Genomic DNA, 144,179 nt, shown 5'->3' with positions numbered 1-144,179 from the left:
ACACACACACACACAAAGTTATGTTTCAAGCCATTCCATGCACATTTCATGGGCCAGAAAAAATATGCATCATTTTTTGTTTTTGGTCATGCAATAGGCATTGATTGCATACCATTCACACAGGGACACACACACACATAGACATTTCAGTCTCAGGAGAAGGACCTTAAAATTTGGAATTAAACGCTTTTGATGAAAGACCGGAAATTAATGTTGCCAGTATTGGGGATTTTCACCCAAATTGGGGAAATTTTTTCGTGAATGGGGTCGAAGTATCTGAGTTGGGGATTTGCTGCAGAATTTCCATAAATTTGGCAAATTTTGTGAGGATTTTTTCGAGAATTTTTATTTCTACAGAAAATTTGGGCAAAATTTTATTTCTCTAGAAAATTTTCCCAAAATTTTAATTCTATAGAAAATTTATACAATGTCTTTGTATAGAAAATTTTCTCAATTTTTTTTTCTATACACAATTTGTCGAAAATTTTATTTTTAAAGAAAATTTTCTCAAAATTTTCTTTCTATAGAAAATGTTGGCAAAATTTTATACCTATAGAAAATTTTCTCACAATTTTATTTCTATAGAAAATTTTGTCAAAATTTTATTTCTATAGAAAATTTTGTCAAAATTTTATTTCTATAGAAAATTTTGTCAAAATTTTATTTCTATATAAAATTTTGTCAACATTTTATTTCTACAGAAAATTTTGTCTAAATTTTATTTCTATAGAAAGTTTTGTTAAAATTTTATTTCTATGGAAAATTTTGTCAAAATTTCATTTCTATAGAAAATGTTTGCAAAATTTAATTTATATAAAAAAATTTTGCAAAATTTTATTTCTATCAAAAATTTTTTCAAAATTTTATTTCTATATAAAATTTTGTCAAAATTTTATTTCTATAGAAAATGTTGTCAAGATTTTATTTCTATAGAAAATTTTGTCAAAATTTCATTTTAATAGAATATTTTTGCAAAATTTTTTTCTATCAAAAATTTGGTCAAAATGTTATTACTATAGAAATTTTTTTCAAAAATTTATTTCTATAGAAAATTTTGTCAAGATTTTACTTCTATAGAAAATTTTGTCAAAATTTTATTTCTATAGAAAATTTTCCCAAAATTTTAATTCTATAGAAAATGTTCTCCAAATTTTATTTCTATCAAAAATTTGGTCAAAATTTTATTTTTATAGAAAATTTTGTCAAATATTTATTTCTATAGAAAATTTTGTCAAAATTTTATTCCTATAGAAAATTTTGTCAAAATTTTATTTCTATAGAAAGTTTTATTATAATTTTATTTTTATAGAACATTTTGTCACAATTTTATTTCTATGGAAAATTTTATCAAAATTTTAGTTCTATAGAAAGTTTTGTTATAATTTTATTTCTACAGAAAATTTTGTCAAAATTTTATTTCTATATAAAATTTTGTAAAATTTTTTTTTTCTATAGAAAATGTTGTCAAAATTTTATTTCTATAGAAAATGTTTGCAAAATTTTATTACTATAGAAAATTTTGTCAAAATTTTATTTCTATAGAAAATTTTGTCAAAATTTTATTTCTATAGAAAATTTTATCAAAATTTTATTACTATAGAAAATTTTGTCAAAATTTTATTACTATAAAAAATTTTGTCGAAACTTTATTTCTATTGAAAATTTTGTCAAAATTTTATTTCTATTGAAAATTTTATCAAAATGTTATTCCTATAGAAAATTTTGTCTAAATTTTATTTCCATAGAAAGTTTTGTTATAATTTTATTTCTATAGAAAATTTTGTCAAAATTTTATTTCTATAGAAAATTTTGTCAAAATTTTATTTCTATAGAAAATTTTGTCAAAATTTTATTTCTATAGAAAATTTTGTCAAAATTTTATTTCTATAGAAAATTTTGTCAAAATTTTATTTCTATAGAAAATTTTGTCAAAATTTCGTTTCTATAGAAAATTTTTGCAAAATTTTATTTCTATCAAAAATTTGGTCAAAATTTTATTTCTATAGAAAATTTTGTCAAAATTTTATTTCTATAGAAAATTTTGTCAAAATTTTATTTCTATAGAAAATTTTGTCAAAATTTTATTTCTATAGAAAATTTTGTCAAAATTTTATTTCTATAGAAAATTTTGTCAAAATTTTATTTCTATAGAAAATTTTGTCAAAATTTCGTTTCTATAGAAAATTTTTGCAAAATTTTATTTCTATCAAAAAGTTGGTCAAAATTTTATTACTATAGAAAATTTTGTCAAAATTTTATTTCTATAGAAAATTTTGTCAAAATTTTATTTCTATAGAAAATTTTGTCAAAATTTTGTTTCTAAAGAAAATTTTGTCAAAATTTTATTACTATAGAAAATTTTTTCAAAATTTTATTACTATAGGAAATTTTGTCAAAATTTTATTTCTATAGAAAATTTTGTCAAAATTTTATTTCTATTGAAAATTTTGTCAAAATTTTATTTCTATAGAAAATTTTGTCAAAATTTTATTTCTATTGAAAATTTTGTCAAAATTTTATTTCTATAGAAAATTTTGTCAAAATTTTATTTCTATAGAAAATTTTGTCAAAATTTTATTAGTATAGAAAATTTTGTCAAAATTTTATTTCTATAGAAAATTTTGTCAAAATTTTCTTTCTATAGAAAATTTTGTCAAAATTTTATTACTATAGAAAATTTTGTCAAAATTTTATTACTATAGAAAATTTTGTCAAAATTTTATTTCTATTGAAAATTTTGTCAAAATTTTATTTCTATTGAAAATTTGGTCACAATTTTATTTCTATAGTAAATTTTGTCAAAATTTTATTTCTATAGACAATTTTATCAAAATTTTATTTCTATATAAAATTTTGTCAAAATTTTATTTCTATAGAAAATGTTGTCAAAATTTTGTTGTTATAGAAAATTTTGTCAACATTTTATGTAATAGGAAAATTTTATTTCTATTTATGAATTACTCTTAGTTTGAAAGGAATATTTTTCAAAATCTACCAAAACATCAAGAATTCTACTAATCTACCAAACAGTAAATGTTTTTTTGGTAGAATTCTACCAACTGTGGCAACCGTGTTCCAAACCCTTAGTTATCCATCAAATCAAAAATCTATCAATTTGATATAAAATTTACACGCTTGCGCAGCTGATACACGCATGTCCTTGGGCATTTGCCACATACAAGGCTTGTTACCCTGCACGCACAATCACTATCACTGGAGGGTGTGTGTGAGAGCATTGATTTCCATCAAAGTATCCTGTTTAGGGATAACAGGCACCCTAAACAAAAATAGAAATCATTTCAAATAGTTGGCGCTCATATACATGAAACTGATGGTAGGTTTTATTTTCGACATGAAATCTTTTGATTTAGATCCTGCCATTGACTGCAATTCATCATCCCGAAACACATTTTAATGTGTCGGGTGGATGGATATTTATTTGCTCGGAATTTCATTGTTGTTTTTATTTTTTTTTCCTTTTTGTGTGTGGCACGCGTTATCCTCCTTCAACGATATGTGAGTGAGAAACATCTGCTCTTCGATTTGGCCTCAGTTGAGTTGCTGTGCAACTTTGCTTTGTTAAGGTTGAGGTAATAATCGAAAACTTCGGTACGATCGTCTTAAGAATTTAATTTGATTTGTTTCGGTTTCTATTCCATATGGGGGAGAATGATTTTATCAGCGGTTGTTATTATATTTAGACTCTTAAGGATAATTTATGTTAATCGAATGAATAGGTAAGTCCTATGGGGTCATTCACACATTAAATGCTTAGCGTAATATAGCTGAACTCTAGGAACTCTTAAAGAAATGGGCAAGCCATCATAGAGATACATTTAAATTAAAGAGAGCCATAATTAAAAGAAAGAGATTGGAATAGAGAGATGCACAGGGCTCAGTGCAGCCAATTTTGTCGATTTATAGGCATTTTGACGATCTTTTACTCAAAAAATAGCAAATACAGATTTTCCGATTTTGTCAAAATTTTATTTCTATACAAAATTTTGTCAAAAATTTTATTTCTATAGAAAATTTTGTCAAAATTTTATTTCTATTGAAAATTTTGTCAAAATTTTATTTCTATAGAAAAATTTCTTAAAATTTTATTTCTATACAAAATTTTGTCAAAAATTTTATTTCTATAGAAAATTTTGTCAAAATTTTGTTTATATTGAAAATTTTGTCAAAATTTTATTTCTATAGAAAATTTTGTTAAAATTTTATTTCTATTGAAAATTTTGTCAAAATTTATTTGTATAGCAAATTTTGTCAAAATTTTGTTTCTATAGAAAATTTTGTCAAAATTTCATTTCTATAGAAAATTTTCTTAAAATTTTATTTCTATAGAAAATTTTGTCAAAATTTTATTTCTATACAAAATTGTCTTAAATTTTGTCAAAATTTTATTCCTATAGAAAATTTTGACAAAATTTTATTCCTATAGAAAATTTTGACAAAATTTTATTCCTATAGAAAATTTTGACAAAATTTATTTGTATAGAAAATTTTGTCAAAATTTTGTTTCTATAGAAAATTTTGTCAAAATTTTATTTCCATAGAAAATTTTGTCAAAATTTTATTTCTATATAAAATTTTGTCAAAATTTTATTTCTGTAGAAAATTTTGTCAAAATTTTATTTCTATAGAAAATTTTGTCAAAATTTTATTAATATAGAAAATTTTAACAAAATTTTATTTCTATAGAAAATTTTGTCAAAATTTTATTTCTATAGAAAATTTTGTCAAAATTTTATTTCTATAGTAAATTTTGTCAAAATTTTATTTCTATTGAAAATTTTGTCAAAATTTTATTTCTATAGAAAATTTTGACAAAATTTTATTCCTATAGAAAATTTTGTCAAAATTTCATTTCTATAGAAAATTTTCTTAAAATTTTTTTTCTATAGAAAATTTTTGTCAAATATTTATTTCTATAGAAAATTGTCTTAAATTTTGTCAAAATTTTATTTCTATAGAAAATTTTTACAAAATTTATTTGTATTGAAAATTTTGTCAAAATTTTGTTTCTATAGAAGATTTTGTCAAAATTTTACTTCTATATAAAATTTTGTCAAAATTTTATTTCTGTAGAAAATTTTGTCAAAATTTTATTTCTATAGAAAATTTTATTTCTATAGAAAATTTTGTCAAAATTTTATTTCTATAGAAAATTTTGTCAAAATTTTATTTCTATAGAAATTTTTGCCAAAATTTTTAATTCTATAGAAAACTTTCACAGACAATTTTTGCACATTTTTATTTCTATTTATTTCTATAGAAAATTGTCTTAAATTTTGTCAAAATTTTATTTCCATAGAAAATTTTGTCAAAATTTTATTTCTATATAAAATTTTGTCAAAATTTTATTTCTATATAAAATTTTGTCAAAATTTTATTTCTGTAGAAAATTTTGTCAAAATTTTATTTCTATAGAAAATTTTGTCAAAATTTTATTAATATAGAAAATTTTAACAAAATTTTATTTCTATAGAAAATTTTGTCAAAATTTTATTTCTATAGAAAATTTTGTCAAAATTTTATTTCTATAGAAAATTTTGTCAAAATTTTATTTCTATAGAAAATTTTGACAAAATTTTATTCCTATAGAAAATTTTGTCAAAATTTCATTTCTATAGAAAATTTTCTTAAAATTTTATTTCTATAGAAAATTTTGTCAAATATTTATTTCTATAGAAAATTGTCTTAAATTTTGTCAAAATTTTATTTCTATAGAAAATTTTGACAAAATTTATTTGTATAGAAAATTTTGTCAAAATTTTGTTTCTATAGAAAATTTTGTCAAAATTTTATTTCCATAGAAAATTTTGTCAAAATTTTATTTCTATATAAAATTTTGTCAAAATTTTATTCCTATAGAAAATTTTGTCAAAATTTCATTTCTATAGAAAATTTTCTTAAAATTTTATTTCTATAGAAAATTTTGACAAAATTTTATTCCTATAGAAAATTTTGTCAAAATTTCATTTCTATAGAAAATTGTCTTAAATTTTGTCAAAATTTTATTTCTATAGAAAATTTTGACAAAATTTATTTGTATAGAAAATTTTGTCAAAATTTTGTTTCTATAGAAAATTTTGTCAAAATTTTATTTCCATAGAAAATTTTGTCAAAATTTTATTTCCATAGAAAATTTTGTCAAAATTTTATTTCTATATAAAATTTTGTCAAAATTTTATTTCTGTAGACAATTTTGTCAAAAATTTTATTTCTATCGAAATTTTTGCCAAAATTTTTAATTCTATAGAAAACTTTCACAGACAATTTTTGCACATTTTTATTTCTATAGAACATACTTGCAAAAGAACATTTTTGGCAATTTTTTTCTATAGTAAGTTCTATAGAAAAACTTTATTTCTATAGAAAATGTTGTCAAAATTTTATTTATAAGAAAATTTTTGGAAAATTTCATTTTTATAGAAAATTTCGTCAAAATTTATTTTGTAGAAGATTTTGTTAAAATTTTATTTCTATAAAAAATTGTACCTCTTAATTGGAGAGTCAATCAATAAGAGTTTTGTGGTCAATTTTTGGAAAATAGGGCTGGCAATGCTGCCAATAAAATTTCAAAAAATATCGTCACTTTTTTCCGTCATAATTGTCACTTCCATTTTAAAAGTCGTCACAAAATCTGCAATGTAAATAATATAATATAAAATCAATCTAATTTTTTGGTTATATATTTTCCATAGAAATAAAATTTTGACAAAATTTTCTATAAAAATAAAATTTTGACAAAATTTTCTATAAAAATAAAATTTTGAAAAAATTTTCTATAAAAATAAAATTTTTACAAAATTTTCTATAGAAATAAAATTTTTACAAAATTTTCTATAGAAATAAAATTTTGACAAAATTTTCTATAGAAATATAATTTTGACAAAATTTTCTATAGAAATAAAATTTTGACCAAATTTTCTATAAAAAAAAATTAGACAAAATTTTCTATAGAAATAAAATTTTGATAAAATTTACTATAGAAATAAAATTTTGAAAAAAAATATCTTTAGAAATAAAATTTTGAAAAAAAAAATATCTTTAGAAATAAAATTTTAACAAAATTTTCCATAGAAATAAAATTTTGACAAAATTTTCTACAGAAATAAAATTTTTAGCAAAATTTTCCATAGAAAAAAAATTTTAACAAAATTTTCTATAGAAATAAAATTTTTACAAAATTTTCTATAGAAATAAAATTTTTACAAAATTTTCTATAGAAATAAAATTTTGACAAAATTTTCTATAGAAATATAATTTTTACAAAATTTTCTATAGAAATAAAATTTTGATAAAATTTACTATAGAAATAAAATTTTTACAAAATTTTCTATAGAAATAAAATTTTGACAAAATTTTCTATAGAAATATAATTTTGACAAAATTTTCTATAGAAATAAAATTTTGACCAAATTTTCTATAAAAAAAAATTAGACAAAATTTTCTATAGAAATAAAATTTTGATAAAATTTACTATAGAAATAAAATTTTGAAAAAAAATATCTTTAGAAATAAAATTTTGAAAAAAAAAATATCTTTAGAAATAAAATTTTAACAAAATTTTCCATAGAAATAAAATTTTGACAAAATTTTCTACAGAAATAAAATTTTTAGCAAAATTTTCCATAGAAAAAAAATTTTAACAAAATTTTCTATAGAAATAAAATTTTTACAAAATTTTCTATAGAAATAAAATTTTTACAAAATTTTCTATAGAAATAAAATTTTGACAAAATTTTCTATAGAAATATAATTTTTACAAAATTTTCTATAGAAATAAAATTTTGATAAAATTTACTATAGAAATAAAATTTTGAAAAAAATGTCTTTAGAATAAAATGTTGACAAAATTTTCTATAGAAATAAAATTTTGACAAAATTTTATTTCTAAAATTATGACGAAAATACAACATACTACAGTTTCCTAAAATTAGCCAACCATTTGACCTTGGAAATGCAAGTTTTTAAATCTCAAAAAAAAAAAAAGAATTTCCCATCTCCTGGTAACCAAAAACAAGCTTTCTGTTTATCCTGCCTAAAGGGAATTCAATGAAAAGGATATTTTTCATTTTATATCCCATTACTAATAGAGGCATATCCTGGGCCCATTGTCCACATCCACATTCATCAAATAAATGTGTTTGTTTCTCCACCAAAATAATAGTTATCAAATAACAATGGAATAGTTTCGGACAATAAGAGAATAGTTCCACACAAAATCTTGTCTTAAACTAAGAAAGCCCCTGAGAAAAAGGGGTGCTAGGTTTTTGGCGAATCTGACCCTTGGCCGGCTGTTTCTATTGTCTGCTTTGAAAATGGTAACAAAATAGGCAAATGAATAATGGGTGCAAGTTTTGGTGGGACAAAAAGTAAATCTTCTTATGTGAGATGTCCAGTCCAGTTTGTTTTGACAAAGGGAACAACTTTGTCTAGTATCCTTGGAGACAGATGTCCAGAGTAAGGTCAATTTTTTCTTTATTATTTGAGAATTAGTTTGATCCAGTTTTTTTGGTAAAATTATGCAGATGTTTTGAAAGAACATGATCCCGCAATTGCTATTTCTTTCCAAGAAGATGTGAAAAATTCTTCTCTTACTAGAAACAATAGGATGCTTGAACAGATGGAGAATAATTTATTGAAAGTTTTTTTTTTTGTAAAACTTAAATCTTGTAGTTGACCATGAAATTATTTTGATTGACTAACAATTTGCAAGAATTTTCTAGAACTCTGAACAGCTGCATAAGATTCTTTTTTTCTATGAAAAATAGTCATATTTGATTTTTAATACAGGATTTATTTTAGATGAAAGGTCATCTCAAATATTTGCAATTGTATTGTATATGGGATTCCAAGGAGATGCGCAAACCGTAACAATGGTGGGCAATATGGGAAATAGAAAGAAGACAATACGACATAGGTTAGGATTTTTCATGTCCACTGAACTGTAATGGGCCAAAAAGGCAGATGTCTGTAAAGGAACCTACTGAGAATATTCTTACCATTTCTGCTGGACTCAATGGGATCTTCTTAACACCCATTTATGAATCACTTTGACGATGTGGCTACAATACACATATATTACGAAAGCTAAAAATGAAACAATGCCTAATCCAGGAAAGGCTAACGACTCCATGGGCCAATAGACCATCGAAACACCCTGGATAGCAAATGACGATAGCCGGATCGCCTATACGATTAATTGAAAAATTAATCATGTAAACGTTTGGAAAGAATTTTGAATGAATAACTATCATAAAATGCTTATCTACTATGCCAAGATGACCATGTGTCCTAAGAATCAAAACTACCTACCATCATCATCAGCCACTTTCTCCTTGATCTTGTCCACATCTAAGAACGTCATCATCTTCTATTTTTTAATAATTCCAGGACAGAGAATGAAGCCGCCGAGTCGCGCCGCCGATTTCAGTTGCCGCCGGCCATTTTTTGCCAGTCGACGCCGCCGCCGAATATGTCGGCTCATCTCGACTCAAATTTAGCCGCCAATTAATCAAAAATATTAGTTTAAATCAAAAAACTTTATTAATAATTGTAGTAATTTTAGTCAAAATTTTGAGCCTTTCACCCCCAATCAATCTATTTCAAAGTGTTATAATAATTTTGCAAAAATTTACCTCAGAAAATTAGAATGAAATGTAAATTTGATTGTAAGATTGGTTGTACAACTAATCTCATTACCATTCGAATAACTTCAAATTGATTTTATAATGGATAATTGTCCGCCGCCGAAGATACTTATTTATATCGGCTTAGCCGTCAAGCCGCCGCCGCCGGATGCAAAAATTTAATGTCAGCTGCCGCCGACAAAAATGTGTCGGCTTCATTCTCTGTTCCAGGACTTCTGGTGACAACTCCTCCTCCACCGGATCTCCACAGGTTCATTTCATTAAAAAAAAAAATCTTAAATACTTAAGGCGTTCCATAGTCACCCTCCTCTGACAGCTTCAAGCTTGCGTCTGATCATCACATATTGAACGGCGTCAATATATGTTCGACCGTTACGATCATTTCTCAAGGGGTTCATATGATAGCGGTATGCGGGGATAATTGGCCTTGACAAGAACTCTATGGTCTTTGACAAAAACCAGGATAACCAAAATAGTTATAGCAGCGCCAATAACTATATAGTGATGAATAGACCAAACATAATGTTGTTATTTGCCTGAAAAAGTTGGCAATATTAACAAAGACGACCTAGTGATGGTACAATATGAATACTAATGACAACTCCAATAACAAAATAAGCGACATAGTAATGGATAGCGAAGCCACAAAGTTACTTTTGGGATAAACAGTTGGCAATATGGACAAAAGCCACCTAGTGATGGTACAGTGTAGATAGTAATGGCAACTCCAATTACAAACAGTTGGCAATATCAACAAAAGCGACCTAGTGATTAAAAAGTGTAAATAGTGATGCACCCGACATCAATAAGCGACATAGTGATGGAATACAAATCAGAATGTTATTTTTGTTGGCAATAGGCAATAGGGACAAAAACGACCAAATGATTGTAACTTTAATAGCATCCCAAGAGACATAGCGATGCATAATGCGCTTTACAGACTATCAGTTATTCCGGACGGAATGTCGGTGTTTGTAAAGAATCTACCAGTGTGTCGGATCGATACGACTTGTCGGCGATGACTAAATAATCGGTAAATGTGTTATCGATCCCATAAACATGCAGCAGTATCGATTATGCCGTCGGACTTAACTTATAATGTGCACAATATATGGGATATGTTCGACACGAGCACTGTCGTCCGGAATAACTGATAGTCTGTAAAGCGCATAAGTGTGTAAATATAACCATAGCGATAGGCGAACACTTATTTAAGGCCGGTACTCTGTTCGGTTTTCGCGTTGAAACTCCATACAAAACCAAAAAATGCGAAAAATTTGCGAAATTTTTTCCATTTGTGATACTTTGTTTTTTCGTGTTGAAAAACGGACGTTTATAGCACGTCGCCATTTGCAATGTGAATTAAGAAATAATTTATTTATTAAAAACTATTTGTGCGGGTTTATAAATAAAACACGGACCATATTTTTGTTCCGAAACTATACAAAGGATCAAAGGAATAGCAGATCAATTGCCCAAGGAAAAATAAAATGTTATTTTGTAAAAACAAGCAACAACCACCAACTTAATCCAATATCGCTCCCTGTAAAATAGCGCTCCAAGCTACCTAAAAAAACGTCCCTTTCTATGTGCGAAATAATGGTTTCTATAAAAATTTTTCGCAAGAATGAACATAGTACCGGCCTTTACGTGTATTTCTTATGGGAAGCCCAAAATCCGCGACGGAATACCGTGACGGCTAGCGGCGTGTCGCTAAATTAAAACTTATTCTAACTCCTTGGCGAAAACTGGTATAGTGTTGCCATCGCTCATCAATTTTTTTAAACTCACCACTAGGAATTGCTGTTGCCTGGACAAGTGTAGATTATTTTTTCTTGAAATAACTCAACAAATAACAAGCCATTGTATGTTTTTATTCAACTTCATTGTTTAATATTGTCAAAGCGTGCTGTATTGACAACAAAAACGCTAGGAAACGTGAAAAAGGGAATTATTCGCCGTCAAGCTTATTGTATTTGCCGTTGCGGCAAAAATGTTTCGCCTACCGCCTATCGTTATGGTTATATTTACACACTAATGCGCCCCATGCGCTTTACAACTATCAGTTATTCCGGACAGTGTGTCGGATCGATACGACTTGTCGGCGATGACTAAATAATCGGTAAATGTGTCATCGATCCCATAAACATGCAGCAGTATCGATTTTGCCTTCGGACTTAACTTATAATGTGCACAATATATGGGATATGTTCGACACGAGCACTGTCGTCCGAAATAACTGATAGTCTGTAAATAGCATTATGCGCTTTACAGATTATCAGTTAAGATTCTTTACAAACACCGACATTCCGCCCGGAATATTCAAAGCTTCTCTAAGTGGTTTCACTGCAATGTTGAACGCCGTTCGGTCTCGGCTATAAAAATGTTTTGTTGAGTAAGATAGCGATATGAAATTGATTTTTCATTTAAGGCCGGTACTATGTTCATTCTTGCGAAAAATTTTTATAGAAACCATTATTTCGTACATAGAAAGCGGTGTTTATTTAGGTAACTTGGAGCGCTATTTTACAGGGAGCAATATTGAATTAAGTTGGTGGTTGCTGTTTGTTATTACAAAATTAACATTTTATTTTCCTTGGGCAATTGATCTGCTGCTCCTTTGATCCTTTGTATAGTTTCGGAACAAAAATATAATCCGTGTTTGTGTTATAAACCCACACAAATAGTTTTAATAAATAAATTATTTCTTAATTCACATTGCAAATGGCGCCATGCTATAAACGTCAGTTTTTCAACTCGAAAAAAACAAAGTACCACAAATGGAAAAATTTCGCTAGTTTTTCGCATTTTTTAATTTTGTATGGAGTTTCAACGCGAAAACCGAACAGAGTACCGGCCTTCATTTGTTAAAATTGACGTGTTTTGGAAAAGAGAGTAAAATACACTTTTACGTACGTGAACAGACCTAATGATGGTAAAAAAAATCATGTATATTGTGTACTTTTTGATACATTTCCGCCATCACAGTAGGCGTTTGTGCGACTTATGCGCCGTCCAGACTATAAGTTTATCCGGACGACATTGCTTGTGTCGAACATTTCCCAGATATTGGCCACACTATAAGTTAAGTCCCAAGGCATAATCGATACTGCTGCATTTGTATGGGATCGATAACACATTTATCAATTAGTCGTCGATTAGTCGATTGTCCACACTATAAGATTCTTTACAAACACAGAGATTCCGTGCGTAAAAACTTATATGGTGCACGACGCATTACTACGGTAGCGATAGGGATTCGTATCGATTGCCCAGACTGTAAGAATCTTTACAAACACAGACATTCCGTCCGGAAATACTTATAGTCTGGACGACGCATTACTATGGTAGCGATGGGGATATAATCGAACTTTGAAATGCTGCCACGGCAGTTGTGGAATGTCCCAATTTTTATTATAATTTCTGTTTAGTTTTGTCGCTAACGTTAGAATGTTAATATACAAATTGTATAACACGTATCATATTGTATCCCCATTAAAATATTTTGTTTATTATAATAACAAATGAAAATTTTGTATTACTCTTTTCCGTTAAGGTGAGTATTAAGTTCGAGTTTAGCCGCTAAAATCGCCATTTTTTCACGATTACTTTTCTCTAATAATACTTTTTAAGGAATACAAACTTTTTGAAAACTTGCTTTGGGCTATTCCCCATCAAGTTATAATAAAATCTGCAACAAATATGTATAATTTTAGGCCTTTTTTTACTGTTTTAGTTTTCACTTTAGTGAAAAAAGTCGAACTTAATACCCACCTTTAACCCAAGCGTTTTTCATTGGACTTTATAAACAACCCAGTGTTATACATAAAACGTCAATCGGCCAAACACAATAATGACGTTGCGAGAACATATGATAATGCCGCACTCACGTTGAAATATTCTTCAGTCAAATATTGACCAGCACTTGAATCACACACGTTGGACGTTGAACACAAGTCAGCGTCTCTGTCTGCTCGTCTCTCTGATTTTCGACACTCAACGAAACGGTGTATTGTGAGTGTTACATAGGTTCCTAGAAGAAAACGATTAATATAACCATATAATAATAACGCAAGAAAAAAATATAATTGCGGGAGAAACGTGTAATTTTTCAATGAAAATTATTTCATTTCTTAAGAAATATATCGTAGCGTGGATTAGTGTTTAAAGAAAAAGTGTATATTTTTTATAGTTCTTGTATTTTTGTGTCTTCTTTTTTTTGTAGGAAATTTACTAGAAATTTAGCAAAATGTCGATCTACCGCATTTCATCGCGTAAATTGCCAGAAGCTCAGGTGAGTTTTTTTCTTTACAAAAACAAATTTACAGCATTGCTGTAAGATGATTAGGTGTGTATATATGTGTGTGTGTTAGCGATTAAACTCGGCAACTAGGGGAAACACGCTGATGTTCTTACAAAAAAAAAAAACTGATTGTAAAATGTTATTCACAATAACATCTATGTTTTATTTTATACCTCCTGGAAACCACACTGGAAAAATTGTAACTTCAGAGAAATTTGTGGTCAGTGGGTTGATTTCTCTCTCTCCTGTCCTCCCCCTTAGATTTCATTCAAGTTCGCAAAAAGTAGGGTTAATCTGTACACACCACGGGTGCCTTGAAACATTTGAATGTGTGTACATTTTGTGCATTTGTATGTGTGTGTAAACGTGGATTGTTGTTTTTTCTAATCTGTTGAGAATTTAATTTTGACTTGGCGTTAGTGGCTAAGTTGGAGGTTTTTTCTTTTTGGTTGTAACAACAGATAACTTCTTGTACAAGCTTATTGGCCCCTTTTTGGGCTAGGAAGAACATAGAATCGAGAATCGTTTCTTTAGGCCCTCTTATCACCCCTCCCTCCCCCTTTTTGTTATGTCAACTTTTCTCTACAGCCAACTGTTCTCATTTTCCTAGAGTGCGGCATTTTTTTTTTGCTCATTTGCGTTTACTTTCATCGTGGATTTTCACGCTTGCGTTTTTACGTTGCTGCTTTTAATTTGTAGGCTGTTTTTTGTTTTTCTTTACCATTGCCCCCTATTACATAACAATATGTTTTTGCAATACATAATAATTCTGAAGGAATTGAGAGAAAGAATTGTTAATAATATTATGGCCAAATTTTCACACAGACAAAAATCTCTGAAGAGAATTTATACATATGTTTAAGATTCCATATACTTATGGGGTGGTTTTAAAATTAGACTACCTCAATAGGAAAAGCCGCAAAACAATGCTTCTCCAGCTATTTGCAATAAAAATGTGGGCGAAAAAAATTAATATTTGGCTTAAATATTCTTTCGTACGTCCAATATATGGCGTATAGACTTCTCGATTCCAAACATAAAATGTACAGACCCGCCTTGCATACACAGGTTCGTGGGTTAAAACCCATTTTTGACCATACACCAAAAACTTTTTCAAAACCTATCAGTAATGCTGAAGCCAGCGGTGAATTTATCCAACCTCAGTAATGCTGGTGACATTTCTGAGTGTTTCAAAGCTTCTCTAAGTGGTTTCACTGCAATGTGGAACGCCGTTCGGACACGGCTATAAAAAGGAGGTTCCTTGTCATTGAGCTTAACATAGAATTGGGGAGCACTCAGTGATAAGAGAGAAGTTCACCACTGTGGTATCACAATGGACTGAATAGTCTAAATGAGCCTGAAATATCGGGCTGCCACCTAACCTAACCTAACCTAACCTACGTATAGCCCCCATATAAATCGAAACCCAGATTTGGCTTCGGAGCCTCTAAGAGAAGCAAATTTTATCCGATTCGGTTGAAATTTGGTACGTGGTGTTAGTATATTGTCTCTAACAACCATGTCAGAATCCATATCGGTCCATAATTATATATAGCCCTTACATAAACCGATCCCCAGATTTGACCTCCGGAGCCTCTTGGAGGAGCAAAATTCATCCGATCCGGTTGAAATTTGGTACATTTCGTTAGTGTATGACCGTTAACAACAATGCCAAAATTGGTCCGTATCGATCTATATTATATATAGCCCCCAAAAATTTTATATTTCTATAGAAAATTTTGTCAAAAAATTTATTTCTATTGAAAATTTTGTCAAAATTTTATTTCTATCGAAAATTTTGTCAGAATTTTATTTCTGTTGAAACTTTTGTCAAAATGTTATTTCTATAGGAAATTTATGAAGCATTTCATAGTTGAAGAGGAATATTTTGCAAAATATTTCAAAACATCAAGAATTCTACTAATCTATCAAACAGTAAAAAAAATCTGCCATTTTTGGTAGACTCGTGTTCATAATTGTATATAGCCCCCATATAAAGCGACACCCATATTTCAATTCTGGCTCTATAATTACCGCATCGGCCGCAAACCAAGTAATTTAATTGTGGATGACCGTCATTAGTAGAAATTTCTACGCAATCCATAGTGAAGGGTACATAAGATTCGGCCTGGCCGAACTTACGGCCGTTGGCATGCCCGCCTTGCATACACAAGGTCGTGGGTTCGATTCCTGCTACGACCGAACACCAAAAAGTTTTTCAGCGGTGGATTATCCCACCTAAATAATGCTGGTGACATTTCTGAGGGTTTCAAAGCTTCTCTAAGTGGTTTCACTGGAATGTGGAACACCGTTCGGACTCGACTATAAAAAGGAGGTCCCTTGTCAATGATCTTAACATGGAATCGGACAACACTCAGTGATAAGAGAGAAGTTCACCACTGTGGTATCACAATGGACTGAATAGTCTAAGTGAGCTTGATACATCGGGCTGCCACATAACCTAACCTAGCCTAACCTACATTTTGCTGTCGAGTAGGAGACGATAATTTTTGTAATTTGAATCAATTCTCGTGACAAAAATTTTAAAAAGGCTCGTTTTTATAATCAAACGAAAATGGAAAAACCAAAACTAATCCGAATGACTGATTTTCTTCCTAATTCCCCATTCCAATTATAATCCACTTAAACTAGATTCCAATTGTCATTTGCCTTATAAAAAAGGATTTCAAATACACTTTTAGTAGATTTCGATCCTAATAATGGATTTTCGTAAGATTTACTGGAACGGGACAAATTTGGAAGGTCAACTTTTTTAAAAAATTATAAAAATATTTTTTTCTAAATTTAGACACAAAATCGTAAATGTTGGAATATCTTTAATATTTTTATTTTATTTCTTTCGACATACATCATTACGTTTAATTAAATTAATTAATAAATTTGGTACGCAAAAGACCTCAACATTTGAAATTGTTATTCATTTCTGATGACATCATAATTTTGTCGATTTGATGTTTAGCAATCCAGATACAATAGACATGTTTTCGACTATAAAAGAGTTTTAAATAATAAATAATTTTAAATAATAAGGTCTGCACATATAAGTAAAAGCTCACTTTTCGTATGAAATACACATTTTCTAAGTTATTACTTAAAAAAAAAAAACATGTAAATGGACAATTCTCTGAGATTTTACTTTTATTCATTCGTAATTTTTATTTTATATTTTATTTTTTATTTTATTTTGTTTTTATTTTATTTTAATTTTTTATTTTTATTTATTTTTTTGTTAAAGTAATTTATTCTCCATATCCATACACAGAAAAAATTTCACGAACATTTTTACAATTAAAGTCTTAATGGAATTAAAAAAAAAAATCAATTAAAAATTTAACCCTTATACTACGTCATTTGTTGACATTGTCATTACCGCATTTCTTACTGTTCGAATATAATTAAAAATTTCTATCACTCAGTGCATGAATTGGTGACATATGCTGAATTCATGCTGAGTAGTAAGAATTTTTAATTATAATCCAACAGTAAAAAATTCGGTGATGAAAATACGACCTAATACCCAACGTAGTATAAGGGTTAATTGATTCCACAAATTTTCTAATTGAAACAAAAATCAATCACAAAAAAAATTAATAGTGTAAATTAATTTGCTTTTAATTGGATCAATTAATTTTTTATTGATACTACCATTTCTGTGATTGAAGACATTTTAATAAAACAAATTAATTGGATCAATTAATTTCGTGATTGAATTAGTAGTCCGTTGTAATTTATATAAATTGGCCGCTAAGTGGCTTCAAATTACATGATGAAAATAAAAATAAATAAATAAAATAAATAAATTGCTGAATTAGAAAAATATTTTTTGTGTCTAATTAATATTAAGCAGTCACTATTTTTGTAACAATAATTTGACATATACATTTAGAAATAAAACACACCTTATATTTCTATGAATAAAATGAATCATGTATTTGTGATTCGTGTAAAATTTTCTGTGTAAATAAATATAAAAATAAGATATTGTTTTAAGTAATGCTAAAAAGTATAAAATGTAGGCCTGTTTGCTATATTTAGAATTGTTCTATATCTTTCTTTTAGAGTTTATTGAACTTAAATTCACAAAAGTTTGTTTTGTATTGGAATACATTTGAAGATCATTCGTTTTGTGTTACTTTAAAAATTTAGTGTAGCTTTAAAAAAATTAATTAGCATTTTTATATGCAGAGAAGATGAAACGAAGACTTGAGCTATACATTGTATTTGACAAAAACAAACAAAAAGTTAAAAAACAAACAAAAAAACAAATGTCAAGTATATATATGGGCAGCTTGAATGAAAATCAATCAAAAAACACGTTGGTCTGTGGCGGCAAAGTGTATACCTTAGCAACAATATTTCTGAATTATCTTTGGCTTTTTAGTTTTCTTGATGATAGACATTGAAAAATATGTATTGTTGTTCGTTCTATGTAACCTAATTGAATTGTATTGTTCGTTTCGTCATTATTTAGAATTATTTTTGAAATTACCTGATTAGCGATTCAAAAAGCAAGAAGAGCTAATCGTTTATGTCTGAAATCTCATATTTATTGTAATTCTACAAATCAAAGTCCAAAAGGTACTAGGTTTTTTTACATATATATTTTGATATTTTCTCTACAATGTCTTCCTTTGCTTTAGAAAATAAATTGAACTATATAATAACCTATCTTTCTCTGTACACAATTGAAAGTATTAAGATTAGTACAGGTATTATTTAAAAATTATTGTTACTTTTTTTATTGCTTTTGTCAATGTATGTAGGAATTTTTATTTTTCCGTATAACCTTGCCTTTAAGTAACCTCTAGAAATCTCATGGATTATCTTGATAGTCTTTTAACCGAAGGTGTTTTTTTAACAATAACAAATTTAACTAGATTTTTGTATATAGCTCTATTTTTATCTTAACGACTTTTAGTCATTGTCGTCAATTGTGGAAGATGTTATCGCAAAGCAAGAAAAAATAGAATGATAACGTATTTTTTTATAAGAATTTAATTGTATTATATAGCAATAGGGACTAGAGTTATGATTACGTTTTAAAAGATAGAAATGAAAAAACTGTTAAAATAAGAAAATAGCATACAAACGAAGAAATAAGTTTTGGATTCAATCACAAAATTAATTGATCCAATTAATTTAAAGTAGTACATTGTAATACCTTAAATTAGTCTTTTAAAGGCTATTTTCCATAGAAATAAAATTTTGACAAAATTTTCTATAGAAATAAAATATTGAAAAATTTTCTATAGAAATAAAATTTTAATAAAATTTTCTATAGAAATAAAATTCGACAAAATTTTCTATAGAAATAAAATTTTGAAAATTTTTCTATAGAAATAAAATTTTGACAAAATTGTCTTTGGAAATAAAATTTTGACAAATTTTTCTATAGAAATAAAATTTTGACAACATTTTCTATAGAAATAAAATTTTGAAAAAATTTTCTATAGAAATAAAATTTTGACAAAATTTTCTATAGAAATAAAATTTTGACATAACTTTCTATAGAAAAAAATTTTTGATAAAATTTTCTATAGAAATAAAATTTTGACAAAATTTTATATAGAAATAAAATTTTGACAAAATTTTATATAGAAATAAAATTTTGAGAACATTTATATATAGAAAAAAAAATTGATAAAATTTTCTATAGAAATAAAATTTTGACAAAATTTCCTATAGAAATAAAATTTTGACAAAATTTTCTTTAGAAATAAAATTTTTGTTTCTTGGTGTTTTATTCGATCTTTTACTTTTTAATAAATGTCAATAGTTTTATCTCAATATCTCAAGCTTAATAAAACTATTGAAATAAAATGTTGACAAAATTTTCTTAGAAATAAAATTTTGGGAACAATTTTATATAGAAATAAAATTTTGATAAAATTTTCTATAGAAATAAAATTTTGACAAAAATTTCTATAGAAATGAAATTTTGACAAAATTTTCTATAGAAATAAAATTTTGACAAAATTTTCTATAGAAATAAAATTTTGACAAAATTTTCTATAGAAATAAAATTTTGATAAAATTTTCTATAAAAATAAAATTTTGACAAAATTTTCTATAGAAATAAAATTTTGACAACATTTTCTATAGAAATAAAATTTTGACAACATTTTCTATAGAAATAACATTTTAACAAAATTTTCTGTAGAAATAAAATTTTGAGAATAATTTTCTATAGAAATAAAATTTTTGACAAAATTTTCGATAGAAATAAAATTTTGACAAAATTTTCGATAGAAATAAAATTTTGACAAAATTTTCTCTAGAAATAAAATTTTGAGAACAATTTTATATAGACATAAAATTTTGATAAAAATTTCTATAGAAATAAAATTTTGGCAAAATTTTCTATAGAAATAAAATTTTGACATAATTTTCTATAGAAATAAAATTTTGACAAAATTTTCTATAGAAATAAAATTTTGAAAAAATTTTCTATAGAAATAAAATTTTGACAAAATTTTCTATACAAATAAAATTTTGACAAAATTTTTTATACAAATATTATTATGACAAAATTTTCTATACAAATAAAATTTTGACAAAATTTTCGCCATGCATTTCTTATGGGTATGTGATATTTTACAAGGCTTTAGAATAATAGAATAGAATATGTCATAATAATTTGGAATCTTCAAAAAATTCTAATAATTTCTACACGCATGAGCTACATATACGTAAATTCACAATATTTCTTCCGTAATATTTCAAATAATCTGCCCATTTTCCGATTAACCAGTCATCATATGACGTACTGAAGTAATCGGGGAAAACTCAGATAAGATTTGCGTTAGAGTTCATGGAGAAAAAAGGAGGCTCGTTTTATCCGCTTGTAGACAATGAAACTGAACACACCCACACCACGCTTACACAAATGACGTAAACGACCATAAGACTGTAGCAGACTCTCGAATAACAGCGTCATACGATAGTCTACTACACATTATAGTTGATACTTAGAGCTATATGATGTAACGAGTTGTTATTAAAATGTTATTTTCCATTTACTTGTTTATTAATGACGAATTCTAATTGCGCTCTTAGAGACCCAGCAACCGCAAGAACCAGTTTAAGAGATTATATTTTTTTAGCATTAGCTTAATGGATAGCTTTCAAATGAAATAGTTTTTTTTTCTGTGAAATTCTATTTGATCTAAACGAAAATGGTAGAACGAGATTTGAAGACAGTTCAGGATCATTTTCTAATACCCATTAATGTGCTTCCCTAGCTCCTGAAGCAGAAATGATGTATTAGAATAATTGAGAGATTGTTTGATTCCAAAGAAAGGAAGCCGATGTAATTGAAGAGACCAAGAGATATTAAGGAAATTTCTGGCAAACGGCCTAGAGCCTGGAGAGTAGCGCTCAGACGGTGGAATATGAAAAATTATCTTACCGGAAGCAGAGATAATGAATTAAAATAATGGGTAGGTGGATTGATTCCAAAGTTTGGAGAATATTGGCATATAAGCTTTGTTATTTTTACTATAAACAATTAAATCAATAAATAGCTCCCAGGCTATAAGCCTTACATATTTTTATTATGGATCGCGGTATTTTCTAAATACCTTCCGATGGTATATGTTGGCGGTCTCGACCAAAAGCTAATGGAAATGGCCCCCTAAGAAGCACTTCATACAAAAAATGGACGAGGAAAAATATTTACCACTAAGCCGGCACAGGATGCTGCCCCGTGGGTTAAGTCTGTTGGGGGCAATCCTCTACATTGAAAAAATTTCAATTGGACTATCATTTGCATTGAGCGAGGTGTAGGAAAATTTTGTCAAAATTTTATTTCTAGACAATTTTGCCAAAATTTTATTTCGATAGAAATTTTTCTCAAAATTTTATTTCTATAGAAAATTTTCCCAAAATTTTATTTCTATAGAAAATTTTGTCATAATTTTATTTCTATAGGAAATTTTCTCAAAATTTTATTTCTTTAGAAAATTTTCCCAAAATTTTATTTCTATAGAAAATTTTCTCAAAATTGTATTTCAGTAAAAAATTTTCCCAAAATTTTATTTCTATAGAAATATTTCTCAAAATTTTATTTCAATAGAAAATATTCCCAAAATTTTATTTCTATAGAAAATTTTTCCAAAATTTTATTTCTATAGAAAATTTTTCCAAAATTTTATTTCTATAGAAATATTTCTCAATATTTTATTTCAGTAGAAAATATTCCCAAAATTTTATTTCTATAGAAAATTTTCTTAAAATTTTATTTCTATAGAAAATTTTGTCAAAATTTTGTTTCTATAGAAAATTTTGTCAATTTTATTTCTATAGAAAATTTTCCCAAAATTTTATTTCTATAGAAAATTTTGTCAAAATTTTATTTCTATAGAAAATTTTGTCAAAATTTTATTTCTATAGAAAATTTTGCCAAAATTTTATTTCTATAGAAAATTTTGCCAACATTTTATTTCTATAGAAAATTTTCTCAAATTTTTATTTCTATAGAAAATTTTCTCACAATTTTATTTCTATAGAAAATTTTCTCAAAATTTTATTTCTATAGAAAATTTTCTCAAAATTTTATTTCTATAGAAAATTTTCTCAAAATTTTATTTCTATAGAAAATTTTCTCAAAATTTTATTTCTATAGAAAATTTTCTCAAAATTTTATTTCTATAGAAAATTCTTCCAAAATTTTATTTCTATAGAAAATTCTTCCAAAATTTTATTTCTACAGAAAATTTTCTTAAAATTTTATTTCTATAGAAATATTTCTCAAAATTTTATTTCTATAGAAAATTTTCTCAAAATTTTATTTCTATAGGAAATTTTCTCAAAATTTTATTTCTATAGAGATTTGATTTACCATAATATCAAGAATTCTACCAATCCACCAAACGGAAAAAACCTACTATTTTTGGTAGAATTCTATCAACTGTGGCAACCGTGGTGGTAATACAAATTTATTTTTACGTAATATAGAATCATTTTTGGTTTGTACATTTTGTTTAAATTTAACGAAAAATATTGTAGGAATTTTTTTTGGGAATGTAGTGGAAAGTAGGGAAGTTTTCTTGTTCTTGTATGGTAAATCGAAAATTTTCCTTGGCAACACTGATCCAATGACATATTTTAATGTAGCTAAACAATATTACGACGTTTCAATGTAGTGCAAGATATTGTCTTTGTTTCCATGTCCATGATTTTGTCTGCACTTGTCTGGAGATGTACCTACGAGTAGTCAAACAAGTAATATGTAAAATACACTCCAGAAAATTTGTTAGTAGACACAGCAGAAAAATTTGCTAAAATAAAAAAAATCAGATTGAAAAGGAAACTCGGTTAGTGTTTGCTGAATTTTTACACCAAAACATTTATGTTAGTAGACACGTTAGAATAACAAAATAATAGAGCTCGGCTTTGGCATTCGGCCAAAAATCGATAATCGACCTTCGGCCGATTCGGAGGCCGATTAACCGAAGCCGAAGCTTTTGCAATAATTTATTTCATATCGTATTGTGCCAGTGTTGAATTTGTCTCACTCAAAACGCACAGTACAAATAAAAAGTTAAAAAACAAAATTATAAAAAATCCTTGTTTGTCATTATAATACTACTACTACAAAGTCTGCTAGTTCTAAAAGAATATTATGAGACATGGACTGCATTACCTTTTGTTGTGGTTCGTATGACTTTGCTGATTAAAGTATGCTAATATTGAAATAAAATACATCAAATTATAAAAATTTCAGAACAATAATTGGCTTCGGTTTCGGCCTATAATTGTTTTTTTTTTTTTTGTCGAACATCTACTTCGGCCAAAAAATCCCGCTTCTGTCGAGCTCTACAAAACTTATAAACTCGATTACACTAAACCATAAATTTGTTTAATCGGAGCAAAAAAATATAATTTAAAGTTGAACATGCATACACCTGAAGAAATTTGTAAAAAGTTTGCTGAAAAAGAGAATTTAATTCCTATTTGTTGAAATAACACATTTCGTCTCCTATTTTACATCCAAGCGAATTTCTTAGTAGACACATCAGAAAAATCAGCTAAAATAACAGAAAGTCTGCTATTCCTTTTTCAGCAGACTTTTTGTTGTATTAGCAACCTTTCTGCTGTATCTACTAACAAATTTGTGGATGTATCTTTTATATGTTCAAAAATCTAAAAATTTTCTCAAACTAAGGAATAACAGCATTGATAGTATTCAGGCGCTTCTAGACTTAGGGGGTAACATTTTATAATCTACAAAATTTAACGAAGTTTTGTTCGAAAGACTATGAGGCACAAAAATAAAATAGCAGGCAGCGAGAATGATGTTTTTGTCAGACTTTTTTCTATGAGTGTATAATTATTGTAGTTGCATTTGTTTTTATTAATTTTTTTCTCTCTCATTCAAATGATATATGTGCGTGCTTGTCATCTGTGAAGTGTGCGAATCGAGTGCTCACCCACCACAGACAACAGCAGGAGGGAAGAAGAATGACTTGTTTTGCATATTCAATTAATTTGCGCGCCACTTCTTCCACTCACATTTATAACGTTATCAACACCGTCACTGCCACACTTTTCACATATTCCGCCTTTTTCAGAATTGACTTTAAATCTAATCGAATTATATAGCCAATGTAGGTCACTATCAGAGGAAATGAAGTATGGAACTCTAATGAAAACTGGTATGGACTGGTGGGGAAAAAAATCATTGGAACCTAATAGAGTTCAAAAAGGTCATTATAATAGAGATGTGGTTGCTTGTTTTTGTGGTTAAAGTACAAATATTCAATTTTATTGGTGGGGACAATGTTGAGTAGATATATTTTGCATGAGGAACTGTATGATTTGTTGTAGTCTTAGTCTTGCTATGGCGCATCAAATGCAGTATAATGAACCCATTTTTTTCATAGCACCCACCCACCCATTAGATTCCATTTTTTCCAATTTGATACAAAGCAAAAAAAAAAAATGAATAACCTCTTCTAGAGGACAAATTTGCTTTGATACAACGAGCAATTAACTGCATATCTATATAAGAAGAAAAAAAACGCATTTAGTATTATGGCTTCTTAAAGTTGATTTATTTTGTTTTTGTTATTTCTTCAATTTGTTTTTTTTCTGATTTTTGGTCTCAACAAATAATACTAAAAATATCTTAACATTTATAATTTGTTTAAATGTCTTTACTTACGTAAGTCATTTTATAAGAAAAAAAAAACAACAAAACACAAAACATTTTCTGCTATATGCTCTCAGTATGCCAGGTTTCCTCCACCCAAAATCAGATATTGCGCATAGAAATCAGTGAAAAACACTCTCATACAAAGAGATAGTATAGAATAATACTCATTTTTTTATATAAACAAGAAGATACATAATATGCCTAATGTTTATATGAATGGAAAATTAAAGAAGAAAATTAGAAGAAGACAAAAAACATACAAAACTAAAAAAATAAATAAAACATTTCATTTGATTTATTCTAGATTGTACATCTCTTGATGTACATTTAAACTTGCTCTAACGCACAAACATAATTTCAATATTCAAATTCTTTTACCCATATACGTTTTGAGTCAAGTTCAATCAACTTTTGTCTTAAGAAGTTTTTAATTATTCATAGAAATGCGTGCTAAAACGCCAATAAAACTGGTTTCTAATTATGTGCTGCGTCTATTATTATTTTGTATATTTTGTTTTTAAAGAAAGCCAATTTATAATGAACTAATTTCTTCCAATTTTTGTCAATAAACCTGTTTGGAATAGTTTACTTAAGTTCTATTATAGGTTACAATTCAGTAGTTTTTTTTTTGTTTTTTTAATTTATTATATTATACGTTAATCAAATGCTTCACAAATTTGTCATGACATTGACATTGTAATTAATGATTAACTATAATGGAAACGATATTGAATTAGAGGTTATTTCATGTTTACTGTAATCGGTAGTTTGTTGTTTATTACATACACTCGAGCCGATTTATTTAATCAAAATATTATTTCTATAGAAAATTTTGTCAAAATTTTATTTCTATAGAAAAATTTTTCATAATTTTATTTCTATAGCAAATTTGATCAAATTTTTATTTCTATAGAAAATGTTTTCAAAATTATAATTCTATAGAAAATTTTGTCAAAATTTTATTTCTATAGAAAATTTTGTCAAAATTTTATTTCAATAGAAAATTTTGTCAAAATTTTATTTCTATAGAAAATTTTTCAAAATTTTATTTCTGTAGAAAATTTTGTCAAAATTTTATTTCTATAGAAAATTTTGTCAAAATTTTATTTCTATAGAAAAATTTTTCAAAATTTTATTTCTATAGAAAATTTTGTCGAAAGTTTTATTTCTATAGAAAATTTTGTCAAAATTTTATTTCTATACAAAATTTTGTCGAAAAGGTTATTTCTATACAAAAATTTTTCAAAATTTTATTTCTATATGAAATTTTGTCAAAATTTTATTTCTAGAGAAAATTTTGCCAAAATTGTATTTCTATAGAAAATTTTGTCAAAATTTTAATTCTATAGAAAATTTTGTCAAAATTTTATTTCTATAGAAAATTTTGTCGAAAGTTTTATTTCTATAGAAAATTTTGTCGAAAGTTTTATTTCTATAGAAATTTTTGTCAAAATTTTATTTCTATAGAAAATGTTATCAAAATGTTATTTCTATAGATTTTTTTAGAAAATCTAGCAAAATATCAAGAATTCTATCAAACAGTAAATAATCTACCATTTTTGGTAGAATTCTACCAACACTTCTGACAATTTTTTTTTTCAATAGAAAATTTTGTCAAAATTTTATTTCTATGGAAAATTTTGTCGAAAGTTTTATTTCTATAGAAAATTTTGTCAAAATTTTATTTCTGTAGAAAATTTTGTCGAAAATGTTATTTCTATAGAAAAATTTTTCAAAATTTTATTCCTATAGAAAAATTTTTCAAAATTTTATTCCTATAGAAAACTTTCTCAAAATTGTATTTCTATAGAAAATTTTTTCAATATTTTATTTCTTTGGAAAATTTTGTCAAAATTTTATTTCTATAGAAAATTTTGTCAAAATTTTATTTCTATAGAAAATTTTGTCAATATTTTATTTCTTTGGAAAATTTTGTCAAAATTTTATTTCTTTGGAATATTGCGATTTTTTTTTCTATAAAAAAAAACTTTGTCAAAATTATAATTCTATAGAAAATTTTGTCAAAACTTTATTTCTATAGAAAATGTTCTCAAAATTGTATTTCTATAAACAAAATTTGTCAAAATTTTATTTGTATAGAAAATGTTCACAAAATTGTATTTCTATAGAAAATTTTGTCAACATTTTCTATAGAAAATTTTGTCGAAAGTTTTATTTCTATAGAAAATTTTATCAAAATTTTTTTTTCTATAGAAAATTTTGTCAAAATTTTATTTCTATAGAAAATTTTGTCAAAATTTTATTTCCATAGAAAAATTTTTCAAAATTTTATTCCTATAGAAAACTTTCTCAAAATTTTATTTCTATTGAAAATTTTGTCAACATTTTATTTCTATAGAAAATTTTGTCAAATTTTTATATAGAAGTTTTATTTCTATAGAAAATTTTGTCAAATTTTTATATAGAAGTTTTATTTCTATAGAAAATTTTGTCAAATTTTTATATAGAAGTCTTATTTCTATAGAAAATTTTGTCAAAATTTTATTTCTATAAAAAATTTTGTCAAAATTTTATTTCCATAGAAAATTTTGTCAAAATTTTATTTCTATAGAAAATTTTGTCAAATTTTTATTTCTATAGAAAATTTTGTCAAATTTTTATTTCTATAAAAAATTTTGTCAAATTTTTATTTCTATAGAAATTTTTGCCAAAATTTTTTTTCTGTAGAAAATTTTGTCAAAATTTTATTTCTATAGAAAATTTTGTCAAAAGTTTTATTTCTATAGAAAATTTTGTCAAAATTTTATTTCTATAGAAAATTTTGTCAAAATTTTATTTCTATTGAAAATTTTGTCAAAAATTTTATTTCTATAGAAAATTTTGTCAAAAATTTTATTTCTATAGAAAATTTTGTCAAATTTTTATTTCTATAGAAAATTTTGTCAAAATTTTATTTCTATAGAAATATTTTTTCAAAATTTTATTTCTATAGAAATATTTTTTCAAAATTTTATTTCTATAGAAGATTTTGTCAAAATATTATTTCTATAGAAAATTTTATCAAAATTTTTTTTTCTGTAGAAAATTTTGTCAAAAATTTTATTTCTATAGAAAATTTTGTCAAAATTTTATTTCTATAGAAATTTTTGTCGAAATTTTATTTCTATAGAAAATTTTGTCAAAATTTTATTTCTATAGAAAATTTTGTCAAAATTTTATTTCTATAGAAAATTTTGTCGAAAATATATTTCATTAGAAAAATTTTTCAAAATTTTATTTCTATAGAAAATTTTGTCAAAATATCATTTTGTAAAAATTTTATTTCTATAGAAAGTTTTGTCAATATTGTCAATATGGATATAGAAAATTTTCCCAAAATTTTGTCCAAATTTTATTTCTATAGAAAATTTTGTAAATAAATTTTGTCGATCATTTCCGTAATCAGAAATAATATCTTTATACCCAACACCATAGAATGGTGACGGGGGTATAATAAGTTTGTCATTCCGTTTGTAACACATCGAAATATCGATTTCCATCTATATAAAGTATATATATTCTTGATCAGGGAGAAGTTCTAAGACGATATAAGTATGTCCGTCTGTTGTAATGACGCTACAGCCTTCAATAATGGCGCTATCGTCTTGAAATTTGGCACAGATTCGTCTTTTGTTTGCAGGCAGGTCAAGTTCGAAGATCGGTCCAAGTTTTGATATAGTCCCCATATAAACCGACCTACCGATTTGGGGTCTTGGGCTTCTAGAATCCGTAGTTTTTATCCAATGTGTCTGAAATGGGAAATCTGGAGGTATATTAGGACCATCAAAATGTGTACCGAAAATGGTGCCTATCGGTTCATGTTTTGGTATAGCCCCCATATAGACCGATCTACCGATTTTACTTCTTGGGCTTCTAGAATCCGTTTTTATCCAATTTGCCTGAAATGTTGAAATCTGGAGGTACTCTAGGACCATAAAGAGGTGTGCCGAAAATGGTGAGTATCGGTCCATGTTTTGATATAGCCCCCATATAGACCGATCTTCCGATTTTACTTCTTGGGCTTCTAGAATCCAATTTGCCTGAAATTTGAAATCTAGAGGTATTCTAGGACCATAAAGACATGTGTCGAAAATGGTGAGTACCGGGCCATGTTTTGGTATAGCCCCCATATAGACCGATCTACCGATTTTACTTCTTGGGCTTCTAGAATCCGTAGTTTTTACCCAATTTGATTGAAATTGGAAATCTAGAGGTATTCTAGGAAAGTGAAGAGATGTTGCCGAAAATGGTAATTATCGGACCATGTTTCGATATAGCCCCCATATAGACCGATCTCCCGATTTCACTTATTGAGGGTATATAAGGCGCACTGATCATAAAAATTGTTTGAAACTGAATGCAAAATTTCCAGATTTTACTTCTCGTAGTCATTTAAATATTTGGGATGAAATCCACAGATTATAGATTTCAAATCAAGGCTTTATTTCATCATTTTCTTGCACACCTTCAAGAGATGTTTATGATTCCTCTAAAACTCAAACAAAAAATTGTTTTTATAAATTCAGAATCTGATCTAGTCTTCATAGGTAAAATCTTTACATTTATCTGTGGGAAGAGCACTGGTTGAACTGATCTGCTTGGGAAAATATCTGTCATCAAACCCCCTGAAATTTTCAAAGGAAACTATTATATTTGATTCATGGTGGTGGGTATTTAAGATTCGGCCCGGCCGAACTTACTACTGTATATACTTGTTTTTGTTTCCAAGTGTATACAGTAGTAATTAATTTATTAATAAATGTCTAATTTTATTTTTTGTCGCTTTAGTTGTATATATATTTCGATTAGGGGGACTAATAACACCAAAGAAATTCATCATTTTCAATCTAACATTTCTATCTTATCGATATCAAGGGTTCATTTCTATTATCTTTCTGGCAATTATGGAAGGTCAAAGCTACGACGATATCAAATCTTGTAATAAAACTAGTAGCTCTTTTTTATGTAATAGTTCATTGATTTTTTTCCTTTTCTAATGTTAACGCCTACAAAAAAAAGGAAATATTAATCAAACAATGTTCTGGAACCGATAACAAAATTTAGTTTTTTTTATTTGAAATCTAAAGAAAAGTTGATAAGAATAGTAACGTAATCTACAGCAATGATGTTAAGGGGAGAACTCAGGCTGAAAATAATACCAACTATTATCAGATAAATAGGAGTAATATTTCACATACAAAATACGCTTCCACTTATACCTATGATGATGATAAGATTTTAACGAAAAAAAGGAAAAAGAATGCTAAAAAATAAAGTGGCTAAATATTTTCGTGTGTGCAACTTTGAATGAAAAAAAAGTATTATGTGATCATTTAATTATAACCGTCATGTGATTTTGCTTCTTCGTCATATCACTCTTTTTTTTTTCTTTTGGAAAAAAATTAACACGTAATGAAGAGTTTATTTAATTCTAGGGCTAAGTACAAATATTTCAAAATTATTTGGTCAAATACAAGATGATTTATTTGTAACATAACTAGAAAGAAAAAGCAAATAGATTGGGCGTTGTAGTGATGAGTTTTGATAATTTACACATATGTTTATACACATACATATGTTGTTTAAAATTATTAACAATTCTATTATAATCTATTTGTCGGTGGAGACAGGAGAAAAATGCAAGATATTTGCCAAATTGTTTATTTTTTTGGCAACAACATTGCTTAAGCCATAATGCGCGTCTACGTGTACGTGGCGGCGGCATATTATCATATCAAACTTGAAGAATTTTGTTGTTGGCTTTTTTCCTCGATATTGTATTTTTTTCTAAAAAGTAATGCATATTAATCAGTATTGAACAAAAAAAAAAATGAGTTATACTTATAATGACATCATGTGATTGTTTAATTGTTTACTTTGAAATGAAAAAAAAACCGATATTCTCATCAAAGCAGACAATGCCAATGTCAGTTGTTTAAATATTAAAATTTATTTAATAATTTAATATTAAAATTTATTTAAAATTACCTAAGAAGGAAGAAGAAGAAAAAACTTCAAACTTTAGCCACATGAAAAGGATCAATTAATTAAAAGAACATATACCTTGACTAATTTCCATTTCAAAATAAAATAAAAATAAAAATTTTCCAGAAACTAAAATCAATAATTTTACTTAAAAAACCCATGCTAGTTTCCATAATTCCATTTTAATTGTCAGTTAAAATGTAAAATTGAAATTTTGCCATTAGGTTAGGTTATGGAGGATGACACGAATCCGAGCTAGCGGATTTGTGTCCACTTAGACCATGGTTGGGTCAGATTAGGTTAGGTTTAGTGGCAGCCCGATATGCCAGGCTCACTTAGACTATTCAGTCCATTGTGATACCACTGTGGTGAACTTCTCTCTTATCCCTGAATGCTGCCCGATTCCATGTTAAGCTCAATGACAAGGGACATCCTGTTTGTAGCCGAGTCCGAACGGCGTTCCACATTGCAGTGAAACCACTTAGAGAAGCTTTGAAACACTCAAAAATGTCACCAGCATTACTGAGGTGGGATAATCCACCACTGAAAAACTTTTTGGTATTCCGTCGAAGCAGGAATCGAACCTACGACCTTGTGTATGCAAGGCGGTCATGCTAACCATTGCACCACGATGGCTCCCCCACTTAGGCCATAGTTGGTTCATTGCGGAAGTTTCCATCTTCCTCTTCGTGTCTGTCTCGCTCCGGCCGGAATGTGCCCTCTGGTTGTGCCTAGGTCCTCCACCCCGATGCCTTGATGAAAACGAGAATGCACCTCATGCTGCATTCTCGCAAGTCGATCATAGTCTGAAAGAAATAAGAGCCCAGTATATTGTTTCTTCTGAAAGATTCTGCTGGACCCTGGCCCAGGAAGTGAAACGAATCTTGCGTAGCCTCGGTGTCCAGACACCACCTACAAATATCATCATTCGCTAGACCGATCCTTACCATGTGTTTTCCCAGAGTGTTGTGTCCTGTTATGATACCTATTATCGGCCTCACCACTCTCTCCTTTCTTTGCAATAACATCAGGATTTTAGAGTTCTTAATATTATGTCCATCCCATATTAGTTTCGTTTGTTCACAGCCCACAGAAGACGCCTATCGTCTCTTACATAAATCTTCATATTTCCTATTGATCCTGTAAATATACTAAGAAAGTGAAGGAAAAACATCCGAAATGACGTTATCTGTGCCACCTGCGCCTTCTTTAGCTAGTACATCTGCCTCTTCATTCCCACTTATGCCATAATGTCCAAGTACCCAGCACAGAGTTGCATTATGCTGTTCAGTGAGAACCGTAAGCTCTCTACCACAGCGACTTACTACCTTCGACCTTATGTTTGTATTTCCCAGGGCCTTTATATCTGCCTGACTATCGATGAAAATGATGATATCGCATCTAAATAACGGCCTCATCGATAAGAGTTCCGCAGCTTTTGCAATACACTAATAGAAAAGGTTTCGTTATATTAACGAAATGTGTCGTTAAAAGTCAGCCAATGAAACAAATTCGTTAATAGAACGAACTTTTTCATTAATATAACGAATTTTCTGCAAATCAACGTAACGCTTCGTACTATTAACGAATATTTTCATTGTATCAATGAAAATTTTTCGTTGGCTGACTTTTAATGAACTTTTCTTTATGTGTAGCAAATATCTCCGCCTGAAAAATGCTGCATTTATCGTCTAACTTAATGGACTCCTTAAGTTCCAACTCCTTGCAGTATATTCCGCTGCTGTACCATCGGCCATTTTCGAGCCGTCAGTATGGATGTTGAGATTTCCAAAGTGTATCCTATTTTCGTTCCAGTCCTTTATGCCCGTGATAATTGAATCCAGGTTACTCTCATACATATGCCATGTCGCCATATAGTCAGTTCTCATAGTATGTCGTCCGTCGTAGACTATCAGTTCAGTGTGTCTGCAGCCCGTGCTCTTCAATGTGAGTCCAGGCCCCTCAGTCTGATCAGTATGACATCCGCGGTCCTCCTTATATGCAGGTCCAGAGGACAGGACTCCTTAAGCTCCAACTCCTTGCAGTATATTCCGTCAGTATAGATGTTGAGATTTCCAAAGTGCATCCTATTTTCGTCCCAGTCCTTTATGCTCGGGATAATTGAATCCAAGTTACTCTCATACATATGCCATGTCGCCATATAGTCAGTTCTCATATTATGTCGTCCGGCATAGACGATCAGTTCAGTGTGTCTGCAGTCCGTGATCTCCAATGTGAGTCCAGGCCCCTCAGTCTGATCAGTATGACCTCCGCGGTCCTCTTAATATGCAGGTCCAGGGGATATATCCCCATCAATATCTCCAGTGTGGCGGTGGCCGTTGTCCTCATCGCCCCGGTCATGTAGATGAGGGCCATTCTATTTATTCTGCCCAATCTCAGTATATGATGACATCCATACACAGCTACTGGCCTTATCACAGCTGTATAAAGCCAGTTGAAAAGGGACGGTTTCAATCCCCACAGTCCCGTACCTCGGTAATATCCTGAAAGAAAAAGGAAAAAGGAATGATAATGCCGGACACTGGCACAGAAAGTGTGAAGAGTCTTCTGTAGCCTCCGGGTCCAGGCACCATCTACAAATATCATCGGTCATTAAGATAATTCTTACCAAGTGCTTACCAAGTGTCCTGTTATGATGCCTATTAACGGTCTTAATTGCTCCCTATGCGTCGCCATTAGAAATCCTGAGTTTCTACTATTGTCGTTCCATATATGCTCGCAAACCACAGAGGAAGTCCATCGTTCCTTGTAATCCATTGCATTTAACATTGACTCTGTAAGTATATAAAGGGTATATACTGACATCACATACCAAATTTCAACCAGATCAGACGAATTATGCTTCTCCAGGAGGCTCCAGAAATAAAATCGTGCGATTTTAGGAGAATATTCTAACGTCCCATAAAAAATCTGCTCTTGTTATGGGAGCTCAATTCGGGAAAACTGACAAACAAAATTCTGCCCCACAATCAGCAAAAGAAAAAATTTAATTAGCTGACACCTTGAAAATACCTTTCTGAACATGTCTTGATGAGTTACCCAATTGACATATTATTTTTATGTTTACTAAGATTGGTTGGTTAAAGCTTAATTTATATGACTATAAGACTATATAAGAGATTTAAAGCCGAATAGTTAAGTTGGTAATATGGCCATTACGGTACGATTTCAAAAGGATATACATCATATGCCGGAATAAAAGAAACCCTAAACGGGTGATCTTCTTCCACCAATCAGGTGAATTCAGCAATGCCTCTAAAAATAGATTTCGATTTTAGTAACAGGAGATTTTAATATCTAACCGTCATTCTTGACACTTGGCACGTGTCTTCTCTCTAATAGACACAAAAAATTTACATTTCCAATGAAAACTAATGAAAAGTAGTGGCGGCGATCCACATCATCAGCATCATCATCGTCATCTGTAAGTTTCAAATTACAATTTATTGTCATCGTTTAAATGAACATCTCACCTATGTCTTATGGAATCCATCCGCCACCATAACACCATATTGCGGTTTCTAATTCCGATCTTTAAGATTCGTTTTTTTTTTGTTTTGTTTTGCTTTTCCTTATTGAGGTGTAACAACGTGTAAGATTTGTTAACTAATTTTTTGTTCTCTTTGCATATTCAATTACACCGGCTTATGAATAATATCGCGGATGCTGATATGGTGAATTGTTCTGTTCTAAATTGATTTATCACGAAATTATTAGGTGACAATAGATGACGGTCCCCCCATATTTTATTATTTGATTTATTAATAGACAACTATTTTGCATGATCTATATACAATTACTCATGCAAATGTATACTGTAGAAATTAGAAGAAAGTGAGAGTAAATTAGATATTCTTAGGAGGATTGGCCGCAATTGCATGTGTATGGAATATGGAATGAAGTGAAAAATAAACTACACACCACCTGTTGCCACATGAGTAAATGACAACGACCCAAACATATCGCATTTATTAAGTTTATATTGATTTTATTTAAAAACAAAAAAATCTTTACAACGATTAACTTTTTTAATTTTCAAAAATTGGACAATTGAGTGTAGTGTATTGCACACCAAATTTTTTATACCCTCCACCCTAGGATGGGGGGTATATTAACTTTGTCATTCTGTTTGCAACACATCGAAATATTGCTCTACGACCCCATAAAGGATATATATTCTGGGTCGTGGTGAAATTCTGAGTCCGTCCGTCCGTCTGTTGAAATCACGCTAACTTTCGAACGAAACAAACTATCGACTTGAAACTTGGCACAAGTAGTTGTTATTGATGTAGGTCGGATGGTATTGCAAATGCGCCATATCGGTCCACTTTTACGTATAGCCCCCATATAAACGGACCTCCAGATTTTGCTTGCGGATCCTCTAAAAGAAGCAAATATCATCCGATCAGGCTGAAATTTGATGCATGGCCAAAATTGGTCCACATCGGTCCATAATTATATATAGCCGCCATAAAAACCGACCCCAGATTTGGATTGCGGAGCCTCTAAGAGAAGCAAATTTCATCCGATCCGGCTGAAATTTGGTACATGGTGTAAGTATTTTCTCCAATAACTGTGCAAAAATTGGTCCACATCGGTTCATAGTTATATATAGCCCCCATATAAACCGATCCCCAGATTTGACCTCCGGAGCCTCGTGGAAGAGCAAAATTCATCCGATTCGGTTGAAATTTGGTATATGGTGTTAGTATATGCAGAAATTGATCCATATCGGTCCATAATTTTATGTAGACCCCACATAAACCGATCCCCCAGATTTGACCTCCGGTGCCTTTTGGAGAAGCAAAATTCATCCAATCTGATTGAAATTTAGTACGTGGATTTTTCTATATGGTCTCTAACAACCATGCAGGTTGTAAGAGACCATATTTGCCAAATTTTGATAAAGTCGACATTTTGTCGACAAACCAAAAAAGCTTATTTCGAAAAATTTCTATAGGAAATTTGTCAAAATTTTATTTCTATACAAAATTTTGTCAAAATTTTATTTCGATAGAAATTTTTTTAAAAAATTTATTTTTCTAGAAAATTTTATCAAAATTTTATTTCTATAGAAAATTTTATCAAATTTTTATTTTTATAGAAAATTTTGTCAAAATTTTATTTATATAGAAAATTTTGCCAAAATTATTATTTCTATAGAAAATTTTGCCAAAATTATTATTTCTATAGAAAATTTTGCCAAAATTTTATTTCTATAGAAAATTTTGCCAAAATTTTATTTCTATTGAAAATTTTGCCAAAATTTTATTTCTATAGAAAATTTTGCCAAAATTTTATTTCTATAGAAAATTTTGTAAATTTATTTTCTATAGAAAAAATGATGTTTAAATTTTATTTCTATAGAAAATTTTGTCAAAATTTTATTTCTAAAGAAAACTTCGTCAAAATTTTATTTCTATACAAAATTTTGTCAAAATTTTATTTCTATAGAAAAATTTGTCAACATTTTATTGCTATAGAAAATTTTGTCAAAATTTTATTTCTATAGAAATGTTTGTCAAAATTTTATTTCTATAGAAAATTTTATCGAAAATTTTATTTCTAAAGAAAATTTTGTCAAAACTTTATTTCTATAGAAAATTTTGTGAAAATTTTATTTGTATAGAAAATTTTGTCAAAATTTTATTTCTATAGAAAATTTTTGTCAAAATTTTATTTCTATAGAAAATTTTATCGAAAATTTTATTTCTATAGATAATTTTATCTAAAATTGTATTTCTATAGAAAATTTTATTTCTAAAGAAAATTTTGTCAAAACTTTATTTCTATAGAAAATTTTGTCAAAAATTTATTTCTATGGACTATTTTTGTCAAAATTTTATTTCTATAGCAAATTTACCAAAATTTTATTTCTATAGGAAATTTTGTCGAAAATTTTATTTCTATAGAAAATTCGCCAAAATTCTATTGCTATAGAATAATTTTGTCAAAATTTTATTTCTATAGAAAATTTTGTCGAAAATTTTATTTCTATAGAAAATTTTATCAAATTTTAATTTCTATAGAAATTTTTGTCAAATTTTAATTTCTATAGAAATTTTTGTCACAATTTTATTTCTATGGAAAATTTATCGAAAATGTTATTTCTATAAAAAATTTTGTCAAAATTTTATTTCTATAGAAAATTTTGTCAAAATTTTATTTCTATAGAAAATTTTATCGAAAATTTTATATCTATAGAAAATTATGTCAAAATTTTATTTCTATAGAAATTTTTGTCAAAATTTTATTTCTATAGAAAATTTTGCCAAAATTTTATTTCTATAGAAAATTTTGTAAATTTTTTTTTTTATAGAAAATGATGTCCAAATTTTATTTCTATAGAAAATTTTATTTCTATAAAAAAATTTTGTCAACATTTTATTTCTATAGAAAATTTTATAGAAAATTTTATCGAAAATTTTATTTCTATACAAAATTTTGTCAAAATTTGATTTCTATAGAAAAATTTATCAAAATTTTATTTCTATAGAAAATTTTGTCAAAATTTTATATCTATAGAAAATTATGTCGAAAATTTTATATCTATAGAAAATTATGTCAAAATTTTAGTTCTATAGAAAATTTTGTCAAAATTTTATTTCTATAGAAAAATTTTGTCAAAATTTTATTTCTATAGAAAATTTTGTCAAAATTTTATTTCTATAGACTATTTTTGTCAAAATTTTATTTCTATAGGAAATTTTGTGAAAATTTTATTTCTATAGGAAATTTTGTCGAAAATTTTATTTCTATAGAAAATTTGCCAAAATTCTATTGCTATAGAAAAATTTTGTCAAAATTCTATTTCTATAGAAAATTTTGTCAAAATCTACCAAACCATCAAAAAAATATCATTACACTACGACTTTCGAGCAGATATGATAGAACTTTTATTCAATCATCTGTTTTTCACATTTTAAGATAATTGCAATACGGAATATGCTGATGTACACTAAAACGACATCACAACAAATTATGATTTGAAACTTTGATTTGTATTATCAGGTACAAAAATCAGGGGGAAATGATTGAATAAGAAAAATAAAATCATTTGCAATGAGTTTATTTTTTTTTTCATTATTTTTCCCACGAATATAAAACAAATTTAATATAGTTTTATATTTAAAACATATGGTGAAACCTTTGGTCACGAATTTAATGATCCATGAACGGAACCTCTGTATTATACAAAATAATCTTTTAACAACAACTTAAGAAGCATGTGCATACACACAAAAAAAAATTTTTTGATTTCAATCACGAAAATCGCGGATTCAATCATTTTTTTAATTGAAATGTCTTCAATCACGAAAATGATAGTATCAATCACCCATTTTGATTGAAAACCAACACGATTTTCAATTAAAAATTTAATTGACTTTTATAACGGAATCAATTAATTGTGTGATTGAATCAATTAAAAACGTGATTGATTTTTAACATAAAATTCAATCACAGTTTTAATTGAATCAATTAAAATTTTAATCAATTTCGCGACAAAAATCAATCAACTATTTGATTCATTCAATTAAATAATTAATTGAAATTGGCTATAAATTTCAATCAAAAAATTTATATATTGCGCCCCCAAAATCATATTTAGTTTTATTTGAAATAAAAGAAAATATGTGTTCCTTATAAAATATATTTAATATTTTATTATTTTTTGAATTATGCAATAGACAAATAAATTTGGTTCTTGTCATTTGTGTTTTGTTCTAACATAACTTACACATACAATTACTATCAATAACAACTATAGGGTGAAAAAATAGACTATATAAATCATTATCTTCCTTATCATAATAACCATGTCAGCATGTTCCTTCTAATATGTAAATGCGCCTCGATTTCCAATAAATCAGCAGCCTGTAAGCTAAATTAGTTTTTCTGAAAGTAAACAGTATAATTCGAATTTAATTTTGTTCAATTAAAAGTTAATTTTGCTAAAACTTACCTGCATAGAATATCAAGTTAAATTCTTAGTTCCAGGTTGCAGATTTATAATCTTCTTTTGCAGTTGTAGTCTTCTAGCATAAAAAGGTATATTAAGGAGCTCGGTAATAATTAATTAATTTTAGTACAATTCCTTTCCAAAATTTCCACACATTGAAATCGTCTATTAAAACTTGAACCAATCAACGACAAAAATAATGGCAAAACAATGAAATATTTGGTATTATGTTTATGATACTTTGCAAATTCTGGAAATAGAAAAAAAATATAAATGGAAAATACATATTTTTTTATTATTTTCGGATATTTTTCATATTTTTAAATTCAAAAGAAAGAACTTTTTTACCATTACATAATTCAGCTCATTAGTTTATATATCAGATATACTGCTCTCTACTTGGGTTCAAACTGAAAAAGGCAGGTAAAATAAAAATACAATTTAATGCCAACGCTACTTCGCAACTTCAAGACCCAACAACAACAAGACCCAACAAACCCATGCCGCTCTTGGTTTTAAGAAAACTAGAAGTGAAAAAATTATAATTTTAAAAGATCAATATTGTACCCACCTTTTGATTGCTAACATATTCGTATATTCTTATATATTTGATAAAATGATGGAGTTGATTGATTGACCAATTTCACGAAATAAAATTGCTCACTAAAATAAATGAATAAAAAATATATTATTTTAGTTTGTTTAATGTAAACAGGCTTCAATAGAAAACGGTATTCACATTTCACAATGTCTTACCTTCAATAAACGTAGATTGTTTTCCAATTTTTACAATACCACAAAACACAAACACAGGTAATTTCTAATGCGTTCTCGCGTATATTTTTTCAAACGTTTACCACGTGACCATTTGCTGTTGCACACTTTATTTATTTCAACCCTTTGCTATGATTTGTTGTTGCGTTGAAAATATTTATGCACACATTTTGAATGCAGCAGACAGAATGTCGGCAATCATGTTTTTCAATTTACGCGAAAAACAAAAACCCAACCGTTCGTTACGAGTTACTTCCACAGACTGATCTCTCCATCACACATTTTTTTATAAATACCCATTCTCTTGTTCTCTTTTCGCTCTTTCGCTCTTTCCATTGCTCAAAATTATTCAATTTCAATCACAAAGGTGATTGGATCAATCACATGTGTAATTGGAAACGGAAAATTTTTCAATCACGTTTGTAATTGAAAATTATTTCCGAATTGATTAACAAATTGATTGAATCAATTAATATTTTAATTGGAAACGTAACAAATATCAATCATGTTTTTAATTGGTTTTTATTCGGATTTGATTAAATAATTAATTGAATCAATTAACATATTAATTGAATCCGTTTCCAAATTCAGTTAAATGTTTAATTGAAAAAATTTGGTGATAATTTTTTGTGTGTATTTAGAGAGGATATTAGAGAAGGGCTAAATGCTTTTTTCCAACTAACTAGTAAAAAATGTTGCCCTCCTAGTTACCAAGAATTTTAACCCATTTTTCTAACGTTAAACATTTTTTGAGAAAAACAATTTTGAAGAAACTTCTTAGCTACGTTATTTAACAAAGGTCACTATTTACTTCATTTTTTTATAACTAATTAGAAAACAATGGTTGGCCGTAATAAAAATAATTGCTTCCCTCATTCACCAAACATTTTTTAGGCAATTTTCCAATGTTGGGATTTTTTCGAAAAATTTTGGCTTCTTACCTTTAGAGAAATTACATCATTTTCCAATATTTTCAATACATGTGTTTTATTTAAAAGGTTTTTAAATATAAAAAACACAAACCTATACAATAATTTCACTAGAGGCTTGCGCAAAAAAATGTTGGCTTGGAACCCTTAGATTTTTTTCTTCGTCATTTAGCACTTTTCTAATGTTATCACATTTTATTTAGAGAAATTTAAAACTGAAATAAAACACCTTTAAAAAATGTCTCTATAACCTTACAAAACATATGTGGGTCCAATAGAATTATTGTTTTTTTTCACCCCTTTCTTCTATTGCTATTGTACTCCCATATTTCTTATCAGTTTAAATCCATAGAAATTTTCACAAAATGGCAAATGTTCATCTTTTTGTAGTAAAACCCAAAGCTGTATAATATATTTGTGAAAATAAATAAAAAAAAAAACAAATATAGTCAAGTGACTTAGAGGGATGGAGGGACAAAGTGCCATTTTGGCGCACAGACATAGCGTGACATGTCTAGTGATTATATTCATTTGTTCATTGTTATAACCTTTTCCCCCCCAAAGTAAGTAAAAAAGTACAAACATGTTTCATGTGCATGAAACATGCATGAATGTTATATGATTTTTCTAATCGGTTGAATTTTAGAAGCAGAAAGATTATCTAACATCGTTTTCAAAGACTTCCTTGTGACACACACACACACATATTTTCCTCCTCCATCGATTTATTTTTTTAGAATATTTTATAACATATTTTAATAATTTCCTTTTCTATTTTTCTATTACAGAAATTGAGTGCTTTCTGGGCTCAATATGCCCGTTTCTTCACTGCCGATTCAAGTTTGCGTGATGTTTTAGCTGCTAAAATTCCCGCTGAACAAGAGCGTGTCAAGAATTTCAGAAAACAACATGGTGCCACAAAAATGGGTGAAACTACCATCGACATGGTGAGTATTAATTTTGAAAATCAAAGAAAATCCCACATGTTCCGAAATTTTCGGAATCGTAAATCGCAATTTCTTGGTCATAATTTCTTAACTCTAATATATAAATTCGCTTCTTCAGGGGGTCTACAATAGATTTTTAGAAATTAAAAAACAAAATGTGAAATATATTGGACAATTTTTTTTGAAATACTATAAATTTTTATTTGAATTTCTTATTACAGAGAACTTTTTTTTGGCACAAAATATTTAAATTTTAGGGTTAAGAAAATATTGCCAAAAAATTCTTGCGATTCCAAATATCAGGTTTATCAGCCCCTATATAAACCGATCCCCAGATTTGGCTTGCGGAGCCTGTTAGAGAAGTAAATTTCATCCGATCTTGGTGAAATTTTGTACATGGTGTTAGTATATGGTCTCTAACACACATGCAAAAATTGCTCCACATCGGTCCATAATTATATATAGCCCCTATATAAACCGATCCCCAGATTTGGCTTGCAGAGCCTCCAGAGAAGTAAATTTCATCCGATTCGGCTAAAATTTCGTACGTGGTGTTAGTATGTGGTCTCTAAAAACCATGCAGGAATTGGTCCATATCGGTCCATAATTATATATAGCCCCCATATAAACCGATCCCCAGAGTTGACCTCCGGGGCCCCTTGGAAACGCAAAATTCATCCGATCCGGTTGAAATTGCGCTAGTATATGGCCGCTAACAACCATGCAAAAATTGGTCCATATCGGTCTATCGTTATCCCAAAAAATAATATATGTACCAAGATTTTGTTTCTACAGAAAATTTAGTCAAAATTTTATTTCTGCAGAAAATTTTGTCAAAATTTTATTTCTACCGAAAATTTTGTCAAAATTTTATTACTACAGAAAATTTTGTCAAAATTTTATTTCTACCGAAAATTTTGTCAAAATTTTATTACTACAGAAAATTTTTTCAAAATTTTATTTCTATAGAAAATTTTGTCAAAATTTTATTGTTATAGAAAAATTTTGTCAAAATTTTGTTACTATACAAATTTTTGTCAAGATTTTATTTCTATAGAAAATTTTGTCAAAATTTTATTACTATACAAATTTTTGTCAAGATTTTATTTCTATAGAAAATTTTGTCAAAATTTTATTACTATACACAATTTTGTCAAAATTTTATTTCTATAGAAAATTTTGTCAAAATTTTATTTCCATAGAAGATTTTGTCAAAATTTTATTTCTATAGAAAATTTTGTCAAAATTTTATTTCTATAGAAAATTTTGTCAAAATTTTATTTCTATAGAAAGTTTTGTCAAAATTTTATTTCCATAGAAAATTTTATTTCTATAGAAAATTTTGCCAAAATTTTATTTCTATAGAAAATTTTGTCAAAATTTTATTTCTATCGAAAATTTTGTCAAAATTTTATTTCTATAGAAAATTTTGTCAAAATTTTATTTCCATAGAAAATTTTGTCAAAATTTTATTTTTATAGAAAATTTTGTCAAAATTTTATTTCTATAGAAAATTTTGTTAAAATTTTATTACTATAGAAAATTTTGTCAAAATTTTATTACTATAGAAAATTTTGTCAAAATTTTATTTCTATAGAAAATTTTGTCAAAATTTTATTGCTATAGAAAATTTTGTCCAAATTTTATTTCTATAGAAAATTTTATCAAAATTTTATTTCTATAGAAAATTTTGTCAAACTGAATTATATACGTAATTAATCGGCCTTTTCTTTTGTTTAATATATACCCCGTATGGACTAACATACAATTGAGAAGACGGTGTTAAGAAGTATTAAGATACCTTGCCATCGGCAAGTGTTACCGCAACCCAAGTAATTCGATTGTGGATGACAGTCTGTAGTACAAGTTTCTATGCTATCCATGGTGGAGGGTACATAAGATTCGGCCTGACCGAACTTACGGCCGTATATACTTGTTTCTAGTAAACTAGAAAACCCAAATATGTCAAGGAAATAAACAAAATATTATTTTTATAATAAAATAAATAAAAAATAAATAATAAATAACAATCCAAAATCCACTTAAATTTGAATTTCGTTCCCTTTATTAAGGAGAAAGTGATGTCCTCTATTTGAGAATTGCAACTAAGTGATGTCTTTAAAAAAAAAGTGATTTTTGTTTTTGTAAAATAAAATAGAAAACTTTTTCCTTTAATTAAAAAAAAAAATCGCAAAACTTTCTACAAATTAATTCGATACCATTACAACTAAGTGATTACTTTCATTTCCTAATATCCCCAAACATGATAATTACAACTAAGTGATGTCTTTTAAAAACCTCGTATATGATTTTTGGAAAATTAAAATTTTAAATTTAAAAAAATATTTTTTTTATATAAATCAATATTTTTAAATATAATTTTTATTTAATTTTTCACAATTCCTTTTATTAGTTTCTTGAGAACTTTTTGTGATAAAATTGCCTTCAGTTGGTCATTATTGGTTCAACCATTTACGTATTTGCTGTCAAGAGACAAGAAGACATAGAAACAAAAACAAGCCGAACTATGGCTAAATGCCAAGCGATTAAATAATCGAGCATAGTCTTCGTGAATGAGTGACGGCAACACAGTAAAATCTAAATCTTCAAATTGTATCAATTTTGTTTTCCATTTCCCAACCCACTAATGCCGGTTCTCTCATGCATGCTCTCTTTCGTCCGGCTTTTCTAAAATTAAATGCAATGTTTTCGTTTTTTTTTTAGAAGACTTTCAATAAAATTTTCATGCGATTACACAACGACGGCTATAGTCCTATAAATTTTGGAAGTAAAAGAATATGAGTAATTTTCAAAATATCATGAGGAGGTGGGAGTGATTTAGGTAAGGAAATAAGATAATTGCTTTGTTTGGTCTAAGCCGCCAGTTGGATTACTTTCATTTTTTGTTTTGTTTTTTTTTTTCATTTGAGGTTGCGGCTTTTTTCGACATAGTTTCTTGTATACAGTTCTCGTTGTGTGTTAGAATGAATCTATTGATTTTTCTATTATATCATTTCATTCACCAATATATTGCATAATGCATGGATGGATGAATATCTGTCTATTGCAATTATTTTTAAATTGTTTAGTTGCCAAATTCCTCATTTAAAATGTACTACAAAGAAAATTTAACTATTTTATAGACAAAAAAAAAAAAAAAAAAACACAGGACACCATATAGGAGGAAAAGTCAAAATCCATGGGATGACCTGAGCTGGTTATTTTATATTTCACCAATAGAGTCATGTCATTTAATTTGTATGGCCAAAATCTGGATTTATTAGGGATTGTAAAGAGAATCAAAAACGTGGACTTTTCAAGTTTTTCAAAATATGTCTTTTAGAGACTTTTCAAACTTTGAAAAAATTGGCTATCCATATGAACAAAATTTCGAAAAGACGATTTTTAGAGTTTTCAACTCATTCAACTTTGAAAAAGTTGCCTTAAGTCTTTTTCCAAAATTTAAAATAGTAGATTTTCGATTTTTGCGATTATTAAAAAAAATATTTGTTTCTTATTTGTTGAAAATTTGAAAATTTGAATTGACTCAAGTTTTGACTTTTTATTTATTTTTTTATAAATACTAAATTTATTTATTTATTCTTTCTACTCGAATCCAAGCCGCAAGGCCATATACGGATTCCAAATATACAAAAACATAACAACATTAATAAATTATAAGAAAAAGTACAATAGCTCAAAAACAATTAAAAAAATAACAAAAATAGTATTAATAACTGACTAACAGAATTTGAACAAAAATGTATTAATATTAAGAAAGTAATAAAAAAATAAATTTTATTAATAATAAAAAAATATGAAACAAAACCAAGTATATACGGCCGTAAGTTCGGCCAGGTCGAATCTTATGTACCCTCCACCATGGATTGCATAGAAACTTGTACTAAAGACTGCCATCCACAATCGAATTACTTGGGTTGTGGTATCTTAAAACTTCTTAACATCGTTTTCTCAATTGTAAGTTAGTCCATACGGGGTACATATTAAACAAAAAAAGGTAAATACGTATATAATTCAGTATGACATTTTCTATAGAAATAAAATTTTGGCAAAATTTTCTATAGAAATAAAATTTGAACAAAATTCTATATAGAAATAAAATGTTGATAAAATTTTCTATAAAAATAAAATTTTGACAAAATTTTCTATAGAAATAAAATCTATATAAAATTTTCTATAGTAATACAATTTTGACAAAATTTTCTATAGTAATAAAATTTTGACAAAATTTTCTATAGAAAAAAAAAAAATCTTGACAAAATAAATAAAATCTTGACAAAATTTTCTATAGAAATAAAATCTTGACGAAATTTTGTATAGTAATAAAATTTTGACAAAATTTTCTATAGAAATAAAATCTTGACAAAATTTTCTATAGAAATTAAAATTTGACAAAATTTTCTATATAAATAAAATTTTGGCAAAATTTTGTATAGTAATAAAATTTTGACAAAATTTTCTATAGAAATAAAATCTATATAAAATTTTCTATAGTAATACAATTTTGACAAAATTTTCTATAGTAATAACATTTTCACAAAATTTTCTATAGAAATAAAATTTTGGTAGATTATTTTTTTGGGGATCGGCTATATAACTACAGACCGATATGGACCAATATTGGCATGGTTGTTAGCGGCCATATAAAGGGTGATTTGTTAAGAGCTTGATAACTTTAAAAAAAAAAAAAAACGCATAAAATTTGCAAAATCTCATCGGTTCTTTATTTGAAACGTTAGATTGGTCCATGACATTTACTTTTTGAAGATAATTTCATTTAAATGTTGACCGCGGCTGCGTCTTAGGTGGTCCATTCGGAAAGTCCAATTTTGGGCAACTTTTTCGAGCATTTCGGCCGGAATAGCCCGAATTTCTTCGGAAATGTTGTCTTCCAAAGCTGGAATAGTTGCTGGCTTATTTATGTAGACTTTAGACTTGACGTAGCCCCACAAAAAATAGTCTAAAGGCGTCAAATCGCATGATCTTGGTGGCCAACTTACCGGTCCATTTCTTGAGATGAATTGTTCTCCGAAGTTTTCCCTCAAAATGGCCATAGAATCGCGAGCTGTGTGGCATGTAGCGCCATCTTGTTGAAACCACATGTCAACCAAGTTCAGTTCTTCCATTTTTGGCAACAAAAAGTTTGTTAGCATCGAACGATAGCGATCGCCATTCACCGTAACGTTGCGTCCAACTGCATCTTTGAAAAAATACGGTCCAATGATTCCACCAGCGTACAAACCACACCAAACAGTGCATTTTTCGGGATGCATGGGCAGTTCTTGAACGGCTTCTGGTTGCTCTTCACTCCAAATGCGGCAATTTTGCTTATTTACGTAGCCATTCAACCAGAAATGAGCCTCATCGCTGAACAAAATTTGTCGATAAAAAAGCGGATTTTCTGCCAACTTTTCTAGGGCCCATTCACTGAAAATTCGACGTTGTGGCTCGTTAGTAAGTCTATTCATGATGAAATGTCAAAGCATACTGAGCATCTTTCTCTTTGACACCATGTCTGAAATCCCACGTGATCTGTCAAATACTAATGCATGAAAATCCTAACCTCAAAAGAATCACCCTTTACTAGCGCAATGTACCAAATTTCACCACGTACAAAATTTTAATCGGATCGGATCAATTTTGCTCCTCCAAGAGCTCTGGAGGTCAAATCTGGGGATCGGTTTAAATGGGGGTTATATATAATCAAGACCGGTATGGACCAATTTTTTCATGGTGGTTAGAGACCATATACTAACACCATGTACCAAATTTCAACCGGATCGGGTGAATTTTCCTCATCCATGAAGCTCCGGAGGTCAAATCTGCGGATCGGTTTATATGGCGGCTACATATAATTATGTACCGATATGGAACAATTTTTTCATGGTGGTTATAGACCATATACTAACACCACGTACCAAAATTCAACCGGATCGGGTGAATTTTCCTCATCCATGAAGCTCCGGAGGTCAAATCTGGGGATCGGTTTATATTGGGGGCTATATGTAATTATGGACCGATGTGGACCAATTTTTGCATGGTTGTTAGAGACCATATACTAACATCATGTACCAAATTTCAGCCGGATCGGATAAATTTTGCTCATCCATGAAGCTCCGCAAGCCAAATCTGGGGATCGGTTTATATGGAAGCTATATTGAAATCTGAATCGATTTCAACCAAATTTGGTATGCATATGCTACAATGGTAATTATACTCCCTGTGCAAAATTTCACGTAAATCGGATTAGAAATTTGACCTCTGTTGTCATATGAGTGAAAATCGGACGAAAGCTATATCTAAATCTGAATCGAATTGAACCAAATTTGGCATGCATATCCAGAACGTTAATTGTACTCCCTATACAAAAATTCAAAGCAAATCAGGCCAAAAATCTGGCTTCTGGGAGCTCTATAAGTGCATATCTGGCGAAAGGTATATGTGGGAGCTATATCTAAATCTGAACCGATTTCAACCAAATTTGGCACACTTTACGACACTATCAATTACACTCCTTGTGCAAAATTTAAAGCAAATCAGGATGAAATTCTGACTTCTGGGGCCATATCGGGCGAAAGATATATATGAGAGCGATATCTAAAACTGAACCGATTTCTTCCAAAATCAATAGAAAAACAATTGTATAATTAGATATAATGCATTTCGACGCCAATTGCCTGTTTCGGTATCACGCTAACATGAAATATCAATAGGGTTATATTCTGACCGAAAACACATACTAATGGCAAATTTGAAGTCAATTGGACTAAAATTGCGACCTAGACTTTGATTACAAAAATGTGTTCACAGATAGACGAGCGGCATGGCTACATCGATTCAGGGGCGGGCCCTCAGCAATACTGCCAAAGACATCATATGTCTATCTCGTCTCCTGGGTGTTGCAAACATATGCACTAACTTATAATACCCTGGTCCACAGTGTGGCGCAAGGTATAAGAATTAAAACTTGACTTTATCGAAAATTTCAAAAAATTAACTTTTTCAAAACGTCAACATTTTAGTTCAATATCCCATAAATAAGTTTCAACCGATTTTAATGAATCTGGAAACAAAATGGGAATGTTGACCTTCACTTGGAGTGGGGTAGAATGCTGCATTAGAATCACCAGAATATGTTCATTCCTTAATTGTCTTATTTTCTTTTATTTATTTACGTTCTTCTTTTTCTTCTATTGTCTCATTATAGATGTATGGTGGTATGCGTGGTATTAAGGCTTTGGTGACTGAAACCTCTGTCTTGGATGCCGATGAGGGTATTCGCTTCCGCGGACTTTCCATTCCCGAATGCCAAAAGGTATTACCTGCTGCCGAAGGTGGTGCTGAACCATTGCCCGAAGGTCTTTTCTGGCTTTTGATGACCGGTGATGTCCCCACCAAGGCTCAAGTTAAACAATTGTCCCGTGAATGGGCCGATCGTGCTGCCTTGCCACAACATGTTGTTACCATGTTGAACAATTTCCCCACCACTTTGCATCCCATGTCCCAATTCTCGGCTGCCATCACTGCCTTGAACCACGACAGTAAATTCGCCAAGGCCTACTCAGAGGTGAGTAATGGAGAGTAACTTCGAACCGGAGACCCCTTACCTTAATTAATTTGTGTTTTACAGGGTGTTCACAAATCCAAGTACTGGGAATATGTCTATGAAGACAGCATGGACTTGATTGCCAAACTGCCAGTTGTTGCCGCCACCATCTACTGCAATACCTATCGCAATGGTAAGGGTTCCAAATCCATTGACTCCAACTTGGATTGGTCAGCCAACTTTGTCAAGATGTTGGGCTATGACAATCCCGAATTCACCGAATTGATGCGTCTGTACTTGACCATCCACAGTGACCACGAAGGTGGCAATGTTTCTGCCCACACAGTTCACTTGGTTGGTTCTGCCTTGAGTGATCCCTACCTCTCCTTTGCTGCCGGTATGAATGGTTTGGCTGGTCCTTTGCATGGCTTGGCCAACCAAGAAGTTTTGGTGTGGTTGCGCAAATTGCAAAAGGAAGCCGGCAACAACCCATCCGAAGAACAACTCAAGGATTACATCTGGAAGACCCTCAAGTCCGGTCAAGTTGTTCCTGGTTATGGTCATGCTGTACTCCGTAAGACCGATCCTCGCTATACCTGCCAACGTGAGTTCGCCCTCAAACATTTGCCAAATGATGAACTCTTCCAATTGGTATCCAAGATCTACAAGGTCGTTCCACCAATCCTAACTGAAACCGGCAAGGTCAAGAACCCCTGGCCCAATGTAGATGCTCACTCCGGTGTTTTGTTGCAATACTATGGCATGAAGGAAATGAACTACTACACCGTCTTGTTTGGTGTTTCCCGTGCTCTTGGTGTATTGGCTTCCCTTGTCTGGGATCGTGCTTTGGGCTTGCCCATCGAACGTCCCAAATCCCTATCCACAGACATGCTCATGAAGATGGTTAAGAAGTAAAAAAAAAAACAATCGTAATAGATACCGATCAGTAATAAAACCAAAAACTATTTCTAAACAAACCAACAACAACAACAACAAATCATGTATCAAATCTACAACAACAAAACATTTTTAAATGATTTAGAAGAAAAATGATAATAAAAACAAACTAATATTAAGGATCATTTTGATTGCAATGACACATATGATGAGAGAGGATTTAAACTAGAAACAAATGATATCCAAACACAACAAACCACATTTACTTAACGAATTAATGCTTAATTAATTTTAATTTAATTTAAATACAAGAAAAACAAACAAAATAAAACCACTTAAAAAAAAATAAACCAAAAAAAAAAAAAAACTCACCTAGAGAATCCTCATTTGTTTTTTGTAAAACACAACAAATATGAAATTGTTATGAGAAAATGAAATATAATGCGAATAAATTCCAGCCAAATTTTTATGGCTTTTATGATTGATCCAATTGACGCAGTTAGATCTTTAATTTTTGGATTATTATTCAATCCATTCTTGGATGTGTATATCAGCAAGCATTTTACCCCAAGTTTTCCATATTCCATACATTTGCCTACTAACACTAAAGCTATCCCCTATGGATGGCGTGTTATTGGATAATGCATTTCATTACGAGAACAAAAAAAAAAAAAAACATTGTATCATCCTAGATTTGTATGTTGTATCATCTCAAAATTTTCTCATAACCAATGCAGCAGGGAGAAGAAAACCAAGTCATTACATGCCTAAGTCTCTCAACATAATAGAAATGAAACGAACGATTGTGTAGAACAATAATAACTTTTCATCTAATGAAATGAAAGTTACAATATTTTTGAATCAAAAGATAACAAATGTTTGTAGTGTTCATCTAAATATATATTAAAAAAAAAAATACATATATAAATAAAGGAAAAAAGAATTGCGAGTTGTAACGTTCTGGAAAACAATAAATTTGAGAATTGCTTTTTAAATTAATTTTTGGAAATTAATGAGTTATGTGTGTGAAGATAAATTCGAATTTGAAATTTGCAGCAAAAAAAAAAAAACTTAGCCGAGACACAAACCAGCACCAAAAATATTTTTCAAATTCGAATTTGGATTTTTAGTATTTGTTTTCTAAAGAAGGTCAAGAAAAGGATCTTTTCTGACCCCAAACCGCACGCGGCTTAGTTTTGGCACAGTGGGCCCGTTGTAAAAATTTGTCTTTTTCTTTGAAGACTTTTGTGATTATGAAAGCTGAGCTCAAGCCCTTTCCAATGAGCCTTGTCTCTATATCGCACGCGGCTTAGTTTTGGCACAGTGGGCCTGTTGTAAAAATTTGTTGAAAATGTTGTTTTCAAATTTTCGCTTTTCACAAATACTTTTCTAATGAAGACTTTTGTGATTATGAAAGCTGAGCTCAAGCCCTTTCCAATGAGCCTTGTCTCTATATCGCAAGCGGCTTAGTTTTTAAATAATAAGCCAAATACTAAAAATCCAAATTCGAATTTGAAATCCTAAATTCGAATTTGAAAAATATTTTTGGTGCTGGTTTGTGTCTCGCCTAAGTTTTTTGCTGCAAATTTCAAATTCGAATTTATCTTCACACACATTAATGAGTTTAAAGTCTAAATGGAGTAGCTACAATACAACCAACTTGGCCGCATAAAATGATGACCCTTCGTAGCATTAGTTTTGCCTGAACAAGGTTTTTGGTTTGTTTCTCTAAGTGGAGTGGAGCACACGAATCCCTGGTAATAAATGTTATATAGATTGTTACACCGATGGCTCCAATTTGAATGGACAAAAAGTGGGTTTCGGAGTATATTCTAAAGACCTGGAACTTCGAAACGAGCGAAACGATTACCTAATCACTGTGTAGTTTTTCAGGCTGAAATATTAGCAATAAAAGAGGTGGCAAATTGGCTGAGAATTAATGTTCCAACAAATGTTGGCATTAATATATACTCAGTCAACCTGTAATAAAATCCTTGGACTCTGTGTTCCTTAACTCGAAAACGGCCATCGACTGCCACAAATCTCTTAATGAGATGACTGAGCTGTACATTAGTCACCTAATATGGGTGCCTGGCCACAGCAAAGCGGATGGGTGTGAAGATAAATTCGCGAGTTGAAAGTCGTGGTTTGTGTCTCGGCTAAGCAAAATTCAAATTTATAAAACGAATTCAACTTGTGGAACGCATCCCAAAACTCAATTTTTTCTTAAAAAGGCGATTTAGTGGTGGAAAAACTGGCAAACACATCAGAAAAAATCAAAATTAAATAAATATAAATCTTTGCATTCAGGTATAAATTTCTCACAGTGGAAAGTATTGTAGTAACAAAGTGTGGAAGAAAATAGTGGCGATCCATCAAAAATAACGAAATTGTAGGTGATATACACTGTCGATCAAATGTACTTTTTTAATGACCATTGTTATGTAGCTCTATTAGGAGTTAACTTCCAGTTAACAGAAAGGCAATTGCAAATATCTTTTCTCCGAATAACTTTAACTGAAAATTTTCAGCAGTTCCTAAGTGGCATATGGAATATATTGGCAAGATGACCGATATGTCCATAGTATGGTTTAAAAAATCGGATCTTCATGAAAATGGGGGTTGATCAAATTAAAAATGAAGTCAGTTAAGAAAATGGTTGATAATATTTACGTTTTAATTCAAGTATTAATTAATCCAAATAAATGGTCAACTCACCAAGAGTCGTTTCTCAGATATGGGTGATCGAACATCGGCGCTATATATAGCCGATATCTGGCGAAACTATATACCAAATACTGTACATGTGACTTTTGATTTTTTATCCTCGTCAGTATGTCCCACTGGCATTTTGTCACCACGAACGGTTTCCTAGATATGGGTGATCCAACATCGGGGCTATATATAGCCGATATCTGGCGACACTATATCTCAAATACTGTACATGAGACTTTTGATTTTTATACCCTCCACCATAGGATGGGGGGTATATTAACTTTGTCATTCCGTTTGTAACACATCGAAATATTGCTCTAAGACCCCATAAAGTATATATAATCTGGGTCGTGGTAAAATTCTGAGTCGATCTGAGCATGTCCGTCCGTCCGTCTGTTGAAATCACGCTAACTTCCGAACGAAACAAGCTATCGACTTGAAACTTGGGACAAGTAGTTGTTATTGATGTAGGTCGGATGGTATTGCAAATGGGCCATATCGGTTCACTTTTACGTATAGCCCCCATATAAACGGACCCCCAAATTTGGTACATGGTGTTAGTATATGGTCTCTAACAACCATGCAAAAATTGGTTCACATCGGTCCATAATTATATATAGCCCCCATATAAACCGTTCCCCCGATTTGGCTTGCGGAGCCTCTAAAAGAAGCAAATTTCATCCGATCAGGCTGAAATTTGGTACATGGTGTTAGTATATGGTCTCTAACAACCATGCAAAAATTGGTCCATATCGGTCCATAATTATATATAGACCCCATATAAACCGATCCCCCGATTTGGCTTGCGGAGCCTCTAAGAGAAGCAAATTTCATCCGATCCGGCTGAAATTTGGTACATGGTGTTAGTATATGGTCTCTAACAACCATGCAAAAATTGGTTCTCATCGGTCCATAATTATATATAGCCCCCATATAAACCGATCCCCCGATTTGGCTTGCGGAGCCTCTAAGAGAAGCAAATTTCATCCGATCCGGCTGAAATTTGGTACATGGTGTTAGTATATGGTCTCTAACAACCATGCAAAAATTGGTCCATATCGGTCCATAATTATATATAGCCCCATATAAACCGATCCCCAGATTTGACCTCCGGAGCCTCTTGGAAGACCAAAATTTATCTGATTTAGTTGAAATTTGGTACGTGATGTTAATATATGGCCTCAAACACCCGTGCAAAAATTGGTCGATATCGGTCCATAATTATATATAGGCCCCATATAAACCGATCCCCAGATTTGACCTCCGGAGCACCTTGGAAGAGCAAAATTCTTCCCATTCGGATGAAATTTGGTACGTGATGTTATTATAGGGTATCCAACAACCATGCAGGAATTGGTTCCTATCAGTCCATAAGAATATATAGCTCCCATATAAACCGATCCCCACATTTGACCTCCGGTGCCTTTTGGAGAAGCAAAATTCATCCGATCTGGTTGAAATTTGGTACGTGGTGGTAGTATATGATATTTAACAACCATGTGAGTTGAAATTTGTGGATGACAGTCTTTCGTAGAAGTTTCTAAGCAATCCATGGTGGAGGGTACATAAGATTCGGCCTGGCCGAACTTACGGCCGTATATACTTGTTTAATTTTGGTTTTATGTCATGGCCAATATCTACCACTGGTTACCTAGATATGGGCGATCCAATATCGCTGATATCTGGTGAAACTATATCTTAAAAACTGTACATGAGACCTTTTGTTTTTTAATTTTGATTTTTTTGTGATGGTCATTATCTACTACTGGCATTTTGTCGGGTTAATTCACCACAGGTGATCCAATATCGGGGCTATATATCCGATATCGGTGACGCTATATCTCAAATACTGTACATGAGACTTTTTATTTTTTAATTTTTTTATCCTCGATAGTATGTCCCATTGGCATTTTGCCTGGCCAATTCACCAAGAGCCGTTTATTAACGATATTAACGATCCAATATCGGGGCTATATATAGCCGATATCTGGTGACGCTATATCTCAAATACTGTACATAAGACTTCTGAAATTATTTAAGAATCTAATTTTCGTACCCATTATATGTTTGTATGGATATACTGACTGTTTTATACGATTGTAGAGTTATCTCTTATACGAATAGCTCAATTTTTCGACGATATAAAACTACGAATGCTTGGTATTCTTACATATTAAATAATTGACGGTGTTTGCCAGTTTTTCCAGCACTAAATCGCATTTTTAAGAAAAAAAATTCTGTTTTGAAATGCGTTCCACGAGTCAATTCGTCCCACAAAGTTAAATTCGTTCCACAAATTTGAATTTTGCTTAGCCGAGGCACAAACCACGAATTTAACTCGCGAATTTATCTTCACACCCTTATGAGTTAGCAAGGCTAGGAACTACCTTACACATTCAAGGGGAACTAGAATCTATTGGTATGTTATGCCTCTGACTTCCTGCAAGCTTATACTGCGTGAGAAGCCTATTAGGATGGCGAATGTCCGATGGGAGAATTGCAAGGGATGCAACGACACTAAGCAAATATGGTCCCATCTAAACTAAAACAGCACACTGGATATGTTAGTGTTATGCTGCCTGATAGGTGAGTTTGCAAAAACTATTGGCGCGAAATATAATGACTACATGTGCGTGAAGATAATTTCCGAATTTAACCCTCTAATGTCCCAATTTTTCTGCTATCTGATAAAATTGTCAAGGTGTGCGACACAAAAGCAAGATAACTGAACAAGCAAATTTAATACGGTAAAATCCAGTGTATTCTGCAGAGTTTCTTGTGGAGTTTTGTTCTTAATGTACCCGTAATTTGTTGTCGTTAATGTGTTTTACTAAAAGCGTAGTAGACGGCCTAAAGACGGGTTTGGGCATTAGAAGGTTAACTAACACAGACACATGTCCGTGAAAATAAAGTTAACTTTAAGATTTATGATAACATTGTCTTAACGTTAACAGAGTGTTAACAGAGCTCTGCTAAGTGCTTAACTAACAGAGAAAAATAAAGTTAACTTTAAAAAGAACAAATAGTTAAAATAAAAAACGATCATTGTGCAAAAACTATAGATGGGGCAGTATACACCCTTATACCAAATTTTAGGGCACGATGAGTAGAATCTAAATCCGAAATGATTTCATAAAGTTCATTGCCAGAATTTGAGATATTTTCACTTTATGTTGCGATTGAGTTAAAGTTAAAAACAAATGTGACCACTGTGCAAAAACTATACAGGGGGCAGCATACACCCATATACCAAATTTTAGGGCACGATGAGTAGAATCTAAATCCGAAATAAATTCATAAAGTTCATTGCCAGATTTCGAGATATTTTCACTTTAAGTTGCGATTAAAAACAAATGTGACCACTGTGCACTTTGCACAGTTTTTGCACAGTGGTCACATTTGTTTTTACTTTAACTCAATCGCAACTTAAAGTGAAAATATCTCGAATTCTACTCATCGTGCCCTAAAATTTGGTATATGGGTGTATGCTGCCCCCTGTATAGTTTTTCCACAGTGGTCACATTTGTTTTTAACTTTAACTCAATCGCAACATAAAGTGAAAATATCTCGAATTCTGGCAATGAACTTTATGAAATCATTTCGGATTTGGTATATGGGTGTATACTGCCCCCTCTATAGTTTTTGCACAATGATCGTTTTTTATTTTAAATATTTGTTCTTTTTAAAGTTAACTTTATTTTTCTCTGTTAAGCACTTAGCAGAGCTCTGTTAACACTCTGTTAACGTTAAGACAATGTTATCATACATTTTAAATTTAACTTTATTTTCACGGACATCACAGACACAAACCACTTTTTTTAGCAAAGCTCTGTTGATAAGTTAACAGAGCTTCATAGAGACTGTAAAGAGTTAACAGAGGCTCTAAGCAATGATAGCTTTATTTTTTGATCACCAGAAAAAATATTAAATGGATTTCCTGACCAATTTGCTTGATCTAAAATCGGTTCAAAAGCAATTCTTATTGTTCGCTCTAAGATATCTTCATTGGAACAGTGATTTTTTCTTTCTCCTTACACTTCTAGATTGAGGCTGCTTCATTTGCCTACTCTTAGGAGCCGACGGACGATGTTGAGCTCCATGATGATGAATAGGCTACTTTGTGGGGATATTCCATGCTCTGAATTGATATCTAGAGGATTAAGATAAATGTTTCTTTTAAGGCATCTAGGAATTACCAGTTTCTTTTCATTGATTTTCAACGTTTGAATTATGCTTCTGCCGAGCCTATTCGTAGGATGTGCATTAATTTTAATTCAATCTATCATCTAGTTTACACTACCTTAAGTATTGACATGGTGAAGTCCAGAATTTTAGCATATTTGGATAACTAATACATTTGTTTTATTGAATAACCTAATATTTGGTCTTGTGTTGTAATATATCCGGCTGATGAGTCCTTCTCTGTAGTTGGTTAATTCCCTCTGCCTTCAACCCGCCATGGTCCGGATCATGGTATGTACGCTGTCCCTACGTCATGGGACCGTTCGAAGAATCGAATAAAATAAATCCACTCACTTTTGGCATCGTTACTCAAACCTAACTTTACATATATGTCTCATAATTTTTGCAGAAAATTGAGTTTTTCGACACAATTTTTTGAGAGGATGGGACTCCAGTGGCCATTGTGGCCACTTGGATAACTGTCCCTAGGTTAGGTTAGGTGGCAGCCCGTCACTTAGACTACTCAGTCCATTGTGATACCACATTGGTGAACTTCTCTCTTATCACTGAGTGCTGCCCGATTCCATGTTAAGCTCAATGACAATGAACCTCCTTTTTTTAGAGTCCGAACGGCGTTCCACATTGCAGTGAAACCACTTAGAGAAGCTTTGATACCCTCAGAAATGTCACCAGCATTACTGAGGTGGGATAATCCTCCGCTGAAAAACTTTTTGGTGTTCGGTCGAAGTCAGGAATCGAACCCACGACCTTGTGTATGCAAGGCGGGCATGTTAACCATTGCACCACGGTGGCTGTCCCTAGATAACCTAGACACATTAGCGTAGCTAGACAATTTTCCTAGGGGAGGCTATTGCCCCCCTAGCTAAAAATTTATAGACTGAACTTATAGGTTCAATTAATGTTTTACTTCATAAAATTGAATAAAAAATTAGACATCAAAATAACTCGACAATTAATTTAGAATAAAGCAACTAAAAGTAGTTCCACACTTTTCCCAGCAAAAAATTTTTGAGTTGTTCTAAAGGCACAACTTTAAAAGTACTTCCAAAAATGTCCTCACACAGAAAAAAATTTCACGAAAATTTTTCCAATTAAAATTTTAATTGAGTTTTAAAAAATATTCAATTAAAAATTTAATTGATTCAACAAATTTTTTAATTGAAACAAAAATCAATCACAAAAATTAATAGTATCAATTAATTATTTAATTGGATCAATTAATTTTTTAATTGACCTTCAATTAATTTTTTAATTGATACTATCATTTCTGTGATTGAAGACATTTCAATTAAAAAATTAATTGGATCAATTAATTTAGTGATTGAACCAGAAAAAAATTTTTGTGTGCAATTATGTTAACTACACAGGAAGTTTTTTTACTTCATTTTTTTCATATTTTAATGTGTAATTTTTTGTTTTCTTTTTTTTCAAATAGTTTAAAAAAGAGTAAGAATAAATAAATTGGTACAAATTATTCAAATTTTGCCACAAAACTGCTAAATCCATTATAGGAAAATCGATAATTTTGGAAATTATTCGAGGAAAAACGTTTCAAACAATCGTCAGAATGCACTAAAAATCATAAAAACAATCATGTCTGTTCTGGGTCACACCGCATTGTGCACCACACTATACACTTTCTACACACCACACACAAAGTTAGTTGTTCTGAGTCACACGTGTGAACACTTTTTTCGGACTTTTAATCGAAAACTGTGACAGCTGATTTTTTCTGCAAGCCATATTATTTGCAGACAGAAACTATAAACAAAACATATTTTGCCGGTATAAACATAAAAAATTAAAAGTAAGTGCCGGATTTTTGTTAGCAGTGAATAATGTAAGGACAAGAGCAATTTATCAAGAAAAAGGAGACAATTGCGTGATGCTTCAAATCTGTTTTGATTTGTTTTTTCTAGCCCTCCTCAATGTTACTCATGAACAAACGATCGCCGTGTCGTTCTCGTTTTTGTTTTTGACGGCGGAGAAGTTTTTATTTTGGTTTTGGTCAAACAGTTTTTAACATCCATACATTAAAGGAAATTTAATTATTAAATTATCTTTGATTTTTGTGAATACTATCCGCTTTTCTAAACAAATCAAAGGTCTTTTTGAAAATATAAGGCAATTAAATTATAACTTTTACAAAATCAATGGGCTAAGAAAAGTGAATTTTACCAAATTTATTGTATACACCGTCATAGACCTGAAAAATGTACACGAACATTTCTTTTGTGTAGGCTTAGTGTACAGCCATCATATGCAAAGTTAGAAGTTTTTATAACAAATAAATAACAGATTCTGAAACTTTAATATGTTTTTTATAAATATTTGCAAAATTTATTGGGAAAGTCACTTATAAAGGGTGATTTGTTAAGAGCTTGATAACTTTTTTTAAAAAAAAAACGCATAAAATTTGCAAAATCTCATCGGTTCTTTATTTGAAACGTTAGATTGGTCCATGACATTTACTTTTTGAAGATAATTTCATTTAAATGTTGACCGCGGCTGCGTCTTAGGTGGTCCATTCGGAAAGTCCAATTTTGGGCAACTTTTTCGAGCATTTCGGCCGGAATAGCCCGAATTTCTTCGGAAATGTTGTCTTCCAAAGCTGGAATAGTTGCTGGCTTATTTCTGTAGACTTTAGACTTGACGTAGCCCCACAAAAAATAGTCTAAAGGCGTCAAATCGCATGATCTTGGTGGCCAACTTACCGGTCCATTTCTTGAGATGAATTGTTCTCCGAAGTTTTCCCTCAAAATGGCCATAGAATCGCGAGCTGTGTGGCATGTAGCGCCATCTTGTTGAAACCACATGTCAACCAAGTTCAGTTCTTCCATTTTTGGCAACAAAAAGTTTGTTAGCATCGAACGATAGCGATCGCCATTCACCGTAACGTTGCGTCCAACAGCATCTTTGAAAAAATACGGTCCAATGATTCCACCAGCGTACAAACCACACCAAACAGTGCATTTTTCGGGATGCATGGGCAGTTCTTGAACGGCTTCTGGTTGCTCTTCACTCCAAATGCGGCAATTTTGCTTATTTACGTAGCCATTTAACCAGAAATGAGCCTCATCGCTGAACAAAATTTGTCGATAAAAAAGCGGATTTTCTGCCACTGATTTTGGTAATAAAATTCAATGATTTGCAAGCGTTGCTCGTTAGTAAGTCTATTCATGATGAAATGTCAAAGCATACTGAGCATCTTTCTCTTTGACACCATGTCTGAAATCCCACGTGATCTGTCAAATACTAATGCATGAAAGTCCTAACCTCAAAAGAATCACCCTTTATATGTCAGAAACCACGATTTTAAAAATCCATCTAAAATTTGAACCGAAATTTCCTCTGGTTGGTGTATAAATTTTGGGGTTGTTTTAATCAGCTGATTTTCAGTGTGTTCGAAAGCATAATGTTGCCACAATTTTTAAAAGTTAACACAAAAAAAGTTTTAAGAAAAATTATCTTTGATTTTTGTGAATACTATCCGCTTTCCTAAACAAATCAAAGTCTTTTTGAAAATATAAGGCAATTAAATTATAACTTTTACAAAATCAATGGGCTAAGAATAGTGAATTTTACCAAATTTATTGCATGAAAAATATGGCATCTTCAATTCTGCAAAGTGTTCTTGGTGCACAAATCACTGAGCAAATTACAAAAAAAAACTAACGCCGCCAATATCTTTCTGCACATGGAGGCCGCCACGATAGAAAATTTGTTTGCAATATTATTGTAAATATTTAAGCAATACAAATGAGAAAAACCTTAACAGAATAGTTAATTATGCCCACTATAATTAAATTTCCTTTAATGTATGGATGTTAAAAACTGTTTGACCAAAACCAAAATAAAAACTTCTCCGCCGTCAAAAACAAAAACGAGAACGACACGGCGATCGTTTGTTCATGAGTAACATTGAGGAGGGCTAGAAAAAACAAATCAAAACAGATTTGAAGCATCACGCAATTGTCTCCTTTTTCTTGATAAATTGCTCTTGTCCTTACATTATTCACTGCTAACAAAAATCCGGCAGGCATTTTATGGCTTTGAGTTACGCACTTACTTTTAATTTTTTATGTTTATACCGGCAAAATATGTTTTGTTTATAATTTCTGTCTATTAGGTGTGTTCCTTTACTTTACTCGTAGTAAAAAGTAGTAAAAGAGAGAAATATTGAAAATCCTCTCAGATTTCTACATTTGTTAAATGTACAGGAACGAAAATATAGTAAAAATTGTAAAAATGTCAAATAAAAAACAAAAGAAGCATTGTGATTTGAATAAATATTTTCAAAACATATAGGTAAATTAAATACTTTTATATCGATTTTTTTTTTTGACAAATGGCAGATTTTTTGCAGGAAACTTTGAAATCCTTATTACGATAGAAAGAAGCTATGGTTTCTACTTTGTTATAAAAAGTACTCCTTTTGCAAAATTTTTAATCAAAGTAAAACTCTGGCTTCTGGGCCATAAAGTAGAGTAATAGCCATAAGCGTAGGAAGGCCTCTGGGGAGGGGGCTAAGACCCCCCCAGAAAAATTTTAGCCCCCCAGAATTTGAAACTCTATTTATGATTTTCCATTTTTCAATAAATGTCAATAGTTTTTTTAATTTTTATAAAAATTAAACAAGTATATACAATCGCACAAATTTCCGCTAAAGACTTTCATGAACAATCGAATTACTTGGGTTGTGGTAGCAGTTGCCGATGGCAATGTTTGAAGTCGGATATTTATGAAATAAAGCTGTGGTTGAACTTATGATTGATTTAGTTTAGTCAATTTAATTAAAAAAATAGTAATTGATATTAAAACTGTTCTTTCATAAATTAATATCTTAATAATGCTGCGAAAAAGCGTTGCCAAAAAATTAGTGAAAATGTTCTTTTTGGGTCTAGAAGTGGTGCAAAATTGGCGGAGAAGCAATGAATGTAATATGAGCTTGTCATAGGACCACCGTTTCAACAGCCGTTGGAATGAATTTGCATCACTTCTTAAGGTGAGATCCGAATTCAGTGTTTTGAATGTGAATTAAAAAAATTTTTCCCAAATAAATAATTTTTATATTGTTTTTATGATTTTTAATGCATTCTGATGCTTGCTTGAAACGTTTTTCCTGGAATAATTTCCAAAATTATCGATTTTTCTATAATGGATTTAGCAGTTTTGTGGAAAAATTTGAATAATTTGTACCAATTTATTTATTCTTACTCTTTTTATAAACTATTTGAAAAAAAAAGAAAACAAAAAATTACACATTAAAATATGAAAAAAAAATTAAGTAAAAAAACTTCCTGTGTAGTTAAAATAATTGAGGACATTTTTGGAAGTACTTTTAAAGTTGTTCCTTTAGAACACCTCACAATTTTTTTGCTGGGAAAAGTGTGGAACTACTTTTAGTTGCTTTATTATAAATTGTTTGTCGAGTTATTTTGATGTCTAATTTTTTATTCAATTTTATGAAATAAAACATTAATTGAACCTATAAGTTCAGTCTATAAATTTTAGCTAGGGGGGCTATAGCCCCCCCTAGGAAAATTGTCTAGCTACGCTAATGGTAATAGCGCATATTATCAGTATCTTATAAGGTGGGGTTTTTCATTCCGTTTGTAACACACTTTTACGTATAGCCCCCATCATTAGCGTAGCTAGACAATTTTCCTAGGGGGGGCTATAGCCCCCCTAGCTAAAAATTTATAGACTGAACTTATAGGTTCAATTAATGTTTTATTTCATAAAATTGAATAAAAATTAGACATCAAAATAACTCGACAATTAATTTATAATAAAGCAACTAAAAGTAGTTCCCAACAAAAAAATTGTGAGTTGTTCTTAAGGCACAACTTTAAAAGTACTTCCAAAAATGTCCTCAATTATTTTAACTACACAGGAAGTTTTTTTTACTTTTTTTTTCATATTTTAATGTGTAATTTTTTGTTTTCTTTTTTTTTTCAAATAGTTTAAAAAAGAGTAAGAATAAATAAATTGGTACAAATTATTCAAATTTTTCCACAAAACTGCTAAATCCATTATAGAAAAATCGATAATTTTGGAAATTATTCCAGGAAAAACGTTTCAAGCAAGCATCAGAATGCATTAAAAATCATAAAAACAATATAAAAATTATTTATTTGGGAAAAATTTTTTTAATTCACATTCAAAACACTGAATTCGGATCTCACCTTAAGAAGTGATGCAAATTCATTGCAACGGCTGTTGAAACGGTGGTCCTATGACAAGCTCATATTACATTCATTGCTTCTCCGCCAATTTTGCACCACTTCTAGACCCAAAAAGAACATTTTCACTAATTTTTTGGCAACGCTTTTTCGCAGCATTATTAAGATATTAATTTATGAAAGAACAGTTTTAATATCAATTACTATTTTTTTAATTAAATTGACTAAACTAAATCAATCATAAGTTCAACCACAGCTTTATTTCATAAATATCCGACTTCAAACATTGCCATCGGCAACTGCTACCACAACCCAAGTAATTCGATTGTTCATGAAAGTCTTTAGCGGAAATTTGTGCGATTGTATATACTTGTTTAATTTTTATAAAAATTAAAAAAACTATTGACATTTATTGAAAAATGGAAAATCATAAATAGAGTTTCAAATTCTGGGGGGCTAAAATTTTTCTGGGGGGGTCTTAGCCCCCTCCCCAGAGGCCTTCCTACGCTTATGGCTATTACTCTACTTTATGGCCCAGAAGCCAGAGTTTTACTTTGATTAAAAATTTTGCAAAAGGAGTACTTTTTATAACAAAGTAGAAACCATAGCTTCTTTCTATCGTAATAAGGATTTCAAAGTTTCCTGCAAAAAATCTGCCATTTGTCAAAAAAAAAAATCGATATAAAAGTATTTAATTTACCTATATGTTTTGAAAATATTTATTCAAATCACAATGCTTCTTTTGTTTTTTATTTGACATTTTTACAATTTTTACTATATTTTCGTTCCTGTACATTTAACAAATGTAGAAATCTGAGAGGATTTTCAATATTTCTCTCTTTTACTACTTTTTACTACGAGTAAAGTAAAGGAACACACCTAATAGACAGAAATTATAAACAAAACATATTTTGCCGGTATAAACATAAAAAATTAAAAGTAAGTGCGTAACTCAAAGCCATAAAATGCCTGCCGGATTTTTGTTAGCAGTGAATAATGTAAGGACAAGAGCAATTTATCAAGAAAAAGGAGACAATTGCGTGATGCTTCAAATCTGTTTTGATTTGTTTTTTCTAGCCCTCCTCAATGTTACTCATAAACAAACGATCGCCGTGTCGTTCTCGTTTTTGTTTTTGACGGCGGAGAAGTTTTTATTTTGGTTTTGGTCAAACAGTTTTTAACATCCATACATTAAAGGAAATTTAATTATAGTGGGCATAATTAACTATTCTGTTAAGGTTTTTCTCATTTGTATTGCTTAAATATTTACAATAATATTGCAAACAAATTTTCTATCGTGGCGGCCTCCATGTGCAGAAAGATATTGGCGGCGTTAGTTTTTTTTTGTAATTTGCTCAGTGATTTGTGCACCAAGAACACTTTGCAGAATTGAAGATGCCATATTTTTCATGCAATAAATTTGGTAAAATTCACTATTCTTAGCCCATTGATTTTGTAAAAGTTATAATTTAATTGCCTTATATTTTCAAAAAGACTTTGATTTGTTTAGGAAAGCGGATAGTATTCACAAAAATCAAAGATAATTTTTCTTAAAACTTTTTTTGTGTTAACTTTTAAAAATTGTGGCAACATTATGCTTTCGAACACACTGAAAATCAGCTGATTAAAACAACCCCAAAATTTATACACCAACCAGAGGAAATTTCGGTTCAAATTTTAGATGGATTTTTAAAATCGTGGTTTCTGACATATAAAGGGTGATTCTTTTGAGGTTAGGACTTTCATGCATTAGTATTTGACAGATCACGTGGGATTTCAGACATGGTGTCAAAGAGAAAGATGCTCAGTATGCTTTGACATTTCATCATGAATAGACTTACTAACGAGCAACGCTTGCAAATCATTGAATTTTATTACCAAAATCAGTGGCAGAAAATCCGCTTTTTTATCGACAAATTTTGTTCAGCGATGAGGCTCATTTCTGGTTAAATGGCTACGTAAATAAGCAAAATTGCCGCATTTGGAGTGAAGAGCAACCAGAAGCCGTTCAAGAACTGCCCATGCATCCCGAAAAATGCACTGTTTGGTGTGGTTTGTACGCTGGTGGAATCATTGGACCGTATTTTTTCAAAGATGCTGTTGGACGCAACGTTACGGTGAATGGCGATCGCTATCGTTCGATGCTAACAAACTTTTTGTTGCCAAAAATGGAAGAACTGAACTTGGTTGACATGTGGTTTCAACAAGATGGCGCTACATGCCACACAGCTCGCGATTCTATGGCCATTTTGAGGGAAAACTTCGGAGAACAATTCATCTCAAGAAATGGACCGGTAAGTTGGCCACCAAGATCATGCGATTTGACGCCTTTAGACTATTTTTTGTGGGGCTACGTCAAGTCTAAAGTCTACAGAAATAAGCCAGCAACTATTCCAGCTTTGGAAGACAACATTTCCGAAGAAATTCGGGCTATTCCGGCCGAAATGCTCGAAAAAGTTGCCCAAAATTGGACTTTCCGAATGGACCACCTAAGACGCAGCCGCGGTCAACATTTAAATGAAATTATCTTCAAAAAGTAAATGTCATGGACCAATCTAACGTTTCAAATAAAGAACCGATGAGATTTTGCAAATTTTATGCGTTTTTTTTTTAAAAAAAGTTATCAAGCTCTTAACAAATCACCCTTTATAAGTGACTTTCCCAATAAATTTTGCAAATATTTATAAAAAACATATTAAAGTTTCAGAATCTGTTATTTATTTGTTATAAAAACTTCTAACTTTGCATATGATGGCTGTACACTAAGCCTACACAAAAGAAATGTTCGTGTACATTTTTCAGGTCTATGACGGTGTATACAATAAATTTGGTAAAATTCACTTTTCTTAGCCCATTGATTTTGTAAAAGTTATAATTTAATTGCCTTATATTTTCAAAAAGACCTTTGATTTGTTTAGAAAAGCGGATAGTATTCACAAAAATCAAAGATAATTTAATAATTAAATTTCCTTTAATGTATGGATGTTAAAAACTGTTTGACCAAAACCAAAATAAAAACTTCTCCGCCGTCAAAAACAAAAACGAGAACGACACGGCGATCGTTTGTTCATGAGTAACATTGAGGAGGGCTAGAAAAAACAAATCAAAACAGATTTGAAGCATCACGCAATTGTCTCCTTTTTCTTGATAAATTGCTCTTGTCCTTACATTATTCACTGCTAACAAAAATCCGGCACTTACTTTTAATTTTTTATGTTTATACCGGCAAAATATGTTTTGTTTATAGTTTCTGTCTGCAAATAATATGGCTTGCAGAAAAAATCAGCTGTCACATGTTTCGATTAAAAGTCCGAAAAAAGTGTTCACACGTGTGACTCAGAACAACTAACTTTGTGTGTGGTGTGTAGAAAGTGTATAGTGTGGTGCACAATGCGGTGTGACCCAGAACAGACATGATTACTTTTAGTCAGTTTTGGAGAAAGATTTTTTTCATAAATTTCCGGAGAGGAAGCCTCCAGTGGCAATTGTGGTCACTTGGACAATTATCCCATCATGAACTATGCATCAAAGAGATTGAAGTGCTCTATCGATATTTGCTTTTACTTTTAGATCCACCGTTCAGTTTTGGAGAAAAATAAATTCTTTCATAAATTTCTGAAGAGGATTCCTCCTCTGGCCACTTGGACAATTGTCCCACCATGACCTATGCATCAAATGAAAGGGCTTTATGTGCTCTATGGAGATTTGCCTTTACTTTTAGATCCGCCGGTCAGTTTTGGAGAAAAAAAATCTTCCCGAGGTCAAATCAGGAGATCGGTTTATATGGGGGGTATATATAATTATAGACCGATATGGACCAATTTTTTCATGGTTGTTAGAGACCATATACTATTATAACGTACAAAATTTTAATCGAATCGGACGAAATTGGTTGCTCCAAAAGGCTTTGGAGGTCAAATCTGGCATCGGCTTATATGGGGTCTATGTGTAATTATGGACCGGTATTGAATGTTAGAGACCATATATATATATACTAAACACCACGTTACAAATTTCAACCGGATCGGATGAAATTTGATTCTGCAAGAGGCAACGAACATCTTAGCTTGGCAAAGAACCATATAAAAAGCGCACAAGAACGACATCCAAGAGATTATGATCAATCACTTACCGTACCATACCATACAAACATAACGCTCCTGGACCACCATGTAAAAGTAATAGCATGAATGATGAAAGCTCCCACTTGCCAATAGGTTTAAGACGGTGGACAATTGTAATATCGATAGAATTGACGTTGACCACCAAATATTATATTCCTCCAAGTAATAATTGAATGCCTCCTTCCAAATCGTCCATGGAACCCGCAACAAAGGTGACTTTCTAACTGTGCACACTATTTCATTCACATGAATATACACAAATGACAATGGCTACTCGAATCCCTTATTTGTCGCCGTATTATTTTATTCATTCCATCCTCAAATTTTGCAGAATTTCGAAGGAATGTAACAAGAGATATGAGTCCATAAGACTTTTTACTTTGAAATCTCCAAAACATGTTTTTTCTACATTCGATTTGCGGCTAACTTAAATTTGTCACTTCATTTTGTTATGCTTCGTTTTTTGCTTTTGGCAATGCTGGAGAAATTGCATCAAATCAGTGTTGCCAAGTTGTGGGTTTCCCCCTCCCCAAAATGTAGGGTTTTTTTTCATGCCTAGAGGTATTTTTAGGGGTAACATTTATTTAGGAGATTTTTAAGGGGTAAAAAATATTTTAAATCTGGTAAAATTGAATAATTCTCAGCAAAATTCGAAGCAATTCTGCCATGAATTTGAAGACAACATGATGTGGAAGATCAGCCCAAGTTCCTAAATATGAGCAAGTATGCATTAGCACTATTTTCGCTACGTTTATCAAATGCTACTGTTGGCTGGGCATTTTCAAAGTTTGACATAGTTAAAAATAAATTAAGAAATCGTATGTTAACTACAACCGCTGGGAACATTTTAAGACTTATGGATTCCTTAAATTATGGATGTTATAATTTTACACCTACAAGTGAAACAATTAAATTATTTACTTCCAACACATTGTATTTAGAAAATGTTGACTCTATTGGCAAATATTTTTTTCCACTTTTAAACCGAATTATATTTAAAACATTATACATTGAATTATTTTTATTTTGTATTACCTGGGGGCTAATCACGGCATTCGATATGGAGAATTTTTGATAGAAACCTAAAATTTTCGGATCACGGGAGTCGATATCGAATTTTGTTGATCGAAAATTTCTTCGATTGGCAAATTGCTATCGTAAAACGATTTTTCCTTGTTTTGTTTTTACATCGTTTTCGCCATATAGTAGTAGTAAAAATGTTACTTTTAGCTCGATTTGAAATAAATGTACATTTAATAAAAATATTTTGGACTAATGTAACTCGAACAAGTGAGTAAAGTAGAAAGTCGGGCGGCCCGACTATATCATACCCTAAACCACCCCTACTGAATTAGTAAACATAAGCATTTGTGGGGTATCATTAGCATAGGTTTTGGAGTATCATTGGTATAGGCTTTGGAGAACATAAAGGGGGGTACATGTTTATGGGTGTCTTGTCACAATCTGAGCAGAAATGTCAAATTTACAAGCTATAGTTTATTTTGCACCAAAAGAGTTCGTATGCAACTAATATTGGGTCCATTATTAAAAACAAGAGGAAATTGGTCAATTAGTTGTGGGTAATAAATCCAAATTTCTGCAAATAGGGCAATAGATTTATGTAAGAGCTACATGTAAGTCTAAATACGATCAGCTAGTACATCAAAATTTGAAATTTGAATAATATAGGTTAATAAATAAGAGTATTATGGCCAAACTTGGGAAAATCGGGCGATGCATATATATGGGACCTATATCTAAATCTGAACCAATTTGTATAATATTTTGCAGGTATGATTGATAACACAGAATGTCACTTTGTGTAAAATTTAAGTACGATCAGTTAATAAACGAGGCCCTATGGTCAAAAATAAGGTTATTAGGGGCAAATTTTTCAAAATCGGGCCATACATATATATGGGAGCTATATCTAAATTTGAACCGATTTCGATGAAATTTTGCACATACAGTTAGTGCTATAGAAGATTACATTTAGCCAACATTGGTTACGATCGGTTGATAAATAAGGGTTTTACGGCCAAATTTGGCAAAATCGGGTGATACATATATATGGGAGCTATATCTAAATCTGAACCGATTTTGATGAATTTGCGCACATACAGTTAGAGGTATAGAAGATTATATTTAGCCAACTTTGAGTACTATCGGTTGATAAATAAGGGTTTTACGGACAAATTTGGCAAAATCAGGCGATACATATATATGTGAGCTATATCTAAATCTGAACCTATTTCGATTATTTTTGGCACATATTGTCAGTACCATAAAAGATTAGAGTAAGCCAAGTTTGAGTAGGATCGCTTAGTAAATAAGGTTTTTATGGCTAAATTTGGCAAAATCGGGCGATACATATATATGTGAGCTATATCTAAATCTGAACCGATTTCGATGAAATTTTGCAGACTTAAAGGGTGATGAAAAAGTTTACTATGTACAAAATTTGATGACGATCGGTTTGTAAAAAAGCGCAACGTGACTCCATTTGTCGAAATCGGGCGATACATATATATGGGAGCTATATCTAAATTTGATCCGATTTCTTCCAAATTCAATAGCGTTCGTCCTTGTGCCCAAAAAACTCCCTGTACCAAATTTCATCAAAATCGGTCTATAATAGCGACCAGAATCCTGTGAACAACAAATACATGGACAGACGGACGGACGGACACCAAGCGCTAGATCGACTCAGGAGGTGATTCTGAGTCGATCGGTATATATTTTATGGGGTCTCATTAAAATCGGTCTATAATAGCGACCAGAATCCTGTGAACAACAAATACATGGACAGACGGACACCAAGCGCTAGATCGACTCAGGAGGTGATTCTGAGTCGATCGGTATATATTTTATGGGGTCTAAAATCAATATTTCTGGTAGGCACATTTTTTGGCAGATCAAACTTATTATACCCTGACCACTATGTGGTTTAGGGTAGAATTAAAGTTAAACAAAAATTGGTCATAGTCGAGTTCGGGAGCGAGCATCCTAACGTGACAAAGAACCATATATCAAAAAAGATTTTGGCAGATCAAACTTATTATACCCTGACCACTATGTGGTTTAGGGTATAATTAAAGTTAAACAAAAATTGGTCATAGTCGAGTTCGGGAGCGAGCATCCAAACGTGACAAAGAACCATATATCAAAAAAGATTTTGGTCAATCAATTACCGTCACCTTACCTGGATTTAAGAATAGTGAATAATGAAAGCTTCCACTGGCAAAGAGGTTTAAGACGGTAGACAATTGTAATATCGATAGAATTGACGTTGACATGCCAGCAAAAGTTATATTCCTCCAAGTAACAATTGAACGCTTCCTTCCAAATCGTCAATTGCATCTGCAAAAAGCGAATTTCTAACAGTGCACACCATTTTAATCACATGAACATACACAAATGACAATGGGTACTCGGACCCCTTATTTGTCGCCGTATTATTTTATATTCATCTCATCCTCCAATTCTGAAGGAATTCGGACGAATGTAACAAGAGATATGGGTTCATAATTTTTTTTTTTTTTTTTTTTTTGATGTTTAAGTTGCCACCTATTCAGGTGAGACTACTTGGCCAGATTCCCTCAACCATGGGGAACCAAAACGCCATCACCAATTATATAGGATAATCCTATTTTCAATAATCAGCTTCCTTCAAAGACAAACATTGATTTGTTTCAGAAATTTCGTCAATTCAGAAATATTTTCTAGACCATGAGTGACTATGAACTCCACAACTGTATGCACGCTATTGAGCCTGGGATAGTTTTCCCTTACCAAAGCATATTTCCCGCATTCAAAAAGAATATGAGAGGCTGTCTCTTCTAAATCACATACGTCACAATTTCCTTCCGGAGTGACATTCATTTTTGCCAGCGTGCTGCCACAGAAACAGTGGTCACTTAAAATTCTATTAATAGTTTTCTGGTCATGTGGACTCGCTTGACTATCATTAAACCAAGACTTTTTGCCAGGTGTTGGAAATAACCGATAATAGTGGCTATTACTTTCCGCTGCCAGATTAATATATTCTTCCGTCCATTCACTCCATAACATGTCACTTAACTTTGCAACTGCATCCTTGATAGGCCAACTAACAGTCAACATAGCACCACTCAAGGCAGCCCTTGCTGCTTGATCTGCAACATTATTGTAATGGATACCAGAGTGTCCTGGTATGAAATGTATCTCAACTCTTGAAGCAAAACCAATCAATTGAATAAATTCATCAATCAAGAAATTTTTGTGATCCTTATTATCCAACGCCAAAATCCCACTTTGACTGTCCGTCAGTATGGCCACCTTGTTTATGTTGTTGTTCTCTGCAAATCTGGCAACTTGAATAAAAGCGAGTACTTCTGCTGACATCGACGTCATTCTTTTGTTTACATGGAAAGATTGTGTAGTGTCTGAATTTAAATGAAAGAAAGCAGCTCCAGTATGGTCATTTAGTACAGATCCATCAGTAAAAAATATATCAAAGTTCTCCAATTTAAGTTGCTGCAGTTTTTCCGCCATGAGTTTGTTTATAATTGTTGTATTGGCTTCACATTTTTTCCGGACAGTCCCCTTAAAGAAATCATGAAATAGGAAAAGCTTTCCCGAATATAATCTGTTAATCCTGGTTGGGCCAATGTCTGATAATATGACGTTAAACTTGCGAAAAACTTTGTGGTAACTTGTCTTCAACCCATCGCTGTTTAAAAGAGTTTTTGTGACTGGTAAATCATATGCAAAGCTCTTAACAATTTCCTTCGCAGTTGCAAGTTGAAATCTGTACAAAGGTGGTAATTCTGCAGCCATGCCATACAAAATTGGTGTGGGTGTTGACCGTATCAATCCTAGTGCCTTTCTCAAAAATAAATTGAGACACCCCTTGAGCCTCATCTCCGATCTCTTCGTCAAATTAGCCAGAGCAGCTGCACCATACTCAGCTTTAGACCTCGCAAAGGCCTTGTAGAATGTCAGTGCCTTCTTTGGGCTTACACCAAATTTGCATCCGCTCAAAATACGCAGAAAATTACAATTTCGGTCTATTGCTGCTATTGTGGTGTCAATGTGTTCATTGGATGTGCTGTTTGAAGAAATGATAATTCCAAGATACTTAATTTCATTCGTCTGTGTTAGAATTTCGTTCTCAACTGTGATATCCATACCCCTGGGTTTTCGGTTGAAATGAAAAACATTTACCTTTGACTTATTGAATTTCAAATTAAGTTGAGAGCATCTCGAATTAAAGTCACAAATTTTTTCCTCAAGCAATCGTTTGGCCATTTCAAATGATTTATCATAGCACAATATAAAAAAGTCATCCGCAAATTGAAAAATTCGGCATCCATCAGAAGCAATGTCATGCAATTGCGAAGTGTACACATTAAATAGAATTGGGCTGAGCCCACTCCCCTGGGCCAAGCCATTATGGACAGATACTGTGCTTTTTCCAAGATGAAGAATCCTTTTACGTAAACTTTCATGTATCCAAAGAACCATGTGAGAATTTAGACCGACCGAATAAAGTTTCAAAGTCAATTTCGTTAAATCTGTGTTATCATAGGCTTTTTCAACATCGATGCAGGCCCCAACTACCTGATTATTTGCCCTTTTTAGACAGTCTATTGAATTCAAGAGATCATTGATGCAGTTGGATGTCGATCTACCCGTACGGTATGCATATGATCTTGGGGGAAGAATACCCTGATCCTCAACATACACTTGCAAAATATTTTTTAACATGCCTTCAAGTAGTTTCTGAGGGACTGACATCAAAGCTATTGGCCTGTAATTTCGTATGTCCGCCAAGTTCTTTCCTCTTTTGGGAATAGGAGCAATTCTCACATTTCTCCAGCTCTCTGGGAACAACCCACTATTCCATACATCACATAAAATGTCAAAAAAATTTTTCTTTTCTTCAGTGTTTAATCTGGTTATCATTTCATATGTTATGTGATCGAGCCCAGCGGCCGAATGGGGATTTCTTCCATTCAAAAAGTTAATGAAATCAACATACCTTAGCTGTGGACGTCTATCTGACACTCTGCCCAAAATTATCCTTGGATTATCACTACTTTTGCTAGCCGTCTGTGAAATGATGTTGAGGTATTCTTTATTTTGCTCTTCACACCACGAGTTGTTGATAGCTTTTGGCCTGCCATACTTCTTAATATTCTTAATTTTTGCCCACATTTCCTTTGGAGATGTCAAATCATTGATTTCTTGTAAAAAGTTGTTAAAATTATATCTTTTCCTCTTTTTAATGTAATTGTGCAGCTTTCTTTCAACTTCTCCTAATGTGACACAGTCATCCACAGATCTGCTTGCAAAATACTTTTGTCTGGCTGCTGTTCTTAACCTGTATAATTTTTGTGTCTCAGCATCCCACCAACTTTTCGGCTTGTACTTGTTGTCAGCATCAATATTGATCGTATTTTCTCTTATGAGTCCTGACATGTTTTGCTCAAATTCCTCAAGACTATTGCCTACTCGCATTGTGGTTACACTTCTTAAGACTTTCATTTGGTTTATTCGACGAACATTCTTCAACACATTATGATGATTAAAAAGGTCAATAATTATTGGTATATGATTGCTTCCAGTTATTTTTTCTTTTCTTGTTGTCCAGGTGACATTGTACTTATTCGTGTTTATGAAACTCACATCAATTGCAGAAAACACTGATTGATTGAGGATGAATGTTGGTTCTCCATTATTAAGGCAAATAAAATCACTTTTATTCATCCAGGTTCTCAGAGTTTCACCATTACTGTCTGTGTATGAATTGCCCCATAACACAGCCTTAGCATTGAAGTCTCCTGTTAACAGCGTAGGATGTTTGAGGTTTTTAGCTTTATCAAATACGCATTTGACAATTTGTAGAAAGTCTCTGGAATTGCAATTTGGAGGAACATAAACTGAAATTAAGTTTATGTTTTTTTGTAGATTCAGGGTTGTTACACCCACCACTTCATAATCACCTTCAAAGTTAATTAGACTAAAAGAAATTGTTCGTCTCAGATACACACCAACTCCGCCATGACCATCAGCTCTGCTTTTGCATACAAAATTATAATTACAAATACTTGTTTCCGAGTTGTCCCTGACCCATGTCTCAGACAACAATGCGATATCTATTTTATTTCTCTCCATAAACAGCTCCAAAACGTCTCTATTTTCCCTATTATTGATACTTTGTATGTTATATTGCAGAATCCTCATAAATTATCATTATCAATTATTAGCCATGGTTCCTTCAGAACCAACTTGAACTTTATAAACATCTAAATTTAACATTTGGCTATTGACTTTGTTTCGAATCTCCTCCAAAATAAGTTTTTGTTCATTACTTAGACCACTCATACCAATTTTCGAAAAATTGGCTAGTTGTACTGCCATTTCATTCAGCGCTTTTTCATATGCCGTGACTTTGTTGAAGTTTGACAGCAGTGCTACTCCATTAGGTGCCTTGAAACTACCTTCATCACTGAGTGCCTGTCTATGCTCCTGTTGAGTCTGTACCGCATTGGCTTGTTCACGCACTCTGTTCTCATTGACTTTTACAACTTTTGCAAAAGACCGGACAGCGTGAATGTGTTTTGCCGACTCAGTTGTATTGTTTATCACCTCTTCACAACGTGCTGCCTGCTTCTTGGTATTGATATTTACCGGTGGAAATTCCTTATCCAAATTCTCTTCAAGGATACTGTAACGATTATGGTACAAAGCCGCATATTTTATTTTGGCCTCATTATAAGAGATATTTTCAATTGTCATTGTGCGTTTTATTTGATACGCTTTTTCCCTTGCTGGGCACAGTTTGTCTATGGGCAAATGACCACCACCACAGTTACTACATTTAACTTCTTTCGCACAATCCTTTCCTTCATGATGTCGATCAAAACATGTTTTGCAATTTTCCACTTTTTGTTTGCAATGTTGCGCAAAATGGTTAAACCTAAAACATCTGTAGCATTGCCCGAAAGAGATATAGTGTTTGACTTCTCTTTTTGTGTACTGATAAAATTTCACAAATTTGGGAAACTCGACGCCTTTGAATAATAATTTCACCCTCATTGTGGGGACTTCCTCACCCTTCTCCTTGCGTTTGACTCTCATAATTTTTAGAATGGTCTTCTCCGAAGATATTTTCTGATATAATTCCTCATCAGGAATATCTGTAGGCACCCCGAAAATAATTCCTATTTTCGATACAAAATGTGGGAGAATTCTCGGTTGATATCCAGCCGTAACAAGTCTGTCATCCGCCACAAGCGCATTCGCAAAAACAGAAGATCTGCACACCAGCTTTGCCCGTCCAAAACCAATTTTATTCACCTCCATTATACCCACAAAGTTAAATTTCTCCAAAACTCTCGACAATGAAATAGTATTTATGGGTTGTCTGACCTCGTCCTTGTTGATTTTGTCCACATACACGATGTATGGACCCTTGTGATCAAAATCATATTTCAGAATTGTCTGTGCATTATCTCCACTATTGGATGTTGTAGTTTGTGATAAATTCAACTCCTGCGAATCTTGGCTGACTTCCAATGATAAGGACTCTTCCATCCTGCTTTTCTTTATCCGGCTGCTGCTACGGCTTCTGTCCCTGTCTCCTTGGGGCGTTCTCATTCTGCCCCTGTCAGGCGGTAAGGTGGGATGGTTACCACGATCACCCATCTTTACCACACATACAAATTGTATATGTGCAAAAAAGAAAAATAAAACTCTGGTAAATTATAAAACCAGAATAGAAAAACCAAACGCGAAAAAAAGTCTTTAACACAAAAAGTTATGCGATTGCAGAAAAAAACCGTTATTTCTCAACGCTCTCAAAAATGCTACAACCGTATCAGAGCGATCAAAGTTGGCGGCACGAGCCTATACACACAACTGTAGTCCGGGTTCATAATTTTTACTTTGAAATCGCCAAGACAAGTTTTGTCTACATTCTATTTGCGGTTAACTTAATTTTGTCAGTTCATTTTGTTCTGTTTCGTTTTTTGCTATTGGCAATGCTAGAGAAATTGCATCTAATCAGTGTTGCCAGGTTAAGGGTTTCCCCCTCCCCCAAATGTTGGCTTTTTTTCATGCCTAGAGGTATTTTTAAGGGTAACATTTATTTAGGAGTTTTTTAGGGGTAAAAATTTTGGAATTATATTTATTGCTGGTTGAATTGTAACATTTGAGAATCTTTTCACAAAATTTGGAAAGTTTTTTTGAACTTATTTGCAAAAAATTTGTTATGGAGGTTTTTGAAAAAAATTGAGTTTTTTCTAAGATTCTAAGGATCAAAAATAACTTGGCAGCACTGCATCAAATTTCGATCGAATGCCGTGATTCAAACGATAATGAATTCGATATCGAATGCCGTGATTAGCCCCCTGATCACCATAAAATGCTTCGTCTTCCATCAGGACAATGGTAGACTACACATATCGTTGGTGACTCAACATAAACTATGAGAGCTTGCCTGGGAAAATGTGGAATGTTCTTTCTTCCTTATGTCTTAGTCCACATCTATATATTATTGTTAATTTTTACCTTACCTGATATTTGCCTTTTTTATCCCCTAAAAGATTCACATTGTTTTTTTTTTTAGTTTGTATATATAGAATAACCCATTTTAATAAATAACTCTTCATAAAGAGAATTTTAATTTAACTACATTTATGCATTATACGTCAATTTCAAAAATATATATGTGTACATATGTAGAAGTATATGCTATGTAAAAATAGAAACAATAATTTTGTTATCGCATTGCAAAATTACTTTAACTTAAAAGGAGTTGTGGGAAGAAGGGGAAGGGAAAAAACATAATGCACCAGAAAAAAAAACTACTAAAAACATGTGCTGTCAATATAATTCAAACTACAACAACTGAAAATAGTTGTTGGCTCCTGGCGATTATTCTCAAATTTATATACGTCGCCTAGTAGGATCAAAAAACCAATTAATTTGAATGAGAGGGGATGATTATTGGGGATTTTTCAAGCCCTGTTGGAATTGTAAAGTTTGCTGTTGTTTTTTGATTTCCTCTTGCAGTTCCATAGCAACTTTTTTATATTTTTCTGCTTCTGTCTCATTTTTCTCTGTTCCATCACCACGAGCATACATTTGACTTAAATTTGCACAAGCGTACATATTACGTAGTTCACAGGCTTTATAGGCAAACTCAAATGCCTTCTTCATATCCTTTTGTACAATGTAATCGCTTTCTTTGGCTGGTTTTTGGGGTTTTTGAGCCGATGGTGGAGCATGGGGATTATATTCTTCAGGCTTGTGTTGAACTCCAGATATATGCATTCCCGATAAATAGAAACATGCGGTAGCATTATTCATGTCACAGCTTTTGGTTAGATATGTCAAACCCTAATGTGAGAAAATGGACGATTGGAGAAAATTTCATAATTTCTGCTTTCTTTTTATTCAAATTTACCTTCTTCACATCACGATCCACTTCCTTGGGCATAGATCGAGATACCAACAGCAAACCCGAATGCAAACATGAATCAGAATCATTTAAATTGCAACCTTTTTCATAATAACTGAAGGCGGCTCTGGGATCTCCTTTGTTTCCTCCGCTTTTGCCTTTTCCCAAAAAGCTATAGTTGCCAAATTTAAAACATGATTTTGCATAGCCATAATCGTCACATGTTGATTTGTATACTTTGGCGGCTTTCTCGAAATCCTTTTTGATACCTTCCAAATAGTCTCCCAGTAAATGGCATACTATGAAAAGATAAGAAAACAATCAAAATTGTTGTTGTTTTTTTTTAACAATAAACGATGATGATAATCCGGTTACAATTACAACAATATGTACATTCCATGCTTACTGCGTTTGGGATTTTGTTTTGATTTCTGTGGTAATCATGATCCCATTGACAAACACTTTTAAAATCGTATAATATCAGGTCCTTTTTGGGGATCAGAGTGCTAGCTTACTTTTGTAAACATTATGTAATTCATAATGTCGACATTAATTTTTGATTGTTATTAACTGACCATATATATTTTTGTATCAAAATATTACAGAAGAGCATTACAAAAATATGTTACTCTAAATAAAATATTGTCACATCATGAGAATCTCTTGGATGCAAGGCATTTCCAGGACGTAATATCAAGGAATTTATATTCCAAGCACACATTTCAATCATGTTATGGTCTAAGGGAAACGACATAATTATGTTGCAAATTCGGGATACCCATCGAAACTTCGTCAAATATCATCGAGTTTAAATTTATCACGTGCACACAGAAATGTTGTTCCAGAAAACATTATTACTTATTCCTTCTCTTGCCGGTAACTTGCAGCAGCAGCAACCAGTTTAGGTTAGAATTGCATTTGTTCTAACTTACCTTCGGGCTTCTTTTCGGAGTAACATCCAAAACGATATTCTACTCCAAGTTTTTCTATATATTCTTTGACATCAGATTCTTTTTTTAGATCGTACGCCATAATTTGTTAATTAATTTAAAAATCTTTTTTGCTTAGATCTTTTTTTTTTTTTTTTTTTTTCCGTATTTATTGTTGTTCCGGAGAAGTGACCGTATCTCCGAGAAATAATTTGGCCAGCTGTTTTTCCCAATTGATTTGATAACAGAGTTGCCAACTTTTATTATTATTAGTATACAGTTAACAGTTATTGGCCAACGTATAGTGTGCGTGAATTAAAATAGAAGGAATTGTGTGAACGTAGGCTAACGGTCGCAATGTGCTCCGATACGTAGCCATATAAAGCCTTTAGCCATGTAAACAAATAAATAGCTATAAATAGCCAAAATTGGCCATATTAATAATAATATCAATGGAATTAATATTTATATATATATCTGAATTTAATATTTTTCTAGTGATGTATAGATTTAAGATTTACTAAAATTGCAGTACGCTATTGCCTGCTAGCATTTCAAAGTTTCATTTCATCCTCATCGCTACCATAAATTATTATTCAAATTAATAAATATCTAAACTATCGTATATTACTTAACCACAATGATTCTTTAACAATTATCTTAAAATGCATTTTGTCTAACAATTTGAAGGGGCTCTTATGGGCGTCGTTCAAGATGTACCTAATACTACATTCGCACTAGGCACGAAATCTTCGTAAACGAAGATTTTGGCCGAAATCCTCCTAGATCTCAGTAGATTTACAATAGGCAAATATCAGCTGGCTTGTAGAGGATTTCAACAAAATCTCTTTCAAAATCCTCTATACTGCCTTGTACAACTGTGGTTTTAGTACTAAAAATTCGCTTTTTGCAACCCTGCCCCAATTTTCCTTGTTGATTAATGTGTGTGTGCGTGTACACATACGGGCTTGTGTTTGTATTGATATATTTACAAACAGCTGTTAAATCCTCAAATCTACCAAACCTCGTTATTTTGCCAGTCCGAACACTTGAGATTTGTAAAGAGATTTTGGTTCTAAATAGCGAGATTTCGTGTCTAGTGCGAACGTAGTATAAAAAAGCACTTAATAACTGCATTCATGCGATGCTTTTTTGTAGTAACTTGGCGTGGTACAACTTCTCAATAGTGACGGCACTTTTGCGACGAGTTTTGGATATCTTATACGACTGTTTTCGACGTGGTGGGGATTCTCAGAAGCGCCTTCAAATTCAAAAAATGTTGACAGGGCTGTGTCATTTCCGAATGATCTCGCACTCAGGTTGAGGAGAGCACACCTTGCACGAAATATCAAGCTCACAACTCTCTGCGTGTTATGCGTCTTACAGACTATACGTTTTTCGGACGGAATGTCAGTGTTTGTAATGAATATTACAGTGTGTCCAATCGATACGATAATTCGTTGATGACTAAATAATCAGTAAATGTGTTATCGATCCCATAAACATGCAGCAGTATCGATTATGCCTTCAGACTTAACTTATAATGTGGCCAATATATGGGATATGTTCCATACGACCACTGTCGTCCGGATGAACTTATATGGCTATATTCATAATATTTTACCGACAGTTTATCGAAGGAATTTGTGTGGTAATAGTAGGTTTAAAGTTTACGTTAACTTTTATGAATATGGGGGATAGTCTGCAAGGCGCATTAGTATCCACAAAATATGGAAGGAAATCGTATCTTAAGGCCGGTACTATGTTCATTCTTGCGAAAAATTTTTGTGGAAACCATTATTTCGCACATAGAAAGCGGTGTTTTTTTAGGTAGCTTGGAGCGCTATTTAAAGGCAGCGATATTGGATTAAGTTGGTGGTTGTTGCTTGTTTTTACAAAATAACATTTTATTTTTCCTTGGGCAATTGATCTGCTATTCCTTTGATCCTTTGTATAGTTTCGGAACAAAAATATGGTCCGTGTTTGATTTATAAACCCGCACAAATAGTTTTTAATAAATAAATTATTTCTTAATTCACATTGCAAATGGCGCCGTGCTATAAACGTCAGTTTTTCAACACGAAAAAACAAAGTATCACAAATGGAAAAAATTTCGCAAATTTTTCGCATTTTTTGGTTTTGTATGGAGTTTCAACGCGAAAACCGAACAGAGTACCGGCCTTTAGATTTGAATAGTGCTCATGGAATCGAGAATCCTTCTCACAACACATTCGAATAATCTTTCTTGCAACACGCCTAGTGTCAAAGTCGAAGACAATATTTAAATCTGTGTTTATGTCAGCCCAACTACCAGCCCAGAAAACACCCAGTTCGATTGTCCTTTCAGCTAATATACGAGGTAACCGTGTACTAGGCTTTGACAGGACCTTTGTAAAAATTCAATTTTAGGGTTTCCGTATAGGGAGACCAGTTTCGATGTGTAACATACTTTTTGGTGTGTTGTCGGGTAAAAAAGGTATCTTCTTGATAAAGAATGTGAAAAGCTTTTTCACTTCCTCGTGACGATGCGATAGAAGGCCAAGACAAGGCACAAGACCAACTATCAGAGAATATTGCTGGAGACTGTAAGGGTAAGGGTTCAAGCGTAGGATGAGACCAGATACCCGAGCATTGAATTTATGACCACAGAGTAGCTTTATGGACAATGGGAGATATGACCGAGTTAAGGAACAAGACCAACCATCAGAGAATATTGCGGGAGATAGTACGGGTTCAACCGCAAGATAAGGTAAGATAACCGAGGAGGTTCTTAGAGTCGAGGGTGAGTTTATGACGGCAGAGTAGCTTCATGTACAATGGGAGATACGACCCCGGAAAGGAACAAAACCAAATATCAGAGAATATTGCGGGAGACAGTACGGGTTCAACCGCAAGATTAGACCAGATACCCGAGATACTTTATGGACAATGGGAGATATGATCGAGGCAAGGAACAAGACCAACCACCAGACAATATTGCGGGAGATAGTACGGATTCAACGGTAGGATTGGACCAGATACCCGAGGAGATTCTTAGCATCAATGGTGTGTTAATGAAGGCAGTGTAATTTTATGGGCAATGGGAGATACGACCGAGAGGAAGGAAACAAGACCAACCGTCAGGGAATGTTACGGGAGATAGTACGGGTTCAACCCCAGGATTAGACCAGATACCCGAGGAGAATCTTAGGGTCGAGTGTGATTTTATGACCACAGAGTAGTTTTATGGACAATGAGAGATATGACCGAGGAAAGGATGGTGGTGTGTTAATGAAGGCAGAGTAATTTTATGGACAATGGGAGATACGACCGAGAGGAAGGGAACAAGACCAACCGGGTTCAACCGCAGGATTAGACCAGATACCCGAGGAGAATCTTAGCGTCGAGTGTGAGTTTATGACCACAGAATAGTTTTATGGACAATGGGAGATATGACCGAGGAAAGGAACAAGTCCAACTATCGGAGAATATTGCAGGAGATATTACAGATTCAACCGCAAGATTACCCCAGATACCCGAGGAGAATCTTAGCATTGAGGTTGAGTTTATGACCACAGAGTAACTCTATGGACAATGGGAGATATGACCGAGATAAGGGCCAAGATCTACCATCAGAGAATATTGCGGAAGATAGTACGAATTCAACCATAGTACGAAAGTTTATGGCGACAGAGTACACACAAAAATTTTTTTTCTGATTCAATCACGAAATTAATTGATCCAATTAATTTTTTAATTGAAATGTCTTCAATCACAGAAATGATAGTATCAATTAAAAAATTAATTGAAGGCCAATTAAAAAATTAATTGATCCAATTAAAAAATTAATTGATACTATTAATTTTTGTGATTGATTTTTGTTTCAATTAAAAAATTTGTTGATTCAATTAAATTTTTAATTGAATATTTTTTAAAACTCAATTAAAATTTTAATTGGAAAATCTTTCGTGAAATTTTTTTCTGTGTAGCAGTTAACCATCATCGTTTACTCCGAACCCAGATTAGCATAATTTGTGCGCCAGAACTTAAGGAAACAGCCAATAACCTGTTGGTACAAGCCAAAACATAAGCTAGAGTAAGGGCGATAGAATACACATTGACTGAATAATAGGAATAGGCGCATATTTAGGATTGTGGAACAACCGGGGTTGTTGGAATTACGAGACTATGGGGAACACAAACGAGTTAAGAACCAGGGAATAACTGAAAGATATTGAGACCATGGGAATTCTGGTATGCTATATGCTTCACAGACACGGGGTAGGCCTGAGTAGCGATAACGAATGAAGGGTGTGTTGTGAAGATGAAGAAATTGGGGAGCATTTAATCTGCCACTGTCCTGCTATCATAAGATAAAAATAGGGGCACAAAAGCCAAAAATTTTGGAAAAAAAATTAGAACGTGAAGTCAACTTATTTTTTAAATTTAGTCAAGTTTACTAATCGAACTTTTATGTTTTATGGGGAAGGAAACAGCAGATACGTACAAGAAGATTTGGCAATGTGAGAAATGACGACGGGGTACGCCTCGATGTAATGCGAAAGCGTTTCCGATATGGGAAGTACACCTCGGGGAAAGACAGGATGGGGTTTTAGCCATCCTGCGATGGAGTTCAGCACAATGTATGTGAACGAAGTGCCGGGAGCATAAACTATTTTCACTCTCAAAAAAGGGACCACAACTCGACGTTATCAGGATTTTCACATTTAGAAAAAGTCTGTTTGTCAAAAAGTGGAAAATTCGACTCAAAAAATCTTTTATAACACTTATGCGCTTTACAGACTATCAGTTTTTCCGGACGACATTGCTCGCGTCGAACATATCCCATATATTGTACACATTATAAGTTAAGTCCGAAGGCATAATCGATACTGCTGCATGTTTATGGGATCGATAACACATTTACCGATTATTTGGTCATCGCCGATAAGTCGTATCGATCCGTCACACTGTAAGATTCTTTACAAACACCGACATTCCGTCCGGAATAACTGATAGTCTGTAAAGCGCATTAAAAAGATCGAGTTTTTGTGATTATCGGCATCATTTTAAAAATGTTCACTCTCTGTTCTTTTCAGTGAAGACAGCACCATAAAAACCGTACTTCCAATGAATCCATTCCTTCTGATGAAACAGCTGATCTCAGTTAAAACATAATCGGATTTTGTGAAAACAGTCATGGTTTTCATATTTATATAAAACGGGGTTTTATTGATATTTAAATCACAAATCTTTTCAGCCTTTTCCGAGAAGATATTTTTTTCTAAGTCCATTCCAAATTTATGCAACCGATGAAACAGCTGATCGCACATACATCCAATGAATCCATTCCTTCTGATGAAACAGCTGGTCTCAGTTAAAACATATTCGGATTTTGAGAGAACGGTCACGGTTTTCATATTTAATTAAAATGGGTTTTTATTCAAATTTAAATCACAATTTTTTCAGCCTTTTCAGAGAAAAATCATTTCTTCGAAATTTATGCTACTGATGAATCAGCTGATCCCAGTTAAAACATAATCGAAGATTGAGAAAACAGCGATGTTTTAGTTTATATTTATTTAAATCTGTTTTTTATTCATATTTAAATTACAAATCTTATAAAATAAATTAAAATTCATTAAAATATTGTTTTTATTGCAAATTTATACATACATTTCTCTCAAAGAACAAAATATAAAAGTTGACAATGCTCAATTGTTAACGTTGTTGTACAAAGTTTTTTTTTCTATTTAGGTGTTCATTGTTGTTTGAATGTTACCCACTATAATTTTAAAGAAAGAATATTTTTAAAGAAAGAACAAAGAAGAATGGGAGAAGAAATCAGTTTTTATTGAGTTTTATTTTTTTTTGCAACACGCGAGTGAATATGGGCAAGGAGTTGTGGTGAATGTTGGTGATGGTATGCGAGAATTAAATGTAAAAACAATATTGACTAAATTGTGTAAACAAAACAAAAAAGGAAGTAGTAAAATATAAGGAAGGAAACATATGATAATAATACTTAAAATACACTTAAAGAAAAAGTTTGTTGTTTTGATTTTTTTGTTTGTTCGGTTGATGTTAATTATGGAGTGTGTGTGTGTGTGCGCGCAACCTTGTAACCTTTGACCAATGACATTAAACGTCATTCATTATGGGCTCATTGCTGGTTGTGTGTGTGTGTTTTTTCCTATTGTTGCCAGATACATATATCCTAGCAAATATTTGGACTTATATAACGAATGTTAGTGTGTTTTGGTTTTGCTGTTGTATTCAAATTTGACATCTTAATTAAAGAGAAGGCATTAATATAGACATTAATGGATCGATTTTCAACTACACTGCGTTGTTGGTTTGGGCGGTAATGGACTATTCACGATCTGCCGCATGTTGGCAAATTCACCCGGAAGAAGACATTCAATTCAATCAATGAGGCAAAGACCAGAAACACCAAATATATTACCAGGCAGGCTGTGCCAACCTTTCGGTCCAATTTAAATTTGTTACACGAAAAAGTCAGATACAATAGAAACAGAGTCGAGAGTAGCGTTATGGCAGAATATTCCAGACCGGCGGAGTTAATGCCAACATAATTTTGTCCAGGTTGTATGGGGAAGAAGACAGCTTTGATGAGCCATGGTACACCCAAACACAGTAGGATGTCAAAGGTATTGGAACCTATGGAGTTGCAAATACCCATTGAGCCATGACCTGTTATGGAGTATTTCAGAAAAATATATAAAAATTTTGTGATTGGGAGATTTGGGAATATATTTACCTCTTTTGGCTACAATAACACTGGAAACAGCTTCTGGTACACTGGTACCTGCCGCCAAAAATGTTATGCCCATTACTGAATCGGGAATTTTTAATGTATCACCTTGAGAGAAAACCAAAAAAAGATGTTGAGATTATTTAAAATTCTCAAAAATTTTCAATAGGCTGCAAAAGATACAGTTCAATAGAAAATTTTGTCAAAATTTTATTTCAATAGAAAATTTTGTCAAATTTTATTTCTATAGAAAATTTTCTCAAAATTTTATTTATTTCGAAAATTTTGTTAACATATTATTTCTAATGAAAATTTTCTCAAAATTTATTTCTATAGAAAGTTTCATAAAAATTTTAATTCTATAAAAAATTTTCTCAAAATTTTATTTCCATAGAAAATTTTCTTAAAATTTTATTTCTACAGAAAATTTTGTCAAATTTTATTTCTATAGAAAATTTTCTCAAAAATTTATTTCTATAGAAAATTTGCTCACAATTTTATTTCTATTGAACATTTTTGTCAATATTTTATTTTTATAGAAAATTTGTCAACATTTTAGAAAACTTTGTTAAAATTTTAGTTCATTAGAAAATGTTTGTCAAAATTTCATTTCAAAGTTTTTCTGTTTTTTTGAGCTTGAGATCTATCTATTTAGATTTCAAGCTCGAAAAAACAGAAAAACTTTTATTTGAGAATAAAGATCGAAAAAACAACAAAAACACAAAATGTAATTTCTTTAGGAAATTTTGCCAAAATTTAGCAAAACTTTTATTTCTATAGAAAATTAGGCAAAATTTTATTTCTATAGAAAATTTTGTCAATATTTTAGTTCATTAGAAAATTTTGTCAAAATTTCATTTCTTTAGGAAGTTTTGCCAAAATTTAGCCAAACTTTTATTTCTATAGAAAATTAGGCAAACTTTTACTTATATAGAAATTTTTCTCAAAATGTTATTTTTATAGATAATTTTGTCAAAATTTCATTTTTATAGCAGTCTTTTTTTTAATTTTATTTCTTTAGAAAATTTTGTCAAAATTTTATTTCAATAGACAAATTTCTCAAAATTTTATTTCAATAGACAAATTTCTCAAAATTTTTTTCTATATTGTATTTTTCTTGAAAATTTTGTCAAAATGTTATTTCAATAGAAAATTTTGTCAAAACTGTATTTTTTTCGAAAATTTTATTTCTATAGAAAATTTTGTTAAAATTTTTTTCTATAGAAAATTTTGTACAAATTTAATTTTATAGAAAATTTTGTCAAAATTTTATTTCTTTCCAAAATTTTATTTCAATAGAAAATTTTGTCAAAATTTTAGTTATTTCGAAAATTTTGTTAAAATTTTATTTCTATTGAAAATTTGTTAAACTTTTATGTCTATTGAAAAATTTCTCAAAATTTTATTTCTTTAGAATTTTTTTTATCAAAATTTTATTTCTATAGAAAATTTTATCAAAATTTCATTTCTATAGAAAATTTTGTTAAATGTTTTTTCTATAGAAAATTTTCTCAAAATTTTATTTCTATAGAAAATTTTGTCAAAATTGTATTTCTATAGAAAATTTTCTCAAAATTTTATTTCTATAGAAAATTTTGTCAAATTTTTATTTCTAAATTTTATTTCTATAAAAAATTCAAAATTTTATTTTGAAATTTTTGTCAAAATTTTATTTTTATTGTAAATTTTTGTCAAAATTTTATTTCTATTGAAAATTTTCTCAAAATTTTAATTCTATAGAAAAATTTCTCAAAATTTTATTTTTATAGCAAAATTTGTCAAAATTTTATTTTTATAGAAAAGTTTGCCAACATTTTAGAAAATTTTGTTAAAATTTTAGTTCCTTGGAAAATTTTGTCAAAATTTCATTTCTTTAGGAAATTTTGCGAAAATTTAGCAAAACTTTTATTTCTATAGAAAATTTGGCAACATTTTATTTCTATAGAAAATTTTATCAATATTTTAGTTCATTAGAAAATTTTGTCAAAATTTAATTTCTTTAGGAAATGTTTCCAAAATTTAGCCAAACATTTGTTTCTATAGAAAATTAGGCAAAATTTTATTTCTATTGAAAATTTTCTCAATTTTATTTCTATAGGTAGTTTTGTAAAAATTTTATTTCTATAGAAAATTTTCTCAAAATGTTTTTTTTATAGAAATTTTGTCAAAATTTTATTTTTATAGCAAATTTTGTCAAAATATTTTATTTCTATAGAAAATTTTGTCAAAATTGTATTTCTACCGAAAATTTTGAAAAAATGACAAAATTTAAAAAAGAATAATTTTTTGCACCAATTTTGGTCCGATCGGACAAAAATGGCAACTCAAACTGGCAACAAAAACACTGACATCGGCTGTTTAAATACGAACATTTGACAACTCGAAATAATAAACAAAAACTAACGGAAATCTTATTGGTGTTGCCAGAATGCTTTTTTTCCATATACTTACCAATTATGGTTATCATCCAAGCGACCACATACGATAAGGATCCAATCCATACGATGCACATCACAAAAGTCAATGGGAAGATTTTATTATTCTTTGTCTTCTTACAATCCGGTATAGCAATGCGGAACAACAAATGTATTGGCCAAATTATTATCCAAGTGAACTGAGCGAAACAGCTTTTACCCCAAGGATATTTAAGCAAAGAATAACCTTCCTCTTCTTCTTCATCGCCATTTGTAGATGGTGTATCATTAGCAATGCTAGCAGGTGTGGCCTCAACGTCTAAATTTTCTGGAACTACCACTGGTGGAGATTTAACAACACAACCACCACTACTAGAGTTATTTGTTGTGGATACTGTCGAGATGCTTGTTGTTATTGTGTTACTGAGGCATGTGGTAGCAGCAATAGGTGGTGAGGCTGATGGTGATATTTTGGGCGGTTCATTGTTGACACCTCCATTCAATTGAATGGTGGACATATTATGGCATATACGATTTTCCACGATTTCTATATAGTCAGACCAAAGAAGAAACAAATAAAAGAGTTATGCTTAGAATTTATTATAAGTTTATTACAAGGAACACAACAGAAAGGGGAAAAAAGAAAATGCTGAAATAATAATTCGGTGACAATATTTACAAGTGTTCATTGGGATTTGATGAATATTCATATTCAAGTATAGGAATAGGGAAAATTTGCCTTTGTCAGTGAAAACAGGGCCATAGAGGGGGAATTAAAAGTACACACATGCAACTTTCGTTTCGTCTAATGCGCCGTTAATACTAAAATTTTATTTCTATGTTACAGCATTTTGGAGATCATAAAAAAAAACATTGGCCATGTCTAATTACTTCTATTGATTGCAACTAGCATTGCGATATGTTTTATATAAAATCACCAAAAATTTGTACAAATAAAATTGTCATATCCGAAACATGTAAAAATTTCTAATGAAAAATCAGCTGTGTTTTTGGCGTTTCAGTCGAATATGAGAAATGGCTGTTAAAACCTGCAATTTTGTTTGAGTGTGAGTTTTAGGAATTAGTTGGCACCTCTTTGAGAACATGTGTAAAGAGAGAGAGGAGGAAATACAAGAGAACTAAACAATGAAGCGAAACCAGTGATGCCAATTCACTGGTTTAGCTTGATTTCAAAAAAGCACCAAATTGCCTTTTTAGTGCCTTTTCAAAAAACTCAACAATATGGTGCTTTCTGGCCTTTTTATACCCTCCCACATAGGATGGGGGTATATTAACTTTGTCATTTGTATATATATTCTGGGCCGTGGTGAAATTCTGAGTCGATCTGAGCATGTCCGTCCGTCCGTCTGTTGAAATCACGCTAACTTCCGAACGCAACAAACTTTCGACTTGAAACTTGGCACAAGTAGTTGTTATTGATGTAGGTCGGATGGTATTGCAAATGGGCCATATCGGTCCACTTTTACCTATAGCCCCCATATAAACGGACCCCCAAATTTGGCTTGCCGATCCTCTAAGAGAAGCAAATTTCATCCGACCCGGCTGAAATTTTGTACATGGTGTCAGCATATGATCTCTAACAACCATGCAAAAATTGGTCCACATCGGTCCATAATTATATATAGGCCTCATATAAACGGACCCCCAAATTTGGCTTGCGATCCTCTAAGAGAAGCAAATTTCATCCGATCCGGCTGAAATTAGGTACATGGTGTCAGCATATGGTCTCTAACAACCATGCAAAAATTGGTCCACATCGGTCCATAATTATATATAGGCCCCATATAAACGGACCCCCAAATTTGGCTTGCGATCCTCTAAGAGAAGCAAATTTCATCCGATCCGGCTGAAATTAGGTACATGGTGTCAGCATATGGTCTCTAACAACCATGCAAAAATTGGTCCATATCGGTCCATAATTATATATAGCCCCCATATAAACCGATCCCCCGTTTTGGCTTGCCGAGCCTCTAAGAGAAGCAAATTTCATCCGATCCGGCTGAAATTTGGTACATGGTGTTGGTATATGGTCTCTAACAACCATGCAAAAATTGGTCCACATCGGTCCATAATTATATATAGGCCCGATATAAACGGACCCCCAAATTTGGCTTGCGATCCTCTAAGAGAAGCAAATTTCATCCGATCCGGCTGAAATTTGGTACATGGTGTTGGTATATGGTCTCTAACAACTATGCAAAAATTGGTCCACATCGGTCCATAATTATCTATAGCCCCCATATAAACTGATCCCCAGATTTGGCTTGCGGAGCCTCTAAGAGAAGCAAATTTCATCCGATCCGGTTGAAATTAGGTAGATGGTGTCAGCATATGATCTCTAACAACCATGCAAAAATTGGTCAACATTGGTCCATAATTATATATAGCCCTCATATAAACCGATCCCCCGATTTGACTTGCGGAGCCTCTAAGAGAAGCAAATTTCATTCGATCCGGCTGAAATTTGGTACATGGTGTTGGTATATGGTCTCTAACAACTATGCAAAAATTGGTCCACATCGGTCAATAAGTATATATAGCCTATATATAAACCGCTCCCCCGATTTGGCTTGCGGTGCCTCTAAGGGAAGCAAATTTCATCCGATCCGGCTGAAATTTGGTACATGGTGTTAGTATATGGTCTCTAATGAAAAAATTAGTCCACATCGGACCATAATTATATATAGCCCCCATATAAACCGATCACCAGATTTGACCTCCGGAGCCTCTTGGAAGACCAAAATTCATCTGATTCAAAATTTAGTACGTGGTGTTTATATATGGCCTCAAACACCGATGCAAAAATTGGTCAAAATCGGTCCATAATTATATATAGCCCCCATATAAACCGATCCCTAGATTTGACCTCCGGAGTCCCTTGGAAGAGCAAAATTCATCCGATTAGGTTGAAATTTGGTACGTGATGTTAGTATGTATATGATATTTAACAACTATGCCAAAAGTGGTCCATATCAGTCCATAATCATATATAGCCCCCATATAAACCGATCCCGAGGTTTGGTTTTGGAGCCACTTGGAGGAGCAAATTTCATCCGAGTCAGTTGAAATTTGGTACATTGTGCTAGTATATGGCCGTTAACAACCATGCCTAACTAGGTCCATATCGGTCTATAGTTATATATATATTCTAACATATGCAATCCATGGTGGAGGGTACATAAGATTCGGCCTGGCCGAACTTACGGCCGTATATACTTGTTATTTATTGTTTTTTTTTTATACCCTCCATCATAGGTTAGGTTAGGTTAGGTTATGTGGCAGCCCGATGTATCAAGCTCACTTAGACTATTCAGTCCATTGTGATACCACAGTGGTGAACTTCTCTCTTATCACTGAGTGCTGCCCGATTCCATGTTAAGCTCAATGACAAGGGACCTCCTTTTTATAGCCGAGTCCGAACGGCGTTCCACATTGCAGTGAAACCACTTAGAGAAGCTTTGAAACCCTCAGAAATGTCACCAGCATTACTGAGGTGGGATAATCCACCGCTGAAAAACTTTTTGGTGTTCGGTCGTAGCAGGAATCGAACCCACGACCTTGTGTATGCAAGGCGGGCATGCTAACCATTGCACCACGGTGGCTCCCTCCTCCATCATAGGATGGGGGTATATTAACTTTGTCATTCCGTTTGTAACACATCGAAATATTGCTCTAAGACCCCATAAAGTATATATATTCTGGGTCGTGGTGAAATTCTGAGTCGATCTAAGCATGTCCGTCCGTCCGTCCGTCCGTCTGTTGAAATCACGCTAACTTCCGAATGAAACAAGCTATCGACTTGAAACTTGGCACAAGTAGTTGTTATCGATGTAGGTCGGATGGTATTGAAAATGGGGCATATCGGTCCACTTTTACGTATAGCCCCCATATAAAGGGACCTTCAGATTTGGCTTGTGGAGCCTCTAACAGAAGCATATTTCATCCGATCCGGCTGAAATTTGGTACATGGTGTTGGTATATGTTCTCTAACAACCATGCAAAAATTGGTCCATATCGGTCCTTAATTATATATAGCCCCCATATAAACCGATCCCCAGATTTGGCTTGTGGAGCCTCTAAGAGAAGCATATTTCATCCGATCCGGCTGAAATTTGGTACATGGTGTTGGTATATGGTCTCTAACAATCATGCAAAAATTGGTCCACATCGGGCCATAATTATATATAGCCCCCATATAAACCGATCCCCAGATTTGGCTTGCGGAGCCTCAAAGAGAAGCAAATTTCATCCGATCTGGCTGAAATTTGGTACATGATGTTGGTATATGGTCTCTAACAACCATGGAAAAATTGGTCCACATCGGTCCATAATTATATATAGCCCCCATATAAACCGATCCCCAGACTTGGCTTGTGGAGCCTCTAAGAGAAGCATAATTCATCCGATCCGGCTGAAATTTGGTACATGGTGTTGGTATATGGTCTCTAACAACCATGCAAAAATTGGTCCACATCGGTCTATAATTATATATAGCCCTCATATAAACCGATCCCCCGATCCGGCTGAAATTTGGTACATGGTGTTGGTATATGGTCTCTAACAACTATGCAAAAATTGGTCCACATCGGTCAATAAGTATATATAGCCTCCATATAAACCGCTACCCCGATTTGGCTTGCGGAGCCTCTAAGGGAAGCAAATTTCATCCGATCCGGCTGAAATTTGGTACATGATGTTAGTATATGGTCTCTAACGAAAAAATTAGTCCACATCGGACCATAATTATATATAGCCCCCATATAAACCGATCACCAGATTTGACCTCCGGAGCCTCTTGGAAGACCAAAATTCATCTGATTCAAAATTTAGTACGTGGTGTTTATATATGGCCTCAAACACCGATGTAAAATTGGTCAAAATCGGTCCATAATTATATATAGCCCCCATATAAACCGATCCCTAGATTTGACCTCCGGAGTCCCTTGGAAGACCAAAATTCATCCGATTGGGTTGAAATTTGGTACGTGATGTTAGTATATGATATTTAATAACCATGCCAAAAGTGGTCCATATCAGTCCATAATCATATATAGCCCCCATATAAACCGATCCCGAGATTTGGTTTTGGAGCCACTTGGAGGAGCAAATTTCATCCGAGTTAGTTGAAATTTGGTACATTGTGCTAGTATGTGGCCGTTAACAACCATGCCTAGGTCCATATCGGTCTATAGTTATATATAGCCCTCAGATAAATAGATCCCCAATCACACAAAAATTGGTCCATATCAAGTTTATAATTGTATATAGCCCACATATAATTGTATATAGCCCCCATATTTCAATTCTGGCTCTCTACGTACCGTGCAAAAGTCCATGTCGATTCGTAATTATTTGTAGGCTTACCTACACATACCTTTTTTGTCTAATATATACCACGTATGGACTAACTCACAATTTAGAAAACGATGTTAAGAAGTTTTAAGATACCACAACCCAAATTAATTCGATTGTGGATGACAGTCTTTCGTAGAAGTTTCTAACATACGCAATCCATGGTGGAGGGTACATAAGATTCGGCATGGCCGAACTTACGGCCGTATATACTTGTTATTTATTGTTTTTTTTTTTTTTTTTTTTAATTTGAACAGTATTGAGTTTGATTGTCGACATCTTTTCATACAAAAATTCTGATTAGACTGTTAAAAGCTTAAAGACCGACACACAATGAACACGCTGCTTAATTCTTCGCTTATTTCTGTGCTTCGAAAAAAGTTGAAATGGTCATAATTATATTAGTGTCCGCACCATAAATATAAGCTTGGCGCCGAAGCGTAAAAATACGTAGTTGTTTTTGTGGTTTTTATTTAAGCGAACGGCAATACGTTTAAGAGACACGGCGATGCAAACTTTATGTCATTATGTTGGGCAGAGACCTCTAGTGTCTCGATTTGCCAATGACAAACCGGTGTCTATTTCTGAATGGTCTTTGGTTCAATGCAATAACAGTGTTGCCATTGCATTTATTTTTCTACAAGTCATATATTCTTGATTCTTCGATATTTGAAAAACAAAATTACATATATCACAGCATTTTAAGAAGAATGTTTTGCAAAAAAAAAGGAAACGAGTATGGATAAAAATATTAGACAAAAAAATATAAAGAAATGTTTGTGCTTGTTTGTTTTTGAAGTGGTATGTTGATATATTGCTATTTTTAGCTATATAGAAAAATCAAGTCTTTAGTCCTTTGATATTATTTAGACATTAGTGCTAACGAGAAGAAATGGATTTGAAATACATATTTATTGGAAAAAACAAATAAACTTAAACTGGTTAGTTCTTGATTATATTCAAATGAATGAAATAAATAGTTGGGATATATTCAAAGAAAACAGTTGCAAAAGTGTTGGGTTATCATAAAATGACATAATTTTTATATAGAATAGATTGTTTGTATATAGGCAATATGTGTTTCATATTAGAAGTTTTTATTATTAATGCATAGACAAAGACACACTGGACATAGTGAGATATTTAGAGAAAGAGAAACAAAAGAAAACAAAAAATCGTATAAACCTGGTTCTTTTTCATTACTGTTCTTGGTTTGTATGCTACAATTTGAAGAACGGCTGCGTGAACGGGCTTGTTTTACGCCACCTGTGGATTTAGTTCCATTTTAATACACAGGTTAAATATGTTTCCGTAGAACTCAAACACTCAAATCAACTCACCTTTGGCACACTTTTGAAATGTCTTATCAAAATACATAACAGCCAAATATACTGCATACAAGGAGACCAAAATTAGGGCCTCATACCATTCGACACGTTCATCGTGCATAACACAAATAAGAACAGCTACAGTAAAGCCATATGCAATGCTATCTCTTGTCAGTGGCCACCAATCCAATGGTATCGTCTGCAAATCACAAACAAAAAGATTATAAGGAATGCCCAAGGAAAAGTAGTCAATATCGTCTGGTATTAGAAAAATCACGAATGTAGCGTTTATGCAGGGTTGCCATTTTGGACCAAAATTGGTACAAAAAATGATTAATTTTTAAATTTGGTCCGATGGTTGGACCAAATGGAATTTAGTTGATTCTGGTTCATTTTCGTCAAATCAGTAATTTTTTCAAATTTTTATATAGAAAAACACATTGGAAAAAATTCTGTAGAAATAAAATTTTGCCAAAAATTTCTATAGAAAAATGTTAACAATATTTTCTATAGAAATAATATTTTACCAAAATTTTGTACAGAAATAAATATTTAAAAAAAATTTAAAGATCAAAAATTATGGAAATATTTTGTATATGAAGAAAATTTTTAACAAATTTTATACAGAAATAACATTTTGCGATAACTTTATATAGAACTAACAGTTTGAGAAATTTTCTATAGAAATGAAATTTTGACAAAATTTTCTATAGATATAAAATTTGGACAAAGTTTTCTATAGAAATAAAATTTTGTCAAAATTTTCTAGAGAAATAAAATTTTGTCAACATTTTCTAGAGAAATAAAATTTTGTCAAAATTTTCTAGAGAAATAAAATTTTGTCAAAATTTTCTAGAAAAATAAAATTTTGTCAAAATTTTCTAGAGAAATAAAATTTTGACAACCTTTTCTATAGAAATAAAATTTTAACAAAAATTTCTACAGAAATAAAATTTTGAGAAAATTTTATATAGAAATAAAATTTTGTAAAAAATAAAATAAAATAAAATTTTGACAAAATCTTCCATAGATATGAAATTTTGTCAAAATTTTCTATAGAAATAAAATTTTGTCAAAATTTTCTACAGAAATAAAATTTTGTCAAAATTTTCTAAAGAAATAAAATTTTGTCAACATTTTCTAGAGAAATAAAATTTTGACAAAGTTTTCTACAGAAATAAAATTTTGTCAAAATTTGCTAGGGAAATAAAATTTTGTCAAAATTTTCTATAGAAATAAAATTTTAACAAAAATTTCTACAGAAATAAAATTTTGACAAAATTTTCTACAGAAATAAAATTTTGTCAAAATTTTCTATAGCAATAAAATTTTAACAAAAATTCCTATAGAAATAAAATTTTGTCAAAATTTTAATTTAACAAAAATTTCTATAGAAATAAATTTTTTCTATGTAAAATAAAATTTTGTCAAAATTTTCTAGAGAAATAAAATTTTGTCAACATTTTCTATATTCAAATCAGTAATTTTTTCAAAATTTTATATAGAAAAACAAATTTGTTTCTATAGAAATAAAAATTTTGCCAAAATTTTTTACAGAAATAAACATTTAAAAAAATTGTATAGATAAAAAATTATGCAAACATTTTATATAGGAAGAAAATTTTGTACAAATTTTATATAGATATTAAATTTGGACAAAGTTTTCTATAGATATAAAATTTGGACAAAGTTTTCTATAGATATAAAATTTTGACAAAATTTTCTACAGAAATAAAATTTTGTCAAAGTTTTCTATAGAAATAGAATTTTGTTAAAATTTTCTAGAGAAATAAAATTTTGTCAACATTTTCTATAGAAATAAAATTTTGAGAAAATTTTATATAGAAATAAAATTTTGTAAAAATGTTCTATAGCAATAAAATTTTGACAAAATTTTCTATAGAAATAAAATTTTGACAAAATCTTCCATAGATATGAAATTTTGTCAAAATTTTCTATAGATATAAAATTTTGTCAAAATTTTCTACAGAAATAAAATTTTGTCAACATTTTCTATAGCAATAAAATTTTAACAAAAATTTCTATAAAAATAAAATTTTGTCAAAATTTTAATTTAACAAAAATTTGTATAGAAATAACTTTTTTTCTATGTAAAATAAAGTTTTGTCAAAATTTTCTAGAGAAATAAAATTTTGTCAACATTTTCTATAGAAATAAAACTTTAAAAATTTATTTTTGTCAAAATTTTCAATAGATATAAAATTTTGTTAAAATTTTCTACAGAAATAAAATTTTGTCAACATTTTCTATAGCAATAAAATTTTAACAAAAATTTCTATAAAAATAAAATTTTGTCAAAATTTTAATTTAACAAAAATTTGTATAGAAATAATTTTTTTTCTATGTAAAATAAAGTTTTGTCAAAATTTTCTATAGAAATAAAATTTTGTCAAAATTTTCTATAGATATAAAATTTGGACAAAGTTTTCTACAGAAATAAAATTTTGTCAAAATTTGCTAGGGAAATAAAATTTTGTCAAAATTTTCTATAGAAATAAAATTATGTCAAAAATTTCTACAGAAACAAAATTTTGACAAAATTTTCTACAGATAAAATTTTGTCAAAATTTTCTATAGCAATAAAATTTTAATTTAACAAAAATTTCTATAGAAATAAATTTTTTTCTATGTAAAATAAAATTTTGTCAAAATTTTCCAGAGAAATAAAATTTTGTCAACATTTTCTATAGAAATAAAATTTTAAAAATTTATTTTTGTAGAACAGAAATAAAATTTTGACAAAATTTTCTATAGAAATAAAATTATGTCAAAATTTTAATTTAACAAAAATTTCTATAGAAATAAATTTTTTTCTATGTAAAATAAAATTTTGTCAAAAATTTTCTAGAGAAATAAAATTTTGTCAACATTTTCTATAGAAAAAAAAATTTAACAAAAATTTCTACAGAAATAAAATTTTGAGAAAATTTTATATAGAAATAAAATTTTATAAAAATTTTCTATAGCAATAAAATTTTGACAAAAATTCTATGAAAATAAAATTTTGACAAAATCTTCCATAGATGTGAAATTTTGTCAAAATTTTCTATAGAAATAAAATTTTGTCAAAATTTTCTACAGAAATAAAATTTTGTCAAAATTTTCTAGAGAAATAACATTTTGTCAACATTTTCTAGAGAACTAAAATTTTGACAAAATTTTCTTTAGAAATGAAATTATGTCAAAATTTTCTATAGAAATAAAATTTTAACAAAAATTTTTACAGAAATAAAATTTTGACCGAATTTTCTACAGAAATAAAATTTTGTCAAAATTTTCTATAGCAATAAAATTTTAACAAAAATTTCTATAGAAATAACATTTTGTCAAAATTTTAATTTAACAAAAATTTCTATAGAAATAAATTTTTTTCTATGTAAAATAAAATTTTGTCAAAATTTTCTATAGATATAAAATTAGGATAAAATTTTCTATAGAAATAAAATTATGTCAAAATTTTCTATAGAAATAAAATTTTAACAAAAATTTCTACAGAAATAAAATTTTGTCAAAATTTTTTACAGAACTAAAATTTTGTCAAAATTTTCTATAGCAATAACATTGTAACAAAAATTTCTATAGAAATAAAATTTTGTCAAAATTTTAATTTAAAAAAAAATTTCTATAGAAATAAATTTTTTTCTATGTAAAATAAAATTTTGTCAAAATTTTCTAGAAAAATAAAATTTTGTCGACATTTTCTATAGAAATAAAATTTTAAAAATTTATTTTTGTAGAACAGAAATAAAATTTTGACAAAATTTTCTATAGAAATAAAGTTTTGTCAAAATTTGGACAAAGTTTTCTACAGAAATAAAATTTTGTCAAAATTTGCTAGAGAAATAAATTTTTGTCAAAATTTTCTATAGAAATAAAATTTTAACAAAAATTTCTACAGAAATAAAATTTTGACAAAATTTTCGTCAGAAATAAAATTTTATCAAAATTTTCTATAGAAATAAAATTTTGTCAAAATTTTCTACAGAAATAAAATTTTGTCAAAATTTTCTACAGAACTAAAATGTTGTCAACATTTTCTAGAAAAATAATATTTTGTTAAAATTTTCTAGAGAAATAAAATTTTGTCAAAATTTCTACAGAAATAAAATTTTAACAAAATTTGCTATAGAATTAATTTTCACAAAATTTTCTGTAAAAATAAAATTTTGACAAACTTTGCTGTAGAAATAATTTTGACAAAATTTTCTACAGAAATAAAATTTTTTCGGAAGGTTCAAGTGCAGTTCACTTTGGGTTGAGTGAATTACCCGAATTTATTCTGATAATTGGTTGATAGTTTTGCTGCAAGTAGAGGATGCTGATGAGGAATGTGGTAATTCCGAAACAGCTGTACATCCAACCATCTTGCAGTCTATAGGGCTTTGTCCAAATAAATTTGACAAGCATACTTTTCATCTGTTGATTAAGCTACACTTGTAGTTTAGTCAATGCATGGCTTTAAGCTGAGATCAAAAACAACAATAAGAAATAAAATTTTGTCAAATTTTTTTGTAGAAATAAAATTTTGTTAAAAGTTGCTATAGGCATAAAATTTTGACAAAATTTTCTATAGAAATAAAATTTTGACAATATTTGAAAGTTAAACTTTTTTTAGAAAATTTGGGAAAATGGTCCGCTGGCACGAATTTTAGGCCAATTTTGGAAAAATGTTGGTCCAAGGTTACATTTTCGTATTAAGTTCTAGAAATATTTAGAAATTAAATACCAGACCATATTGATTGTTTTTTTTTTTTTATTTCATATAAACATACCATTCCAGCTCCTATGCCACAACATGCCGCCACCGCTAAAATATTAAAAACGGCTGAACCAACTATGGTACCTACACCGATATCACCCTCGGTAATGAATGTACCTATCACATTTACAAACAGTTCTGGGGCCGATGTGGCGGCAGCCATAAATGTGGCACCCGCTACATCATTGGACATATTTAACGCTATAGAAAGAGATAAAAATGTAATTAATATGTGATCATATGGGCAAATTTAGAGGAAAGCCTACCGGCACATATCTTTTCCACGGCGGGCACAAAATATTCATCACATACTACAGCTAAGGCTACAAATAAATATAAACTGGCTATAACATGAAGTACAACAGCACCCGATTGTCTTTGGGCCTCTGTGAATAAATCCCGGGGGAAATCATCTATAGCAGGCTGTGTGCAATTTATGTCTGCAAATAAAGGAACAATTGAAAAATGTGATAAATTATAAATGTAAGGTGGACCAAATTGTTAGCGCACTTAAAGAGTTTAATAAATTAAATATCAATGGAAACTTTTTCACGTACTTCGTTAGGCCATTGGCAAAATTGGGTTTGCCTCATTTTAGTCAAATATTTACCAAATGCGAGCATACCGCAAAAAGGACGTTGCGGTAACACTGGCAAAACAGGAGCAACTATAAAAACAATCAAGAAGAAGCACCAGAGGCTTCTCTCAACATCATATCATGAAGTTTACATCGATGTGTCTCTCAAATGTACAGCCCATTGTTGCCAGTATTGGGAATTTCGGCCAAAATTGGCGATATTTTTTCGTGAATGATGACGAAAGTTCTGAGTTGGGGTCTTGGGTGTTTGGTGGGGAATTTCCAAAACTTGGGGATTTTTGTGGGTATTTTTTAGAGAAATCATTTTAAAAAATTTGTCAAAATTTTATTTCTATCAAAAATTTTGTCAAAATTCTATTTCTATAGAAAATTTTGTCAAAATTCTCTTTCTGTAAAAAATTTTGTCAAAAATTTATTTCTATAGAAAATTTTGTCAAAATTCTATTTCTATATACAAAAATTTCTCAAAATGTTATTTCTGTAAATAATTTTGTCAAAATTTTATTTCTATAGAAAATTTTGTCAAAATTTTTTTTCTATATAGAAAATTTTCTCAAAATTTTTTTTCTATATAGAAAATTTTGTCAAAATTGTATTTCTATAGAAAATTTTATTTCTATGAAAAATTTTGTCAAAACTTTATTTCTATAAAAAAAAAATTATCAAAATTTTATTTCTATAGAAAATTTTGTCAAAATGTTATTTCTATAGAAAATTTTCTCAAAATTGTATTTCTACATATATAGAAAATTTTCTCAAAATTTTATTTCTGTAAATAATTTTGTCAAAATTTTATTTCTATAGAAAATTTTGTCAAAATTGTATTTTTATAGAAAATTTTATTTCTATGAAAAATTTTGTCAAAACTTTATTTCTATAAAAAAAAAATTATCAAAATTTTATTTCTATAGAAAATTTTGTCAAAATTGTATTTCTATAGAAAATTTTATTTCTATGAAAAATTTTGTCAAAACTTTATTTCTATAAAAAAAAATATCAAAATTTTATTTCTATAGAAAATTTTGTCAAAATGTTATTTCTATAGAAAATTTTCTCAAAATTGTATTTCTATATAGAAAATTTTGTCAAAATTTTATTTCTATATAGAAAATTTTGTCAAAATTTTATTTCTGTAAAAAATTTTGTCAAAATTGTATTTCTATAGAAAATTTTATTTCTATGAAAAAATTTTGTCAAAACTTTATTTCTATAAAAAATTTCTGTAAAAAATTTTGTCAAAATTGTATTTCTATAGAAAATTTTATTTCTATGAAAAAATTTTGTCAAAACTTTATTTCTATAAAAATTTTGTCAAAGTTTTATTTCTATAGAAAATTTTGTCAAAATTTTATTTTTATAGGAAATTTTGACAAAATTTTATTTCTATAGGAGATTTTGTCAAAATTTTATTTCTATAGAAAATTTTCTCAAAATTTTATTTCTATAGAAAATTTTGTCAAAATTTTATACCTACAGAAAATTTTGTCAAAATTTTATTTCTATAGAAAATTTTCTCAAAATTTTATTTCTGTAGAAAGTTTTCTCAACATTTTATTTCAATATGGAAAATTTCTATAGAAAATGTATGAAGTACCTCCATACCAAAATCTACCAAAACATCAAAAATTCTACTAATCTACCAAACAATAAAAAATCTACCATTTCTGGTAGAATTCTATCAACTTTGGCAACGTGTCTACCACCCAACCACACCTACTTTTTGAATATTTTATTACTTTCATAAATACGAGGTGACCAAACTCCCTTTTTTATATCTCTAGCATTTGGAAGACAATCACCAGTCTGTGGTGGTGTTGTGGTTCGAAATCTTGATCTTATTGCAGCTTGCTGGATTTGACAAAATTTTCCTTTTTAAATTATTACTGATTTTCTACAGCAGAGCCGTTGGATTTATTATTATATTTTTTTTTCAAAAAACTTGTCAAAAATCTATTGGGGATTTTTGTGAGGAATTTAAGTTTAAATTGGGGAGTTGTGGGGACGAAAACATCATAATTTGGGGACAAGAGCCAGAAAAATACTGGCAACAGTGGTACTTCCATTTTCTTCGGAAAATATCAATAACATTTGTGATTTTGATAAATTTCTTAATTAAAAACCACAAAACAATACCAAAACGATGATAAAAAACTAAAATATGCATAAAGAAGTTTTTTTTTTTTTTTTGTTTTGGAATATTGCTGTTTTAATTAATTCCTGGGCAGAGCTGTCTTGGAAAAACATTGACACATAAACAATTTTTTCTCATAGCCCTTTACACCTTGTCGTCTTCTGCTAGATTGTCTTTGGCAACAATATAACAAAAGACAATATAAAATATTGCTATATTTTTATTGAGAGAGCAAATTCAAGGCTGACATCTACAGTAGTATATTTGAGTGGTACATTTCTCTTTCAAAACTCAAGGAAAATATAATCAACGATCATTATTTCCTAAAAACTATTAAAGTATTCGCACAACACGTCGTAGTTGTTCCTACATAAGGGTATACTTTACTCAAGGTTCAAAAATCGTACAGTGTTGCGTATTATTATTATTAAGAGGATAGAAATGTCCCATACGCATGGGTGTACAACAGTGTTGTCAAAACATAGAACTACTGGATATCAGTGGCAGGGTTGCCATTTTGGTCCGATCGGGCCATAATTGGTCAACAAAATTATTAATTTTTAAATTTGGCCCGGTGGTCGGTCCATTTTCGTCAAATCGGTATTTTTTTCAAAATTTCTATGGAAATAGAATTTTACCAACATTTTGTACAGAAATAAAAAAAATTATTTATAATATTATCAAAAAATTTTGTTTAGAAAAAAAAAAATTATATAGAAATAAAATTTTGCGACAATAATTGTTTGACAAATTTTCTATAGGAATAAAATTTTGACAAAATTCTCTATAGAACTGAAATTTTGACAAAAAATTTCGTAAAGAAATGAAATTTTGACAACATTTCTACAGAAATGGAATTTTGAAGACATTTTGTACAGAAAAAAAACTAAAAAATATATATAGATACAAAATTATCAAAAAATATAGGAAGAAAAACTTGAAAAAATTTTATATAGAAATAAAATTTTGACAAAATTTTCTATAGGAATACATTTTTGACAATATTTTCTATAGAAATAAAATTTTGACGAAATTTTCTAAGGAAATAAAATTTTGACAAAATTTTCTATAGAAATAAAATTTTGACAAAATTTTCTATAGCAATACAACTTTGACAAAATTTTCTATAGAAATAAAATTTTGACAAAATTGTCTATAGAAATAACATTTTGACAAAATTTTCTATAGAAATAAAATTTTGACAAAATGTTCTTTATAGAAATACAATTATGACAAAATTTTCTATAGAAATAAAATTTTGAGAAAATTTTTTTATAGAAATAAAATTTTGACAAAATTTTCTTTATAGAAATAAAATTTTGACAACATTTTCTATCTATATATATAAAATTCAATCTATGTTTGTTTATTTGTTTGTTTGTTTGTTTGTTTGTATGTACCGAGTTGGCTCCGAAACGGCTGAACCGATTTACTTGAAACTTTCAGAGATCGTAGGGGGCGTTCATGTGGTAAAAATAGGGTACCTCATTTTTTGACACCTGGTCGCGGAGGGGGACCTCCCCTTTGTCGGACTTTTTGAAAATTGGACCAAAGTTGACCGATTTGCTTGAAATTTTCATTGAAGATTGGGGTTGGCATCTAGACAAAGATCCGCTACTTTTTATTTCGATATTTGGTGGTGGAGGGGGGCCTCCCCTTTGTTCGACTTTTTTTTTTAAGTACAGTGAAAAAACTAAAATTCTCTAAAATATCTGAGATTTACAGAGAACATGTGGTGAGGTTATGGAATTAATATGGGGTACCCGATGATTTCATATGTGGATGGGGAGGTGGACCTTCCCCTTGCCCTACTTTTTGAAACTTGGAACAAAATTATGCGATTTGCTTGAAATTTTCATTGAATGTTGGGGTTGGCATGTAGACAAAAATCCGCTACATTGTTTTTCGATATTTGGTCGGGGAGGGGACCACCCCTTTACCCAATATTGTTTTTTTTTTTTTTGAAAGTTCAAACAAAACTAAACTCCCCCGACTGGAATTTTACAGAAAACATGGGTTACGAAATTAATATCAGGTTTCTGATTTTTTAATAAAAATAAAAGGGCATAGGGAGACATCCGCTTCTCTTAAGTACATACAGAGAAACAATTAAACTTTACCGAGTTACTTGAAATTTACAGAGGACTAGGGAGAGATCGTAACCTCCATCAACCGTAATAGTTGATACCTGATTTTGTGATATTTGGACGGAAGAGAGGCCGCCCCTTTAGGCTTATAATTTGCTTGACATTTTCTGGGACGTTTACAAAAGATACGCTTTTCGACACTTGGTCGGGGAGGAGGTCCTCCTCTAAAACTACAAAAAAAATTTAAGTTTTCTTGAAATTTACAAAAGCAGTGGGGGAAGGTTATGAACGAAGAGGCAACCTTCCTTGCCCCACACTTGAAGGAAAGTTTCAAGAATTTTCAGGGAAGGTTAGGGGTGTCGATATTGTATCGGGGAAAGTGACGTCCCTTTAAAACAATAGAGCACAATTTAAACATCTCCGATCTACTTGAAATTTACAGGGACGTGGCAGGAGGTGATTAAATTTATACATAATTTTTAAATTAGTATATGATTTTTCGATATCTGGTTGGGGAAGGGGAAAATTGAAATAAACTTTATCGATTTACTTCGATAGAATTTATAGGGACCATTGAGTAGTTGCGAAATTAATATAGGGTACGTGATAGTCCGATATCAGGTCGGAGTGGAGCGAAGGTGGGGAGAGGGTTCCCTTTTGTCCGTTTTTTTTTCTTAAATTGAAAGTAGAGGGTTGTCCGTAAATGGGAACTCGGTACAAAATTTTATGATTTTTGCACAGGCTTCTGCCAGACTTCTTTTTAGTCTTCTTTTTAGTAAAGAGAGGGTTCCCTTTTGTCCGTTTTTTTTTTCTTGAGTTGAAAGTAGAGGGTTGTCCGTAAATGGGAACTCGGTACATAATTTTATGATTTTTGTGCAGGCTTCTGCCAGACCTCTTTTTAGTAAAGAACTTAAATTTACATGAAATTGGCAGCCAACGTAGAGGGTGCATCATTTTCCAACATTTTAGCAAATGTTAATGTGGTAAAATTTTTTACTACTTTTGCTTTTTCCGATTTATTGGATGGGAAACAGTAATTCTTTGTATGTTATTATAATATAGTGCTTATGTTGAGGAGAAGGATACCTTTCCTTGACAAACCCCACTTAAAATTCACAAGAAATATAGAAGATTGTCCAACTACTTGAATACAGAACATTATTAAACAAATTTGGAGGAAAGGGTACACCCTCTCCCGCCGTATTTGTACCTATAAACGAAAAATCAAGTAGTCCGATTTGTTTAAAAGAATTGAAATCTTTTCGAATTTGTTTTCAGCACGAAGGATATAGTTGACTAAGTTAATGCAAAATGTTCCTCCAAATACGCTTCGGAAGGCGCAGCGAAGCGGGCCGGGTTACGCTAGTATAGAAATAAAATTTTGACAAAATTTTCTATAGGAATAAAATTTTGACAAAATTTTCTATAGAAATAACATTTTGACAAAATTTTCTATAGAAATAAAATTTTGACAAAATGTTCTTTATAGAAATACAATTTTGACAAAATTTTCTATAGAAATAAAATTTTGGGAAAATTTTCTTTATAGAAATAAAATTTTGGGAAAATTTTCTTTATAGAAATAAAATTTTGACAAAATTTTCTTTATAGAAATAAAATTTTGACAACATTTTCTATATAGAAATAAAATTTTGATAAAATTTTCTATAGGAATAAAATTTTGACAAAATTTTCTATAGAAATAAATTTTTGACAAAATTTTCTATAGAAATAAAATTTTGACAAAATTTTCTATAGAAATAAAATTTTGACAAAATTTTCTATAGAAATAAAATTTTGACAAAATTTACTATAGAAATAAAATTTTGACTAAATTTTCTATAGAAATAAAATTTTGACAAAATTTGCTATGGAAATAAAATTTTGACAAAATTTTCTATAGCAATAAAACTTTGACAAAATTTTCTTTATAGAAATAAAATTTTGACAAAATTTCCTATAGAAATAAAATTTTGATAAAATTTTCTATAGAAATAAATTTTTGGCAAAATTTTCTATAGAAATAAAATTTTGACAACATTTTCTATAGAAATAAAATTTGGACAACATTTTCTATATTAATAACATTTTGACAAAATTTTCTATAGAAATAAAAATTTGACAAATTTTTTCTATAGAAATAAAATTTTGACAGATTTTTTTTTATAGAAATAAAATTTTGACAAAAATTTCCAAAAGAAAAAATTTTGACAACATTTTCTATAGAAATAAAATTTTGATAAAACTTTTTGAAGAAATAAAATTTTGACAAAACTTTTTGAAGAAATAAATTTTTGCGTGAATGTAATGGTTCGCATTATTTTAGTACGCGATCGATAACTTCTCATCTAGAAAGTGTTCGTGTGGAAGCGTAATATAGAAACACATGCTGTTTTATATGAATATGGCTTTTACAAAATCGAGATTTTTTCCGCATGAACTTATCTGTTTTGCCAAATTTGTATAAGACTATTAGCAAATAAATTTGTTAAAGACTTTCTCAAAATATTAAAATATTTTGTCAAAACTATTGTACCATAAATGTGATATCGACTCAAAAATGTCTAAACAAAAGGTACTAAATCAATCGCGGGGGTACTACGGTACTGATTATTGAAAAAAAAAAAATACTATAGTACTAAATTTTCCATCCCTGCTGGAAATCAGTGGATTGATCAAGTTCATAGATAATTGGATTAAAAAGAAGTATCTCAATCCGTTTGACTTTTGCCCCTTGGGGAAGAGTAAGGTTGAGAGTAAAGTACTAAAAGTGTTGACCATCTCAAGACATTGTTAGTCAAAATACTACAGAGCTACTTTTGTGAAGCGTGTGAAGACTTTGTCCGCCGTTTGAAAGCCATACCATGATACGACAGGTGGTGAACTTCTGTCTTATGAATGAGTGCTGACCTATTCTGTGTTAGGCCCATTCACAAGAGTCCTCCATCTTATAGCCGAGTCGGAACGGCGTTTCATATGAAACCACTTAGAAATCTGTATACATTTAGAAATCTGTATACACAAGCACTTCTGAGAGGGGTAAATCACCGTTGCGAAACTCTTTGCGATTGGACCCACTACCTTCAGTATGCATGGCGGGCATGTTTTGATGTTATATCCAATATGTTTGATTTTGAACTATAAAATAAAATTAATAACGTACCCAAAAAAAAAAAAAAATATAAAATGCAATTACTGTTATTGGGATGCTAATCGCCCTGTTACTCTAAAAAAAATTTTTTCTTGCAATTATACTTTATAGCCTTTATCTACACACAATGGATATTAGCATTAATTAAAAATTAATGGATCATAGGGATGTCAATCAATTCAAGGTTGCAATACTCATTTCGCCTTAGAAATATTTTCTAAAATCAATTGTCATAATTTTTAACTCAATTTGCCCCAAACATTCTCATCATAAACTTAAATTAAAATCACATCTTTCTCAATGGATATGCAATGAGAAGTGTCAAGAGACATTGTGACGACACCTACAACAGCATATGCTACACACACACACAATACTCAGCCAAATGAAAATATTTCTATTCACATCTCAAAGGCCATTTCAAATCGTATGCAGGTTTGTTGTTATTGTTGTGTTCGAGTCAAAATGAAGATTTCTGATTTAAGTCTAACGTTCTCCCTCTTGCTCTCTCTCTCGGTCTCTCTGTCACTGACTGACTCTTCGTTTAGATAGATATATGTGTGGTTGTTGTTATTATTGTGTTGTCGTTGTATTTTTATATACATATATTTTCCTGAGTTAATTAAGCAATTTAAGATTCATTTAATTGAGAGAGAAAGCATTTTACTTTAAAAGCTAAACAATTACACATAGATTTGCTTATAAGTTCCCGCAATAACAATGGATACAGGGTGTTTCACATACACCCCATTTTTATACATGGGAATACCAGTGACAGCGTAAAAACATTGCTAACAATACAATGTTTTTTGATCTTATCTGGAATTTATCTATCACCAGCAAATTTTAATTATTCCTAATAATTGAGGGATATGTATCTTTTGGAAAATTTAAGATCGTTATCATTGTCATTGTTTATGGCCGCATTGAATACTTAGTTTATAACTTCCGTTTTGTTTTTCTTTTGTTTAAAATTTGTTGTTGTTGTTTTCTTAAAGGCAAAAAAAAAAAACAATTATTATTAGCAAATGTTACTATTTTGGTTTTGCATCTGCTTTTGAAAATAGCTGTGTGTATTTTGTTTATATTTTTCTGTTGCTTTATTCTCTAAATCAATTAAAAATTTTTGCAAATTTTTTTTAATTGTTTAAAAGTAGCGCCGCCACCGCTTTATAATAGATAATTTACATTTGTTATTGTACGCTATTGTTTTGTTTTTCGTCAGTCATCGTCTTTATCCATTAGCAAGGTTTTGTTAGATGGCGGCATTTGTTTTAATTTGCCGAGTGCTTCGATAAACTGTTTGTCCAACTTATTTTTGTTTTACCGCCAAAAAGTATGGCCACACGCAAACGTAATTGAATCCAGAGGGGTATAGGCATATACATAGTGATTTAGGGGCTATTTTTTCTTCTTCTAAGAAACAATGTCAGGTATTGATTTTATTTTGAATAGGAATGAAAACCTTTTAATGTGTATTATTGAAGAACAGAAAAGTGTCACAGAATAAATCTGGTTTAGGTACTAATTCTATGAAAATATATTTGACATTCCCTTTGATCATTAAAGTGTTATATACACTTGCAATTTTAGGTTCTTCCAAAAAGTCGATTTTTAAATTTAAAAATTTCCACTTTTTTATTTTTTTTGTTAAATTAACTTTTTGAAAAATTATTTTTGCAAATTTAGAAAATTTTCATTTTTTTTTAATTTTTGCTCTTAAAAACAGAAATCGACTTTTTTGGCTTTTTAAAATTTAGAACCATAAACTTTTTGAAAAAGTCCACTTTTGCAAATTTAGAAAATTTTCAACTTTTTTAATATTTGCTCTTAAAAACGGAAATCGACTTTTTGGCTTTTTAAAGTTTAGAACCGTCGACTTTTCGACATTTAAATATTGTGGAAATTTTTTACTTTTTATTAATAAAACGAATTTTGATTTTTCAAAAAGTCGATTTTTAAATTTAAAATTTTCCACTTTTTGATTTTTATTTTTTTTTGTTAATTTATAACCATTAACTTTTTGAAAAAAAATTCTATTTTGCAAATTTAGAAAATTTTAATTTTTTTTTTAATTTTTGCTCTTAAAAACGGAAATCTACTTTTTGGCTTTTTATAAAATTTAGAACCATTAACTTTGTGAAAGAGTCCACTTTTGCACATTTATAAAATTTTCAACTTTTTTAATTTTTGCTCTTAAAAACGGAAATCGACTTTTGTGGCTTTTTAAAATGTAGAAAATTTAAAAAAGGGAATTTTGTACTTTTTATTAATAAAACGACTTTTGATTTCATCACTTGCAGCATTTATAAGTTTTATGTATAACAAAATCCTCATAAAGTTTGCATTTAAATTCAAATTGGACATACCGAACATGAAAGTTCGGTTAGTTCGATTTGACTTCATTTTACTCAAATTAGTCAAAAATTGGAGAAAAATAGTTGAAAATTATAATTTTGAATTTTATTTCAAATATGGACAACCACCGTCGCACTGTGGTTCCCAATCGCTTTTTTTTTGGAAATAATTCTGTAACTTTGGAACGGATAAAGATATCAACAAAATTTTCTGCATTTTGCTCAAAGTTTGCAATTTTGTGGGTCCCTAGTGGGTCCACGGGCTGACCTATAGGCTTTGAAAGTAGGTCACCTGGGGCGGTATGAAATATTGTTTTAGATGTCAAATTCGCAATTATGGATCAATTTCGATGACGATCTTATAAACCCCTACTGCGGGTGCGAATATCTTCGCCAGATATGGGCCTCACAATTTATTTATGTTTTTTTTTCAAAATTTTGACAAAGTGGTGTCAGTATTTTGAACCTAGAAGTTCTGTTTTTGAGTGGATCCGTAATTTCTCCAACTGCACTCCCTACAAAATTCTACGAATTTAAGAAGAAAAAAAATGTGCACCTATGTGCTTTAGATTAAAACTCGTAAAGTCCACAAATTAGAAGTTCAAAAAAATACCGAATTTTTACAATTTTTTTTATACCCTATACGCCACACTGTGGAACAGGGTATTATAAGTTAGTGCATATGCTTGCAACACCCAGAAGGAGACGAGATCGACGGGTCCCTGAGTCGATATAACCATGTCCGTCTGTCCGTCCGTCTGTCTGTGAACAAATTTTTGTGATCAAAGTCTAGGTCACAATTTAAGTCCAATCGCCTTCAAATTTGGCACATGTTCCTAATTTGGGTCTGAATAGAACCCTATTGATTTTGGAAGAAATCGGATCAGATTTAGATATAGCTCCCATATATATCTTTCGCCCGATATGCACTAATATGGACCCAGCAGCCAGAATTTTATACCGATTTGCTTGAAATTTTGTACAAACATAACACTTAGTCGTATAGTCAAAATTTGATTGAAATCGGTTCAGATTTAGATATAGCTCCCATATATATCTTTATGGATATGGACTTATATGGCCCTAGAAGCCAAAGTTTTGGCCCAATTTGGTTGAAATTTTGCACTAGGAGTACAATTAGTAGTATAGTCAAGTGTGCAAAATTTGATTGAAATCGCTTCAGATTTAGATATAACTCCCATATATATCTTTCGCCCGATATGGACTAATATGGTCCTAAAAGCCAGAGTTTTGGCCCAATTTGGTTGAAATTTTGCACAGGGAGTAGATTTAGCATTGTAGCTATGCGTGCCAAATTTGGTTGAAATCGAATCAGATTTAGATATAGCTCTCATATATATCTTTCGCCCGATATGGACTAATATGGTCCTTGAAGCCAGAGTTTTGGCCCAATTTGTTTGAAATTTTCCACTAGGAGTACAATTAGTAGTGCAGTTAAGTGTACAAAATTTGATTGAAATCGGTTCAGATTTAGATATAGCTCCCATATATATCTTATGGACTTATATGGTTCTAATAGCCAGAGTTTTGGCCCAATTTGGTTGAAATTTTGCACAGGGAGTAGATTAAGCATTGTAGCTATGCGTGCCAAATTTGGTTGAAATCGGTTCAGATTTAGATATAGCTCCCATATATATGTTTTTTCTGATTTCGATAAAAATGGTCAAAATACCAACATTTTCCTTGTAAAATCGCCACTGTTTAGTCGAAAAGTTGTAAAAATTACACTAATTTTCCTAAACTTCTAATACATATATATCGAGCGATAAATCATAAATAAACTTTTGCGAAGTTTCCTTAAAATTGCTTCAGATTTAAATGTTTCCCACATTTTGTTACTAACATTGTGTTCCACCCTAGTGCATTAGCCGACTTAAAATTTGAGTCTATAGATTTTGTAGAAGTCTATCAAATTCTGTCCAGATCGAGTGATATTTAAATGTATGTATTTGGGACAAACCTTTATATATAGCCCCCAACACATTTGACGGATGTGATATGGTATCGAAAATTTGGATCTAAAAAGTGGTGCAGGGTATAATATAGTCGGCCCCGCCCGACTTTAGACTTTCCTTACTTGTGTTTTTTTTTTTTTGGAAAACACCGTTCAGACTCGGCTATAAGAATTAGGGCTCTTGTGAATGGGCATAACACAGAATAGGGCAGCAATTATTCATAAGACAGAAGTTCACAACCTGTGGTATCACTTCCTTTTTATTTTATGGTTTCTCCCAATTTTTTTACTTGTTTCTTATGGAACACCAACTAAGAATACGTTTTAAGCTTTTAGCGGCATTTTGGTCAAGTAGTATATGGGGAGTTCTTCTCCCCACAAAATCGGCAATTTTCAAAAAGAAAAAAATTTGTTTTCAAAAATTCTCATTTGGCAAAGCTCCAATAGTTAAGGCGATCTCTTTTTCAAAATAGGTTCATAACTAACTGAAAAAACGTTTCAACATCCTATTAGTAAACAGCTGAGAAATATGCAAATTACAAAAAATTAAAGTATTTTTAACATATGTCCCCACATTGGGGATTTTGGGGATTTTTAACACGGATTTTGGGAATGGTGTATTCAGCAATATTTCAAAATTTCAAGTAAATCGGAATTCGGATCACATTTTATGAAGTGATTCAAATTCAGTGCAACGGCTATTGGAATTGTGGACATCCGTCCTATGACAAACCCATCTTAAATTCATCGCTTCTGCGGCAATTTTGCACCACTTTCGGATCCAAAAAGAATATTACATTTTTGGCTACGCTTTTTTTTTGGTCGGTTGTTCCACTGAGTGGTTTAGGGTATAAAAATAAAATCATATATGTTAGCTGTATACACTAGAGGTCTGCATCGAATAACTTTTCACTACATGTATGCAATTCGCTGTCGAATATAGTACATACACTGTCTTTCTCTCAGAGCGCAAGTAGTGAAGTGAAGAGAATACTTGCTTGTCAAATACCACCAAGTACTTATCCGAAACAATATGTGTTCCGAAAAAAAGGAACAATACAAATGTAAGTACTTGAGAAAAAGTACAACATGGATTCTCTTTACTTCACGTGGTACCACAAGTATTTCTCAGTTATGTGCGAAGCAAAACTTTCCATTATTATTAATCATAGATATGTATGTATGTCACATATTTCATATATTTATGTATGTCACACACTTATCTTAGCGTTTGCCGTTCTTTATAATAAACCAAAACATATATTATGGAGATTAACGGTTTTTTTGTATTTCTGAAACTGCACTTGGTACATGGAGTACTCTATGAAGTTTTGTTCTCGCAACATACTCGACGTGATCACTCTGAGTACACTTCAATAAGAGAGAAAGAGGAATATGTGTTTGTTGGTAGTGAAGACATCAGAGTAGCAACAAGAAGTTACTCGTGGCTTTTGGTGTTCATCAAAATGTGTACCAATAGTTTTGCGACTCTTTCAAATAGATGTACTCATGTAGCGAGTACACGTGTACTCTGCATTTACAACTGGAATTGTGCAGACCTCTAGTATACACTTTGTTTGTCTCAAAACTGATCTACTGGTCGTATGAGCTATATTCGAAATATATCATAATAATCATACGCCATATGGTACGTAACTTTTCGACTTGACATTAGCATAGATTTATGGCGATTTCGATTGCAATAAAAGGTGTAACATTTATGGCGATTTCGATTGCAATAAAAGGTGTAACATTCTTCAAATTGAATGCAAAATATAAAGGACATAATCACAACATAGCTTTTGAGTCCTGTATCCCTCGCAATATTATTAATTAATTATAAGTTTGGAATGATACTCTCATTTCGGCGAAAATACAATTAGGGGAAAAGTAGTGTAACACCAAGGCAACATATTTTCTGCGAATCGAAATCGTCCTTAGGTTCTTCAAGGTATTGTCTTTCCCGCAAAATTTACGCCAATGTTTTTTATACCCTCCACCATAGGATGGATATTAACTTTGTCATTCCGTTTGGAACACATCGAAACAATGCTCTAAGACCCCATGAAGTACATATATATTTTGGGTCGTGGTGAAATTCTGAGTCGATCTAAGCATGGCCGTCCGTCCGTCTGGTTTGCGGAGCCAATTGGAGGAGCAAAATTCATCCGATCCGGTTGAAATTTGGTACGTGGTGTTAGTATATGGTCTCTAACAACCACGCAAAAATTGATCCATATCGGTCCATAATTATATATAGCTCCTATATAAACCGATCCCCAGATTTCACCTCCGGAGCCTGTTGGAGGAACAAATTTCATCCGATCCGGTTGAAATTTGGTACGTGGTGTTCGTATATGGTTCTAACAACCATGCAAAAATTGGTCTATATCGGTCCATAATTATATATAGCTCCCTTATAAACCGATCCCTAGATTTGAACTCCGGAGCCTCTTGGAGCACACAAAAACAATTTTTTCTGATTCAATCACCAAATTAATAGATCCAATTAATTTTTTAATTGAAATGTCTTCAATCACGAAAATGATAGTATCAATCACAGTTTTAATTGGACATAGAAGAAATTCTTGATTAAAAAATTAATTGATTTTTTCAGCAAATTTCAATTAATTTTTTAATTGATTCAATTAAAAATTTAATTGATGTTGATTGCAAAACTCAATTAATTTATTAATTAAAAAAGGTAACTATTTTTAATTACTTTCTGAATTGGCTTAGAGTTTTTATTTGAATTAACAAATGATTGTTTGAAATACATTTTTAATTAAAAATTTAAAAAAAAATCAGCACTTTTTTTAACCCTTTCACTACCGATGTCCGCTTTGAATGATATTCGAAAAAGACACCAAATTCTATTTTTCCACTTAGTTTTGATTTATTTCTCGATGTTATTTTAAAGGCTTTAATCTAAATAACCTATAAATATTTTCAATATTGGTGAGGTCCAAAATACATTTTTGTAAACTTCTTTAGAAATAAACGAAAAATACGAAAATTTGAGACAATTTTTCTACTGTATGTTTCTAGTAAATGGACATTCATACGAAAACTATAGCTGACACTTTTTCGGGTTCTTTTTTGTATTTTTGCTCACACTTTGAAGGACATTATAGGCCAAATAGCGCTTATTTTCGTAAGGCCACTTGGTCACAATTCAAGAATCAAATTTTCAAAACAAGCTCATATAGCTCTTGAAGTAGGTTTTCAAAATGGCAATTTTTGTTCTACATACTGGTAGTACAAGTAAAAACAGAAGAAAAATTAAAGTTTTAACATTAGGTATATTTCGGTAGTGAAAGGGTTAACAGAATTAGTCTTCCGAATTTGATTAAAAAGTTAATTGTATCAATTAATTTTTAAATTAAAAATTTAAAAATTTTCAATCATTGACTTAATTAACTTAATGTTTCTATCATGATTAAAAAGTTAATTGTATCAATTAATTTATTAATTGAAAAAATTTTCAACTTCAATTAACTTTTTAATTGGAAATATTTTGGTGATATTTTTTTCTGTGAGGGACAAATTTAATCCGATCCGGTTGAAATTTGGTACGTGGTGTTAGTATATGGTTTCAAAAACCATGAAAAAATTGGTCCATATCGGTCTATAGTTATATATAGCCGATCGCCAATCACACAAAAATTGGTCCATATTGCAATAGTCTTTTATTTCTATAGAAAATTTTGTCAAAATTTTATTTCTATAGAAAATGTTGTCAAAATTTTATTCCCATAGAAAATGTTGTCAAAATTTTATTTCTATAGAAAATTTTGTCAAAATTTTATTTCCATAGAAAATTTTGTCAAAATTTCATTTCTATAGAAAATTTTGTCAAAATGTTATTTCTATAGAAAATTTTGTCAAAATTTTATTTCTATAGAAAATTTTGTCAAAATTTTATTTCTATAGAAAATTTTGTCAAAATTTTATTTCTATAGAAAATTTTGTCAAAATTTTATTTCTGTAGAAAATTTTGTCAAAATTTTATTTCTATAGAAAATTTTGTCAAAATTTTATTTCTATAGAAAATTTTGTCAAAATTTTATTTCTATAGAAAATTTTGTCAAGATTTTATTTCTATAGAAAATTTTGTCAAAATTTTATTTCTATAGAAAATTTTGTCAAAATTTTATTTCTATAGAAAATTTTGTCAAAATTTTATCAAAATTTTATTTCTATAGAAAATTTTGTCAAAATTTTATTTCTATAGAAAATTTTGTCAAAATTTTATTTCTATAGAAAATTTTGTCAAAATTTTATTTCTATAGAAAATTTTGTCAAAATTTTATTTCTATAGAAAATTTTGTCAAAATTTTATCAAAATTTTATTTCTATAGAAAATTTTGTCAAAATTTTATTTCTATAGAAAATTTTGTCAAAATTTTATTTCTATAGAAAATTTTGTCAAAATTTTATTTCTATAGAAAATTTTGTCAAAATTTTATTTCTATAAAAAATTTGTCAAAATTTTATTTCTATAGAAAATTTTGTCAAACTGAGTTAGATACGTTTTCTATAGAAAATTTTATTTCTATAGAAAATTTGGTCAAAATTTTATTTCTATAGAAAATTTTGTCAAAATTTTATTTCTATACACAATTTGGTCATAATTTTATTTCTATAGAAAATTTTGTCCAAATTTTATTTCTATAGAAAATTTTGTCAAACTAATTAATTCCGAGTTAAAGGTGCGGCTTCTTTAAAATAAATACGTTTTTTGTAGCAACCTATCTGACTTGAAATCTAGGATCAATAAAATTAAAATTAGCATACAGATCTCATTTATGAATTTGTCATTTTCTTTTTATGATATATTAATGTAGCAGCTCTTCACGTACAAACAAATGCCAGTTTAAAAATCAAAATTATAACAGATACTTCAAAGTCAAAAATGGTTTCTTAATTCCAAAAAAAAAAAATAAATAAATAAATAAACGAAAGACACAAAATCCTCAAAAAAAATCTAATTTGAAGCGTTTTTATCTTAAATCTAAAGATTCAACATTTCAGTTAATTTAAGGACGATTTTTTTTAAATCGAAAATATGATCCTTTACTTTAGGGAAAATTTTCTTTAGTTCAAAGACATGTGACTTTAACGGAGGGATGCAAATTTATAAAATGTTATTTAAATCTAAAGATTCAACATTTCAGTAAATTTAAGGACGATTTTTTTAGATCGAAAATGTGATCCTTTACTTTAAGGAAAATTTTCTTTATTTAAAAGACAAATTTATAAAATTTTATTTGAAGCGCTTTTATATTAAATCTAAAGATTCAACATTTCAGTTAATTTAAGGACGATTTCTTTAAATTCAAAATGTTATCCTTTACTTTAAGGAAAATTTTCCTTAGTTCAGAGGCATGTGACATTAACGGAGGTATGCAAATTTATAAAATTTTTATCCCAAATTTAATGAAAAAAATGTTTGAAGCAAAGATTAATAAATTTTATTTCAATTCTTCAATTTTTTATTACAATTCATTATTTTAAAGAATTTTTTTCTTAATATTTTGTAAATTTCGAATCCTAAAATTAATAATCTTTAATATAACGTAAATATATTTTTCAGTGTACATGTTGTTGCTTTGTACAATATCGACTCATTGCAAATTCCCTTAATTATTTATACAAATTCGAAGATTATCCCCAAGATGTTATCTTTATACTGTCAACGACAAATATATTGTCTTTAGTGTATAGAGGCAAGATATCGCCTGTGGTTAGAAACACAAGCAAATCATTCGTATAATCTTCGAATGATATTCCATTAATTGAATTTTCAATGGATTAATTGTACAATTAATTGTACATGTTGACGATATCTGTATGACATCGAAAATTCAATAATTAACGCCAACCACCAACAAATCAGTACATGACAAGCATGTGATAATTGTACAATTCAATCTTAAAACAATTATTAAATAATTAAAATGTCTTGATTAACAGTTGGCAAAAAACAAAAACAAAATAGCGGAAATATCATAGCGTGCATCATAAGATCAGAAATGATGATAACACTAAACGACAATGGAACACCGCATTAGGGGCACATTAGACATTATTTTCGGCGACATATTAAATGATTTTTATTTAGTTATTTGAACGTGTGAGTAAATATGCAATTCATGCTATTTTTAATTCATTCTATTTTTATATAATTTTAAATAGAGACATAGTTAATTATTGATAGTTTTTACTAAGCCTTTGTTTTTTTTTTTTGATCTTTAATAAAATAAATCAAAATTATAAATTTTTCCCCATTTCTTTTTCTCTCTCTCGTTCGTTGGAAGATTTTCTTTCCGTCCCAAAATTATAAATGTTTCCCCATTATTTTTCTCTCTCTCGTTCGTTGGAAGATTTTCTTTCCGTCCCTATTATTATTATTATTTTCACTTACTTGGATCATTTTATTCTAAAATCTACTCTGTATGCTGGCAATTGTTGTCTAATTTTATTTTTTACTAAATTGCTTTGGGTGTGATGTTCTTAATCCATCTATCCCATTACGATGTGATTGCTCTTCAATCCCCTGTTGTATTATTATTTATTATATCTTGTGCGAATACGCCTCCCTCCCTCCTCCACTTAAGAAGCTTTTGATAGTCATATGTACTAGGTAGTAGATTTGTATAAAAACTTTTTTCAAATAGAAAAAATATATACATTTACATTTATTTGTCACTTTTGTAGGTGAATTTCAATGTAGTTAATCCATCAAAATTGATTCCTCTTAGGCATGAGTGGAAATGTCTGCATCGTTAAGAAACTCTCTCTAAGCATTTCGTAACGTGTATGGGTATGTGTATGTATAGGTGTATATTAAACGGTGGAAAATGTTTATGTACATTAATATGGTGTATCATTGTTTCTCACCACACGTATATACTTTTTTGCAGAGAGAAAAAAACAACAATAAACATAACTGATCACATTATATTCAGAGAAGGGTGTAAAATGGTTTCGTGGTATAAAATTTTATTTCGATAGAAAATTTTGTCAAAATTTTATTTCTATATAGTATATTTTGTTAAAATTTTATTTCTATAGAAAATTTTGTCAAAATTTTATTTCTATATAATATATTTTGTTAAAATTTTATTTCTATAGAAAATTTTGTCAAAATTTTATTTATATAGAAAAATTTGCGAAAATTTTAATTCTATAGAAAAATTAGCGAAAATTTAATTCTATAGAAAATTTTGTCAAAATTTTATTTCTCTAGAGAATTTTGTCAACATTTTTTTTCTGTACAAAAATTTGTCACATTTTATTTCTATAGAAAATTTTGTCAAAATTTTATTTCTATAGAAAATTTTGTCAAAATTTTATTTCTGTAGAAAATTTTGACAAAATTTTATTTCTATAGAAAAGTTTGTAACATTTTTTTCGATACAAAATTTTGTTAAAATTTTATTTCTATAGCAAATTGTGGCAACATTTTTCTTCGATAGAAAATGTTGTTAAACATTTATTTCTATAGAAAATTTTGTCAAAATTTTATTTCTATATAGTATATTTTGTTAAAATTTTATTTCTATAGAAAATTTTGTCAAAATTTTATTTCTATAGAAAATTTTGTCAAAATTTTAATTCTATAGAAAAATTAGCGAAAATTTAAATTCTATAGAAAAATTAGCGAAAATTAAATTCTATAGAGAATTTTGTCAAAATTTTATTTCTATAGAAAATTTTGTCAAAATTTTATTTCTGTACAAAATTTTGTCACATTTTATTTCTATAGAAAATTTTTCCAAAATTTTATTTCTATAGAAAATTTTATTTCTATAGAAAATTTTGTCAAAATTTTATTTCTATAAAAAATTTTATTTCTATAGAAAATTTTGTCAAAATTTTATTTCTATAGAAAATTTTGTCAAAATTTTATTTCTATAGAAAATTTTGTCAAAATTTTATTTCTATAGAAAATTTTCTCAAAATTTTATTTCTATAGAAAATTTTGACACGATTTTATTTCTATACAAAAATTTGTCAATATTTTTTTCGATAAAAAAATTTGTTAAAATTTTATTTTTATAGAAAATTGTGGCAACATTTTTTTTTGTAGAAAATTTCTTCAAAATTTTATTTCTACAGAAAATTTTGTCAAAATTTTATTTCTATAGAAAATTTTGACAAAATTTTATTTCTACAGAAAAGTTTGTAACATTTTTTTTCGATACAAAATTTTGTTAAAATTTTATTTCTATAGAAAATTGTGGCAACATTTTTCTTCGATAGAAAATTTTGCCAAATTTTTATTTTGTCAAAATTTTATTTCTATAGAAAAATTTGCAAAAATTTTAATTCTATAGAAAAATTAGCGAAAATTTAATTCTATAGAAAATTTCGCCAAAATTTGATTTCTATAGAATATTTTGCCAAAATTTTATTTCTTTAGAAAATTTTGTCAAAATTTTATTTCTATAGAAAATTTTATAACATTTTTTTTCGATAGAAAATTTTGTCAAAATTTTATTTCTATATAGTATATTTTGTTAAAATTTTTTTTCTATATAAAATTTTATTTCTATAGAAAATTTTGTCAAAATTTTATTTCTATAGAAAATTTTGTAAACTTTTTTTTTTGATACAAAATTTTGTTAAAATTTTATTTCTATAGAAAATTTTTGTCGACATTTTTCTTCGATAGAAAATTTTGTTAACATTTTATTTCTATAGAAAATTTTGTCAACATTTTTTTTTGATAGAAAATTTTGTCAACATTTTATTTTTATAGAAAATTTTGTCAACATTTTTTTTCGATAAAAAATTTTGTCAAAATTTTATTTCTATAGAAAATTTTCTCAAAATTTTATTTCTATAGAAAATTTTGTCAAAATTTTATTTCTATAGAAAAATTTGCAAACATTTTAATTCTATAGAAAAATTAGCGAAAAAATTAATTTTATAGAAAATTTTGTCAAAATTTTATTTCTATAGAAAATTTTGCCAAAATTTTATTTCTGTACAAAATTTTGTCACATTTTATTTCTATAGAAAATTTTATCAAATTTTTTTTTTCGATACAAAATTTTGTCAAAATTTTATTTCTATAAAAAATTTGCGAACATTTAATTCTATAGAAAAATTAGCGAAAAATTAATTCTATAGAAAATTTTCTCAAAATTTTATTTCTATAGAAAATTTTGACAAAATTTTATTTCTATACAAAATTTTGTCAATATTTTTTTCGATAAAAAATTTTGTTTTTATAGAAAATTTTGTCAACATTTTTTTTCGATAGAAAATTTTTTCAAAATTTTATTTCTATAGAAAACTTTGTTAAAATTTTATTTCTATAGAAAATTTTGTCAAAATTTTATTTCTATAAAAAATTTTGTCAAAATTTTTTTTCTATAGAAAATTTTGTCAAAATTTTATTTTTATAGAAAATTTTGTCAAAATTTTATTTCTATAGAAAATGTTGTCAAAATTTTATTTCTGTACAAAATTTTGTCACATTTTATTTCTATAGAAAATTTTGCCAAAATTTTATTTCTATAGAAAATGTTGTCAACATTTTCTTTTTCGATACAAAATTTTGTCAAAATTGTATTTCTATAGAAAATTTTCTCAAAATTTTATTTCTATAGAAAATTTTGTCAACATTTTTTTTCGTTAGAAAATTTTGTAAAAATTTTATTTCTATAGAAAATTTTGTGAACATTTTTTTCGATAGAAAATTTTGTCAAAAATTTATTTCTATAGAATATTATGTTAAAATTTCATTTCAATAGATAATTTTGTCAATATTTTATTTCTATAGAAAATTTTGTCAAAATTTGATTTCTATAGAAAATTTTGTCAAGATTTTATTTCTATAGAAAATTTTGTTAAAATTTTATTTCAATAGAAAATTTTGTCAAAATATATTTCTATAGAAAATTTTATCTAAATTTTATTTCTATAGAAATATTTTGCCAAAACTTTATTTCTATTTACGAAGTACCTCTTAGTTGGGGAGGAATATTTTGCAAAAATTACCAAAACATCAAGAATTCTACCAAACAATAAAAAATTTACCATTTTTGGTAGAAGTCCATCAATAGTGGTACCCGTGGTTAGTGAGCGAGCATCCTAGCTTGGAAAAGAACCATATAAAAAGTGCACAGACAAGAGCGATATGATCAATCAATTTGTTTCGTTGCACACAAAAAATAATTTTTAAAATCAATGACGAAATTATTTGATCTAATTAATGTTTAATTGAGATATCTTATATAACAGATATAATAGTATCAGTCACCTAAGTCAATTAAAAAATTAATTGAACCATTTAAAAAATAATAATAATTCATTTTTGTGATTGATTTTAATTACAAAAAAATTGTTGAATCAATTACATTTTTGATTGAATATTTTTAAAAACTCAATCAAAAATTTTAATTGGAAATATTTTGCTGAAAAAAGTTTCTAAATTTTAAAGACCCATGGAGAACCATATATTTCACATATTGAAAGGTTTCACTTGAAGTGGAAATGCTATATAATTTAAGGCCCACAGACTAGTAGTATTCCCTTTCTTATAGTGGAGTATATCGAAATGGAACGATAAAATCGGTGATACTTCTCATATTCTTTTTCACTTCCGTAGGTAATACAAAAACCAAGTAAATCCAAGGTAATCTTCAAAATGCATTTTATAAGACATCTGCAGACCAAAATTCCTATTTTATAGACTTTATGAATCATAAGTAGAATTGCAGAAAATTTTAATTGCAGAAAAATTAAAAAAAATCAATTTAATTGTATTTTTCTTCATGGAATTATTATCTTTTGAGAATGGTTTCTTGGCTTCAATAACATTTCAGGGTACGTTAGTGAAATGAACTAAAAATGGAGTACAAATTATACACAAATTTAGCGTAAAGATTTACTAAATTCGTGTCTCCCACAAAATAGTTCGAAATTCGAAACAACAATAATTCTGTCCAATAAATTTTCTTGAATATGTGGAGAAATGTTTACTTATTTTTGTTTAGTTTAAATTTACTTAAATTAACCAAAATTTCCACTCAAAAAAACAATGAACGCACCACTGTTTTTTGAGTGTAGTCGAAAAAATTGTGTCCATTCTTTGTAAAATAACCAAAATGAAGACATATGAAGATTTAATTCTATTTAATCATTCCATTGACCCGTATCAAATGTCACTGATTCTACTTTGATTTCAAATCTCTTTATTGTTCCCTATCCATTTCTGTACAAAGTGAGCTGATCAGATTGCAACAAATTTGCACAATTCTCTTTTCATTTTTTTCTGTAGATACTATACATTTTTCTCTCGTTTAATTATGGTATGACAAAATAAAAATAATTTCACGTATAAACAAATGAAAATGGCACATTTGTCTGGCGGGGGATTTGTTTTTTGTTTTATATTTTCTATTTAGATGGAATGAGGCGGCTATGAGCAAACCTCGGTGTACTAAAGTTACAAAAATATTTTCTCTATGAAATTAGACAACAACAATGAATGTAAATAAACAAAAAATGTTTTTCCCAAATAAAATAGGGATAAGAAATAAGTATGCCTCAGTCCGGTAGGCCGACTTAATTACGCTTAACTTCGCTAAAAAGTTCTTTTCTCATACCATCCACGATAAAGTAGGTTTACCAAAAATCTACAAAATTTAAAAAAAAAAAATAATTTGAAGGTTTGCGTCAATTTTTTGTCGAAATGTTATTTCTATAGAAAATTTTGTCAACATTTTATTGCTATAAAAAATTTTGTCAACATTTTATATCTATAGAAAATTTTGCAAAAATTTTATTTCTATAGAAAATTTTGTCAAAAATTTATTTCTGTAGAAAATTTTGTCAACATTTTATTTCTATAGGAAATTTTGTCAAAATTTTATTTCTATAGAAAATTTTGTCAAAATTTTAATTCTATAGAAAATTTTGTCAACATTTTATTTCTATAGAAAATTTTGTCAAAATTTTATTTTTATAGAAATTTTTATCAAAATTTGATTTCTAAAGAAAATTTTGTCAAAATTTTATATCTATAAAAAATTTTGTCAAAATTTTATTTCTATAGAAAATTTTGTCAAAATTTTATTTCTATAGAAAATTTTGTCAAAATTTTATTTCTATAGAAAATTTTGTCATAATGTTATTTCTATAGAAAATTTTGTCAAAATTTTATTTCTATAGAAAATTTTGTCAAAATTTTATTTCTATAGAAAATTTTGTATACATTTTATTTCTATAGAAAATTTTGTCAAATTTTTATTTCTATAGAAAATTTTATCAAAATCTTATTTTTGTAGAAAATTTTGTTAAAATTTTATTTCTATAGAAAATTTTGTTAAAATTTTATTTCTATAGAAAATGTTGTCAAAATTTTATTTGTATAGAAAATTTTGTCAAATTTTTATTTGTATAGGAAATTTTGTCAAAATATTATTTCTATAGAAAATTTTGTGAAAATTTTATTTCTGTAGAAAATTTTGCCAAAATTATATTTCTATAGAAAATTTTGTCAACATTTTATTTCTATAGAAAATTTTGTCAACATTTTATTTCTATAGAAAATTTTGTCAAAATTGTATTTCTATAGAAAATTTTATTAAAAATTTACTTTTAAAGAAATTTTTGTTTCTGTAGAAAATTTTGTCAAACATTTATTTCTACAGAAAATTTTGTCAAAATTTCATTTCTATAGAATATTTTGTCAACATTTATTGCTATAGAAAATTTAGTCAACATTTTATTTCTATAAAAAATGTAGTCAAAATTTTATTTCTATAGAAAATTTTGTCAAAATTTTATTTGTATAGAAAATTTTGTCAAAATTTTATTTCTGTAGAAAATTTTGTCAACATTTTATTTCTATAGGAAATTTTTTCAAAATTTTACTTCTATAGAAAATTTTATTAAAAATTTAATTTCTAAAGAAATTTTTGTCAAAATTTTATTTCTATAGAAAATTTCCGAAAAAATTTCTATAGAAAATTTTGTCAAAATTTTATTGCTATGGAAATTTTTGCCAAATCTTTATTTCTCTACAAATTTTTTCCAATATTTTATTTCTATGGAAATTTTTTCAATTTTTTTTTTTCTAGAGAAAATTTCGCCAAAATTTTATTTCTATAGAAAATTTTATCAAAATTTTATTTCTGTAGAAAATTTTGTTAAAATTTTATTTCCATAGAAAATTTTGTCAAAATTTTATTTCTATAGAAAATTTTGTAAAGATTTTATTTCTATAGAAAATTTTGTCAAAATTTTATTTCATAGAAAATTTTGTCAAAATTTTATTTCTATAGAAAATTTTGTCAAAATTTTAATTCTATAGAAAATTTTGTCAAAATGTTATTTCTATAGAAAATTTTGTCAAAATTTTATTTCTATAGAAAATTTTTTCAAAATGTTATTTCTATAGAAAATTTTATCAAAATTTTATTTCTGTAGAAAATTTTGTTAAAATTTTATTTCCATAGAAAATGTTGTCAAAATTTTATTTCTATAGAAAATTTTGTCTACATTTTGTTTCTATAGAAAATTTTGTCAAATTTTTATTTCTATAGAAAATTTTGTCAAAATTTCATTTCTATAGAAAATTTTTGTCAAAATTTTATTTCTATAGAAAATTTTGTCAAAATTTTATTTCTATAGAAAATTTTGTCAAAATTTTACTTTTATAGAAAATTTTGTCAAAATTTTATTTCTGTAGAAAATTTTGTCAAAATTTTATTTCTATAGAAAATTTTATCAAAATTTTATTTTTATAGAAAATGTTGTCAAAATTTTATTTCTATAGAAAATTTTGTCAAAATTTTGTTTCTATAGACAAAATTTTCTTTCATGTGAAGACACCCAGTTTCAAATCGAATCGCTTAACTATGAGGACCAAATAATAAAAATACTAATATACAAGTTTTTTTTAACACTTATTTCGTAGAAGATTTTGTCAACATCTTAAAAATTCTTAAAGCTCTTACATTATATCCCAATAGGGGAGTACATAATAAATTTTAAGAAATAAACAATGCATTTTTTTATTTTATCACACCTATAAGTACTTGCTATTTGCTGTATCGTACTTAGTAGTATAGGTTTTGTTTTTTAAATAACCCTTGTGGTATGCAATAAAAAATATGGATATTAGCAAATTATTCAAATGAATTTTTAATGTGTAGGTACCATTTGTGTTGCTTAGACCCCAGTAATCTTCCATTTTCCTGTGCGTATGTGGCTGATGAATGGGCTGGCGTTTTTGGTTTGATTTTGTTTGTTTGGGGGGGTTTAAAAATTTTTTTGTTTAATCGATTTTCATTTAAATTGTTTTTGTTTTTTGTAATTTCAAAAGTATAACAAAACGAAAATGAATAAAAATGGAGAAAACCCCCAAAAAACCCCAAAGCTCGATAGAGGTTTGTTTATTTTATTTTGTATTTATTTTTTAACAATTGATTTCTGTTTGTTTTTTTTATAACTTGCTGTTGATTTGTTTCTTTTTTGTTGTTGTTACTATTATTTTTTTTCTTTTATGCACAGGTTTGTTATTGTAATTATTTTGTTTCTATGTTTTTTTTTTGTTACTAAATTTTTGTTCAAATTTACGGAAGATCGTAAGCGCGATCGTAGTTACGTTAGTTGATATTTTGAACACCGCTCGTCATAAACTGTGCTCAGCATCGACAAATACTCATCACACATACGATGATTGGGGGCGACAACGCACACACGACCCATACACTCTCACGACAATGCGAGTTAAAAGGCTATTCTTCTTCTTCTTCTCCTCTGCCGTTTTATTCTTTACAAAATAGAGCAGGCTTTGTGGAATCACTACACAGTGGCCAATACACTAAGCCAGTGACAGCAGAAATGATGGCAGAGCTTTGGCATCATCATTGCTTTGTGGGTGTGTGAGAGAGTAATAGCATACTAAACAAAAACAAAAGCTATGACGACAATCAAGACAACGAGGAGTAGACGTATAGTCGTATACCTTAAATTATAGCTCTTTTGGGGGATTAGGCGATACATGGACTAGATTACTATGGATGATTCGGTTGGGTTTTCACGAATAAACGAATAATCTTCGAAGATGTTACGGCAACGACGACAACGACTTGGAAGGCGGTTTAGAATAAAGAAGCTCTCAGTTTCCGGTGTTTAGGGGAAATTTAATTACTATGTGTTTTCGGTTTTCTTTTTTGCAAGCGAGGTTCGGTCACACAGAGTCACACAGGGGGTCTCAATTATTTTGTAGTCATTTGTTTATCCTGATCATAGGTCGGTTTAATATCAAACGTATACGAATTGATTTCTTTGGCGGTTCTTATTATTATTATTATTATGGTTACTTTTAATTAGCCTTGCAACGAGAGAGAGAGACAGACAGAGATAGACCAGATCACTATGAGTATTCCTTGCGTCAACGCATTAGTATCATGGATTTACTTAAGTCGTTACGTATTCACTTTAGGAGGAAGCGCGTTCGCAATTCACGATTTTTCGGTTTTGATGGTGTTCAATTACCGCTGTGTCTTTATGAACTAAATTCTCCTAAGCTTCAAACTTTGAAGCTCACACAGCGATAGTGGCAATTTCGTGGCAGTTGACAAAAATGAAAATTGTAAAGCAACGAATTTACACTCGGTCATTTAGTTAGGAGACTACTACTACTACTACATGGATGGCCTCAGTAAGGGGAGGAGTGTTGGTGTGTGTGTGTGTATGTCAATAGTGATACTCACTCAAGTGACCAGTGCCAGTACCATATGATCACGTTCAATTGTCACTGTGTAGGTAAAACAATTTAAATGTGATGATGATTTCAAAAGATCACTGTTCATTTTCCAATTCTATACATTTTGATGATTTTATTTTTTTTTTTGGTCTCAAATATATCAACACAATGAATTGTAAAAATTCAATAAAAATATTGTTCTTATTTTCATTCTGTGTGTGTTGTCATTAATGCGGGTCAACCACTACTTAAGGCGGCTTTGTTTGTAAGATTATGAAATTTGAAATAATTAAGCACTTATCTATAGGAAGGCTGCTTTATATTATCACATATGGAATTTGGAAAAAAAAATATTTGTAATAAAGAAGAAGAAGAGTTTACTAAGAATTTATGGTTTTTGAGACAAATCTAAAACTTGGGAAACAAAGTTAATGGAATTTATTGCTGAAAGGTCAGTTAAGGTTAATCGGTTAACCAATTAACCGAAGAAGAACATTACTGGTTATTCGGTTAAACAGATTCCGTTACAAACCCGAAAACCGGATAGTGAATAAATTGAGATTTTCGCTTAATAAGAATAATTTGAATTGCGGTATTTAAATGAAATTTATGCAACTTTGTCAAAAAGAAACCCACCCGAAGCCTAAAGAGGCAAAATATTCCTCTATAACTAAGAGGTACTTCTATTTTCTATATAAATACAATTTTGACAAAATTTTCTATATAAATACAATTTTGATAAAATTTTCTATATAAATAAAATTTTGACAAAATTTTCTATAGAAATAGAATTTTGACAAAAAATTTTTATAGAAATAAAATTATGACAAAATTTTCGACAGAAATAAATATTTGATAAAATCTTCTATAGAAATAAAATGATGACAAAATAATCTATAAAAATAAAATTTTCATAAAATTTTCCATAGAAATAAAATTTTGACAAAATTTTCTATAGAAATAAAATTTTGTTAAAATTTCCAATAGAAATAAAATTTTGACAAAATTTTCTATAGGAATAAAATTTTGACAAAATTTTATGTAGAAATAAAATATTGACAAAATTTTCTATAGAAATAAAATTTTAACAAAATTTTCTATAGAAATAAAAAATTTTGACAACATTTTCCATAGAAATAAAATTTTGACAAAATTTTCTATAGAAATAAAATTTTGACAAAATTTTCTATAGAAATAAAATTTTGTTAAAATTTTCAATAGAAATAAAATTTTGACAAAATTTTCTATAGAAATAAAATTTTGACAAAATTTTATGTAGAAATAAAATATTGACAAAATTTTCTATAGAAATAAAATTTTAACAAAATTTTCTATAGAAATAAAGTTTTGACAAAATTTTCTATAGGAACAAAATTTTGACAAAATTTTCTATAGAAATAAAATTTTGACAAAAATTTCGATTGAAATAAAATTTTGACAAAAATTTCTATAGAAATAAAATTTTGATAAAAATTTCTATAGAAATAAAATTATGACAAAATTTTCGACAGAAATAAATTTTTGATAAAATCTTCTATAGAAATAAAATTTTGACAAAATTTCCTATAAAAATAAAATCTTGACAAAAATTTCTATAGAAATAAAATTTTTACAAAAATTTCTATAGAAATAAAATTTTGACAAAAATTTCTATAGAAATAAAATTTCGACAAAATCTTCTATAGAAATAAAATGGTGACAAAATTTTCGACAGAAATAATTTTTTGATAAAATCTTCTATATAAATAAAATGTTGACAAACTTTTCTATAGAAATACAATTTTGACAAAATTTTCTATATAAATAAAATTTTGACAAAATTTTCTATAGAAATAAAATGTTGACAAAATATTCTATAGAAATAAAAATTTGACAAAATTTTCTGTAGGAATAAAATATTGACAAAACTCTCTATAGAAATAAAATTTTGATAAAATTTTCTATAGAAATACAATTTTGACAAAATTTTCGATAGAAAAAAATTTTGACAAAATTTTCTATAGAAATAAAATATTGACAAAATTTTCTATAGAAATAAAATTTTGACAAAATTTTCTATACAAATAAAATTTTGCTAAAATTTTCTATAGAAATAAAATGTTGACAAAATTTTATATAGAAATAAAATTTTGACAAAATTTTCTATAGAAATAAAATTTTGACAAAATTTTCTATAGAAATAAATTTTTGACAAAATGTTATGTAGAAATAAAATATTGACAAAATTTTCTATAGAAATAAAATTTTAACAAAATTTTCTATAGAAATAAAATGTTGACAAAATTTTATATAGAACTAAAATTTTGACAAAATTTTCTATAGAAATAAAATTATGACAAAATTTTCGACAGAAAAAAATGTTTGATAAAATCTTCTATAGAAATAAAATTTTGACAAAATCTGCTATAAAAATAAAATTTTGATAAAATTTTCCATAGAAATAAAATTTTGACAAAATTTTCTATAGGAACAAAATTGTGACAAAAATTTTTATAGAAATAAAATTTTGACAAAATTTTCTATAGAAATAAAATTTTGACAAAATTTTCGACATAAATAAATTTTTATAAAATTTTACATTGAAATAAAATTGTGACAAAATCTTCTATAAAAATAAAATTTTTATAAAATTTTCCATAGAAATAAAATTTTGACAAAAATTTCTATACAAATAAAATTTTGCTAAAATTTTCTATAGAAATAAAATGTTGACAAAATTTTATATAGAAATAAAATTTTGACAAAATTTTCTATACAAATAAAATTTTGCTAAAATTTTCTATAGAAATAAAATGTTGACAAAATTTTATATAGAAATAAAATTTTGACAAAATTTTCTGTAGAAATAAAATTTTGACAAAATTTTCTATAGAAATAAAATTTTGACAAAATTTTCTATAGAAATAAATTTTTGACAAAATGTTATGTAGAAATAAAATATTGACAAAATTTTCTATAGAAATAAAATTTTAACAAAATTTTCTATAGAAATAAAATGTTGACAAAATTTTATATAGAACTAAAATTTTGACAAAAATTTCTATAGAAATAAAATTTTGACAAAATTTTCTATATAAATGAAATTCTGACAAAATTTTCTATAGAAATAAAATTTTGCTAAAATTTTATATAGAAATAAAATTTTGACAAAATTTTATATAGAAATAAAATTTTGACAAAATTTTATATAGAAATAAAATTTTGACAAAATTTTATATAGAAATGAAATGTTGCCTAATTTTCTATAGAAATAAAATTTAGACAAAGTTTTCTATAGAAATAAAATATTGACAAAATTTTCTATAGAAATAAAATTTTGACAAAGTTTTCTATATAAATAAAATTTTGAAAAATTTTTCTATAGAAATAAAATTTTAACAAAATTTTCTATAGAAATAAAATTTTAACAAAATTTTCTATATAACTAAAATTTTGACAAAATTTTCTATAGGAATAAAATTTTGACAAAAATTTCTATAGAAATAAAATTTTGACAAAATTTTCTATAGAAATAAAATTTTGACAAAATTTTCTATAGAAATAAAATTTTGACAAAATTTTCTATAGAAATAAAATGTTGACAAAATTTTCTATAGAAATAAAATTTTGACAAAATTTTCTAAAGGAATAAACTTTTGACAAAACTTTCTATAGAAATAAAATTTTAACAAAATTTTCTACAGAAATAAAATTTTGACAAAAATTTCCATAGAAATAAACTTTTGACAAAATTTTCGACAGAAATACATTTTTGATAAAATCTTCTATATAAATAAAATTTTGACAAAATTTTCTATAGAAATAAAATTTTGACAAAATTTTCTATAGAAATACAATTTTGACAATTTTTTTTATAGAAACAAAATTCTGACAAAATTTTCTATAGAAATAAAATTTTGACAAAATTTTCTATAGAAATAAAATTTTGTTAAAATGTTCTATATAAATAAAATTTTGACAAAATTTTCTGTAGAAATAAAATTTTTACAAAATTTTGAGAAAATTTTCTATAGAAATAAAATTTTGACAAAAATTTCTATAGAAATAAAATTTTGACAAAAATTTCTATAGAAATAAAATTTTGACAACATTTTCTATAGAAATAAAATTTTGACAAAATTTTCTATAGAAATAAAATGTTGACAAAATTTTCTATAGAAATAAAATTTTGACAAAATTTTCTAAAGGTATAAACTTTTGACAAAACTTTCTATAGAAATAAAATTTTAACAAAATTTTCTACAGAAATAAAATTTTGACAAAAATTTCCATAGAAATAAAATTTTGACAAAATTTTCGACAGAAATAAATTTTTGATAAAATCTTCTATATAAATAAAATTTTGACAAAATTTTCTATAGAAATAAAATTTTGACAAAATTTTCTATAGAAATACAATTTTGACAATTGTTTTATAGAAACAAAATTCTGACAAAATTTTCTATAGAAATAAAATTTTGACAAAATTTTCTATAGAAATAAAATTTTGTTCAAATGTTCTATATAAATAAAATTTTGACAAAATTTTCTGTAGAAATAAAATTTTTACAAAATTTTGATAAATTTTCTATAGAAAAAAAATTTTGACAAAACTTTATGTAGAAATATAATATTGACAAATTTTTCTATAGAAATAAAATTTTAACAATATTTTCTATAGAAATCAAGTTTTGACAAAATTGTCTGTAGTAATAAAATTTTGACAAAATTTTCTGTAGAAATAAAATTTTGCTAAAATTTTCTGTGGTAATAAAATTTTGACAAAATTTTCTGTGGAAATAAAATTTTGCTAAAATTTTCTACAGAAATAATATGTTGCTAAAAAATTACTATAGAAATAAAATTTTAACAAAATTTTCTATAGAAATAAAATTTTGACAAAATATTTTTTTGTTTGTTTGGTAGGTGTTTGGGAAAATTTTCTTCAAATTTTGGAAAGAAGTACTAGTCCATCTATTGATAGCCTCGACATCCTTCTGATTACCACTCAGGTTTACCTTTGATGATTTCTAAAAAATGACACTTGCAATAAAAGGTGGGAAACTTATTTAAAAAAAGGGGCACAAAGGGTGGCACACTTTGTTATATAAAAAATAACGTCTTAAATGACGGAATTAAGAAGTCACGTTTTTTTTTTTAATTAAATCAAATAAACTCAACATTTAACATTTATCTCTATTTTATCGAAACCCAATCCAAGAAATTAACAGTTCATTGGAGAACCCCGTTTACTTACTAACAACAATTGTAATAACATAATATGTTTTGGCAGCACAATTTCCGCTTGATAACACTAGAGTTTGAAGGAGAAAGTTCCCAAAAGTATAGTAATGGTCGCTGTTCAGGTTGACACCCTGTTAGATTTAAGTTTTATGAATTGTAAAATGCACCCCTGCAATTTATAACGATATATGAAAAAATGACATATAACTGAACGAAATCACTCTGACACTTACTCTCTCTCTCTCAAATACCCGAGGGTAGGAATACCCCCGCCAATAAATTGATTTTTAATTTAATTCCCCGCCTTTTCAGTCGCATTACTAGGATTTTATGTTAAGACGCCAATTACATTTATAATTTTAAAGGGGTCCAGAATCAATATTAACGAAACTCCATAAAATAGAAATTAATTAAAAAATGCCACAACATGGCAAAAAGGTGGCACAAAAATGTAAAATATTAAGGAATTTAGTGGCACAAAAGCGTCAACGCTTAAATTTGGCTTTAAAGTGGCATAATGGTAAAAAATTCCTTGCATACTTCTAGGAGGTACACGTGTCCGCTCAGAACTATGATATTCGACTCATAAACTCAATTATTATGACATATTATGACAACAAAAAAAGGCTCAAAAATGTAAAAGAATGGCATTTAGTAGCACAAAAGAAGTAACACTTATAAAAGGTGTACACTATTAAAAATTTACGATTGCATATAAACAGACGATGTCAGTAGTATACATTTTTGTACATATTGTACATATTCTAAATAAATTAGTTTTGAGTCTTTTCCAGGCCAACCGCCAGCCACTAAATTTGACCTATTATTCGCTTGCTCCATGTCAATAAACTTATTTAAAAAAATAAATTAATACAATCAGAAAGTTTTTTAGTAAATTTTCTATTGCGAAAATTCTGCATATACTAAAAATTAATCAATAATAAGAAAAGTGCGTACTATCATCTATAGTATGGAAGTGGAAGTACCAAACCCACATTTTAATTAAAGCGTGTCCACAATAGCTGCACAGAAGTGGAACATAGTTCTAGTACATGTGCATGTGTGGACACATGCTTACTGCTCTACATAGAGAGACATAGAGAGTACACTACGTACAATTACATAGACTGTGGTGCAATGAATGGAATAGAAATAAAAACGAAACAAACCCCATATCAAATGAAATGAAATAATAAACAAAACTGACGCACGTTCACAGCACGACACATAGCGACAAAGGTCAAAATTATAGCATGAGCATCAACAAAATAGTTGCTCTGAAATGTGACACTGAGGCACTGAGTTGTAATTAGACGACGTCATTACATATGATTTTCGAAACATCATCGGTATCGGTGGCATCCAGATACATAATACGGCTTACCAAAGATATTTACAATAAAGCTTAGTGTGGGCGTGAAAATTATAATGAAGATGTGCAGAACATTTTCAATGAAATTTAAAAAAACAGTATAACACAGAGAGAAAAAGTCTGATAATAATAAAAAATTTCTTATGAATTTTATTTTTTTTATTTTATTTTATTTTCATTATGTAATTTGAAGCCACATAGCGGCCAATTTATGTAAATTACAATGGACTACTAACCGTGACTAAAGTATAATTGAAGTTATGACAACGTAAAAATATATGCGAGTATATAAAAAGTATAATTACATATATGAGGTATAAAATAGATTAATTAATAATATGACAAAAAATGAAATATGACAATTATAATTAATAATATGATAAAAAAAAATAAAAAAAAAATGAAATATGACAAAACATTTTTAGTTCCCATTATGATTGAAAAAAGACAAAATAAGAAAATATTATTTACTCAAACAAGCACAACAAAGCAACACTACTAACTCGAGTTTGGATAAGCTTCATGCAGGTGATCCAAGATGATCGAGTAATCTTTTACGATATGTCGAATCAGAAATCGAGAAGTCCTTTAAATTAGTAGGGAGACAGTTATAAGATCTGGCGATTCTAGCCTGAAATGACTTGTCCATATGACCTCTGGCAAGAGGTACAACAATCTGATTTCGCCGCGATCGGCCAAATGAAAATAAGTCCACGAGAAATCGAGGTGACTGAGCACTGAAAATTTTGTGGAAAAGAACAAGTGATCTGAAGTCAATAAAACTCGAAAATGGGCACCCCAGGAAATCCTGGACATGAGGAGATATGTGGTCATATCGACGCAATGAATGTAGATAACGGACTATTCTATGAATTGCTAGTTTAACTTTCCTTATGTTACCAGCATTTGTGCCACAAAAAACCTCAATGCCGTATAGAATATTGGGCATTGCCAAAGCATGTACAAGTCCCTTTTTGAATGAAAAAGGCAGCATCAAATCAGAGTTGTACAATTGGCGTAGAGTCAAATTCGTTTGACTAATAACATTGTCTATATGTAGATCAAATGAAAGTCTATCGTCAATGGTAACCCCCAAACATTTTAAATGGTGGACGACTTCAATATCACACCCATTATAAGAAAGAGTTAGTCCAATATCAGGATGAGATGAAAAAATTAATGCTTTCGTCTTAGAACCATTGACGGAAAGATTATTGAGACACATCCAACTGTATAAACTATTAGTTACAAAATCAATCTTAGCTTGTAAGACATCTAAATTATTAACATCCCCCCGAAAAAGCAACTGAACATCATCGGCGTACGAAAAAGTGGAGCAAAACATATCAAGATTCGCAAATAGATCATTAAGAAAAAGTATGAAAAGCATAGGCCCAAGAATTGAGCCTTGTGGGACTCCACTCCTTACCGACAAAATATTTGATCTTTCTCCATTGATCTGCACATATTGCTTTCTACCTGTAAGGTATGAAGCAATAAGTTTGCAGGCACTAAAGCCGAAGCCGAAGTATTGGTAAAGCTTTTTTACCAATATGAAATGATCTACGCGATCGAAGGCCTTTTCTAAGTCTAATGAAAGTAAAACGCATACTTTATCATGCGTGAAACTCCCCCTTATAGCATCAGTTAGGCCAAGCAGTAACATTGTTGTGCTTCTATGACTTCTGAAGCCACATTGACAATCAGAAAGTAACTTATTAAATTCTAGATAATCATTAAGTTGCTTTTTCAAAATATATTCGAATACCTTAGATAAAACAGGCATTAGCGCTATCGGCCTATACTCATGACAATTCGGACTTGACTTTTTCTTAATCGGACACACTCTTGCCGTTTTCCACTCACGAGGGAACTTAGAAGTCATGATAATGGTATTGACCAAATGAAGGAAGTGGTCGGCGATATGTGGTATTACTATTTTGTAGAATTTGAGTGGAAATCCATCGTTTCCAGAAGCATTAGACTTAACGGACGAAAAAGCACAGATGACATCGTCAATAGTAACACATTTGAATGAAAATCCCGCTTCACCAAGTGAAGATGTTAAAAACGATCCAAAATCCCCCACGACATTTAACTGGTTACTTACAAATCCATCATTCAGGTCATCGACACTACTAACATTATCTGTGCGAATAGGGGATACTTCACCACCAATTATGCCGTTATCCCTAATTATGTTCCAAAATTCCTTAGGGTGTTCACAGCGATCAAACATAGCGGCATGACAATTCCTCTTTAACCTCCTTTTGACGGCTTTTGCCCGATTTCTGGCCCTACAATAATTTGACCAATTCTCTTGATTCCTGTCACGAAGATAAGCTTTATAAGCTATATCAGCCAATGACTGATGGTAGCGTACAAGGGGAGACTTAATCCAGTCATCACGACTGTTATTGAAAAACTTTGCTCTTCTTTTAGGAAAAGCAGAATGTATTGTGTCAATTCCAGCCATAAGCACACGCAGCTGCAAATCGACATCGGAGGTTAAGTATAAATTCGAGAAATCAACACACGAGATAGTATTTCGCAACAATTGATCATCATAATTGTTGTAATCAAAATACTCATAGATGTCGCTGCTTTGGCGAACACTAAAATCTAACGATAAATAAATGAAAGCGTGCTTTGAAATACCAGGTGAAATAAACTGCCCACCAGCACGCTTACGTTCTGGACAAGAAATCAGAAAATAGTCAATGAGGGAAGACGACTGATGAAATGCGTCATAATGCGTTGGTACATTATTGTGAACCAAGGAAACCCCCATTCTTAGGCATGCACGTCTCAGGTTGTACGACTTAGCGACGTCAAATAAATTGTTGTTGAAGTCCCCCATTATTATAATGTTAGAATAGCGTACCAGCAAATCAGAAAGTTCTGACTCGAGCGACTCGAAGTCCCCAGTTGGAAGGTAAACAACACCAACCAAAATTTTTTCCCTCCCAACTACCACTTCCACAAAAAGGCATTCCACCACACCATAATTAAGACCAGAATGTACAACCTTTGCCGTAAGTCGACTGGAAATAAATAAGGCAACACCTCCTCCTCTCCGAAATGGCCTATCATTTCTGTATGAAGAATAACCAGATATTTTGACGACATTAGAATTTTGGCCCTTAAGCCATGTCTCACTCACGCCTACTATATCGAGTAGACTACCCTCAACAATACTTCGAATTTCTGCTAATTTTGTTGACGTTGGCTTAATATTGAAGCTCTGTGCATTAAAATGAGCAAAATTTAGGTTGTTATTAAAAGAGGACAATTGGGAACGTAAAAATGAATTGTCATGGATAATATCACCTAAATTACTAAGATCCATAAATATGTATATATAATTGTTAGAAAATATAATTCATTCATTAAGTAACGTTACCAGGAAATTATTATAACTACTATCTAAAAGCAGACATCAAAAATAATTATCAAATACTTGAAATACGAAGAGTAAACTAAGTTTTAAAAGAAAAGCAAAAAACAAAAATCTACTAAAATTGAATTTTGATATCAGCTTTTAGGATGAAGTATAGTTAGTATAAAAAAAATAGAAAAAATACAAAAAATGAAACAAGGATTATATATGGCAGGTAATTTAAATTGAAATTGAACTACTAAAAGAGGTCAGGTGGAAAATCCACTACTACTAAAAGGATTGGATGTGATATTGCTGCGGTCTACTGCATCAAGTAAGTCAGCACATTCACGGGTATCCAGAGTCGTCCTCGTACCATTTGGAAGATTAACGACAACTTTAGGCAGATCTCCGTTTATAAGCTTAAATGCTGTAATTTTTTTCTGCCTACGAAGTTTCCGACATATGTATGTCAATTTTGACGCAGCTTGATGCAAATGATCGTTTAAGAACACTCTTCCAGCAGTATTTTCTCCAAGAACAGTAGAAAGTAATAATGGATCGCCATTATAATAGTTTGCCATGAGTACATCCCGGGTGTAAATGCAATTAAGTTTCAATAAAACAGATTTGCCCATATAACAACAGTGTTGTATACCGGACAGTGGGAGGTCTATGTTACATAACGAAGCAATCTTTATTATGGGTACCCTTAGGTCAGTTATACCTTCAGGTAAGCCATTAATTACTATGTCTGCCCTATTTAATCTTCTCTGAAGTACATCGTTGTGTGTTTGAATTTCAGAAATGGCGGTGTTATGGTCAGTTTCAAGCTGCTTAGCAACCGCCAAACAATTAAAAATTTGTTCCTCCAACTTCTTCGTGGATGTAGTGAGATCTGCTTGCATTGCTTTGTTTGAAGATTCCATACTTTTTTCAAGTCCATTTACTCTGTCTTGGATTTCTCGTTTGTAGTCTTCGAGCTGACTCTCAATAGAGGCTGCGAAATCAGTAAATCTATCATGAAGTTCACTAACAGCATCAACGTTAGAACTTAGAGTGTCATTTGCATTGAGAGTTATATTTTGTTGCACTGTAACCTCTTCATCAGAGTTAGTTTCAACGAAACTTATCTTTTTTTTAACACACAACGGACATTTGTATAAAAAAGATTTCTTCTTGTATAGAAAAGCATGTTGTGATAACGAGACATTTATACATGCAATATGGTAGTATGCATCACAGATGCAACATCCTAGGCTATGTTGATTTTGGACTCCTTTTTTGCATTTAGGACAGACATATTTCTTTGTTTTTGATGCCATACTTAAAGATCTTTGAAAAATAAAATTTCCAGTAATTGAAAATAACCAGCTCTGCAACACACCAAATAAAGTGAGACACCACAGGCGATCAAAACATATGTTCGAAATAAAGTCAAAACCACCAAGCAACGCACATCCATATACTCAACCATCCAAACTCACACAAAAAAATGATATAAGCAGCTACAAACCCAACAGCAAGATAGTGGTAAGAAAATCGTCCACGCAGCAGGTCAATCAATAAAAGCGCAAACCAACGCTTTCTTATTGTTGTTGTTATGTATCAGTTGTATGGCAGAAAACCACAAAATTCACACACTATTGAAAACCTCCAATATCCAGATGATCCTTGTCCAATGAGTATTTCAAAACTTGACAACAGTGAAAATTTAATGCACTTTATTACAATTAATTTAATTATTTCCTGGGAACTATTTTTTGCTTTCAGCTGTTCATGACAGTGTTGCCAATAATTTTGTGGAAAAAATATTTTAAGTGACTAAACTACAAGAGTAACTTAATCTAGAGATGAAACATACGTTTGTCAAATTGATTAGGGTAAAACCTCTTAGGCTGCAAGAATGTTAGAACTGCTACAATTAAAATTTTTTTCTATAGAAAATTTTGTCAAAATTTTATTTCTATAGAAAATTTTGTGAACATTTTATTTCTATAGAAAAATTTTGTCAAAATTGTACTTCTATAGAAAATTTTGTCAAAACTTTATTTCTATAGAAAAATTTGTCAATATTTTATTTCTATAGAAAAACTTTGTTAAAATTGTACTTCTATAGAAAATTTTGTCTAAATTTTACATCTATAGAAAATTTTGTCAAAATTTTATTTCTATAGATAATTTTGTCAAAATTTTATTTCTGTAGAAAATTTGTCAAAATTTTATTTCTATAGAAAATTTAGTCATAATTTTATTTCTATAGAAAATGCAATCAACATTTTTCTATAGAAAATGCAGTCAACATTTTTCTATAGAAAATTTTGTCAAAATTTTTTATTTCTATAGAAAATTTTGTCAAAATTTTACTTCCATAGAAAATTTTCAAAATTTTATTTCTTTGGAAAATTGTGTCAAAATTTTATTTCTATAGAACATTTTGTAAAAATTTTATTTCTTTGGAAAATTTTGTCAACATTTTATTTCTATAGAAAATTTTGTTAAAATTTTATTTCGATAGATAATTTTGTCAAACTAGTACTTCCATAGAAAATTTTGTCAAATTTTTTTATTTCTATAGAAAATTTTGTCAAAATTTTATTTTTATAGAAAATTTTATCAAAATTTTATTTCTAATTTCAAAATTTTTTAGTTTTATAGAAAATTTTGTCAAAATTTTATTTCCATAGAAAATTTTGTAAAAAATGTTATTTCCATAGCAAATTTTGTCAAAATTGTACTTCTATAGAAAATTCTGTCAAAATTTTATTTCTATATAAAATTTTGTTAAAATTTTATCTCTATAGAAATTTTGTTAAAATTTTATTTCTATAGAAAATTCTGTCAAAATTTTATTTCTATAGACAATTTTGTCAACATTTTATTTCTATAGAAAAATTTTGTCAAAATTGTCCAAAGTACATCTATAGAAAATTTTGTCAAAATTTTATTTCTATAGATAATTTTGTCAAACTAGTACTTCTGTAGAAAATATTGTCAAATTTTTTTATTTCTATAGAAAATTTTGTAAAAATTTTATTTCTATAGAAAATTTTGTCAAAATTTTATTTCTATAGAAAATTTTATCAAAATTTTATTTCTATAGAAAATTTTGTTAAAATTTTCTTTCTATAGAAAATTTTATCAAAATTTTATTTCTATAGAAAATTTTATCAAATTTTTTTATTTCTATTTTTTACTTCTATAGAAAATTTTGTTGAAATTTTATTTCTATTGAAAATTTTGTCAAAATTTTATTTCTATAGAAAATTTTGTCTAAATTGTACTTTTATAGAAAATTTTGTCAACATTTTATTTCTATAGAACATTTTGTCAAAATGTTATTTCTATAGAAAATTTTGTTAAAATTTTATTTCTATAGAAAATTTTCTCAAAATTTTATTTCTGTAGAAATTTTTTTCAAAATTTTATTTCTATAGAAAACTTGCGTAACCCGGCCCGCTCGCTGCGCCTAAATGTACTTAATACACTTAGAGAAGGAATATGATCACCTCAAACATGTCTTAAGAGCAAAATGTTATTTTTGTATGGTGACCATATAAATATTGTTTCACATCGATCCATAATTATATATAGCCCCCATATAAACCGATCCCCAGATTTGACCTCGGGAGCCTCTTAAAGGAGCAAAATTCATCCGATCCGGTTGAAATTTGGTACATTTCGCTAGTGTATGGCCGATAACAACCATTTCAAAATTGATCCGTATCGATCTATATTATATATAGTCCCCAAACAAACCGATCCCCAATCACAGAAAAATCACGATTGCCACTCAAGCCAAAAATAATCTACTAAAATTTTATTGCCATAGACATTTTTGTCAACATTTTATGGAAAGATTCCACTTACCGAAGAGGTGCTGCAGCCTGTCAAGTAATAGGGCTTAACTTTTGATCATTGTGCAAATTGTTAACTTCAATCGAAACTCGTTCACTGGGCCCTGAAGTTGGCATCCCAGTGGATGACATCGAATTTCGTTGCATGGTGGCTTGATCTACCACTGCTATTAGCTATTACGCTAAATTGAAATAATAATCAATAATGTAGAACTTTTAAGTATTCACGGTGTGGGAGACATCGTGGTGCAATGGTTAGAATGCTCGCCTTGCATACACAATATCGTGGGTTTGATTCCTACTTCGACCGAACACCAAAAAGTATTTCGGCGGTGGATTATCCCACCTCAGTAATGCTGGTAACATTTCTAAAGGTTTCAAAGCTTCTCTAAGTGGTTTCACTGAAATGTGGAATGCCGTTCGGACTCGGCTATAAAAAGGAAGACCCTTGTCATTGAGCTTAACATGGAATCGGTCAGCATTGTTAAAGTTTTTTTTCTCAGAAAATTTTGTCATAATTTAATTTCTATAGAAAATTTTGTCAAAATTTTATTTCTATAGAAAATCTTGTCAAAATTTTATTTCTATACAAAATGTTTTCAAAATTTTTTTTCTGTAGAAAATTATGAAAGAAATGTTGTTTCCATAGAAAAATTTTTGTAAAAAATTTTATTTCCATAGCAAATTTTGTCAAAATTTTAGTTCTATAGAAAATGTTGCCAAAATTTTAATTTTATAGAAAGTTTTGTCAATTTTTTTTTTATTTCTATAGAAAATTTTGTCAACATTTTATTTCCAAAGGAAATTTTGTCAACATTTTATTTCTTTGGAAAATTTTGTCAAAATTTTATTTCTTTGGAAAATTTTGTCAAAATTTTATTTCTTTGGAAAATTTTGTCAAAATTTTATTTCTGTAGAAAATTTTGTAAAAAAAATGTTATTTCCATAGAAAAAATTTTCAAAATTTTATTTCTATAGAAAATTTTGTCAACACTTTATATTTTTATAGAAAATTTTTAAAGAACAAAACCAACAATAACAAAACAAAACGAATGGAAAATTTTATTTCTATAGAAAATATTTTCAACATTTTATGTCTTTAGGAAATTTTGTTAAAATTTTATTTCTATAGAAAATGTTGTCAGTATTTTATTTCTATAGAAAATGTTGTCAATATTTTATTTCTATAGAAAATTTTGTCAAAATTTTATTACTTTGGAAATTTTTGTCAAAATTTCATTTCTTTAGGAAATTTTGGCAAAATTTTATTGCAATAGAAAATTTAGTCAAAATTGTATTTCTGTGGAAAATTTTGTCATATTTTTATTTCTATAGAAAATTTTGTAAAAATGTTATTTCAGTGGAAAATTTTGTCAAACTTTTATTTCTTTGGAAAGTGTTGTCAAAATTTTATTTCTTTGGAAATTTTTGTCAAAATTTTATTTCTTTGGAAATTTTTGTCAAAATTTTATTTCTGTAGAAAATTTTGTAAAAAGTGTTATTTCCATAGAAAATTTTGTAAAAAATGTTATTTCCATAGAAAATTTTTTCAAAATTTTATTTCTATAGAAAATTTTGTCAAAATTTTAGTTCTATAGAAAATTTTTTCAAAATTTTATTTCTATAGAAAATTTTGCCAAAATTGTATTTCTATAGAAAATTTTTTCAAGATTTTATTTCCATAGAAAATTTTGTCAATATTTTATTTCTTTGGAAAATTTTGTCAAAATTTTATTTCTTTGGAAAATTTTGTCAAAATTTTATTTCTTTGGAAAATTTTGTCAAAATTTTATTTCTGTAGAAAATTTTGTTAAAAAATGTTATTTCCATAGAAAATTTTGTAAAAAATGTTATTTCCATAGAAAATTTTGTAAAAAATGTTATTTCCATAGAAAAATTTTTCAAAATTTTATTTCTATAGAAAATTTTGTCAACACTTTATATTTTTATAGAAAATTTTTAAAGAACAAAACCAACAATAACAAAACAAAACGAATGGAAAATTTTATTTCTATAGAAAATGTTTTCAACATTTTATGTCTTTAGGAAATTTTGTTAAAATTTTATTTCTATAGAAAATGTTGTCAGTATTTTATTTCTATAGAAAATGTTGTCAATATTTTATTTCTATAGAAAATTTTGTCAAAATTTTATTACTTTGGAAATTTTTGTCAAAATTTCATTTCTTTAGGAAATTTTGGCAAAATTTTATTTCAATAGAAAATTTTGTCAAAATTGTATTTCTTTGGAAAATTTTGTCATATTTTTATTTCTATAGAAAATTTTGTAAAAATGTTATTTCATTGGAAAATTTTGTCAAACTTTTATTTCTTTGGAAAGTGTTGTCAAAATTTTATTTCTTTGAAAATTTTTGTCAAAATTTTATTTCTTTGGAAATTTTTGTCAAAATTTTATTTCTATAGAAAATTTTGTAAAAAGTGTTATTTCCATAGAAAATTTTGTAAAAAATGTTATTTCCATAGAAAATTTTTTCAAAATTTTATTTCTATAGAAAATTTTGTCAAAATTTTAGTTCTATAGAAAATTTTTTCAAAATTTTATTTCTATAGAAAATTTTGCCAAAATTGTATTTCTATAGAAAATTTTTTTCAAGATTTTATTTCCATAGAAAATTTTGTCAATATTTTATTTCTTTGGAAAATTTTGTCAAAATTTTATTTCTTTGGAAAATTTTGTCAAAATTTCATTTCTTTAGGAAATTTTGGCAAAATTTTATTTCTATAGAAAATTTTGTCAAAATTTTATTTCTTTGGAAAATTTTGTCATATTTTTATTTCTTTGGAAAATTTTGTCAACATTTTATTTCTGTAGAAAATTTT

The 144,179-nt window shown here is 29.4% G+C and overlaps 4 protein-coding genes and 1 long non-coding RNA gene across 7 annotated transcripts; 1 reads left to right on the top strand and 4 right to left on the bottom strand.

Moving 5' to 3' along the window:
- Positions 1-13,546: 13,546 nt before the first annotated feature.
- kdn (citrate synthase) lies at positions 13,547-51,216 on the top strand. Of its 2 annotated transcripts, none has more exons than XM_075302509.1 (5): positions 13,547-13,676; positions 13,888-13,956; positions 41,599-41,757; positions 48,986-49,345; positions 49,409-51,216. In XM_075302509.1, the coding sequence occupies exons 2-5, from the start codon at positions 13,912-13,914 to the stop codon at positions 50,237-50,239; spliced, it is 1,395 nt and encodes a 464-aa protein (XP_075158624.1). In that variant the 5' UTR covers positions 13,547-13,676; positions 13,888-13,911; the 3' UTR covers positions 50,240-51,216. The 2 variants fall into 2 exon arrangements, with proteins under 2 accessions (XP_075158624.1, XP_075158625.1); XM_075302510.1 differs by lacking the exon at positions 13,547-13,676 and adding an exon at positions 13,747-13,765.
- On the bottom strand, positions 38,785-39,351 carry LOC142228219 (uncharacterized). Its single transcript, XR_012720099.1, has 2 exons — positions 39,111-39,351; positions 38,785-39,043 (listed from the first exon to the last, which is right to left on the bottom strand). It is a non-coding gene; the product is annotated as an uncharacterized LOC142228219 (long non-coding RNA).
- A 25,829-nt stretch (positions 51,217-77,045) lies between the features above and the next one.
- Positions 77,046-79,038, bottom strand: Coa7 (Cytochrome c oxidase assembly factor 7). The gene is made up of 3 exons (XM_075299971.1): positions 78,828-79,038; positions 77,902-78,194; positions 77,046-77,834 (listed from the first exon to the last, which is right to left on the bottom strand). Exons 1-3 carry the CDS (start codon positions 78,925-78,927, stop codon positions 77,439-77,441), a joined length of 789 nt encoding a protein of 262 aa, XP_075156086.1. The 5' UTR covers positions 78,928-79,038; the 3' UTR covers positions 77,046-77,438.
- Positions 79,039-84,635: 5,597 nt separating this feature from the next.
- Positions 84,636-127,317, bottom strand: LOC142228611 (sodium/potassium/calcium exchanger 4-like). 2 transcript variants are annotated; one of them, XM_075299094.1, is made up of 8 exons: positions 125,954-127,317; positions 99,740-99,913; positions 99,487-99,674; positions 94,706-94,892; positions 94,551-94,631; positions 88,030-88,539; positions 85,585-85,686; positions 84,636-85,517 (listed from the first exon to the last, which is right to left on the bottom strand). In XM_075299094.1, exons 1-8 carry the CDS (start codon positions 125,985-125,987, stop codon positions 85,180-85,182), a joined length of 1,614 nt encoding a protein of 537 aa, XP_075155209.1. In that variant the 5' UTR covers positions 125,988-127,317; the 3' UTR covers positions 84,636-85,179. The 2 variants fall into 2 exon arrangements, with proteins under 2 accessions (XP_075155209.1, XP_075155210.1); XM_075299095.1 differs by lacking the exon at positions 94,551-94,631.
- Positions 127,318-133,433: 6,116 nt separating this feature from the next.
- LOC142230755 (uncharacterized) lies at positions 133,434-137,452 on the bottom strand. Its single transcript, XM_075301383.1, has 3 exons — positions 134,901-137,452; positions 133,810-133,813; positions 133,434-133,580 (listed from the first exon to the last, which is right to left on the bottom strand). Exons 1-3 carry the CDS (start codon positions 137,450-137,452, stop codon positions 133,434-133,436), a joined length of 2,703 nt encoding a protein of 900 aa, XP_075157498.1.
- Positions 137,453-144,179: the final 6,727 nt, after the last annotated feature.

Source organism: Haematobia irritans, chromosome 3 (assembly GCF_050003625.1).
Source record: "Haematobia irritans isolate KBUSLIRL chromosome 3, ASM5000362v1, whole genome shotgun sequence".
In the NCBI taxonomy this organism is placed as follows: Eukaryota; Metazoa; Arthropoda; class Insecta; order Diptera; family Muscidae; genus Haematobia; species Haematobia irritans.
Note: the sequence above shows the minus strand (reverse complement) of the source record. Positions and strands in the feature narration are given on the sequence as shown.

Bases quoted from the DNA above. Each gene is read 5' to 3' on its own strand.
- kdn (XM_075302509.1), top strand. From the start codon at position 13,912: ATGTCGATCTACCGCATTTCATCGCGTAAATTGCCAGAAGCTCAG. The intron at 13,957-41,598 runs GTGAGTTTTTTT...TTTCTATTACAG, and splicing joins GTAAATTGCCAGAAGCTCAG to AAATTGAGTGCTTTCTGGGC. The intron at 49,346-49,408 runs GTGAGTAATGGA...TGTGTTTTACAG, and splicing joins TCGCCAAGGCCTACTCAGAG to GGTGTTCACAAATCCAAGTA.
- Coa7 (XM_075299971.1), bottom strand. From the start codon at position 78,927: ATGGCGTACGATCTAAAAAAAGAATCTGATGTCAAAGAATATATAGAA. The intron at 78,195-78,827 runs GTAAGTTAGAAC...ATCTTTTCATAG, and splicing joins CTCCGAAAAGAAGCCCGAAG to TATGCCATTTACTGGGAGAC. The intron at 77,835-77,901 runs GTAAATTTGAAT...TTCTCACATTAG, and splicing joins TGGATCGTGATGTGAAGAAG to GGTTTGACATATCTAACCAA.
- LOC142228611 (XM_075299094.1), bottom strand. From the start codon at position 125,987: ATGGAAGATTACTGGGGTCTAAGCAACACAAATG. The intron at 99,914-125,953 runs GTACCTACACAT...CTTTATTTGCAG, and splicing joins GGGTCTAAGCAACACAAATG to ACATAAATTGCACACAGCCT. The intron at 94,893-99,486 runs GTATGTTTATAT...TGTGATTTGCAG, and splicing joins GTGGCATAGGAGCTGGAATG to ACGATACCATTGGATTGGTG.
- LOC142230755 (XM_075301383.1), bottom strand. From the start codon at position 137,452: ATGGATCTTAGTAATTTAGGTGATATTATCCATGACAATTCATTTTTA.